This window comes from Plecotus auritus (genome assembly GCF_963455305.1).
Source record: "Plecotus auritus genome assembly, chromosome: 2".
In the NCBI taxonomy this organism is placed as follows: Eukaryota; Metazoa; Chordata; class Mammalia; order Chiroptera; family Vespertilionidae; genus Plecotus; species Plecotus auritus.
Genome location: NC_137771.1, coordinates 61,170,192 through 61,314,370, shown reverse-complemented (window position 1 = coordinate 61,314,370; position 144,179 = coordinate 61,170,192).

Genomic DNA, 144,179 nt, shown 5'->3' with positions numbered 1-144,179 from the left:
AGTTCTCTTAGGTATATAACTAGAAGTGGAATTGCTGGGTCATATGTTAATTGTATGCTTAAGTTTTTGAGGCACTTAGAAACTGTTGTTTAGTAGCAGTTTATTGATTTAAATCTATTCTTCCTTTATTGGCAGTTAAAGATATCAAGTTTTCTTAGGCTCTATTTTATTTGTATATCATACATTATGTAGTGTGTTTTAATATTCATTCAGTTTTAAATCTTTCAAATGTCCCTTCTCATTTTTTCCCATTGGTCCATATGTTCTTTGTGTCTTATTTAGTTTCTTAATATCTGTGGAATTTCCCCATTTCTTTCTGCTATCAATATCGAATATATTTAAAAAGTATATACTTCCACTATAACAAATGATTTCAATAGTTTTATATTTATTTTGACTTGTTTATAGCCTGACATATTGTTTACCTTAGGAAATGTTTATATGTACTTGAAAATATGAGGATTTTATTGTTGGGTGAAGTGTTAGATATCAGTTAGGTTCAATGGTTGGTAATGTTGTTCTATTATATCTTTGATAATTTTCTCTCTAGCTGTTCTATCAGTTAATGAGAGTGAGTATTGAGGTCTCTAAAATATTGCTAATTAAATAGTCTATTTCTCTCTTAAATTGTTTTTGCTTAATGCATTTTTGGATATCTGTGAATCACTTTATTTCACTTTGATTTATCAAAGAATAATCTTGCAGGATATGGAATAATTAGGTGATAGTTGTGTGTGTGTGGTTTTATTCTTTTGCTCATTGAATATGTCATCTCAGTACCTGCTGGTCTCCATTTTTTTAAATAAGATGTTAGCTGCTGTTTATTTCATTGCGGTTCTTCTCTATGTGATCAGTCATTTTCCTCTTGCTGCTTTCAAGATTTTCTCTATTTTTTTTTTCATTCATCAAATATTTACTGAGTGCATCCTTGTTTTAGATTCTGTGCTAAACACAGAGCATTATTTTAGTTATTATTTATTTTCTTTATTTTTTTTTCATCACCATTTATCCTCCCTGCTATACCCCCCAGTCACCACACTGTTGTCAGTGTCCATGAGTTCTTTCTCTTTTTTCTTTTGTTCAATCCTGCCCCACTCCCCGCCCCAACCAGAGCTGTCTGCCTGCTCTCTATTTATGAGTCTGTCTCCGTTTTGCTTGTTAGTTCAGTTTATTTGTTAAATTCCACACATGAGTGAACTCGTATGGTACCTGTCCTTCTCCAAATGGCCTATTTCACCCAGCATAATGTTCTCAGTTTCATCCATGCTGTCCCAAAGAGTAAAATTTTCTTCCTTTTTACCACTGAGCCATACTACATTGTGTAAATGTATCATAGCTGTTTTATCCACCCATCTACTAATGGGCATCTGGGCTGCCTCCTTATCTATTGAAAATAACTCTGCAATTAACATAGAGGTCCATATATTCTGAGTGTTTTCAGTTTCTTTGGATAAATTCCCAGAAGTGCCATGGTGGTATGTTACCTCACACCTGCTGGAATGGCTAACATCAATAAATCAGCAACAAGTGTTGGTGGGGATGTGGACAAAAGGAGACCCTTGTGCACTCTTGGTGGGAATGCAGATTGGGGCAGCCATTGTGGAAGGCAGTATGGAATTACTCAAGCAAATAAAAATGGAACTTCCTTATGAGCCAAGATTTTCTCTGTTTTTGCCTTTGAATAGTTAGATTTCGGGTGTGTAGGTATGTATCTTTTTAGAAGTTATCCAACCTGGAGTTTGGTGAATGTTTGGATATATAATATAATAATTTTCAATAAACATGAAGTTTTGGGACATTGTTTTTTCAAATATTCTTTCTGGCCCTTTTGTTTTTCTTTTCCTTCTATGCCTCTCATTTTTGCACAGGTATTTGATGGTAGTGTACAGGTATTTGAGGCTCTGGTTTTTCCTCCTATTACCTTTTATTTTTAAGATTAAATAATTTCTGTTCTGTTTTCAAGTTTGTTGATGCTTCTGTCACCTCACCAATACTCTCAAACATCCCTAGTAGTTTTTTAATTCATTATTATGTTTTCAACTGAAGACTTACCAATTGGTTCTTATAATTTCTGTATGTCTATTGATAGTCACTATCGATGTGTTATTGTCTGTATGGTTTTCGTTAATTCTTTGAAAATGTTTATAATAGCTGCTTTGGAGGCTTCTAAATTCAACATCCAGGTATCCCTTAGAGACAATTTTTATTGACTGCTATTTTCCCCCTATGCATGTATCATACTTTCCTGACTCTCCATGTTTTTCATTTTTAGCTGCAAACTTTGAAACTATTTTGTAGCAAATCTAGATTCTGATTCCCCCTCTTCCCAGGCATGATTGTTATTTTTGTTTTTTGTTTTGTTTGTTTAGTGATTTGCAAGGACCAATTCTGTGGTATTTCTCTTTCTCAGTGTGAGGCCATTGATGTCTGTTCAGGTTTTTATTTCAAGCCTGACACCTTAGAGACAAATCAACATAGCTCAGTGGTCAGACAGTGATTGACTAAAATTGTGCTTAAACACTTTGAGCTAAATGCATTTTCCTTCCTTTGCCAGTGGATTTGCGTGTGGATTATGGAATTTATTCCAAGTGCAGGCAGTTTACAAGTATGCCCTATCTTTTACTTCTTGCTAGGCCCGCTCATGTCTCTTCTCTGTATTAGGTCTCACAGTCACAGAAAAAAATAAATATTGATGGAACTTTTTCATGTCTACTAAGCACACATACACCCTTGTACATATGTGAATGCCTATCAAGTCCCAATATGATTGATTCATTCTTTGGATATATGTATTACATTCTAGCTTCTAGCCCACAAAGATCTATGAATACATATCAAGACCCAATATAGTTGTTTAATTTTGGGGGTATATTTATTAAATTTATGGCTAGTATAATAGTCTATTGCCCGACACACGAGTATAAAAACTTCTGACTACCTGTGATGTTGGTCTCTGTTGAATCATTGCCACCAAGATTGATATTATTTTGACAGCACTCCTGGGGATGTGTTTTGCTCCAAATCAAGTCATCTCCCTCTGACAGCAGAGGTTTCTCACAGCTTGGCTCCTTCTGGTTCAACTGCTATGCTGATGGAGCTGAGAGCGGGAGAGGGGCAATCTCAGGCTAAAATACCACAGAGTCCCACTGTTTTTTTTATCTGAATATCAGTAGTTTTTCATGAATTAAAGCTTCCCATTTGTTGTATGTCTTTGGTTGATTTTCAGGGTGCAGACATTGTTTTTGACACATTTGTGCAGTTTTATCATTGCATTTTGTACACAGAATTTGCTGAGCTTCTCTCCTAGGAGTTCTACTTGTGTATCATTTTTATCAGAAAAAGCAAAAGTTTTTCCAGAGGCCCATTGTAACTTCTAATTATACACATCAATGAATGAAATTATGTCACCTGGCTCCTTTTTTGTACAAGGGAAAATGAGGGGAAGGGGGGGAAACTAGCTTTGGTAGCCCATAGTGAAAGCTTACAAGTGAGAAATGTATATTTGGAAATGGGTTTGGGGTTAGATAGACAATACTATCTATCACACCACTCCAACTACTACTACCTTAAGTAGGAAGTACAAACAGTCTTTTTAACACGTTATAGCATCATTCCAAAGGCAACTTGGCATTAATTTCATTACGACTTGAGTTCAAAAATTTAGAGAAAAAGAAGTCTAGTAATTCTGTACATTCTATGATTTTAAATTTTATGGTTTTTACACTAGGTTTACCATGCACTGTTGTTGAAACGTTGCACAATTTACATAATTTTCCACATGTCAAACGTGGGTAATGATTATTCTTTCTTCAAGAGTTGTAGTAAGGCTTAAGTGCCTATAAAGAACGTTGCCCAGTGTCTAGCACATAGCTAGTGTTTAGCAAATGTTAGCTTCCTGTGCTAAGAGGGTACTTCTAGGAATTCAATCCAGCGTAATATGGAACTCTTCCTTTGTTCCCACAGAGTATTTTCCAATGATAAAACTAGAAGGAAGAGTGCTTTAATCCCATGTCAGCTGTGTAGGCTAGTCGATGTAGAAAAATGCCTGGTTTTTATGTATGGCACTGAAACTAGGCAAATTACCAATTGACATTGCAGCTAAACTCTCTTTCCTCTGCGATTGAGTCATAGAACCAACAACTAAGGCTTGGAATGTTGTATGAGGGCTGGAGAGATCATAGTAGATTATTTACTATTTGGGCTATGAGATGGGGAGAAAGAAGAGAAATGTACTGATAGAAAAAATTACATAAAATTACTGGCACCTTTAGCTATGATATGTGTATATACATATTATACATATATAGTATGTATTTTTTCACGGTGACCAAATTCTAACTAGATTTCTGATATTACAAAACAGTTCACTTATGGGTAATTGGAAAGGAAATGAAAAAAATAAATGAGATTCCATGAATATTCTGAAAGTAACTTGCAGTCAGAAAACTAAATCACGTAGATGTGTATGTCATAATGCAATTTTATTTTCCGTCAGTCAAAAGTAATTGATAAAATTAGTTAGTGAAAATGTAAGTCTTTAAAATATAATACCATTTGTATTAATGATGAATTAATGATCAATGGAGAAATCTACAAGTAATTATACAAATATTTTTGTAAGATATAGCAAAGGATTTAGAAATGAAAAAAAAAATTGTGGCACCTACAGCCCGAAATTTATCACAAGGAACCAGAACTTTTTTGCAGAATCAGGAGTGGAAATAAAGCTACTTCCAGTATAGCTTCACTTAAACATGAAGCAATGGGAACCATCTTCTGTTATGAATACTGCAATTACCAGTTCTTGCCAAAATTTCCACCCACTGCTTATTATCTCATTATTTCTCCAGAGAAGCAATGGCTAAATATATCATTGTTGATGGTACAGACTGTGTGAATAAATTTTCTCTTTTAAGTGGAGAGGATGTGATGGGGGCAGGTGTACTGTGTGCATACTGGGATGACAATGATGGTATTTTATAACTGGTATCCTCTGAAATTTAGTTCACTGTTTGTGTTATGCATCTCTTTCACATCCCCAGCTTCATTCCTGAAAATTGCTGACCACCTTTCATTGCTTTTTTCCTACCTCATAATAGCTGAACTATAACTGCTGTGTTTCCTGATTACCTGAAACTGAGATCAGGATTGGTACCTAATAAATTCTGAAACTCTGTACCAGCATTGTGTAGCCATATGGCAATTTGAGAAAAGCTAATCAAAACTTGTAAGAGGTAAAAATGTACAGACTTTTCAACAAAATTCATTACAAGGAAAAAGTCCTTAGAAAGACACACATCAATTTTGTCATGTTGCTGCAGTTTCATTGTGTAGGTATGGTAAAGGTGTAATTCTCTCTCAGACACGTTGAGTGGGGAATTGAGAAAAGTTCTGTTCACTCATAGGTGATCTTTTAATATTTAACGGGGGTACAGAACAGCTGTAAAGAAAAAGCAGAGGGATGACAACTGAGGCTGAAGTTGCAGAATGGAATAGGAGGAATGGAAGTGATGAGAAAGACTGAGCAAAAGAATTCCTAGATGTTAAGACAGTATCATACTTCAAGTATAAGGTTTACTGTTGTGTAAATGCCTCGTTCCAGAGCATCTTGTAATGCTACAAACTTTAATGTAATATTAAACCTTTGCATGTAGAGACACTCAGAGATTAGAAAATTAATTTGAAAAGTTTTGCTACCCTGTGAATTCTGTATAGGTGTATACTATTTTATAATTTGAACCTGAGATAAAGGATAACTTCAAGGTTCTTTGCATATATAGACTACATGTGTATCAGGTTAACAAGGCACTACAGGGCAGCAGAATATGGTAGTTAAGTGCCAGATTCTGGAGTCAAACTATTTTTGAATTCCAGCTCTAGCACTGACTACTGGATATGTGATCCATCAGTAAGTCACTTTGCCTCTCTTTGCTTTAGTGGTCTTATTCATTCACAAGTAAAGATAGCATATCACAGGGCTGTCCTAGGATGTGCTTTGTCTCTAGTCCCAAATTTAAATAATAATAATAATAATAATAATAACCCTAGCAAAGGGCTTTAATTTGTTCAATTGGGCAGGAAACAAATGTACTACTGTCAGGAATGTAAGATATTGTGATAGATCCAATTAGAATAAAATGCCTACATCTAGATTCATCAATTGGGCCCTGGTATGGTCTATATATGAATGGCAAGGCTAAATCAAATTCCAAGGATAAGATGGGGAAATATTCCACATAATGACTGGGGTGCTGATCTCATTACTGGACAGAAAAAAATAATGAGTTTCTACTGCAAGGCTTTGGTGTGATTGATCTCAGTGTTATAAGAAAATGTGCATCCCTTCTGCATCAGATTCCTGATATGAGTCTGGGTGATTGGGTGGCTTGAATCACCATCAATGGCATCCCTCATGTTTAGGCTGTCATTCTCTTTATCAGGCACCATTTGTTTCCTCTTATTTTACTTATTTATGGCGAGCCGGCATGGCCATGGCATACTCAGCCCTAGGGCGCCTTATATGCCACGCCAGCTCAGCCAGGTTCAGTGAGCCTGAGTGGGGTCAGTGAAGGATTGAGAAAAGACAGACGAGAGAATGAAAGCTGGGTTCTTGGTGGGACGCTGTCCTCTTTTATGGGGAGCTAGTGAGAGCACCATGGACTACAAGCCGTGTCTTTATATTATAGCCAGGTGCCATGAGGCAAAATAAGGGTGTGCTCAAGATGTTTACAACATTCTCGTGGGTTTCAATCGTACTCAATTACATGCACCTGAACTCTATCAAGCCCACATCACTCAGACACGTGGGACCACGTGTTTGGACCATAGGTTCAAGCTTACAACTATAGCTGTTGGCTATAATTGTGCTGGGAGGGCTCTGCCTTCCAAGCTGGGACTTGCACGTGGCCATGAGAGGACTGTGCCCTCTCATTAGTCCGAGGCTTGAACCTGTCTAAACACTGTAGCCACTCTCCATACTTATTAGAAATAGAATTATAATGTGAATTTGGAAATGAAATAATCATTTTTTTCCAGTAAATTCTTCTTTGCTGTCCCAACACAATAGCATTGTGTTTGGTATAGATCTGTATTCATCACAACAGAATGAACTACAACTTTCAGTGAATTAAATACGTTTAGCTTTTACACTTAACCTATTAATCTAGTTTCCACAATTTTTTTTCACAATGTTTATACCTCCAAGTGTGTTATTGTAAAGCTAGTTGTATTTCTCTATGAACATAGTGTTATAATTGGAAGATAAGTTATTGATTAAGAACTTATGATAAAAATATGTCATAAAAACAAATATCATTGTTCATAAGCTGATATATTAAGATAATTATCTTTTAAATAATCCAATTTTTATGGATTAGGCCTCTTTTATTTATACACATTGACTGTTCAAGAGAATGTAGTACATGTATGTGTGCACACACACACAATCATAGTAAGTTTTATTATCACTTAGACTTAAAACCATCAGTAATATATATATGTAAATTCACCCTTAAATTATAATAATTTTGTTTTATCTTAAATCTAATTAATAAATTTGTTCTTCAAATATTTACTGGTTAACTGTTAAGTGTCAAGCACTTTTTAAGGAACCTAAAATGATCAAATGGGAAATATTATTCACATTTCCCCCTGTATTGAGGTATTCAGAGACAAATATATAGGCAAAAGTAGAATTCAAAGACAGGGCATCAGCCATGATGGCAGATGTATATACATATTTTTGGAGGGGCAGTTAGTATCTTTGAACAAGATTGTCAGTGAAGGTTCCTTTAATTATTTTTACTCTCAATATTTTCATGGTAAATACAAGAATTCCAATATCTACTGACTTAAGATATGTCTCAGAGTTCTGAAACTTTATCATTTGTTCACAGCATTCATGGCTTTTAATACTCAACAAAAAGTCCTAAAAATACTTGTCCTATCATTAACATGGGTGTCTAATAAGAAAGCTCCAGAACATTTTTCTAGAATCCTATCTAATAAAAGGGTAATATGCAAATTAACCATCACCTTGTCACAAAGATGGCAGCGCCCATAGCCACAAGATGGCGGCGTCCAGTCCCCTCAGCCCCACTGGAGTTCCTGGTCCTATCAGCCCCGCTGGGGGCTGGGCAGTGTGGCACATGCTGGAGTCCCCGGTCCTATCAGCCCAGTGGGGGGGGCGGGGAGCAGTGGGTGAGTGGTACTGCTGGATCCACTCCTTTCAGCCCCTCCATGAGGCTGGATGCTGCATCCAGGGGGCACATGCAAGTAGGCAGGGACTTGACTCTGGGTCTTTCGATGCAGGGGACTTGATGCTGTGTCCCCATGGGCACCGGCCCAGACTCTGACAGCAGGAAGGAGGAAGTCCCATCCCCACAGAATCAGCCAGAATCAGCCGTTGGTCAGACAGCTCTCAGCAGCCTGACAGCCAGGACTCTCATTCACCAGCATCTCAGACCGTGACAGCAGGGAGGTGGGACTATGTCTAAAGAGCAACTATTGATACAACGTAGCTCTGCAGCTGAAAGAAGCCGGCATCATCAACAGAAAATGTCTGAAGATGAAGGTGTGTCTGATGTTGAAAGAAGGCGACACCTACGACAGAATATGTCTAAAGAACAGTCATCAACAAGTACTACCAATACTGGTAGGAACTGCCTTCTCAGAGAAAATAGAGTACAAGAGGATGCAATTCTCGAACATAGTTGTGGTAGAATGACTGTTAGATGTCAATTTTGCCTATCACTAAATTTCTCTGATGAAAAACCATCCAATGGGAAATTTACTTGATATTGAGGCAAAGGTAAAGTCCGTCCAAATGATATACATTTTCCAGAATACCCAGCATATTTAAAAAGATTAATGAGAAATGAAGATTCTGACAGTAACAATTTCATGGAAAATATTCGTTCCATAAATAATTCTTTTGCTTTTGCTTTCATGGGTGCAAATATTGCATCACCATCTGGATATGGGCCATATTGTTTTAGAATACACTGACAAGTTTATCACCATACTGGAACTTTACATCCTTCGGATGGTGTTTCTCGGAAGCAGGGGAGGTCAGTTGGGGGGGACCGGGCCTGCAGGGGAGGGCAGTTGGGGGTAATCGGGCTGGCATGGGAGCAGTTAGGCCTTGATCAGGCTGGCAGGGGAGTGTTTAGAGGGTGATCAGACTGGCAGGCAGAAGCGGTTAGGGGCAATCAGGCAGGCAGGCAGGCGAGTGGTTGGGAGCCAGCAGTCCTGGATTGTGAGAGGGATATCTGACTGCCCATTTGGGCCTAAATGGGCAGTCGGACATCCCTCTCAGGGTCCCAGATTGGAGAGGGTGCAGGCTGGGCTGAGGGACACCCCCCCCCCCAGTGCACGAATTTCATGCATCAGACCTCTAGTTGTTGCAAAAGACCAGAGAAAAACCAAATTTCATGCATCAGACCTCTAGTTGTTGCAAAAGACCAAAGAAAAACCAAGCAACACTTAGAGAGATTGGAGTTCCACTTTATTATACACTGGTGGGCTCAGAGAAAAATGTCTTTCAAATTCTGAGCAGCACAACAAGCAGAAGTTTTCTTTTTATTAAAGAGCCAGCCCTATGTCTGCTTTGTGGTTATCTCACTGGAAGCTTGTGGCCTTGAAAACAACACAGTTCTATTCAATTGAAAAATACATCTGGCATGGCATGAGAGCATGGGAGTATCTAGTCTCTGGCCTACAAGGTCAGACAGCTAAGTTTATCTTCCTCATTATTCAAGCAGGCTAGAAAGCAAAGTTATTTTTTCAGAATAAGGGGCTGTCTAAAAAATAGCAGAGTTGACTTTACAGAATAAGGGACTATCTAAGTAGCATAGAATTTCAAACAGTAGTTTTACAAAATAGGGTTAGCCTTCTCAGAATGGCAAATACAAACTAAACATAGAATACTTCTGAGCCTTGTGAGCTAGGGACTGAAGGGATGGGAAGAAATACAAAAGAAGGACTTGGCCATCCCACTTCTGGGAATATATCCTGAGAATCTGGAAATATCATCAGAGAGAATATATGCACCCCTATGTTTATAGCAGTGCTAATTACAATAGCTAAGATCTGCAAACAGCCCAAGTGCCTATCAGTAGATGAGTGGATAAAAAAGCTATGGTATATTTACACAATTGAATACTATGCAGCTGTAAAAAAAAGAAGGATCTCTTACCCTTTGAGACAGCATGGTTGGACATGAAGATTATTATGCTAAAATAAGCCATTCAGAGAAAGACAAGTACCTCATTGTCTCACTCATATGTGGGATCTAATGAACAACAACTGATAAAAAAAAATAAGTCCAGAATCTTGGAAGCATGGAACAAACTGACAGATCTCAGAGGGAAATGTGGAGAGGAGCCAGGAAGAGATTAACTAAAGAATTTTCATGCATATATGCATAGTCCATGGGCACAGACAATAGCAAGGTTAAGGCCAGGGGTGGGGTAGCAAGTAGGTGGAGATGGGCAAAGGGGGCAAAATGGGAGACATCTGTAATACTCTCAACAATATATATATATATATTTTTAAAAAAGAGACATCTGTGATGGAGCAGAGAAAATATGAGCTTCTATGTTCTTTCATGTCTAAAAGGGTTAATTTGTAAATAAATGATTTCTAGAGAGAACTCTTTTTTTTTTCCCCATGGCTCACCCCATGCTGAGCCTGGGTAGTCATGTCTGGGTGTTCGGTAATTAGATCAAAACATAAATGGCCATGGATGGGCCTTGTAGGAGGAAATGAAAATTATAATTTCTATGTTATCTTCCTGTTCTGCTATAGTATATAACTTTGAATTAGGAGATGCAATATTGACATGAGCTAATTTTTTAATTGTACACATTTAAAAAATATAAATTTCAGCATTATTGTGTGTTCAATAATCAAATTTTTTTACAGAGGTGGTTTTACTCATGGAGACATACATTTCAGATAATTGAACAAAATAGAATGTATACAGAAGGCTGTTTGGTTTAAGTAACTACTCAGAGTGTAGGCCAGTTTCTCTGTGTAGTGCTGAAGGAAATTATGTTTCCACTTTAACCATTTGGTATTTAAAAACATACACAACATCGCCAGGATTGGTGTTGAATGAGAATCTTTAAAGTAGTAATGAATGATTCAGTTAAGCTCTACATGGTGTGTAGATTTTAAAAAGCAATATTCAAGTTAGCTAACCGACTATCAGCTCTTTAAAACAATTTTGCAGCCCTAGCCAGTTTGGCTCAGTTGATAGAACATTAGCCTGACGACTGAAGGGTCCCAGATTTGATTCTGGCCAAGGGCACATGCCCAGGTTGCGGGCTCGATCCCCAGTAGGGGGCATGCAGGAGGCAGCCGATCAATGATTCTCTCTCATCACTGATGTTTCTATCTTTCTCTCCCTCTTCCTTCCTCTCTGAACTCAATAAAGAAATATTAAAAAAAAAAAACACAAAAAAATTTTGCAGCTAAAATTTGTTAATTGTATGATTTATGCTGGTAGAGAAACTGACCTCACTATTTATTCAACAAGGTTTTCTGAGTGCTTATTATGTACCAGAAACTATGCTTCTCATGAGTGATAAAAAGTAAGACATCATTCTGTGAGTACAGACTTTACATTTAATACAGTGAAATAGATTTTAAATATTTGCTGTTATCTTTCATGAATTCCTCTAGGTAATTGGTTCTGTAGACATTTTTTGAACCATTTAAAACTCTACTTTTTTATCTGACCTTTCTTGCCTGTCACTAGTTTCTCTGACACTACTGGAAAGTTATTAACAACTATGTCTTTACAAAGTTATAGTAAGCATTCAAAATAAATATCTTTTTTTTTTTCAATAAAAAGGTATTTGTGTGTCAATATCTTGTTTTTCCCATACTCCATTGAGCTTGCATGGACAAAACTTGGAAAAGGCCAGGCAGGCACTTTCAGTCCTACCTTGGGCTAATCTCTCTCTGTGTCTCCGTTGATAGTGGTCCTATCTCCAGCAGCTTAGGCTGAAATTGTTTCATTTTCTCTTTTCCAGAAGAACGGAGGCCTCCCAGCAACTTGCTTGGCACACTCTCCACTCAATGTGTCCACATGGCAGGAATCACTCTAATTTTGTCAAGGAGAGAGGAACTGAGTCATATCATGCACATCACTAGCCTTTTTATTTCCTTCTATACCTAACTTTTGTTTCTTGGCTAGCCAGTAATCCTCCCACTAGTTCCTCTTGTGTCTTTCATATCATCTTACTGTCATACTTCCACCTGCCAAATTAAATCTCTAATTTTAAGATCTTCAGCAACAAATACATTTACAGAGCAGTGCATCTCAAACTTTAGTAAGCATGAGAATGATCTAAAGAGCTTGTTAAAGCACTAAGTCCTAATCTTAGCCCCAGAGACTCTGATTCAGAAATATCAGTGTGGGAGCAGGGGGTGGAATTGGATTTCTAACAGCCACCCAGGGCATGCTCATCCATGGACCATACCTTCAGTAGCACTGAAGAGGAGTGATTATGATGTTATAATACAAACACAGGGTGTCCCTCCCCACCAAAAGGTATACACATTTTAAGAGCTGATAGCTCAGTTTTGAAAATGAAATGTATTTTAATAAACACTACCCTTATAGTTATTCAAAGCGTGTGTGTGTACACATTTTTGGGAGACACTCTGTGGTTAAAGGGGCCTGACAAGAAGGGACCAGCCTTACCTGGTGCTTTTAGAAAGCAGTCAAAGAAGAGCAACTGCTTAAGCTGAGTCATGAACAATGATGATCTACTCTTCAGGCACATGATATAGACGAGTGGGCATGTCTGGGACAAGGCATTCTAGTAGGTTAGGCAGGGTAAGCATGGGTATGAAAGCGTTCATTATGGAAATAAAAAAGAAGTTTGCATGGCTGGAGGATAGAAAATATGGGGATAATGGTGGCCAGGAAACGGGGAGATGAGGACAGAGCAGAAGACAAGGGCCAGATCAGGAATGGTGTTCTATGTTTATAGTTCTCTACATAGTGTAGGCAGTGAAATAATATAAGAATTACCTTCTAGAAAGATTATTTGGCAGTAGTACGCAAGATGAATCGAAGTGATCCCAGATTGGATGTAGATACAAAAGAAAGTGACAGGTGAGTGTTGATGAGGGCTTGAATTAGAGCAGTAAGCAGTAGTGTAGAGAATGATAAACTGGATAGGAGAATCATTAAGGTGATTGAATAGATGCAGACAATTTGGTATAAAATGTCTCCCTGGTCTTAAAGAATATTGACACAATTAATTGAGATGGCAAGATAATGATTGCAGGAGGAAAAAAAAAAACAGGTTTGGTAACAAGTGGGAAGGGCAAGCTGAGTTGATGAGTTCTGTTTTGCTGATGTGGAGATGTGAGGTAAAATAGTCTAAACTGGAGACACAAATGTCATCTTTAGTCATTGGATAACTGTTTTGGAATAATGATGTTAAATGAGATCATCCTAGGAGAACATGGAGAATAGGACTGGTTATTAGGGGAAACAAATCTAAGGTGCATTAATAGTTATAAAGAATAGGCAGAGAAAGATATAATCATGGATACCAAGAACATTTAATTAAAGAGGTAATAGAAGAACTGAGGAAGCATTTTAGGTAATTCAAAGAAAGACAAGCTCAAGGATGTCAAGAACTTAAGAAATACAGAGGGCTCAGACATCAAATACAAAGGTTATTGAAAGGAGTCTATTGGATTTGGCAATGTGGAGATCGTTGATGACTCTGGTGAGATTTCTTTTAGGGAAGTAATGAACATGGAAACCTTATTTGTAGAAAAAACTTTTCTAAGAAAGTAAAAAAAAAAAAAAGTAGAAATGATCTTTCCTTGATAAAACATCATACCTTAAATCAGTGCAATGGACTATAAATTGATGCTAGTAGATAAATAAAATTAGGGACCAGTCAGAGGTCAACAAAAGGACCCCATGAGCTTGATGTAGGAGGCTCATAGGAAGAACTAAATCATGAAGGAGGAAGGAACTACTGGATAAGAACCCCCAATAAGCAATGACTATTTCTCAAACTATTCCAAACATATCCAGATAAAAATATGTGATCAAAGCTTCTGAGACCCATGTCTCAGAAGCCTGATTTTGCAACCAAAACTTGGCAATCAGTAGTTAAAAACCAAATTTATTATCTAAAAAGCCACCCAGAAAGAGTTTGACATTTATTATACATAAGAGAATACACAACCTTGATATGAACCAAAAAGATGGGGCAACAAAAGCCATGGCAATAATTTCAATCAAGTTTCTCCAAACATAAGACTGTGGAGTGATACTGCCAACTCCAATAAATAATCCTTTGAGTTCATTGCATTAAAAAAAAAATCTGTTTCTGATTTTATATACATGTACACGTTTCACTGTGAACAAAGCCATATTCCTAACTGCTTAAAATGGCTTTACTTCGCTATGCTTCACATGTTAGAACATTTAAACTAATTTTTGATAGTTGCCTTTTAAGAATTATCATTTATGAAATATAATCGATAAGAAAATGACTTTTTGGGAGTGCCTTGACATATTGAATGCAGATCTGAGCAACGCATAATGGCAAATCTTTCAAGAGAGATAGATTAAAGACCCAGTGAGAAATGTAGTGAAAGAAATACCATATTCTTATTAAGGAATATTATATCTTCAGTAAGATATAATTATTATATTCTTATCAAAGAAAACAGAGAATATAGAGAAATTTGCTTAACCAGGTTTAATTGTGCCCTACCCTGGTTCAACCATTTATCACCTACATTGTGTACTGCAGTGTTTCTTAAACTATGTTCTGCAAATTTCTAGTAATCTTTCAGGTGTTAATAGATGTTCCTTTAAAAAAAGTAGATGCTACCTAAAATAATTCCTGCGTATTAGTTTGCTAGGGCTACAGTAAAGGAGTATCACAAACAGGACTGAGTGCCTCAGTTTCTTGCTGGTGGTCTCCAGAGGTGACTTTCCATACCTTGCCACATGAGTCACCAAACATGGGCAACTTTTTTTTTACCCAAACCAGCAAGAGAGAATATTCCTTAGCAAGACTGATATTACAGACTTATGTAGAGTAACCATGGAAGTGACATCTCATCACCTTGCCATGATTTATTGGCTAGAAGCAAATCACATGCCCTGCCTGCACTCAAGAGAAGGGGACAAAACAAGGATCTGAATACCAGGAAGTAGGGACCAGTGGGAACACTTAGATTCTTTCTACCACAATCTTCCTTCAGGAACATTATATGAGAATACTCTATTAGACTATAAAGTATATTTCTTATCTCAACATACAAGACTTAAAAAAATGTGTTTCCAACTTATTTTTCTAAGATGATTTCATTATATATCCCTTATTTAACATGTAACTCTGTATACTGTATAGTTCACTCTTTTCTCTATTTGTCCTATATTTTCCATCTGAAACTTTACTAATTTTTCTTTCTAAATTTTTCACAATCTTCAAGGCACGTTTCAAATTCCACAAGAATATGGAATATAAATATCTTCAGTTGGACTTACATATTCCTTTACTTATTCAACAAATAATTATTTGAGAATATGGTAAGATGCTAGACATGGAATTTATAGCAATGAAGAAATCAGATCTGGTCCTGTTCTCTTGGAATTTACCTCCTAAAAGAGGAGGCAGCCATAAAAAAGTAAAGAAACAATTATATAACTGCAGATATAGAAATATAGTATACAGGCAAATAACAGGGTGTTCTTAGAAAGAAAATGGTAAGAGCCTAATTTTGTTGGGGATGGCCAAGAAAGACCCAGAGGGAGTAACCCTGAGCTCTCAAAGTTGAAGGAAAAGTAAGATGATTGATTCCAGGTAGAGAAGAGCCAAAGTCCCTGAGTTGGGACAGAGTTTGGCATTCAGGGGAATGAAGTAGGGCTGATGTCCCTGATATTTAGTGAGCGTGCAGTACATGTAATCAGATCAACAGGACCCGGATGGTTACCGACCTTGAAGGCCACTTAACAGTTCTGTATTTATGCTAAGTGCAATGAGCAACCAATAAAGAACTTTAAGAAGGAAAAAAGCACTATCAGATTTATGGTTTCAAAACACCACTCATGTTGTTTGTGAATGGATTGAATATGAATAACAAAGCAGAGAGGGCAATTCACATAGAACTTTTAGTGTCTAAGAATTAGTAGAAGGCAGCATGGGCTAGACCAAATTCAGTAAACTAAGGCCTGTGGATTCAAACCTACCTGTGATCTGCTTCACAGGACCCATAAACTAGAAATGATTTTTACATTTTTAAAGGCTGTAAAAAAAAAAAAAAAAAAAAAGAAGAATATGTGACAGACTCTATGACCACAAAACCTAAAATATTTACTATAAGAACTTTCACAAAACAGCTTGCTGACTGACCCCTGATCTACACAAATAGTAATAATGGATATGTAAAAATGTCGATTAAGTTGAGATATATCTAGATGAACAGAACTTAGTAATGGATTAGATGTGGGAATGAAGACAATTAGAAGAAAATTTTTAAGTTCTGAGTTGAACAACAGTGTTGATGTTGTTGACATTATATAAAATGTAAAAGACTAAAAGTGTAGTGGTTTGTAGGAAGGGAAAATGAAGAGTTCTGTTTGGATACTGTGATATACACTATGTTCTATCTGTGTGTTCTATACCTTTCCAGCACCACTACTATGTTTGGAAACGTTTTCTGCTTTATAAATTCTGTCTCCCTAAGATAGAAACCAAAAAATGCCATTCCTGGCTTTCTTTGCAACTTGATGTTGCATGAGTTCATAAAGGAGGTCAATTGGCTCTTGAAGAAATTCTGTTAATGGACTCCCTTAGCTTCATTCATCATGGGTGGGAACAGAAGTTTCAAGATCGTCTTCCTGGGTTCAGTCATCAAAGCTGGAGGCCACTTTTGGAAAAATTAAGTTTATGGCAGTCATGCAAAAAGTAGCTTCCATAGTTTAATAACAGCAGCAGATGCTGTGGTTTTCTCAGCAGGGCAGTCTTATTTTGTGGTTCTGATTATTTTTCCCAGAAATTTAGCCCTAAACCTGATTTTGTAGCCTTCCCAACAATTCTGTGGGCTTCTCAGTACCTTTTTAAAAATTCTTCTTTGATTTTTCATCCAGAGTCAGTTTCTGTTGCTTGCAACTAAGAACCATAACTGATAAAGACATTTAATTTGATATGCCTAGGAGACATTCACTTGAAGACATTAAATAAAGAGTTAGCTATACAAGTTTGAAGCTCAAAGGAGAAGTCTTTGCTGGAAAGAAAAAATTGGGAATTGTTGGACTATAAATGTTACTTAAAACTACAGGAACAGATAAGATTGTTTAGTAATAGAGTATAAAGTGGGGACTTAGGACTAGAAATGGAACAAATTCAAAATATAGAAGATGGGTTAAGAAGAAAGCTTAAATTTGTATCTTTCTGAGATCCTATAATATTTCATGCCTACAATACTTAATACAGTCTACCCTCTATCTATTTGTTTAAATAGGTATAAAATAATGAACATAATTTACCTGATTTTAGTTCCTTGAGAGAAATGGCTATGTAGTTTTCTTCATCATGTTTTCTCCTGTAGAAGATAGAATTCTTGATATTGAATAGGCATTCATTATATTTTTTATTTGAAATTAATTTTAATCAACCCTCTATTATTATTATTTTAATCTTAACTTTATTTTAACTTACATGTAAACCATCTCCTCAGGTTTTTAAAAATATATATTTAGAAGCAAACTAATTTGGAAACAATTGCTTTCTTCTATGGGTTGTCTTTGGTCTGTTGGTCAGAAACTTTATAAAAAACTTGAAGCTCAGTGCAGGAATTCCTGCACAGGTGGGATCCGGCTGTCCTGCCCCAAGTGGGGCCAATCTGGCCGGGCTGGCCCAGGGGAGGGGCTGCAGGTGGTTGGCCAGCTGGTCCCGCCCCCAGATCGAACTCCCGGTCCAGGGGACAATTTGCATATTAGCCTTTTATTATATAGGACCATTGTCATTGTAGGCATTTTCTCAACAATAGGGTGTGTAATTATTGAAGTTTTTTTTGTGTGTTTTTTTTTTTCAGAATGCTCTTTAGAAGGGTTAATGGGGAAATTGTTGACTCAACTTTTTTTCATCTTTTATCATATACATCTAATGGACTCTTATTTCTTCCAGAAAGATGCCAGACATCAGACAGTTTTCCAAGGTATGAAATATTCTAAACTGATGATTATTTAGATACTTAAGTTCCCCTTACCTCCATTTTACATCAATTTTAAACAGGGACATTAAGATTAATGTTATTTTTGTTTACTTAAAAATCCTATAAAAACTTTATACCATACTTTTTGCTGGATAGTAAGTTAATATACTTAGATATAATGTTGGAATAGTTGGGTTCTTCTATTTAGTTTACTTAGTATTTGCAATATTTTATGCATATATCACAAAGTTGTTTTAACTATCAACCTGTTTAAAATCAATTACATAAATACTATGAGAAAGGCACTGCACAGTTTTAGGAATACAAAGATAAATAAAGGAAGCTCACAAAGAATTCACAGTTCATGTAAATAGCAATGGAAGGTGTTTGATTTCTGTGACTTATCCTGTTATCACCTCCAATAGTCCTATTTATTAAATATATTTTATAAAGCTCAATTGCATACCCTTCATCTAATATGAATTTATATGTAAACAAAAACTTTTCCTAACTTTCATGAAGGTTCATCTCATTGTTCTAATAGAGAGCCATTTTTAGCTGAGCTTCTGAAGGACATTATACAAAGGCAGTTCACTTTAAATACCCAGTTTGGTACTTTTCCTAGGGCCTGACCTCCCTCACAGTTTTCTGAACATTTAGCTCTTTATGGATTCTCTCCAGTAAAACTGGGGAGTTTGGCTAAGTCATTTTCTGATAAATTGGTAAACCCCTTTATTCCTCTGCTAAAGGCTGACAAAGGCCTTTCATATTTATTGTCTCATGTGATACTGGTAAAAATTAGGCCAGCTAAGTACTATTATCCCAATTAACAGTCCCAAGGTAACATGGCTAGTGACTTGCTTTGCTGGGAGTAGAAATATGATCTTTGATTTTTCGTTCCTTATCTTTTCCCCTCTATATTCCATAAATAAAATAAAGAAAATAAATGTGCTAAGGAGTTAATACTGATTAATGACTTCTGCTGTAATGCACAAACCAGGGATTGAGGGTTAAAATATTACTTTAAAATTTTAGAATGTCTGGACAAAAAATTTGGAGATTTTAATGTATACTTATTATGATTGTTGTTTCAAATGATACACATACAGCAAATTATTATTGGATTGAATGTATAGGAGAATATAAGACTATGCATATAGAGACTTTGTGAAGTACTGGATATTGATCCAAATAACACTTGTAAAGGGGATATCCTCTGCTTCTGGAGGGACATAACTATGCAAACAGTATTCTTTTTGTACATCTAATTATAGTATTATATAAGGTAAAACACATTAGACAAGTGATATTTCTGCTTACAATCCTTAGTTGGCTTCTGTTGCCTTTTTAGATTTCCCTAGTACACTTAAAGATTTTACTCAATGTCTTTGAATCAATATCTGTGACTGACTATGGTGAGGATATGTGCAGTGAGGAATCACTGGTCTGCCAGATAGTATTCAAACCCCTTAACAGCATTGCCTTGACTGATATCCCCTGCCCATTCTATCACTTAAGCTTCATGTTCTGTCTTTCCCTTCAAGGCCTTTTTGTTTTATACACATCTGACTATTTGTTCTTTCCCAAATTTATGGCTCAAATGAACATCAGCCACTTGTGTTTCATCAAGACTCAACTGTTACTATCCTGTGAGAACTTTTCCTAATTTCTCTCTTCCAGAAACCTGCACTTATATATCTCCTCCTGTATCCCTAAAATCATACATAATGCCTAAAAAAGGTAGATTTACCTGTAAATATTTTATGAATGATGGAATGCATTTGACTAGAGTTGATGCTAGTTGATTCTGCTGGAAAGAAAACCAATTCAGGAATTTACTGATTTTGTCCCTGCTTATAATTCTCAATGCTGCAGTGTGAAATGCCAGCTTGATGACAGCACACAGAATTATATGCATATTAAGTAAACTCTTATTTTAAAAATCTTGCATTTCATACCAAGGCCATGAAGTAACCTTTTGATAGGGGTTTTGAAAATGTGCTTGCTAAACATTCTTTATTTTCCGAATAAGTAATCATTTTTTTAATTTCTATATACTATGTAGAAAATAGTGATTCATTGCTTCGAAGTTTCCCTTGTTTACTAGTATGTGTTGAAACTCCCAACATTTTACCCCAAAGAACAGAGCGGACTACATTATTACTATCTATTCAGTAGCTGCTCAGGTAAACCATTTACTATGTCTAAGTCAAAATCTTGTTTTCTAGGTTCAAAACACAATGAACTTTTTTTAAAAATCATATATGAGCATTTATTCCAACACTGCCGGCAGTATGGGAGAGCAGCAGGTCATCCAAAAAAATCTGCTCTGCAGCCCCCATAAACCAGCTGCTTTTATATGGTAAAACAAAGACTACATGGGGAAATAGGGATTACGGGTATGGGGAAGTAGGGATTAAAAGGCATGGGGAAGTAGGGTTACAGGCATGGGGAAGTAGGAAGTTGGGGTGGGACTCCATCCTTTGGGCAACAAGGTTATTAATCTTTCCATGATAATGGGCAGTTCTTTTGTTAAATAATTATTGATTTTTTTATAGAGGGAGAGTTAGAAACATTGATGAGAGAGAAACATCAATCAGCTGCCTCCTGCACACCCCCTACTGGGGATGTGCCCACAACCAAGGTACATGCCCTTGACTGGAATTGAACCTTGGACCCTTGAGTCTGCAGGCCGACTTCTATCCACTGAGCCAATTTGATCTCCACCCTTTAAGCATAGGTCAACTGGAATGATTATTAGTAATAATGCTTCATAATATGTACTTTATGGAGATCAAATTGCTTTACACACATTATCTCATTAATTCCTTACTCCAATTTTGTGAAATAAAAAGGAGTGGGCTCTTTTTATGCTTACATTAAAGTATTATTCCTGCTCTGAGATGTAGCAACTCAAGTCCAAGAAGGTTAAGCAACTTGCCCAAGGTCATGCACTATGCCAACAGCAGTTTAGATCTTTTTATTCTGAGCTCCTCTATTTGCTCCTGTAAACTGCATAGCTTCACAAACGGTCCCTTCAGGCTTCACTGCATAGTATACTGACCCATATGGGGGTTGAATTTTATTAAGTAACACAAGGTTAAGCCCTCTACAAGAGACCCTGAGTCAACAGGGATGCATTGCTTCTCTGTTTTGTCCAAGGTCTGCTGCATATGAATGAACTGCCCGCATAATTTCATAATTCATTGTTCTTTCAGGTTTACAAATGGCATTCCCTATTTACCAGTGAATGGTGAACCCATGAATTTTTATTGATTTCGGAGAGAGGAAGAGAAAAGGGGTGAGAGAGGGAAACATTAATGATGAGGGAAAATCATTGATTGGCTGCCTCCTGCACGCTCCCTTCTGGGATCCAATATGCAACCAAGGCATGTGCCCTGATTGGGAATTGAACCATGGCCTCCTGGTTCATGGGTGGACACTCAATCACTAAGCCACACCAGCTGGGTGAACCCATGAATTTTGCTAAGTCATAGCAATGAGAAAAATAAAATAAAACACAAACAAAAAAATCCTACAGTCAGCAGAATTAATTTTCCCCATAACTGCATTACTATACTACTCTAATGCTCTGTACCTTTAATACTAAGAATATACATCTTAAAGGGAACAAAATCTAAGCAGCCCGAATCTCCTAAATCAATAGCAAATATCATTTGAATATTACATGGAACAGCTGTAATACTAGTGCAACTTTTCAGCCCTGGGGCTGCAGACATTAAGCCTGAAGAATGACAGTTCTAAGCCAAAACAGTATTTTGAAAGGCATTTCATTGTTTCAAAAAATCATTTTGTTTCAAAAAGTATTTCTTACTCTCATGAAATTTAACATAAGTTGATGAAAGAATTAAATTCTCATCTAAAATGGAGAAGCCAGAGACAGGAATATCATTGGGATATTTTTGTTTTCTTCTGTCCCCAAAAATTGTTTAGCTGGGGGCAAGTTAAAAGCAACAACAGTGACAATTACGTGCTTCTAGAATATTTTACGAAGAATAGGGCAAAATTGCTAGAATATGGCTTCAGCCAAAGGTTAGATAAAATATAATATGGGGAAAGCATCTCAACATGGCGTCTGTTTCTCACTATTGTAACTCTATAGGGCAGCCTCCCCAAAATCTCTCATTCTGCTCTAAGCAGTCTTGACTCCTCAGGTAATTAATTCTTTTCACTGAAATATGCTGTTCAAGCCCTGCTATATATTTTTCCTGCATTTAGGACTCCTGGAGAATAGCAGAGAATAAGGCACTGTCCCAATGGTGAAAGTTCTCTTCAAAGATAAATATCTCCTCTGTTTTATGTTTTGTTTAAATTGGAAAAGAACAGTCCAACAAAAAGCCTGCACAGTGTCAATGTTTAAGATCAAGTTGTTATGCTATTTATTAAAAACAAAAAAAAAGGTGGAGGAAGAAAAACCATGCACAGCATAAATCATGAACCTTATTATGTGACTGCCTCCTATTTACCAACAGATTTAAAACAATTTTAAAAGCGAGTATTTATAGAACTTGGAAGCTCAACACAAATTGTAAATAGGTTGCAATGAACTCCTGAAATATGAAATCTTTAATGGAAATATTTGATTCTAAGATTCTACATCATAATTATTTATTTTTAATGCATGGCATTTTTTTTTAATCTAGGGGTTAGAAATAAGAAGAAAATATGAAAATACAAATTCTGACATTTATAGCCTCTTGATATTTATCTGATTCCTCTATACTTTTTTTCTGTAATTACATTGCATAAGTGCCTTAAAAGTTACAATTAGATATTAGTCTTTATCTTTTTTAATTCCATCTTTCTATTACCTAATGATTTTTTTATGTTAACTTTATGTAGTTTTACTTTAATAAATGGAAATGACGTCTGGACTAAGTTAGCTGATTATTAATGGAAATTCGTTGTAAATTACAGTGCTTAAGTGTACCACAAGCTTTGTGGACATGGGTAAGCTACAAAACCTGTGCCTCAGTTTTCTTGTTTGTATGCTGGAGAAAATAACAGTATGTCTCTGTGAAAATTAAAATGAATTTATCTGAAGCAAGTGCTCTGTGTTTGACACATTACAAGCATCATTTGAGTTAGCTTTTGTTTGTAGCATCATCATAGGCATTTTTTATGTTTTCTCTTTTGTAATTTGCCTCTTTCATCTTTTTATTTTACACTTTTATTTTTAAACAATGTATCTAACTCTTTAAATGGATTTTAGTAGTGGAATGAACACTGGTTTCGGAGGCAGGAAAACTATGTTTCTTGTACTAATTCTGAATATATCACTTACTTGTTAAAGTTGCTTGGGATTTTCACTTTGCTACTCCAGGATTTTAATTTCCTTATTTAAAAAAAAAAAAAGATGGTAATAAATTAAATTAATACTCTCAAAGCATTTATAAATCAACCTGTAAATTAAAAATCAAATAAAGGTCCAACATAATCAGTGGAGTCTTTATTTTATCAAGGAAGCACGTTATAAAAAGAACCACAGTACACTATCACTAGGATTTCATTAAAAAAGAACTTTTTCACACCGCACAAAAAGGAAGAAACACATATTTTTAAAATAAAGAGAAGTCCTTTTTATTAAATAAATTTAACGTTATGAAAAACTCATGTGACAGGGTAATAAAATAGAAATATTTCAGTATTAGTTTCAGCCGAGGACTCAAGACCATCAGTGCCACATTACAGGCTGAGTTATGAGACCTCCATGAAGGATTTGCAAGAGAAATTATGGAGTCCAATTTTGAGAATCTAAACAGTCTCAGCTACTTTGCAAGTATGAAAGTTATCAAAAGTAGAGATAAGATGGGTGTTTTTGGATAAGGCTATGCTGTTAACTCGAATTCCACATCCTTGTGGGAGGTTTTTGGGAGTGTGGGGTGTCTGACCCTTATTTAAAGCATTAGGAAAGAATATTCAACTGAACCACTTAGAGTTTGAAATGTGTAACCCAGAGCTTGAGAGACATAATTGAGTGCCAACTAGGAATGCCTAAGGCATCAAAAGAAGGACAGAACATGGCAGAGATTCCTTAACTGGGTAACATGCATGCCCCAGGGAGGAAATGAACTGAAGGCTTTCCCATGAATCAGATACTGGCTATTTCAGATTATCAGCACAAATGTGACAGAGAGCCAACATAGGACCATCTTAAGTCACTATCCAGTCACTCCAACATCCTGGAGTGATGTAAAGGGCTGAGGAAAGAACTAAAGTAAGGAGCAGGAAGTGATACCTTTGACCTCCTTTAGGGAACTACAGGTAAAAATTTGTTAAGGATGGGAATATTTCAGCTAATTTGTGACTATTCCTCAATAGGTAAAAAGGTCAATTTAAATATCTGACTGCCCCAGAGGGCATGATTCCAATCACAGATTATGGCAGATTTAACAAAACAGAAAATATTTTTCCCTTTCTCTCCTCCTTCCCCTAGGATTCAGATAATATCAGTGACTAAAATGGAGGGAGAGGGGAAAAAAGTTAGAGATGAGGAAAAATATGCCAATTACATTCCTCTCTCAGTGCAAGGGCTTAGCATGAATCAGGTCCAAGAAGAGAAGGAGAAAAGGACCTCTCTTTGAATAACGTATAACATTTTTATTATCATAGCTTTAGATACAATGAATTATTGAACAGTGATTGTTTTCACTAACCAAAAATAAGCAGAAACCCATGGGAGTTAACATAAATTTCACCCATAGGCAGGAAAAGAACAGGGCCTAATGAGTAAATCTTAAAAGTATAAGTAGATGAAAATGAAATGACTTAATGCATCTCATAAGTCATGCATTTCAACAGAACTCTTGCACTAGCTGCAATGTCCTCATTGATTGTTTGTTTATTTTTGGATCTTGCTGCCAGGTCTAACAGTGAACATTAGTGAACTGGGGACCCAGTAGACTACATGAGATTTCTGAAAACTCTGCTAGACATAGATACAGGAAAATATGTGGAATATGAATTTGTAAATTTTAATTCATTTTCTGAGACTACACTATCACTGTTCAACTTTAATTAAAGAGAAAAACAGAAGGATTCCAAGATGGCGGTAGAGTAGTTGGAAGCTGCACCTACTTGCTCCCAGCTTCAAACTGGATTTACAGCTAAATTACAGAGCAACCAACTTGAAAAACAAATTGAAATATAGCTGATCTGAACTATGATAACCCAGGAGTGCAGAAAAAGCCATGTAGGGTCTGGGAAGAAGGGCAGAGAGCCCCCTCATACAGGGGCAGCTGAGTGGGAGGGATATCTCCCACTTCAAAACTCTCTACCCCTAGGAGCAGACCCCAGCAGGGATTCCCAACTCAGAGCAACAAGGATGGGAAGAGGAGCCAAGTATCAACGGGTGGTGAAAATCAGTGGGGATTCTGTCCCTTGGGAGACAGACCACACCATCCCAGGGAAGGAACACTCCAATTGTTGCGGCACCAGCCCGGAGAGTTTGCTCTGGGCTCTTGTTGGAGAGGCCCTGCTGCTGTACTTGGGTCCTGTGGTAAGGTCTGCTAGCTACATCCAGCAGTAACTTTGATGGACCCTCTGTTCTCTGGAAATTCTTTGGGCAAAGACCCAGTCAGTGACTTAAACTGTGCGGCCTGGTGGGGAGGAACCCATCTCCAGTGCCTGGTCACGCACCCCTCCCTCTACCTGTTGAACTGCTTGGCCTGCCCTGTCTTGCTGGGTTGGGCAGCACAGGGGAATGCAGGATGGGATTTTTCAGTCCGTACTACTGGATGTGATGGCAGGGGAGCTGAAACTTCAGCCCATCCTGCTGGGTTGGGAGCCTGAGTGAAGCTGGGAATCTCAGCCCTGCCCTGATGAGACCAGCTGCACGGAGAGATCAGAGTGCCACATAGGGCTACCACAGCCCACTCCTGCTGGTTTGGCAGCATAGGGGTGCCAGGGAACTGTCTCCCAGGGAGGCTTCTGTCTGGGAGCCAAACAAGCGAGCCCCAGGCTCTGTGGCTGCATTGCTGAGAGGAGGATCCAAGCTCCTCCGCAAGTTCAGCTCATGCTGCTCAGGGAAGGAGAGAAAGTGCTGGTCCCCCCTCCTATAGGTTGTGGGCACCACCCCCAATAGGAGAGTGTTTGGATCAGCCCCACCAGGTCCCGCTGGGTGCACTTCCATGGGGGGAAGTAGAGTAGCTCAAAGGGTGACATTCAAAGTGTGAGGCCCTGGGAAGCTATCACCTGGGAGGAAGTGCTTAGTCTCCCTGCCCCCCATGCTGGACAGGTTCGGCTGGTGTCATCCTTAACAGTAGACTCCTTTGATCTATCCCCGGAGAGCCTGGGGCAACTGAACTTGTTTCTGCAGAGGAGATGGCTGGTTGTACCCAACCTGAAACCTGCAGCAAGCCCTGCTAAGGGTAAGTAGAGTTGGAGACTCTGGCAAAGACTGAGGGTTTGGCTTTGAAGCAGGGAATAATTTCTCCTCATTGAGTGCAACCTCAGTGGGGAGGCGGTGTAGCTGCCAGGTGGAGGCAGCACAGACCCTTGGTCCTAACACATATCTACTCCCAGCTCTAAACTAGAGGCATGGATACATGAAACAGGCTGAAGGAGGCCAGAGAGAAGAGGGATAGAGGGGTCTGGATGAAAGAAGGTGAGAGATTAGCCAAAGAACATATATGCATAGCCACGGGCACAGACAACAATGTGGTGATGGCCAAAGGCAGGTGTAGTGGGTGGGGGCTGGGTGGATGTGGGTCAAAGTGGGGAAAATGGAGGATATCTGTAATAGTGTCAACAATAAAATAAAAGAGCAAAATAGTAACAATAATGATACAAATACTTTCTATTGAAAAACATAACTCATGTATTTATATCATCATACAAATAAACACATATCATCTAGCTAGAATATTAGGAAACATTTCACAAACCTCATTAGGATGCTCATCTGCAAGGTCTCCTGAAACTCTAGGTGTCATCAGAGATCTAATTTTAATTTTGCATGACAAGAGAGAAGATAATTGGGAGTGAGGAACTTGTGCTCAACCCTGATGGTTTCTAAAGTTAGGTTAGGCTAAGGATTAGCAAGGAAACTAACATCAGCTAAATGACTACTGTGTCCCAGGAGGTATACTAAGTGTTTTACATATGAAACTTCAGGTAGTACAAGGAACTCTGGTAATGGGAATTATTAACCTGATTAGTAAAACAAATGAGGAAATTGACACTAATATATTTAAGTTAACATTCTCAAGGTCATAGACTTACTGGGTGACAGACTAGAATTTTAAATCAAGTTTAACCTACTCTGAATTCCCTCCCTTTTCACTATACCCTGTAAAAACTTCCACATATTTTTTAATACATAAAAGTTTAAATTGGTACATTGGAAAGATTTCTATACTATACAACCTTTTCCATCCAACTGATGCACTGATTTCATGACATTTTTATCTAGTCCTCTGACCTCTAGGTTTAAACCTTCTAGAGATCCTGAGTTCTTAATTTTTACTAGCAGGTACTTAAGCAATACTTGTTTATACCTGTGTTTAGACTAATCTATTAGCTTATATACTTCTTAAGTCAGGAACTGCCTCATTCACTTTGTCTTCCAGGGCCTAACACAGTGCCTAGAAACTAGTAAGTGCTCTATAAATATTTGTTAATTTTATAAATAAATGATAGCAAACAATGCCTTCTTTCTATTAAACAACAAACAAAAACTATGAGACTGAAATTTTTCCTGAAAAAATGTACTTATTGAGAAAGGACCAGGCCCTGGGGCATTCAGTCTAAACCAGCAGCACCAAAGATTGATGGAGAAGACAAACATGTCTGTCATTCTGGGGTTACAATAGGGAAGATAGATGGAAGTTGTTTTGAAAGAATTTACATTGGCTATAGATGAGAAGGACAAGAAAAGGTAAATTGGGGAAAGTGCTGGGATAAGTATAGAGTCAGTAAGGAAGAAACAAATGATGGGTGACAGTCTGGAAAGTTCATATAGGACGAAGTGGCCTCTGGTGGTCAGCTATGCTTTCTAGATAAACGCTGAAATAAAAGTTGATTCCAAGTTTTAACATCATCCAGGAGTGCAGCCAATCTTTTGTTTCTGTGCAGGGCTGCTAACTGATTACTTCCTTTGTCTCTTCCTCCTATACTCTAACCTGCTGGAATTAAACTTAGGACATCTCAACATTTTTTTCTCTCATTTATTCATTTAATACACATGTATTCATTCATTTAACATACATTTATTAAGAACCTGCTAACTTCTAAATATTGCTGATTCCTTCAAAGGAGAGCAAGCTAGAGATGGTTCCTGCCAAGGAGATTTTGTAGTGTAGTGAGGAAGACTTTGAGTTTAGCAGAAACAATAAAGAACCACAAGTCCTCTCAGTGGAGAAATTGTGTGAGTGCTGTGGGGGCACAGAGCAGGGGTCTAGTATGTCTGGATGCTTGTGAGGGGGGAGAGTGGGATGAGATCAGGGTTGTTTTCTTCTTACACTTTGCAGTTAAAGTTTGAATGTGGTATGGAATCAAGCAGCATTATCCTTCTGCTATCCTATATAATAAAAGAGAAACATGTAAATTGACAATGCCTCCACTATGTTCACCAGCCAATCAGGAGTGAGTATGCAAATTAACCCAACAAAGATGGAAGGTTAATTTGCATACACAGGCGCCGGGCAGAGAGTAGAATGGGAGAGCCAGCAGAGAGTGGAGCGGCTTGGGGAACTTGGCTCCCCAAGCCACCAGATGAAGAGCAGAGAGGGAGAGCTGGCGGTTTGGAGGACTTGGCAGAGCGGGAGGCCTTGAGACAGAGACAGAGCAGGAACAGAAAACCCAGAGTGAGGAGAGCACCAGGAATTCTGGGAGTAGTAGTTTTGGTGGCAGCCCCAGGACCAGAAATGGAAGCCCAGAAAGCAGGGAGCACCAGGAATGCTGGGAATCATAGTTCTGGTGACAGATGGATCTCCTAGACCAGGGGTGGGCAAACTTTTTGACTCGAGGGCCACAATGGGTTCTTAAACTGGACCGGAGGGCTGGAACAAAAGCATGGATGGAGTGTTTGTGTGAACTAATATAAATTCAAAGTAAAAAAGCAGAGGGGAGGGCAAGAGAACCCTCCGCTCTTTCAGCTCCGCGGGCCGGATAGAACAGCTGAACGGGCTGGATCTGGCCCGCGGGCCGTAGTTTGCCCATGGCTGTCCTAGACACTAGAGCAAAGTGAGCCTGGAGCAAGTTACTGTTGCGGTGGGGGATGGAGGGAAAGCAAAGGTGAGAGACATAAGTAAAATCAGAGTGTCTAGGAAAAATTAAAGGGAAGATATCCTAAAACTTCCAGAAAATCTCCACCAATGAAGCAAATAAAAAAAAAAGCCTCTAATATTCTGTGAGCAACAAACCAAACTGGGTTGGGGTCTCAGACAATTTGCTCATATGATTGCAAAGACAAACAGAAACTCCCAGATAGGAGAAGGCTCCCCTGAGGGCTCCCAGATTGGAGAGGGTGCAGGTCGGGCTGAGGGACTCAACCCCGTGCACGAATCTTTGTGCACCGGACCCCTAGTTTCTTAAATAAAGAGCATGTAGAACCAGAATGAAAAGTAGATGGTTGTGAAATAGTTATAGTTTAGGTGGTCAGGCCATCAAGGAAAGTGCCACCGAAAAGATATGGCCCAGTTGTCAGAGAATATCCTGCACTCAGGGTAGCTTACCTGCCTTTCCTCACACTACACCTGCTCATGCCTTTGCACCTTTTCTGGCCTGTTACCTTTGTCAGGAATGAGCCCTGACTTTCATGTCTTAACTCAGGCCTCCATCCTGTGAGAAATTAGTCTTTGACTTCTCCAGAGAGAGCTATTGCTTCTTTCTTTTATGAACCTTTTATATTTTGTACCTTCATTTTAGCACCTAATACACTGAACTAAAATTGTTGGTTTATATTCCTTTTGTTATGAGATTTCTGCTTCTTGAAGGTAGTAGTCATTTTCTTTTCCCATTGATTTCCTCAACACCTATCACAGTGCTTGTATTACAGTCATTTGTATATTAAATGTTTGCTGAATTTTTCAATTTAAAACATCCCTGTGCCCTGGCTGATTTAGCTCGGTAGATAGAGCATTGGCCTGCAGACTGAAGGGTCCCTGGTTTGATTCTGGTCAAGGGCTCATTTCTGGGTTGTGGGCTCTGTCCCCAGCAGGGAGCATGCAGAAGGCAGCCAATCAATGCTTTTATCTCATAACTGATGTTTCTATCTCTCTCTCTCTCCCTCTCTCTTCCTCTATGAAATCAATAAAGTAAAAAATTAAAAAAATTAAAAGATCCCTATAAAAGTTGAAATTTTATATTGCTTACCCAAATATTCCACTACATGGAATCATACATGAGTATGTCTGAGTTATGACATTTTTCATATTTTTATCTGGTTATTTGGGACCAGGTACACAGTTTCTTTTTAATCTATTTTTGAAGAATTGTACCTATTACAAAATTAGTAACATGGTTTCTTGACTTAGACTACCAGGATCTAATTCTCAGCTTCATCCGTTGTAGATAGACTTCACAGTTTGAACTTCTCTCTGCCATGATTTCTTCATCTATAATGTGGATATAAACATTGAACCTGATAGGATGGTAAAGATTAAATGGTGGGTGTGGGTAATACATAGAAAATGTTTTTATTGTTTTTTCTTCTTAAATATATTTTTATTGATATTTTACAGAGAGGAAGGAAGAAGGATAGAGGGTAAAAAACATCAATGAGAGAGAGAAGCATCGATCAGCTGCCTCCTGCACAACCCCCATTGGGGATGTGCCCGCAACCAAGGTACATGCCCTTGACCAGAATTGAACCTGGGACCCTTTAGTCCCCAGGCCGACACTCTATCCAGTGAGCCAAACTGGCTAGGGCCATAGAAAATGTTTTTTACAGTCCTCTAAATAGAGTACAATGAGTGTTTAAAAGACTCAATGAATGTGAAAAATCATGATTCCCATTTTATAGTTTAATATTTAAAGCTTAGTATAACAACTTTTATGGGTTGGGTTTTCTGGAAGTAGAGGCTGAAATGGGGTATGGAGGATGGTAGATATTAGATTCTCACCTGTAAAGGGAAGGAGGAGGAAGCAGTTCAGGACAGGTACGGTAAGCTACAGAACAGGCCAAGAAAGACTCTACCACCTGGAGGGGAGCTTAGAAGTGAACACTGTGAGACAGAGTCTGCCTTCAGGCAGAACTGACGGGGCCTTCTAGCCCACCTCACTCAGTACCAGAGGCAGCAATCTTTGGAAGGAGGGCAAGGTGACTTTCTGCAACAGACCCTGAACTTGCTGACTCTCAAGGCTCTCTGCCAACCTCATTCTCTTCAGCCCATTGAAGAGCCAACTGAGAAGCCAGCAATAGTGAAAGCTCAAAAGTGACCATACATGACATGCTATTCTATGAATGAAAGACACATTTAAACAATAAATTTCAGAATTCTTTAAGTTTGTTGACATAAAATTTTAATTCTTTATTCATTTTTTCTTGTATTTCTTGTCTTATCTACAAAGGTATGCCTCTATAAAAATATTGTCTTTTTCCTTTTAAAAAATAATCTATACTAATAAAAGCCTAGGTGGAGTCTCACCCTCGCATCATCACAAGATGGCCACCACAAGAGGGCTGCCACAAGATGGCTGCCACAAGATGGCCGGCAGGGGAGGGCAGTTGGGGGTGAACAGGCCAGCACGGGAGGGCAGTTGGGGATGATCAGGGTTGGAGGGGAGGGCAGTTAGGGGCGACTGGGCCTGCAGGGGAGGAAAGTTGAGGCCCATCAGGCCAGCAGGGGAGGGCAGTTGGGGGTGAGATCAGGCCGGCAGAGGAGGGAAGTTGGGGGTGATCGGGCCAGCAAGGGAGGGAAGTTGGCAGTGATCGGGCTGGTAGGGGAGCACTTAAGGGGTGATCAGGCTGGCAGGCAAAAGTGGTTAGGGGCAATCAGGCAGGCAGGCAGGTGAGCAGTTAGGAGCCAGCAGTCCCGGATTGTGAGAGGGATGTTTGACTGCCGGTTTAGGCCTAAAGCAGCAGTCGGACATCCCCCAAGGGGTCCCAGATTGGAGAGGGTGCAGGCTGGGCTGAGGGACACCCCCTCCCCCAGTGCACAAATTTCATGCACTGGGTCTTTAGTTACTAATAAGAATCCAAACAAGAATGTGTTTCTATATCTGTCACTACGTGTGATGTCATATGAAGTATTTTCAGTGAACAAATACCCAAACAACAGTTAGTATTTTATTTCACTAACTAGTGGCCCAGTGCACAAAATTTGTGCACATTAAAAGGGAATTAATTAGAGGAAATATTGTAATATTGCTATTTTCCCTTTTTCTATAATAGAAGTGTCAGAGATGAAAGAAAATTAGTAAAATGTATATGAAAATCTCCCTCCTGTCAGAGTCTGGGGTTCACCTTGGGACCCAGAGTCAAGTCTCTACCCACCTGTGCCTCAAAATCTCTTGAGACGCAGACCTGGCCGGCACCACCACTGTCAAGCCCTGCTGCATGGGGGGGCGCAGCCTCAGGTCCCCTGTCAAGCCCCACTGGGTAGGAGGCACAGGCTTAGGTCTCCCAGTGCACTCTCAGGTCCCCCAGGGTGGGGTGCATGACCTCAGGTCCTCTGGCTCCCACTCCCGGGCAGGGGGCACGGCCTCAGGTCCCCCAGTCTGGCCTCAGGTCCCTCGGCCTAGCCTCAGGTCCCCCGGCTCTGGCGCTGGGGTGGAGGGCATGGCCTCAGGTCCCCTGGCCCAGGCGCTGGGGTAGGGGGTGTGGCCTCAGGTCCCCCACCTGTCCTCTGGTTCCCTGGCCCCGGCATGAGGGCTTGAGGGCATGACGATCATTTGCATATTAGCTCTTTTTTATATAGGATTTTGCTTTCTTTACCCCCAATTTCCTTTTCATTATTTTCCTTCCCTCCTTATTTATTATTTCTCCCCTCCCTCCTTCCCTCCCTCCCTCCTTCCTTCCCTTTCTCCCTTCCCTCCTTCCCTAACTTTCTTTCTTCCCTCCCTTGCTTCCTTCCTTCCTTTGTCTTCTCTTTCTTCCTTGTCTCTCTTACACCCCTCCTGTAATTCTATTGTAACTAGCTTCCAAATTAAAACAATTTTTTTAGTTTATTTTCTCAAAGGAACAAATACCTGAATGCCTCATTTTGGTTCCTAAGTCATGTTGACTCTCATAAAATTGTATGTGTGTTTCATTTTTATTCACTTACTATTAAAGTTTGTCATGGTCCTGCTTCAAGTGACCTTGGGGCTTCTTGTAATTAAATTTCTTTCAAGGTTCCTTTCAACAGTGGCAGTGATTTTTTTTTGGCCCAAAAACAAAAGAAAAACTATGTACAAAGACATTAACAGACAGGGTTTGAAGACCAAATCTTTTTCTATGCTGCATTGATATTTTGGAGAGTTTAGGGTAAATTATTCAAGGTTACTTTCTACTCTGATCTAAGTTTTTAAAAATGTTGTCAAGCTTTTTAGTAAATTTTTCTATAATCAGTGTCCAAAGAATGTATTTGTAAAGGCTCTATGTGGATGTATGGTTTTGATTGTATTGCACAGATTAAATCTATAAACAATTTTTAGGGTAAAAATATCATAAAAACGATTGCAATACCCCCAGAGGCTATTTAAAAAATATGTATATTTGCAAGCTGAAAGTAAATTGCAAGCACATCCTTACCCTGATTTCAATGCTCTTCTCTTAAAACATAGTATTTAGTGTATTTCTTTAGTAAATCAGAAATATAAGGCTCAATTTGTAAATAATTTTTTAAAACTTAAATTACGGAGATTAAAAAATGAAAAGGAAATGTATAAAACCTCTTTCTCCCAAAAGAGCTGCAAAAAATTGCTCCTTGAAACATTGGACTGCAAGAAACATTTGCATTTGTAAGCTGCATTATTTATAGAGGTAGAACTGCAACCTCTCATCCCTGTCTAGTAGTTTATTTTAAATCTACCAGATTTACAAAACAAAGGTAAGAGAAACATATGTTGAGCAATAAATAAATACTATTAGCGAGCTTCTGTATTCTGTTAGCATTACACTATTTTCATCATTTTTGACACAATGATGTGTTTTGAGGGAGGGAAGAAGCACATTTTGCAGTGACTAGTTAAGCAAGGGATGAAAACCTGGTTACAAAAAAAGAAGGAAAATGGTTTTGATTTCATTATGCTTAAGGTCATCTCCAGGTCATGTTTAACACAGATTCTATTTTCATATATTTTAATAAAATCTGTATATGAAATTTCAGTAACAGTTGTGGGAAGAATTTGATCGAAAGAAGCAAAACTAGTATCACTTTAACCTTCTAGTGATGAGTAAGCAAATAGAAGAAAAAAATAAATGTCTTCTCCAAGTCAGAAGGCAGAAATTGCTACTGATATAAAGAAATATTTGATAGTGATGGCCTTGTTAACAATATGTCCTGGGCTCGGCATTACACCAAGGATAGCATATAAGATACTAATATGTGTATTTTATTTAGGAACATTCAGTATAATTGGGGAGAAGGAGTTAAGTGCCAGGTTGCCTTGTCCTTATATTTGTTTTAAATGCTGCAGCATGAATTGAAGTTGTTCTGATAACTACCCATTTCTTCTTTCTTTTTATCCCTGCCCAGAGCAATGGCATCTACTCCTTTATACCTTGTTGCCTCTCTTAGAATAGACTGCCAGTCTGGGTCTTACCTGTAAGGCTGTCTCCAGTCCTGTTCTCTTTTAAGAAACCTATCTCTTTCTATAATACCTTACAATACCAGAAAGAGTGTAATTGTAACTTCAAGCACAATTTCAGGCTTTAAAAATGGAATCGCTCACATTTCACTTAGCATTAAGAATCAGCTTTTACCCCCCTTGGGTGGTATTCTCTTTATTTCTCTAATTTGCACAGCTATTTTCTCTGGCGTTGTGTGAAATGTAAAATAATTCAAAGAAGTTTCTGAGTGAACAGCAAAATATCTACAGTCCAACCACACAAGTTAGTATGTAATCATTGGCCTGATATATAGATAGGACATTATGGGACTTGTTAAGGTTTGTGTCAGGTCCCTACAGTAATTACTGAAGGCCTAATTCAGACCAGCTTTCCTCCACAAAATTAAATAAAAGAGGGACTGGATACACCATGCATCAGAGGGATTAGTCAACTCTCTTTGCACAGCAGTGACCTCTGTATCCCCTCTATTAACGAGTGGGAAAGATTGAACTACACTGCACGTGCCCTTGTATTTTCCGGCCATTATTTAAAACATGTCACAATGAGTTCAGTAACTCTTCAGTCATTTTTAACCTCACCTGTTCCTCAATCAAGCATTTCAAGCCCCACCTTTTCTTTCTTTTTAATCAAACCCAGAGCTATTTGGAGTTTTTATCCTGCGTGTTTCTGTAGGAGACTTGGAACTGCGTACCACTTGAAGTTCTATAAAATAACTGCGCTGCTTGTCAACTAGGAAGTGAATATATACACTGATACTTGCCATGGAGGTCACACTGTGTCTAGCATTTTGTGATTTAATTGCCCACGGAACATAGCCTTGAATCTGTTAGAAAAAAGACGGATGTAGACTTGATGAGGTAGTCTTTTACCCTCCACATCATATTTCACTTAAGTGGTAGTCAACATGCAGCCCTAATTGGCAGGCAAATCAGAACTCTGTTGACTGTAGCTAAATGCATATTGCCTAATTGTATAATTCGCATAACTTCATGCAGAATTCAAGGTCTGAATGCACTTCCTAAGGATGGAATCATTGAGCATAAATCAGTGACTTTTTTTTTCTTCAATCTTGAAAAGTTCATGCATTCATTGGCTTGTGACTTCACGGGTCAGTTAATTACTAGATTTCAGAGTTAATTAGGTTAATGGATCTATAAGCACCGTAACAGATATGGAACCAGTTGTTTTAATGTTTCATAAATGTGGATTTTGGTTTGTTTTCCAAAGTTACAAATATTTTTTAAATGTTTGCTTGTAGAAATCTGTTATTCTTTTTTCTTCTTGTCTTTATATTAATTTGTTACCCTCATGTGCACTCAGGAACATTAATACGCGGCTAATATACTTACCTTTAAAATTTTTAACTTAGATGAGTATTTAATATATTTTCTAGTTTTAAATCTTGTTTTAAACAGTCTTCACACAATTGTTGGATATTATCTAATGAATCTACCTTATTGCCCTAGCCCAGTGGTCGGCAAACTCATTAGTAAACAGAGCCAAATATCAACAGTACAACGATTGAAATTTCTTTTGAGAGCCAAATTTTTTAAACTTAAACTTCTTCTAATGCCACTTCTTCAAAATAGACTTGCCCAGGCCGTGGTATTTTGTGGAAGAGCCACACTGAAGGGGCCAAAGAGCTGCATGTGGCTCGCGAGCTGCAGTTTGCTGACCACGGCCCTAGCCGGTTTGGCTCAGTGGATAGAGCATGGGTCTGTGGACTGAAGGGTTCTGGGTTTGATTCCGGCCAAGGGCACATGCCTGGGTTGCGGACTCGATCCCCACTAGTAGGGGGCATACAGGAGGCAGCCAATCAATGATTTTCTCTCATCATTGATGTTTCTCTCTATCCTTCTTCCTTCCTTTCTGAAATCAATATATATATATATATATTTTAAATATATTTTATTGATTTTTTACAGAGAGGAAGGGAGAGGGATAGAGAGTTAGAAACATCGATGAGAGAGAAACATCGATCAGCTGCCTCCTGCACACCTCCTATTGGGTACATGCCCTTGACCAGAATCGAACCTGGGACCTTTCAGTCCACAGGCCGATGCTCTATCCACTGAGCCAAACCGGTTAGGGCAATAATAAAAATATATTTTAAAAAAATAAAGTAAAGCATCTACCTTATCACATCTTTATTAGATACTTACCTAATCTCAACCTCCCAGTTGATAGGAACTCAGTCTTTTTCTGGGCAGTCTGTTATATTTATTGTTATCTCTAAAAGTTTTATAGTTCTTCATATTAAGTCAGTATCTGCCTCTCTGCATCTTTCTCTTCACTGGTATAATTCTGTCATTGATAATCTCAGAGACTAAATTTAATCTTTCCAATGACAACCATTTGAATACTTGCAGTCAGATGTCATGTTCTACCTTTGGTTCTTCAACCTAAAAATTCCAGTTTCTTTAGTTGAGCTATAGAAGATGTCCTTTTATGGAGCCCTCAGGATTCTGGCTGTTCTTCCTTGGAAAATTTCCAGTTCTGTTTAGAGGTTCCAACAAGGAACAACCTGCTCAAAGTATAGTATGAATAAGGTAAAGCACACTGAGTCTGTAATTTTATTGTATACCTAAGATAGCTTAATTAATTTAAGCTAGTTCATATTACTTGGTTGAGAAATTTAATGCATAATTGGTCAATTCTAAGGTAAACATAGAAATACACTTTAAGATATTTCTCCTCTAATTTGCTGGCAGTACTGTTAAAAATTTAGAACTAATTTGTTCATGGAAATTTCAAACTCTAATTTCAACTTATTGAGATATTTTGTATCTTGATCCTGTCTTACCACTTACAGCCCTCTATTTCAACTTTATATTATTTATAAATTTGATAAAAATTATTTTGTCTTTAACCACACTTTATGTGCATGCATATATATAATATATATATAAACATCTATAGTATATAGTTTCTATGAATAAATATGCTGTGTGAAATACTATAAGAAAATAAAGACATAAACTACATCTCTCTCATTATTTCCCAAATTACTCACTAATATAGGATTTGTCTACACAAGAATTATTGTAAAACACGCAGAACTACATTTTATAATAAAAGTGATAGTCATGGTGAAAGTTCACAAGAGGAAAGGTAGAGAACAGATTTTCTCATGCTTTTAAATGTTTTATCTAATTTAATATAGAAAAAAAACTTTTAAAAGAATTGGTTATTATTTATGTTTTGCAAGCATGAAAAAATAAGACCCAGAGAGTTAAATAGCTTGCCAGTAATTGCTTAGTTTTTAAGTGGTAAATGTAGAATTAAAGCAGTGTTGTCCAAAGCTCATGCACAATCTATTTTACCAAGGCTTTATGAATGAGTGTGTACCAATCAGTATCATTTTCATATATAGGAAAGAGGAATAAGACTCTAAAGACAAAGATGATGGTAAAGCAGAAATAAACAAAGTGTACAGTCTAGCAATGGTAAAACAGAGATAAACAAAGTGTATAGTCTCACAATAATTATGGTGAGGTGTTTGCATGTAAGGGAAAGCAGTGGGTGATAAGATTAGAGAATTTGTTTTCATCTATAATAAGGATCATCAGTCTACCTGTAGGAGTGCTTCTAAGCAATTCCTTGGAAATTGGGGCCCCGACAAGCTATGTTAGCAGCTATTGGTATTCAATGATTAATATGTTAAACGAGCTCATGAATGGGTAACTAGTCTCATGGCATTCCACTAGAGACTTCCTTTAAGTAGGCACCAAAGAAGCTACTTTATCAACTAGCTGTATTTATTTTTCATAGTCTGTGGGAAGAAAGATTTATTGTGTTTCTTTTGCATGCAATGTTTTATGTTTTCCTCTGGGGGTTACTGGATAAAGAAGGTGAAGGGATTAGCTAAAGAACATATATGCATACTCCATGGACACAGACAATAGTTTAATGAAGACCAAAGGAGGGTGTGGCGGGGTGGATGGAGGTGAGCAAAGGAGGAGGGGACACCTACAATCATGTCAACATTAAAAATCTATATATATAAAAGGCTAAGCGACTATCCTACCATTCGACTGGTAGCTATGATGCACACTGACTACCAGGGGGCAGATGATCAATGCAGGAGCTACTGAGCTGCGGTGACTTGGCAGCGGTGGTTCTCAGGTGATGCACCCTGGAACCAGAGAGGAGGGAGCCTGATTCTGGGGTGCATCACCTGAGAACCACCGTCTTGCAATCCAGGACCCTTTGGGGGATGTCGGAGAGCCAGTTTTGGCCCGATCCCCGCAGGCCAGGCCAAGGGACGCCACCCACCAGAAAGACCCCCGCTCACTCCGCAGACGCCCTTCAAGCTGTGGTGCTGCAGCCCCAGGTGCGGCAACCTGGGAGGGGCCACGGGAGGTTGGCTCCAGGGCGTGTCCAGCCCATCTAACCCAGTCCCACCCCACCATCCACCTTCTAATTAATTTCCCTTCAATGTGCAAGAATCTGTGCACTGGGGCACTAGTTTCTAATAAAAAAAGATTGCTCAACCCTATCAAAGAAGTAAAAGGGTCAAGTAAGATAACTGACAAGTGCCAATTTTTAAAAATTTTTATTAGGAATTAGATGACCTGATGGAGTTAGCAGGAAGAGTTTTGGAGAATTGTTGTTGGTTGATGGGTAGGTAGATGGTGAAGGCTTGAGAACTTAAATGTGGATCACTCTTTTGAGATCCTTGATGGGAAAGGAAGGAAACAATAATTATATAGGAAGGTGCCATCAAAACATATTACTTTATATTTTGCTTTTTTTGTTATTGTTGAGAGAAGTATGAACATGTTTATAGACTGAGAGAAAAAACCCAAATGTTAAGTACAATTCAAGTGATAGAACTAGATGCAAAAGGAAAAACTGTGAGGCCTAGAAATGTGATGGGGGGAGAAAGAATCACAAAAAGGAAAAGGAGGTGGAGCCGATATGAGGGTGTATTATCAGGTTGGCTATACTGTGGGTGAACAATTTCTGATTCTGTGTAAGAATGTGAGAAGCTGGATGAAATGCATCTGAGGTCCAACTGTGAATCTTTCTCAATTGGTTCCCAGAGCCCTGTGGTCAATGTTTTGCCTCATACAGCGTTAATTCCTTGAAATGCTGGTTTGTGCCTGTGGGGCGCCAAATGAAGTTTTAAGACATCCTGCAAGGTGGAGTCCACAGAAAAATTCAACAGTGGGCGGTGGGAGTGCATGTGGTGGACTCAAGGAGAGGTGCATATGAGTGAAAATGGTGTGAACCCCCACAGAGCTGATCTTTACAGCCCTTGCTGAAAGGAGAAATAGATGATGTAAGTAGTATCTGAAGTCTTGCATTGCACACCTATGATAAAGAAAGGAAGAAAGTGTAGTTGCATGTTAAAGTCATTAGTAACAGTTGACATACAGCCCCAAATCTTTCTATCTTATCTCTAAGATTAATGTGAGAAATAACAATAGATTTCTTGCTGAAAGCCAAATATGTACTCTTCAGTATGCACTGGACTACCTACTAATATCTAACCCTTACTCCTCTGATGCCCCTGATTTTTATTAGTGACCTCTTTATAGTCTCAGTGTATGGAAACCATTTGGTTAATAACCACATCACATTGTTTTTCCAGAGAAATATAAGTTTCTCATAATAGTTGCTCATAATTTCAAGGACCTTCCATTTTTCTCTTGTTTTAAAATTTTGGATATCTGCCTTTCCATGTTGTTTTTAATAATACTCTCATTCCCTATAATTATTCAGAGTCTCTGCAATAGTTCTGAGATAATTTTTGCTAATGCTTAGTCTCCTGGAAATTTTATATATTGATTGATTGATCTGAAAAGTAAAGTAATTTAAAATCATTATGTACTTTCCACCTTTCTATCAGTCCTGGGGTCCAATGGTTTCTTAGGCAGATTTGTAGACTGTGTATTACAAAATAAAAGAGCAGCTGAATTAATCATTACATTTTCTTTTTACCAGTAATTTGGATTCTAAATTAGTTTTTACCTTTTTAGTTCTTATAAAAATATATTAACTTTCTTGAACTAAAAAATGTGCTTTCAAGCTAAACTTGCACCCTTGAATGCGATTTTAAGGAATTTATGTTGGTCAGATATGTTAGTGCAAATTTATTAGTAAAACATAAAGAATAATGTTAAAACAATTCAATATAGTTTTAATTTCATCATAAAAATTATCTCATTCTGATAAATCTTCCTGTGATTGCTCCAAGAACTATACTTCAAATGACTATCTTACAATAGTGACTCTACTATAACAAGCCAGCCATGAGTATATGCAGGATCTTCTTTTTTTCCTGAGACAATAAATAAGCATTGATTTTCTTTCAAGATCAGTTATATTTAAAGAGATGGACTCACCTAAGCCCACTGTAGAAAAAGCTGAGCAATGGAATTTAAATGAAAGGAGGAAAAAGTAGGCTACAGTAAAGTCTACCTGGCATTGGCTGACCATGTCCATTATGGGTGTTGAAGCATGTCCATCTGTTCATCCTTTGAGAAGAGACTATGTCCACTTTAGGATGAGTCAATTGCTGAGAAGCAAGTTTTAAAAAGTGCCTCTTGGTTTTACAGAGGACTGCAAATTAGAATAAGTTTGTAAATGATGTCTTAAGTTTAAATTCAGAGCAGACTCAGAAGTCAGCATGTTTTATAATATAAGCATTTAGGTACAAGCAGTTTAGATGTATTGCTCATCCCATTGTCTGCTGCAAAGACTGAGAGAATTGATGAAGCTATTTTATTAGCAATGCTACATATTGAGTGCTCATACGAAGCCTCCTTTTATCACACTTTAAAAATCATTCTCTAATTTAACAATGATATTAAAGAGCCCTTTTATTCAGTCCAATTACATGGAAGCACACTCATTTTTTTAAGGGGTTAATCTTTCAGGATGAAACAGATTACCAGCTTTTGAACCAGTTTAAGTAGAATCTCCAGAAACAAAGCCAGGACAAGTAATTATTGGCAGTTCACAGGAGGCATCCCATGCCCGCTGCTCTGCGGGATTTCGTTAAAGCCAGCTTGCTTGTCTTAATGGGAAACACCTGTGGTCTGGAATGTACGAAGACAAATAAACTAACTGTGCTTGGAGACACTCAAACTAAATTATGGAAATAAAAATCTCCTCGTCTCAGCATCACCAATGTCCCTCTTTCCCCCAAAACAGATATTAAAAAGAGGCTATTTTGAAAGTGTTTATTTCCCTGAGGCATTCCAGAAGTCTAAACATTGTCAACAAACATCTCTACCAGAAGAGAAGTCCCCCAGACGCCATGGCCATTATTTCAGTGGCCCATTAAACAATTTAAAAAGAGCAAAGCTTGTAGAAATCTATACAAATGATTCATTTCAAACTTGGAAAATTATTGGTATATCAAAGAGGTATTGAGGGTATTTTCTCTTTTACTTATCCCAGGTCAGATGTTTTAAAAAATGTGACTTTTTCTAAAAGGGTTATTTACTTATTTTTCATATTTTTTTGTTGATATCAGAGAGGAATGGAGAGGGAGAGAGAGATAGAAACATCAATGATGAGAGAGAATCACTGATTGGCTGCCTCCTGCATGCCCCACACTGGGGATTGAGCCTACAACCTGGGCACGTGCCCTGACTGGAAATGGAACCCTTGCCTCCTGATTCATAGGTCGATGCTCAACCACTGAGCCACGTGGCTGGGCTACTTGTTTATTTTTGAAATGGCTAGAGAAGTGTTTGAGTTGGGAGTGTGATCTGATGGAAAGGTGATGATGTCTACAAGATACTTTACAATAAATATGATAAAATGGTAAGTTTCTGCCTTAATGGATGCTCATAGGGAAAATCCAAAGATAAAAAGGAGATCTTTGAAAAACTACATGCAGAACCACAAGGAAAGAAGAGGTTTCCTTGTTAGGGTAGAAATGATGTTATCATTACCCAGGAGATAAAATTTCTTTTTTGCTTTCATCTTTTTCTGGAAGAATAGCCCTCAAATTGGACACTGTGCAATACATATTATTTTCAGAACAGAACATATTCCTGATCCTGTAAATATTTCAGAGTGCTAGAAAAGAATTATGGACACCATAAATTGCTTATCTCTCTGGAGATGTTAGAGAAAATGGAAAGAGAATAGAATATTATATGTGAAGAAAGGCTTATGAAGTCAAATGCCCATGGAGAAAGGTTGGAGAGCATGGCTGATATGCAATATAAATTGAGCCATTCAGGTGTTTGAAAAATCCTCTTATCCAAGTTGTTTTCTCTTGAATCATACTACCATACTATTATGGCAATATGGCTAAAGATTGTCCTATAGCATGGGTTAACATGGTTTAATAAGTTGTTTCAAATGACACAACTTAGACCTATGTCCCAGACCTATGCTCCAGAAAACACATTTTAGTATTACTGATAGAATGATGCAGCAAGATAATTTTGGGTAAAAACAATGTACATTTAAAATTTTAATGGGTGATACAACATAGCATCAAGCGAGATAATAATATTCCCATCTTCAGTGACCAATACTAGATAGTATCCATATCTTACATATTTTCCTATTGAATGCATAACATGGCATTTCTTTTTTTCTTTTTCATTTACAGTGAAGGTAGACACCATTTTCCATCTAAAATTAACAGTGTGTAAAAATTAAGAAAATAATATACTGACTGCTAGGAACCAATCTTCACTTAACTTTTGTGATGACTAATTTGCAAAATCAAGAAAATATGAGCAATGTTTCAAAGAATTTAACAATATTTTGCAGCATCTATGTTGAATTTAATAATAATGGTGTGTGATTTGAATTATTGTATTTTTCACTGAATAAGCAGCTGCTAACAAAAAGCAAAAACACTCAATGTTATAATGATTATAAGAGCTGTGCAAAATAGCAACATTTAGTAATTTGGCATACATTTTACACAGTACTAAAAAAAAGTTCAATGTTTACCTTAAAATATTGAAAAACATTTATACATTCTCAACATAAAAAGTGAGCATTAAAATATAAACTAAAACAATAGGTATTAAATGATGCATTCTTCTTTAAAACAATTTTACAGATGATTAATAGAAACTGAAGTATCTATAATAATAAAAGCATAATATGCTAATTAGACTAGACAGCCAAAAGACCTTCCAGGCGAAGCTGCGGCAGTGGATGCCGAGGCAGAGGTAGTTAGGGGCGATCAGGCAGGTGAGTGGTTAGGGGCAATCAGGCAGGCAGGCAGAGTGGTTAGGGGTGATGAGGCAGGCAGGCAGAGTGGTTAGAGGCAATCAGGCAGGCAGGTAAGTGGTTAGGAGCCACTTTTTTTATGTTGAGAATGTATAAATGTTTTTCAGTATTTTAAGGTAAACATTGAACTTTTTTTTTTTTTAGTACTGTGTAAAATGCATTCCAAATTACTAAACTGGCAGTCGGACATTCCCTGAGAGGTCCTGGATTGCGAGAGGGTGCAGCCTGGGCTGAGGGACCCCCCTTCTATGCATGAATTTCATGCACTGGGCCTCTAGTTATTAAATAAACTAACACCTCATAAACAGACACAATGTAAACATAAAAAAATTGAAAAACGTTATTATTTAAACTTATGTTTAAAGACTCTTTCAAAACATAACATGCATCCATGGTATTATCATTGAGTCCAAAGTATACATTTGTGTAAGTTTTTCACACTGTCAATAAATTGTTTCTAAGTCTGTACTTGCCTGAGGAATGTAAAACGATATTTATAAGCTCCCTGCAAATAGTTCGTTCTGACTTCTCCATCTTCAAATAATCCCATCTCTTACTTGATGACATTGAGACATCTTTTGGAAAAGACCTCCTGCTTTTTTAGGGGTGGGGTGGGGGGGCAGAGATGGATAGTTAGCTGTAGGTTTGGTTTTAAATAAACCATTTCTAGTCCCAATCTTATTTAGTGTCATGATGTATATGTGAAAATTCTGATCCAGAGTTACCTGTATCATTTTCAAGGTTGTCATGCTCGTATTTCACTTATTTAGAACATGTTTGAAACATGGTCAAAACTATACTGGACATGTAAGCTTTGCTTTGCTTATTGGTTTTTTTCTTCTTCTTCTTGATAATTTTGAGTTATAGAATAGCTCTTCTAAAAAAAAAAATGTGATGCTGTGTATGAATATCCGAGAATGCCTCAAGACATAAATCTTCAGGTTTCAAAAATTAAAAAAGGAATGTTTTATAGCTCAGCTATTATCAACAAACATCATCCTCAGTACTTTTGATGAGCTAGATTCTCTAGTGGTGGATGGAAGTGACACTGAACAGGGGTCATAATTGTTATGGCAGATAATGTTTTGCTCAGTTCTGGTGACATTAAAAGGAGATCAGGCTTCTCTATAAGGACATTGGAATCTGCTGACATTGTGATGAGCCAACCAAACCCGAGGAAGAGAAAAAAATATGTTTAATGCTTCCTAGTTGCAATGAAATGTAATCCCTCTAGGTTAGACTTTAAATATTAAATAAAAGAAAAACAGAGTGAGTTTAGATGTAAATAATCGGGTACTTAAAAATCAGTTTCATGAGTACATAATGGTGTCAGTGATTGACATTAAAAATATTGGGAGAGCTGCAAAGAAGTAAAACTAATCCAACAACTATTTAGTTATTGGAAATATCATGCCAATTGCAGAATACAAAATCCCTTTGTATTCTTTATTGCCAGATTACATTACCTTGGTGTTTGTTGTCATTGCTGATACCAAGATACACCAGACTGGTAACTTCCTGGACAGCCAGTCTATGAGAGGTGTTAAAAATCTATTCTTTGGAAATAGCCAGAAATATGGTTCTAGTTAACTTGGGTTCACACCAGCAACTGCTAGCATAGCTGTCAAAAAAGAAAATGATCCAGCACCAGAGCATGTAAGAAATCTCTTATTTGAATCTGAACGTGTGACAGGAAAAAAAAAAAAAGTTATTTATAACCTCGCATTGCTTTCTAAGACTGGTGAGTTGTACTAACTATAGGGTCTTTTGTTTGTTGAGCATTCACACACAAGATTGCCATCTTCATCCTAATGGTCTCTGGCATGCTTAAAAACAGTAGTGGGCAGGGGGTGTAGAGTGTTGGAGAGTGAAGCAAGACAGAACTAAATTACAGTGACTGGAGAACTGGGGAAGGATTTGGGAAGTAGGAGGTATGAATGAAAAATCAGAGGTTGAGAAAAAGAGGTAATCACAGGGAAGGTTGAAATTTAGGGTCGAGAGAGGAAAACTGATGTCAGCAAGACCCAGAGAAGCCTTGTCTAATTGAGAAACTGCAAGAAACATGCTGTGATGTGTTCAGCTTATATTCTTTCTTTCATTCCAACAAATAAATCTTTAGAAAAGTAAACATTGCTCACGGGTGAGTAGAGGTTATTTTGGGGAGAGCTCATAGAAAAGGACAACTGACATATGTTATTTCCAAATATCAAGAAATGTATATATAATTTGCATTAACCTGTAATAAGTGTATGTTTCACTAAATAAATGTTGATCAATACTTAAAAGAATCAGTTGGGTTGGATAAGAAATAATAGATATGCCCGGAGCAACTGGTTCTTATGGTAACAGGGCAACAGGTAGAATATTGATAAACTAGAATACTCTCAAAAGAGGGCTACCCTAACAATAGAGGGTCATGATAGATGAGGAAATATTGAAGTGAAACACTTCCAGGTCTGAAATTAAGAAATGGGGATCTATATTCAGGGAAGGACAGGGTCCACGTGGGCTTTGCAACACTCTGTCTTGCTGTAGAAGGCAGAACTGGGACAAATAGAGGTTAGTGGTAGGAAAGTGAGACTGGTTTTAGTAAAAGAAAAAAAAATCTAACAAGTGGACATAACCCCAATAGAAAGAGTATGGTCATTTTCTGAAACCACTGAAGTGCATACTGGTTATTCATTTCCCAATGGTTGTAGTAGATTTCTCTGGACCACATAGCCTCATAGTACAGTTAGAATTCTGACTACACCTTTACTTGTCCTTTCATCAAGTAGGGAACTTGATCAATCCTTGGGGCTGTGGTTCAATTTGGAGAAAATATATCATGTATCATTGAATTCTATAAATGAAACAAAAACTTAGATTCTCACATTTTCAAGCAGTTATTATCTTAGCATCATTTTGATAATCATAATTATCCAAAATTTAACTCACTGCTTACATGATTTGAACCATAATTCACAATCAAATATAAATAAAATATTATTTGAATAACCATTGACTAGCATAACTCAGAGGAAAGAACAAAAATTTTTATTTTGAAATAGAACTTCAGAATTTTGAAAATCAAGTTTAATCTCAGAAATCTATGTGAGGGGGTAGAAAGGATGAGAGAAAGTAAGAGATACAGAGGAGGGAAGAATGAGGAGAGGCAAAGAGAGAAAGGAAGAGAACAGGGCAGGATCAAGTGTGTAAATGTGTGTGTTTAATTTCCCATTCCGTTGCCTTTCAACAGGAGGACTAGAAGAACAGTGAGAAAAAAAGATTTATTTTTTAAACATGTCCAATTATGGAGAAAAGGCCACGGCATGCCAAAATGTTGAAAAAAAGCAGCTCCTGAACCCTGGCTAGAAGGATTATGAAACTCCAAAAATACAGCAGACTGTGAGAACTACCACCTACATTTGCAATGTTTTACAAGTTAAAAATGTCACAGTGCATCAAAATAGTTTTTTTTCACCCCAGTGGACCGGTGGTTGGTGGTTTAACTTGAGAACCAGATTGCTGCGGTAGTTTGAATAGCGTGAATATTCATTCACAGCGTGGCAATAGAATGAAAAATGGCTTTCATCAGACTTTCCTTGTGTCCAGGAAACATAGACAGTCTTCTGTTTCCCTCAAAGTCTTTTTAGGGACAAAAAAAGGAAATATCTCAGATTTCAGAAATGCTTGTAATCAGTCCTCTCAAATCCAAAATGATTGTGTCATTTTTTTGTCATGATTACACAGAGGGCGTGTGTGTGTGTGTGTGTGTGTGTGTGTGTGTTAAACTAACTAGAAAAGATAAAATATAAAACGCCACACAATTTCTCAGGAATAGGCTAATTCCTAAAGATGTGCTGTGAAACCTGAACGGGCTCACTTGAAAGGGTTTAGTTTTCCTGTGTTCAGCACAGTAGCTCACTGTTGAAAAGCTCCCAGCTTTGATCACTTATCCACAAACAAAGGGGCTCTCTTCCAAGCTCCTTGCGCTCTCTGTTCTGAGTGCCCACGTTCTCTCTGGTGGATCTTCTGCTTCACAGTCCTGGGGCATTAGCAAACACCAAAAGTGTCCCAAACATATGGCGAACCACAAGGTTTCCATGTGGGGTCTGGCTTTGAGTGCATCTGATGATTACACATTTCAAATTGAAACCCAGCTGGTGATTCCCTGAGCCTAGCAGGCCTCCATTTGGCTCCAAATGACCTGGGAGTGGATTTTCCTGTCTGAGGATTACCAGTTTCTGTAATGGCCCAGCTTCTGTTCCTGTGACCTTTTGGTCACCTCCACATCCTGGGGATCAAACTGCAGTGATAGTTCTTTCCCTCCATCAGGAGCGGCAGCCGCCCAGCCCAGCCAGGTGGGCCCGCAGGACCAGGTGAACAAGACCCCCTGGTAGAAGCAGAAACATCGTTTTAAATAGGCTCACATGTTCAATTCACCACTGAAGGTTTTTTAGTTCCTCCTTGAACTTTTTCTTTTCTAACTTGTGGTCTTCCTTTTAACCCTGACGTTGCTTCACATAATAACAAAATTATTGATAATGGGGAGTTGAAGGACTCGTTTTTTATTTTGCATGTTATCAGAGTGAAAGCTGAGAAACTCTTTGAAGTCTTTAAAACATCTGGGGTTGCATAAATGTTTCCACATAGTGTAACTTGGTAACAAGTTATCTTTCTTTATCCCTCTTTTTTCCTCTCACTTTGTCTTTGAAGATACAGTTCTTTCTTCCAGGAACATTCTTCTACTCCTTCTTTTGCCAAATTCCTTCAAAAAGCCTGTCAAAACAGATGCTCTAGAGTTTATTGTGTCCCTTTTATGTATTCTCATAGAGCCTTGTACTTCTACTATATAGACCCTGTTACAAAATTAAGTAATTAAGTGTGTAATAATAAAGTGAGGGTTATTGGCTTAATATTTGTCTTCTCTAATAGACAGCACTCTAAGTAGGCTGGGATGGTGTCAAGTTTGTTTATTGTGTATTCTTGGTGAGCAGAGTAGCTGGCTTATGTTGCAAGCACTCAATCAATATTTGTTGAATTAAAAAAATGATTGAGTATATGAAGGCAGACTGGAAGGAAGGAAGGATTGAAGGAAGGAAGGAAGGAAAGAAGGAAGGAAGGAAGGAAGGAAGGAAGGAAGGAAGGAAGGAAGGAAGGTAGGAAGGAAGGAAGGAAAGAAGGAAAACTTTAATAAGCTTTTCCTCAACATTCTAGGTTATGACAAGACTTTTTTTTAAGTGGCTTTTTGAGTCCAGTCAGTAAACCTCAGATACTTAACAAAACTGGGTTGGGCAACCCACATTTAGGATAGAGACATGAGGTCTTGTTCTTCTCCGAGTTCCCTCTTTAACCCCCACGTCATACTCAGTGTCCCAGCTTAGTCTTCACTTTGACTTTGGTAGCTCTGAGTAAGTAGAAATGAGGGGAAATGAAAGGTGCACACAGAGGCAATTAGGAGACCCTCAGGGCTAGAAGAGAGTGAGAAGTGAGCAGAGGTGACTTCCAAGGTTGAATAGCCAGGCTTGGCTTAAAAGATGTTGGAACTGGTTGATGTTGTTAGGGAGGAAATGTTTCCTTCTACTTTTCTAGGGTCTTTGGTCTAATAATCAAATTAATATAAGACAGACTACAGGAGAAAAGCAAATTCTATATAATAAATGCCTAATATGAAAATCGACTGAACAGTGGAACCACCTGTGGAACAACCGGTCACTATGATGCTCGGTGATCATCAGGGGGAAGACGCTTAATGCAGGAGCTTCCCCCAGCCCTCAGGCCCCAGGTTAGGCAAGACGGGTGCCAGCAGGGGCCCCCTGATTGCCCCGCCAGTCATCCCACAGGTGGGCCCTGATTGCCAGACAGGCCTAGGGACCCTACCCATGAACAAATTTTATGCACCAAGCCTCTAGTTTAATTATATGCAAGGGTGGGGTGCACCCATAAGATTAGGAAGCTTAGGACATTTTGGACAGTTGAAGCTTGCATGCTCTCCTGGGCTAAGAAATGGCATAGGGGCTTCTATGGGGCAGGGTGATTCATCTAAGGGCAGAGGTTTAGTAATTAGATGCTTGTTCTACCATAAGATAGGTCATTCATATAAATAGATAAAATGGTGAAAGCTATTTCTGATAATATCTCTTTTTATCAGGGTCAGGCCCCCTATCTAAATTCTTTCAGGTAGTTATAGGTGAGGTAGAAGTTTTCTTCAGTGTGCTGGGTCTTGATTTCCTTCAGCTCAAAATAATCCATGTGCCAATGTGGCACATTTTGGGGGAGGGTAGTTCTGAACCACTTCAAAGTTGAATCTTTTCATTTTCAACAAATGTTTCCTCTATTCAGGACTGCTCCTTTCTTCAAGGCTCTCTATTAAAATTTCTAGCTCCAGTGTTTGCCTAGGTACCTTTCTAATAAAACAATGCATCCTCTGGGTTATTGTTCCTTCCTTCAAAATATCTCTGCTATGTGCCTGAATAGCAAAGGGCCTACTCTCTCTAGAAGGAAAATGAAAAGAATTTAGGCTTTATAACCTGAGCATCTGGATTTGAGTCTCCATATGTGTTTGTGTATTTGTGTGTGTGTGTGTTTGTGTGTGTGTGTGTGTGTGAAACAGAGAGAGAGAGAGAGAGAAAGAGAAGGTATTAAAATACCTCATCAATCTCTATACAAATCTTTTGCTTTTCCTCCTCTTTCTGTTAACTCAGTGAATAAATAATTCCTAGAATATTACTGTATGGTTATGTTTTATTCTATCTACAATCTTCTACAGGCAAAGTTTTAAAGCCAAATTATTATTATTTTTTTAAATATATATTTTATTGATTTTTTACAGAGAGGAAGGAAGAGGGATAGTCAGAAACATCGATGAGAGAGAAACATCGATCAGCTGCCTCTTGCACACCTCCTACTGGGGATGTGCCCGCAACCAAGTTACATGCCCTTGACCGGAATCGAACCTGGGACCTTTCAGTCTGCAGGCTGACGCTCTATCCACTGAGCCAAACCGGTTTTGGCTAAAGCCAAATTATTTTTAACAATAAAACAATAGTTACTCTTTACTAAGTACTTGCTGTCACTAGGTAAATTAATTAGCATTAATTAAATCTAAATAATGATTTCTTAAATATATAAATTTGGAAACACACTCAAATGTCATGTGGCTCCATTGCAAATCCAGATCTGAGTTTAAACACCATGTTCTTAACTTTATATTCAAAATGAAATTTCACTATTTTTAAATATATTCATTAATTTGCTAAGAATTTCAGATAAGAGGCTTTTTTTGGAAATATTAAAAGACTAGAGACCTGGTACACAAAATTCGTGCATGGGAGCGGGGGGGCGGGGGTCCCTCAGCCTGGTCTGCACCCTCTTCAATCCAGGACTCCTCAGGGGATATCTGACTGCTGGTGCGGGATCAGGCCTAAACCGGCAGTCGGATATACCTCTCGCAATCCGGGACCACTGGCTTCTAACCTCTCACTTGCCTGCCTGCCTGATTGCCCTTAACTGCCTCTGCCTGCCTGCCTGATGCCCCTAACCACTCTCCCCCGCTGGTCTGATCACCCCTAACTGTTTCTCCCACCAGCCTGATCACCCCTAACCGCTCTGCCTGTCTGCCTGATTGCCCCTAACTGCCTCTACCTCAGCCTCTGCCACCGTGGCTTTGTCTGGAAGGATATCCAGAAGACATCTGGTCTATCTGGTCTAATTAGTATTTTAACCCTTTATTAGTATAGATATTTGAGTCTTGTGGACAAGCTTCCAAAAAGTTTTAAACTTTAGCTAGCCCCTTGTCTATAAACTGTACATATGAACAAAATTTGCATATAATTTCATGGATTTTATGAACTGCCTTAAGCCAATCCATGGATCTTTGACTTAATAACCCTTGCATAAGCTATTATGAGCCTCATGACATAAAATTCCTTTGCAGTACACAGCTAGCTTGGGGCTCCCTGATTAGACAAAAGGCAGCTCAATGTGACTCATGTAGAGCTAACCAGGATTTTTCATCAGCGGCACTGTTGACATATTAAGGCTGTGTAATTATTTGTTGTTCCATCTGTCCTGTGCATTGTAGGTTACTAGGATCCATGTCACCTCCACCCACTAGCTGCCAGGAATCACTGTGCCTCTTTTGTCACACTGCAGGTTTCTCCAAAATTGCCTAATGTCCCCTGGAGGCAATAACCACTCCCTTCCCACCCCAGTTAGAAACCGACTCTGAACTAGACTCATCTGGGTGTTAAGGTATCTGCCACCATGGATGTCTGAAGTTTCTGATTTGGTGAATGTTTGTGTTTATGGAGCCTTTAAGGCTTGTCTTGTTAGAAGTATGAGTTCTTGGCAGCTGCCAAGGTGATTAGTTCTGTTTCTCTCTCCAATGGCAGACTAGATAAGGACAAGTTGGGGGTTGGGTGTACCTGTGCTTACCTGTGCTTACCAGTACTTCTAGCTCACATTTCACCACTTACTGATTCATTTTAGTTAACAAACTTCTCTTTGGGAATGTAACCCCTCCCCCAAGTGAACATAAAACCATATTCACACCTTAAAAAAATCATATATATATATGGAGAGAGAGAGAGAGAGAGAGAGAGAGAGAGAGAGAGAGAGAGAGAGAGAGAGAGAGAGAGAGAGTCCTTGAAAACACTGGGTTTTTATTCAGGCCATGAAGAAGTTAGGAGTACTGTATTATAGAACCTAAGATCATTGGATGTCTGAGAGGATGGGGTCCAGAGGTCGCTGTGGTAGACATCACTTACTTTGCAGTTGTGGGTACTGTCCTTCCTGAAGAAATGACTGACAGGAGAAGAGTACTGATTAGTTCCACCATCTCCTTCTGCCTTCTCCTGCATCCCTCAGTTTTCTGTTTCTTCTAAGTACAGAAAGGGGTGTGAGGAAGGGGTAAACAGAAGTGTGTAGTAGAAGTAGCTGAACATGTTATATGAATTAATCTCATTTAATATTCACTTCAACCCCTTAAGTGAATTTTTATTGTTCGTATTACTAACTCTCCGGGATGTTAAACAACTTGTCAAATTTCAAACATTCATTGTTAGAATAAGGATCTGAATTGATGTCTGATTCTATAGTTCCTGCTTTTTACATGTCTCCTTTCTCTCTTTTCCCACTCTTCTTCCTTCCTCTATCTCTACCTCTCCTCTTCCACCTCTTCATTCTTATCCTCCCTCCTTTTATTCCATCATTGACTATATTCTTGAAGGTAATGTTTGGTAAATGAACACATCAATTTATATGTAAAATATAAAATGTGACAAATCCCCATGAAGCACTACTCAACATTCAAGGCATTGCCACTTCTGTGATCTTCCTTATTCCAACCTGTCCTCTAGAGAAATACCATTATTTTTAATTTAGTGTTTATCATTGTCTGGCCTTTAAAAATATATTTATAACTGATACGTATATAATCAAAAACAGCTAGAAATCTTGGGCAGATGCCATTTAAACACATGGGTATGGTAAATGGAATCACCCACTCACTATTAGTAAAATTTGTTCAGCCCTAAATAAAGTTCTCATTCCCAAGCAAGTACCACAACATGACATATAACATAATACCATTTTTTGGAAAAAGTTCACAAACAAGAAAACTCAATATTCTGTTTCTAGGAATCATCGGGTTTAACATTCAGCAAAGGGTCATTTACTGTTACTGCTCTGAAATGTACTATCCTTCTAATATGCCATATTTTTCTAATATTTATTTATTCATTTTTCCCACCAATGGATAATTGTCTTTTTCAGTTTTTTTCCCTACAATGAATAATGCTGCTATGAACATTTGTGTACATTTTTCTTGGTTCAAGCCATACACCTAATGTACAAGCCATACACCTAGGAGTAGTATCACTGGATCATAGAGTTTAAGAACCCATAGCTCTACAGGTGCTGCCAAAATGCTTTCCAGGAGGATTTTTTCATTATACTCCCACCAAGAATGCCTATGACTCTATATTGATGTGCATCCTCTCTTACAGTCAGTATTTCAGACATGATGCCAACCCAGGAATGTAGGGTAGCATCTCATTATGTTCTTAGTTTGGATTTCTCTGATTTCTAATGAATTTGAGCATCTTTCCACACATTTGCTATTTGAGTTTCATTTTCTGTGAAATGACTGCCCATATTTTCAACTGTTTCTAGTTTTATTTTTCTCATTGATTTGTAGGAGTTATAATAAATACTTCAGATTGTTATACTTTGCACTGTTTATGTTTTATAGATATGTAATCCCAGTCTGTGGCTTTTTCTCAGTAATGGCTATGACTCTGGCTTTTTGCATCTTACCTTCTCCAGAAGAGCAATACTTTCATTCAAATGTATCTTATCTTATCTTTTTCTCTGTCAATCTGTACCATGCATCCATGCCAATGGACCTATTTTGTTTGTAAGTTTATTTTGTTAATTAGATTCCACATATACGTGAGATCATGTGATATTTGTCTTTCTCTAACTGGCTTATTTTGCTTAGCATAATAATCTCCATGTCCATCCATGCTGTTGCAAAGGGCAACAATTTCCTTCATTTTTACAGCTGCATAGTATTTCACAGCTAAGATCTGGAAACAGCCCAAGTGCCCATCCATAGATGACTGGGTAAAAAAGCTACATTACATTGATACCTGGAAAAATTCTTAAGCATGCAGTTTTGTGGACCTCTCCTCAGAGAATTATGGTTCAGTACTTGTGTGGAGTAGTTCCAGATCTACATTTTTATAAAAATAAGCACTCAAGAGGTTTTGTATAAATGGTCTTCTGATGACTCTTTTAAATAAAAAGACCTAACAAGATTCAAAATACAAATTGGAGACATTTGAGTCAGTGAGTTAAATTAGGATGTTATTAGCAGTGTCTCAGTGAGAGAGAATCAGACTGTGCTAGAGAAAAGCACTTATAAGATATTAAGGACAAAAAAATATAATAAACTTAGTGACATGTAAAATATAGAAATTGAAGGAAAATTGAGCTTTGAGAAAACTTCATTCTGTGAAACTACTTTCTCAAACAAATGAGAGACTGATCCTCATTTTACACCTATCCATTTATAATCTAAACTAGAGGTCTGGTGCATGAAAATTCATGCACTCGGGGCCTCCCCTGCACCTGGCCTGTGCCCTCTCACAGTGTGGGACCCCTCATGGGATGTCTGACTGATGGCTTAGGCCTGCTCCCCAGGGGAATGGGCCTAAGCCATCTGTCAGACATCCCTGGCAGCCCGGGAGCCCTCGGGGGATATCTGACTAATGGCTTAGGCCCGCTCCTCCATGGAGAGGCTCCCGCCACCGCCGCTGCACTGGCCAGGCATGAGCTGGCTTCTGGCTGAGCAGCGCTCCCCCTGTGGAAGCGTACTGAACACCAAGGGGCAACTCCTGCATTGAGCATCTGCCCCCTGGTGGTCAGTGTGCATCATAGCAACCGGTCATTCCACGTTGTTCTGCTGTTAGGGTCAATTTGCATATTACTCTTTTATTATATAGGATTGTTTACCTCATTTGGTCCAGTGTGAAAAACAAATTGATTAGAATTTCAATAATCATCTATATTAACTAAGAATGGACTAGGGCCCAATTGGAGTATCTCAGTAGTTGAGCGTCCACCCATGAACCATGAGGTTGTCAGTTGGATTCTCGGTCAAGGCACATACCCAGGTTGTGGGCTCAATCCCTAGAAGGAGAGGTGCAAGAGACGTCTTATCGATGTTTCTCTCTATCCCTCTCCCTTCCTCGCTCTCTAAAATAAAAAATATATATATCAAAAAGAAAAGAATGAACTGGAATAAGCTTTATATTATTAGAAGTAGTAATAATTTCTTCCCTTACAGAGGAACCATAATAATAATTTTGAATAATATTGTTTTCTTCCATATATCCTATCTAATAAAGAGGGAATATGCTAATTAACCATCACTCCATCACAAAGATGGCTGCACCCACAGCTGAGGCCAAGTTTCTATAAGGAGCTTTAACAAGCAATCAGCAGGGACCTGAGGCTACACTATCCCCCGCCCCTGTGGGGCTTGACAGGGGATCTCAGGCCACCTTCCACACCTGGCAGGGGGACCTCAAGGTGTGCTTCCCGTCCTGATGCTAGGCTAGGGGACCTCAGGCTGCTCCCCCGGCCCCAGCTCCTGGCCAGGGGACCTCAGGCCACGCCCCCCACCAGGTGGGGCTTGACAGGGGACTTCAGGCCGCACCCCTCAACCCCAGCACCAGGCCGGAGGACCTCAGGCTGGACCCCCTGCCCCAGCACCGAGCCAGGGGACCTGAGGCTGCGCCCCCCCTGCCTGGCGGAGCTTGACAGGGGACCTCAAGGTGCACCCCCAGTGCTGGGTCAGGGGAACTCAGGCCATGCCCCCTGCCCAGGGGGGACCTGAGGCTGCACCCCCCTGCCGATGGGGCTTGACAGGGGACCTGAGGCTGTTCCCCCCTCCCAGTGCCAGGCCGGGGGACCTGAGACTACACTCTACCCCCCCCACCCCCCGCGGGGCTTGACAGGGGACCTCAGGCCATGCCCCCACCCAGCGGGGCTTGACAGGGGATCTCAGGCCATGTCCCACACCTGGTGGGGCTTGACAGGGGACCTCAAGGCATGCCCCCCCCACCCCGGTCTGGGCTGAGGGACCTCCAGCCATGCCCCCCATCCTGGCACCGGGCCAGGGGACCTGAGGCTACGTTCCCTGCCCGGTGGGGCTTGACAAGGGTGGGACTAGCCAGGTCTGGATCTATCCCAATGAGGGGGGCGCTGCCGGGTCTGGGTCTCACTTGATTTTGAGGCGCATGTGGGTGGGCGGGGACTTGACTCTGTGTCCCGTGGTGTGCCCCAGACTCTGACAGGAGGAAGGTTTTCATATACATTTTACTAATTTTCTTTCATCTCTGACACTTCTATTATAGAGAAAGGGCAAATAGCAATATTAAATTATTTCCTCTAATTAATCCCCTTTTATTGTGCATGAATTTTGTGCACCGGGCCCACTAGTGTGTATATATATTAGGAAATATATATATTTCAAAGAGTTAGGGAGAGGAGGAGAGAGAGAGAAACATTAATGATGAGAGAGAATCATTGATCGGCTGCCTCCTGCACACCCCCTACTGGGGATTGAGCTGGCAACCCAGACATGTGCCCTGACTAGGAAAGGAATCATGATCTCCTGGTTCATAGGTCAATGTTCAACCACTGAGCCACTCGGGCCTGGCAACTTTGTTTTCTTCTAATGCATACAAGCATATTGAGGACAACTTCTAGAATTGGAAGTCCCATGATTAATCCTTCTCTTCTCTTCATTTGTTTTTAATGTAAGGCTCCTCCTCACTTATATTTCTTCTTTACCTCCTACTCTGTCCTTTTTAAGGAAGGCTTATAATTACTACACTGATGCTTCCATACAGAAATGCTTTCACTGGCATTTCATTTCTGTGGGTCATTCCCCTTTGAAATGCAAATATAACTGCAAATGGTTATATACTAAAGATTCATTACAAATTCAAATCTACATTGGATGAATTTATAAATCCTTTCCTATACATGATCTAGATAAAAATATCTTCCTACACATCATATGGTAAGGACTCACTGGACAAAAATGGTAAAAGAGTGTCTAGAGTTGTTCTTTGTCAAAGAAGGGGTAAAAGTTTTGCTAGTCTTCTGTATAGGGTTCTACTGCCATTATCAACAGAGACCATGATGGATATTAAAAATATACCAACTTTCCCAGTTAGGGAAAAGTAAATTGAAACAATAGCATGCCATTTTATAAAAATAAAGCAAAAACATATCAGATAAGCAAAAGTAAGTATTATTGATACCATTTCCATTCTGTTAAGAAGAGCATAGAAATGTTTGTTCAAGTAGTGCTGGTGAGGAAAAAAATAAAATAAAAATAAATAGTGCTGGTGGGGATATAGACTGCTACCATTATTTTGAAAAGTAATTTTTCAGTATCTATTAAGATTAAAATATGCACATATCTGTGAAATAGCATTTTTACATTTAGGAATTGTTAATACAATCACCAATATGGAATATATATATGTGTATTAGAGGCCCAGTGCATGAAATTCGTGCACGGGGGGGTGTCCCTCAGCCCAGTCTGTACCCTCTCCAATCTGGGACATCCCTCTCACAATCTAGGACTGCTGGCTCCCAACTGCTTGCCTGTCTGCCTTCCTGATTGCCCCTAACTGCTTCTGCCTGCCAGCCTGATCACCCCCTAACCACTCCCCTGCCAGCCTGATTGATGCCTAACTGCTCCCCTGCCAGCCTGTTTGCCCCTAACTGCCCTCCCCTGCAGGCCTGGTTGCCCCTGACTGCCCTCCCCTGCAGGCCTGGTCCCCCCCAACTGCTTTCCCCTGAAGGCCTGGGTCCCCCCAACTTCCCTTCCCTGCAGGCTCGGTCGCCCCCAACTTCCCTCCTCTGCCGGCCTGGTCACCTCTAACTGCCCTCCCCTGCAGGCTTGATCACCCCCAACTGCCCCCCCTTGCAGGCCTGGTCCCTCCCAACTGCCCTCCCCTGCCGGCCATCTTGTGGCAGCCATCTTTGACCACATGGGAGAAGCCATCTTGTGTGTTGGAGTGATGGTCAATTTGCATATTATTCTTTTATTAGATAGGATTAGATAAGATAGAGGCCTGATGCTTAGGTGGGGGCCGGCTGGTTTGCTCTGAAGGGTGTCCCAGATCAGGGTAGGGGTTCCCTTGGGGTGTGGAGTGACCTGGGTGAGGGGTCTGTGGTGGTTTTCAGGCTGGCCACGACCCCCAGTGACCCAAGCAGAGGCCCTGGTATCTGGGATTTATTTATCTTCTATAATTGAAACTTTGTAGCCTTAAGCAGAGGCCAAGGCAGGCCAGGGCTGTGGAAACTTGGCTTCCTCCATCTCCGGGGGCAACTCAAGCCTCCTGCTCTCTCCAGCTCCGTGGCTGCCACCATTTTTGTTGAGATTTATTTATCTTATATAATTGAAACTTTGTAGCCTTGAGTGGAGGCCTGGGCCGGCCAGAGCAGGCAGAAAGCTTGGCTTCCTCCATTGCCGGGGAAACCCAAGCCTCCTGCTCTCTCCGTAGCCACAGCCATCTTGGTTGAGTTAATCTGCATACTCACTCCTTATTGGCTGGTGGGCATGGCCTGTGGGTGTAGCAGAGGTACAGTCAATTTGCATATTACTCTTTTATTAGATAGGATATACATTTTTGTTTCTAGTGGCTCCCAGACTGGAAGCATCTTGAGTGTCTATTGATGGAGAATGCTTAAAAAGTTAGAACATATGTCCACATAGTCAGCTATTAAAAGAATGAGTTGGAGCTATATGTATTGACTGAAGGGAATTTCCATGATATTAAGTAAGAAGAGAAAGATGCAGAGTCCGGGATGTAGACTGTTGTGATCTTTGTGACAGCAAGGTTTGGAAAGACAACTATCAAGCTCTTATAACTGTTGGTACTTAAAAATGGAGAGATGGAGTATGTATTATTAGTATTTTTATGTTACTGTGTATTCCTAACTTCAATATGAAAAAAATGTAATATAGATTATGAATTTTGATAAGGAAGGTAGAACCTACAAATGTTAGTGTTCAGTATGAACAGCTTGTTACAGATGACCCATGTATGCAAAATTATGACTCCACTTCACATATCAAAAGTAAGCAATTTTATTTTGGCATGAACATTTGATGGTGCCAAGCACTATAAATATATTTTTATCAATTTTTGCAATATTTATTTTTTCTTAAAGTTAGAGCTTTTCTTATGAAAAGAGGGGATTATTGCCAAGAGATCTGAAATTTTGAACAGAAATTCCAGGAAGCCAGAAGTCTCTGGGTAATGTATGAGTCACAAGGAAAGAATCTATTACTATCTAGACAAAGCTTTTCTCTTAAAACATAGCAGGGCAATAGGTCATGGGCAGTTGATTACTGTTTGTATGACACAAGTAAATATTAACAGGACTACTCGCTTCAGAATAACTGATGACTAGTTAAAAAGAAAATAATTATAATCTTATTCACAGTTTTAAGAGGTTGATTATACCCTCCCCTTTTATTCTTCTTTCAGCCACTCCTTTCTCAGATCTTTAGAAAAAATTTTCTGGGCAATCAAGAAAGTGAGTGACTTCCTAATGAGTTTGTACACCCAGGAAAGGAAAAGATACTATGAACTGAGAAATTCTTACTGTCATCATTTAATTTTATAATTAACATCTAGATTAGAATCCTTTCTCACAAAATCCTGTTGATATGAATTTAATTACATTAATTTTACTTGACCATCATGTTACAAGTTCTCACTTATTTATTATATATTTCATTCAGCACATCATTATGGATCACTATATGTAGAGATGTATTGGGAATAAAGAGCTAAAGAAAGACAACCCCTACCCTGATGGAAATGGCCTTGTATCAACGTGGTTATCCAACTGGCATATATATCACTTCACACCTGCATTCAGACTCAAGGGCATGATTTAAGAATTTCTGCCCCCTATTAATTCACTTTATTTTCTTTGGCTGATATTTTAGATTTTATACCATATTGGACATAATATGTAATCTGGATTTTTCCCATATATTTGATAATGCCTCACTTAATCATTTTATTTTCCTATTTACTTTTAAAAAAATTTCTGTTTGATAATGAAGAAAATGATTAGGTTAAATGCCATGGATTTATTAATTAACTAGAGGCCCGGAGCACGAAATTCATTCACGGGGGCGGGGGGGAGGGGTGTCCCTCAGCCCAACCTGCCAACCTGCACCCTCTCCAATCTGGGACCCCTTGAGGGATGTTCGACTGCCCGTTTAAATGGGCAGTCAGACATCCCTCTCACAATCCGGAACTGCTGGCTCCCAACTGCTCACCTGCCTGCCTTCCTGATTGCCCCTAACCACTTCTGCCTGCCAGCCTGATCACTCCCTAACCACTTCCCTGCCAGCCTGATTGATGCCTAACTGCTCCCCTGCCAGCTTGATTGCCCCTAACTGCCGTCCCCTGCAGGCCTGGTCACCCCTAACTGCCCTCCCCTGCAGGCCTGGTCCCCCCCCAACTGCCCTCTCCTGCTGGCCTGGTTGCTCACAACTGCCCTCTCCTGCAGGCCATCTTGTGGTGGCCATCTTGTGTCCACATGGGGGCAGCCATCTTTGACCACATGGGGGCAGCCATCTTGTGTGTTGGAGTGACAGTCAATTTGCATATTACTCTTTTATTAGATAGGATTTATTTATTCAGTCAAAAATAATGAATGCTTACAAAGGCAGTAGAATGATAGTTCTAAGCAAAAGTTAGAGCTCACTAGTGGCAGAAAAGAAAACCAACAGATAAACACTATGATAGTGGTAGGGCCAAATTCAGTTCCACAGGGCCCTGTGCTCAGAGCACCCCATGATTAGTTTAATGCTATGCTCTCACTGTCTGAAGAATCTTAATGATTTTATTTACCCATTTGTACTCCATATGTGAAGTGCATTGGAACGATGGAGTATGCATGTGAGTTTATGAGTAATGCACAATATTTTGTTGGTTGTCATTCTTTGTTTCCTCATTGGCATATAATGATAGTGACACCCCATGAGCACAGAATTCCAGTGGGTTCATTATGCCTAAGAGTTTAACAAGCTCAAAAAGAGCACAAGACAACTGTTATGTCATGACTAAGTGAGTGTATCTAGAGTCCTGCATGGTCATATTTTCTGTTCAAACCAGAACTTGCTTCAAACACAGAAGGCAGTGATGTTATAAGAGCATAACTAGTCAAGGAAACCAAATCATATCCTCTTTCTCATATTACTTCCCTGAATTAGCCAACTGGGTACTTATATATGTTGATTCAGAAGTAAAGAGAAAGATAGGGCAACCATAGTTTCTTTTTCTGTCAGTTCTTCCTTACTTATCAGTAAGATGGAGGTAGAGCATATAAGTAGAATTTGTGTGTATAACAAGTGTATTTAAAAAATGAGATAGTTTTGTGTAGTTTTTTCATTGTTTTGTTAGGAACAAAATACCTAAGCTTGTACAAGCTATGAAATATAAAATATATAATTTCAGTTAATTTTTTATATGACTTAAATGCTTCCATATTTTTCCCTTAAAGCTGACATAGTACAACATAAAGGATAATGGTAAAATTCATTTAATTATAATTTAAATATTTATATTTTTAAAAGTAGAATACCATTAAGTAGCAAATAAACATGATGACAAATCTAGAGAGATAGAGATAGAGATAGAGAGAAAGAGAGAGAGAGAGAGAGAGAGAGAGAGAGAGAGAGAGAGAGAGAGAGAGTCTATGGAGTAAAGGGAAAAATACTTTTAGTGGCAATTTTTATGTTTTTTTGAACAAGAGCTTCTACATTTTTATATTTTATTGGGTCCCACAAATAATATAACTAGATTTGGATAGGAGAATTACACATTTCAAATTTTCCTGATGACACTTAGCCAGAGGAGCAGAGCTGGTATTCAAGTCTAGATCTAGCTGATTTCAATGCTTTTAATCACTATAGTATATTGCACAAAAGCTTAGCCATGCTCTTACAATGGATAAGAATAAGGAGAGAGAGAAGGAAGTGGATCATAGATTATGAATGACAATGTCTATTTTTTCCTCTTCAGAACCCTGGTACAAGGCTAACACTAGAAAAATGGAATTATGAAATCTGACCTTTGCTTTCACCAATTTCCATGTGACTGTTGTAATTGGCCCTGTGACACAAAGTAGATTTTTGGATATAAAACCACTTGTTGTTTCAGAAACCACATCTTACAGGCCATATCATTCTGTTTTCAAGTAAGTCAGGATCTGAAAGATGATTATGGTTTATACTCTGGATTGATTATCTGTTAATAATCCTGTTATATTAATATATATATTTATATATATATATTATTTCATAAATGTTATATGTGTAGAAAAAGGAATATATACATAAATATTAACAAAGAAAACTTTAGCATACTTTGATAATTTTATTTTCTTCACTTCCCATTGAAGGAGAGCATTATTGACTTGCACTTACCCTACTCCTTTATCTGCAGCATTAAGAAAAAAGAGGCAGTGTCACTCTCATAGGGTGGCTTACACAAAAGTAGACATAGAGAAAGCAATGACTTGAACACAAAATTTGGAATCTGGAGTTTATATAAAAAGTCAGATAAGAAAAGAATGTTATTCCAAACATGACTTGAAGGAAAGTTAAAGTAAGGGCCTAAAGTTTACTAAAGTGGAATTAAATCAGAATAGAGGGTTTAAGTCTCATGTTTTTTCTCTTTTTTGTTTGCTTGTTTGTTGTTGTTTTTAGTTGTTTTTTTTTAACAACTAATGTTTTTCTTTAATCTTCCCAAATGGCATCACATTGTGTGAGAAATGGCTTACCTGTCAGAATTCAAATGACAGACTCTGAGACAGAAGTATGGCAAAAATGAGACATTTAATAATACGGTCTCCAGAGTGGGTGTCCTTTGTCACAGGCACACCTAAAACAATCCAGGGGATCAGAGAACAATAGGGCTGAGTCCACTAGTCATATTACTTGGGGAACATTATATTAAAAAACAAACACATGTCAAATAAGCATTTGAAGAAAATAGGGTTATTTTGCTATAGAAATATATTGGGGTGCATGTTAGCTGCCTTAGATGTTTAAAGGAATCATATATGAAAAATAGACAAAATTTATTTTTAAAAATATTTTATTGATTTCAGAGAGAGGAAGGGAAATGATAGAGATTGAAACATCAATGATAAGAGAGAATCATTGATCGTCTGCCTCCTGCATGCCCCACATTGGGGATCCAGTTAGCAACCCAGGCATGTGCCCTGACCATGAATGGAACTATGACCTCCTAGTTCATAGGTTAATGCTCAACCACTGAACCACACAGGCAAAGCTATTTTTATTTTTAATTTTTTTTTTATTTTTGGTGATTCAAGTAAACTTCTGAAAAGAAGTTGGGGAGAGGCCACCTCTGGACCAATAAAAGGAACACATTAATTGGAACTCTTAAAAAGCAGACTGGACATTTTTCCAGGGAGTAAATTTACCAAAAGTAAGAAGATACTAGAAATTCAAGTTAACATTGTAAAAAAAAAATAGTTCTTTGCTGAATGACAGGTTGAATTGGTAACCTTTCAGCTTCCTTCCAAGTTGCAACATATTTCAAGAATCAAATTAAGAACAGGAATTAGGCATTATGTGAGTGATGACTATACAGCTAATAAGCCAATATCTTTACCATAATTTAAGTTTTATTACCTAAATATATCATTGGAATATACATTTTTGCCTGCTGTGTCATCTATAGATTATTATTTATTGTCTACCATGTATTTTAACTATAAGAGACTTACTTGGGAAACGTTTTACTGAACTAAATTCAAAACAAAAATCTTTCCATTTATAGAATAATTGAAATATATGGAGAGATGTTATGGTGATGTTTAAACTCTGTTTCTTTTCCAGGTATTTGCATTTATTACATCTTTTTCTGTGTAGTTCTGAAATTATTTACATAATGAGATATACCTCAGATTATTATTTAAATATACCTCAGATTATTATTTAAAAAGTGTAAAATATAATTCAGTGTTGTTGTTTTTTGGGGGGAAAACAATAATAATAAAATGAGACGATTTTCCCCAGTTTTTTCTTTGTATAGTTAGCTAGTGTGCTGTGATATTAGACTCTGGGATGAATGCTAAAACTGACTGGATTTGATCAAAGCCCTTTTTGTCATTTTCATCTCTTAAAAATCCCACCGAACAGATATGGTCAAAGATTAGGCAGCTGAGTTTATGTTTGGTTCCAACATCTTCTGTATAGAAAGGTTTATGCTTTAAAAGTCAAATAGATAGAGTAGAAAGCAAGAACATGATTCATCTCAATGTAAATGTAATTTTGACTTATAGTTTCCACTAGGAGAAACTATAAATCAAAAATATATTCAGTAAAATTGGACCAAATTCTAAGGTAAACCTTAATTTTAAGTGGGGATGCTACATTCATTCTCTCTAAAGCTCATGTGCCGGCTCTAAGCAGATATTTGAAGGTTGGCATTGATCCAGAAACTAAAAAGCAAAGCAAAAGAAACAAAACATGAATAAACAACAAAAAAAAAGTTCATGAAAAGGAGTCTACACTACACCATACTTGCTGCTTCATAATTGCAAACTACAGTAATACATGTGCCCATGTGTGATTGCTAAGTTTTATTTTTCTCAAATGACGAGTTATAAGAAATATCTGTGCTAGGCAGTTACCTCTTTCCAACAGAGGGAGGATATGGAGGCAGCTAGTGGAACGAAAGTGTTTGGCCTGAGGCCTAGTACTATTGGTAAACCACAATTTCTTGCACTGCCACTATAATTTAAATTAAGTAGAAGCCAGGCTTATAAACTCACGTTATGACCCAAACTTTATGGCCCTTTTATATCTCCTGGGTTCTGATCACAATGAAACTTTCTCCATCTGAAGCAATTTAATACAAACATTCCTTTGGCAGACTATAAAATGTGATTTTTCAGTCAACCTTTTATAGGTATGTTGGGTGCGTAATGTATGCCCAGTTGGAAAAAGAAAAAAAGAAGAAACAATGACAACGTAAGCATTGAAACATATGTGGTGCGCTCCTATAAAACAGATTTGCACATGAAAAAACACTAAGAGATATTCCTGGCGCATTTTTTGTTGTTGTTGTTTTTCTCTGCAGAAGACAGATGAACAAACTTTTGGCTGAACATCTTAGTCTGTTAAAGAGAAACACTTAAAAGCTCAAAATTTAGAAATTTTCTAGCACTCAGAGTCATTTTATATTATTGTTTCTCTCCCAGCCCCAACAAAACTGTTTCTCTTTGCAAGTGGAAAATTCCTCTTTTGCCTGTGAGTCTAATTCTAAGCAATAACCCATGAACATATAAGTCGAATAAAGAACAAGAAAATAGCAGTTTTCACCTCATAATTTTATTATAATAGGTAAGCTAAAAATAATGCCAGATGTTTTAAGAGGCTGTGTCATTAAAAATATACTGGGAAAAACAGAGTACTGAAAATAAGTTGTTAAAATATGGTGAAGAGACAGGTGCAGGATTTGAGCAGGGAGAAGTTGACTAGAAAGAAATGTATGAGTTCCATTTTTGCTGTATAAACACCCAGAAATATGCATTCATAATTAAATGATCAGAAATATAAAGCATTAAGTATAATGGCTAGTTGGTTTTAGAGTGTTGATATGAAAGTGCCACAGTCATTTATAGACTTTCAAATGACACATATCAAATGATTTGTAATGGCTACAGAGAGAATGATGTTGCCAGTCAATTCAACTTTCTCTCAACAATTCTTTTTCTATTCTTCTCATAGATCAGATTGTAAGGAGATAAGTTATATTTGCATGTGTGTTAGAGACAGTTACTCTGGCCCGGCTGGTGTGGCTTAGTGGTTGAGTGTTGACCTATGAACCAGGAGGTCAGGGTTCCATTCCAGTCAGGGAACATGCCGGGGTTACAGGCTAGATCCCCTGTGTGGGGCCTGCAAGAGGCAGCCAATCAAAGATTCTCTCTCATCATTGATGATTCTATCTCTCTCCCCCTCTCCCTTTCTCTCTGAAATAAATAAAGATATTTTTTTAAAAAACATATTTTTAAAAAAATAACAAAAGTTACTCTGAAACTAAAATTGGGAGGCAAAGGCAAGAATTATTGGTATTGGAGCACCCATTTGAATCTCAGTACTTGGGATGCTTTTAAAGTGAGGAGTCAGTTACTACAGAAAAGAAAAATATCAAACCACAGTTTAAAAATGAGACATTTCATATTGAAACAAAGGAAGCCAACTAGGTTGGTGAAAGACTTCGGCTAGTAAAAGACTTTGGCTAGTAACAGATGAAAAATGTGTCCATTGCCCATGGCAAGAGAGGCTGACTGATGATGTGTAGATAAATTGGATTCCATTCTCAATTTTGTCTGCTAAATATGTTTATAACCTTTTTGTTCCATTTGTCTCTCACTATAGCTGCACTGTCACTAATGGCCTTTCTACATTTTGAGTGGTATAGCCTGTGTTTACAATTACACTCAGTGATACTGAATCCAAACCATGGAGATTCATCCAGAACCCCTTGCAGAATGACCGTTAGTAGAATGCTCCATTGTGGAACCATTCAGGACTGGGTTGTGGTACCTAAGCATTGCTAATGTGACTTGTCCTGGTATTTGTCAATATTAGCCATACTGAAATAAAAATCATATTTTTCATTTCTCTTAAGTAAAAAAAAAGAGGGGTGGGGAAATGCAGCTACAATGAAAAACTCATGACTAAGAGTTAATAAGCATTTCCCATATTTAACATCTGTAATATTTTCATTTAAAAAGCCAAGTTGTTATACTTTAACCTTGTTGTTCTGTGATTTACTTGAGCTTCTTTCCTTATTTTACCAAATCTTTCTACTTAAGTATCTTATTCCACATCCTGTCAATGAAAATTTACAGGCTGGTAGCTACATGTTGAAAATGAATTCTGACTTTCCAACTGTATTGCATATGGATTCTGATTTCCTTTTTAGCAAGAAACACTTCAGTTTGCACAGTTCCTTTTACTGAGAAATTATCCAAATGCTACTAAGTCTAAGGTAATTAGTCCTCGCTTTTTTTCCAGAAAAACAACTCATGAAAAATTAGAATTTTTCTCATAATAGTGCTCCTAAAAGTACATTTCTACACTACTCCCAACTGATGCTTAATGTTCTGTTTCATGATGGAAAAATATGAATTGTTGCAATTTGATAAAATAATGAGGTTAAAGAATATCCACAGCACTCAGAATTGACTTACAAAAAGTCTACTCTTTCCATCTTCAAGTTACACACAAAAAAAGAAATATCTTAGCAATGAAATGCAATTTGGAAACAAAATGGAAAAGAAAAATAAAATTGAAAAATAACAGTCAATAGACTTATTTTCTCCCAGTATGTGTATATCCCAAAAGTACTACTTGGGGAACTGAGTAATTTCAAAAGTATTTTCCAGAGGGAGAAACAGATTCCTTTGCCTTCCAGGTTGATACAAGTACTTTTAGTTTTATAAGTTACTGAAAAGTCCCAGGCACTCAAATTAACAAATGGATATGGGCTTCACATGTGGACTTTACCTCTTGAAATGTAATCCAATTTGCACCAAATTAATGCCTTGAATAAGATTATTGTATTCAAATTGCAGATGTTAATAAAATAACATTGACAGTAATAAGAAGAGGACAAAAATTGTCTGAAAAAAATGGCCACCGTAAGGAGATAGCTATAGGTCTGACAAAGTCTTTAAGACTATGGGACATGCATCACAGGGTTCGACATATGCCATATTTTTGCCTATATGGATGGTCATTTGGCCAGTACCTAATCCAACATTTTATTTTATTTTTTAATATATTTTTTATTGATTTCAGAAAGGAATGGAGAGGGAGAAAGAGGTGGAAACATCAATGATGAGAGAGAATCATTGATTGGCTGCCTCCTGTGCACCTCACACTGAGGATTTAGCCCACACTCTGGGTATGTGCCCTGACCAGGAACTGAACCATGACTAGCTGGTTCATAGGCCTATGCTCAACCACTGATCCATGCCAGCCAGGTCCTAACCAACATTTTAAAGTGACCCATATGATGGTAATTTACAAGGTTTAAAGTCCTGTTTTAATTATATTGGTGGGGCTATTTCTTTTTACATGATCCATTTTATTTTAAATGGTATCTAAGAGGATAGAGAAAAGAAAGAAAAAAAATAGGGAATTTAGGGAATAATTCCTAGAAAAAGTTGACTTCTGTAGGAGAGAAAGTAAGGTATAGGATAATTGCTTCCTAAATATGTTTCTTTTGTCATATTTGTAGCATTTTTTGTAAGGTACGTGTTTTTCTATAATCTGTTCATAATGGTTACAATATTATTTAATGCTTTTTCTAGCAACAAATAAATATGAATTAATTCTAGGAAAGTTAGAATAGAGAAAAGTATAGAGATGAAAATCAATGCTTATAAACAATATTTTGTTGTTTATAGTAAAACTAAATTTAGATTCAGTTCACTTTATGTGAGGCATTGTGCTAAACACCTAAAAAGCTGTATCTGTTTTTCTTAGATATGCTTTTAGCATGATACTGTTTTAATTTCCAAGAGATAAAATATTTAACATTTTGTAATAAAACTTTACAGGTATTTTTCAGTGCATGTCAATTATTACAAATATATAAGCACACTCAAATTTTATTTTATCATAGGTGTCATCATACTTTTTATGATGCTTTATAACTTTTCAAAACAAATATTTTTTAAACATTTCATCATGTTATTAAATACTTTTACAGCATAACTTTGTGTTTAGCCTTCTCTTGAATGCCATAATTTTTAAACTAATTCCTATTATTTGACATGTTACATTAGTTTAAATTTTTCCCTATGATAAATAAGATTAAATTATATAATTATATCTAGATTCATAAATATTTACTAGTATACCTATTTCAATATTAAACTTTCCATTTTTTATGACCAGGAACACTTTAAATTGCATGGGATATTACTTGTTCTTTTAAATATTGAAAAACAAATTCCCATAGTATATTTGACTCCAACTCTTTTCTTCAGAAAGTTATCCTTTGATTAACTTGTAAATTTTCACATTATTTGGACTATTTGACCGTATTTTTTGTAAAATTTGAAACAACTTTGAAAATTACTTATTTTTCCAGCAAACTATTTCATTTAAAACATGTTAGCTCCTATTAGGGCAGGGGTGGGCAAACTTTTTGACTCGAGGGCCACAGTGGGTTCTTAAACTGGACCAGAGGGCCGGAACAAAAGCATGAATGGAGTGTTTGTGCGAACTAATATAAATTCAAAGTAAACATCATTACATAAAAGGGTACGGTCTTTTTTTTTTTATTTCAATAGTTTTATTCATTTCAAACATTTTAACAAGAAGAATGTAAACACTAATTATTATAATTTGAAACTTCAAAAAAATGGAGGAATCATAGCACAATAACATACCTTATATTGAAGATGGCGAAGGCAAAATAAAATTGCCTAACAAAGGAAAGGTACAAAAGCCTTTCAAATTAAACTTAAATATAACAAAATAATTTAAAACTAAAACAAATAGAAAAGAACAAAATGTGTAAACAGTAAATTAAACATTTTCTTTAGTGCAACTTCCAAATTATGCCCGGGACATAGATGTAGATGGCAATGTAGACTGGGTTGAAAGGTTTTTGGTCTTTAAAACATCAACTTCAGTGGGAACAGTGTTGTTGGTCTCCTTTTTAGCTAATGCTCTGATACTGTGCTCTCCAGGGGCGTGTCTCCCTACATCACCACCATAACGTGTCTACGCATTCCCAGGGTGATGTCGGGGGACGCGACCGCGGGCATTACAAGGAGCCTCTGGAAGATTGAGAGGTTGTTCCTTCTACTGAATGGGCGGATATAAATTCGCCCACTCAGAAGAAGGATTTGCGGCCGTGTTTCCTGAAGTTGCCATGTTAATACTGCTGCTGGTGAAGGAGCGGAGGGGAGAGCAAGAGAACCCTCCATTCTTTCGGCTCCGCGGGCCGGATAGAACAGCCAAACGGGCCGGATCCGGCCCATGGGCCGTAGTTTGCCCACGGCTGTATTAGGGAGTAAAATACTGTATTTTTAAAAAATCTCCATTTCTGGCCTCTTTCATATCTCCAATTTGGTGACTTTTAGCAACATCCTTCTTCATTAGGTTCGGCAAAGTGGTATTTTGGTTTCTAGTAGCTCTGGACGAATGCAAATGATAGTCACTGACTGTTAACAAATAGTGGGGACTCTTAACTCTTCATAGTAATGGAGGACAACCATTAGTAGTTGTGTGACCAATGCTAGTTATCATAGGGCTGATTCTGATCAGAATTATCGCCTAGGTCTTCCATTGAGGGGCACAGAATATGGCTGTGCCTCGAGGTCTCAGCTCATTTAATCCATCTGTGTGGGGGATGGAATCAAATTTTGGTATATACTTAATATCCTTAGAAGAATAAACATAAGTTTGTTGTTCTTTTACTATATATTTTACGAGAATTTCAATGATAGTTTCTAATCAGTAAATTCCATGAGATCTTTGCTAAATGTGAATTTAGCTTATTAATTAATTAACTTACTCATCAAACATTTTTTATTGTCTTATAATGTGTTTCCCCGAAAATAAGACAGTGTCTTATATTAATTTTGCCCCCAAAGACACGCTAGGTATTATTTTCAGGGGATGTATTATTTTTCCATGAAGAAGAATACGGTACACATTTATTGTTAAATGAAAACAAAGGAAATTTATTACCTGTATATGGTACGGTAGTACGGTAGTTGTCAACACAAACCAGACAAACTGTGAATCCTACAGTATCAAGAATTTACTCATTTATTCAATGACAATCATGTCATCATCTTCTGGAACATCATCATAACAATCCAATTCCTGAATTTCCTGGTGAATTTCTTGTAACTCCATTTCTTTCAGAATCAGTGGACCAAATCTCTCATGTTTAGCAATAGCACTGTCTTTAAATGAGTACTTCTTGTCAAGGTAGCCTGCTCGCAGTGCATTTGCAATGCAACTGTCAGTGATTTTCTCCCATGAATTCTTCACCCAAGTCACAACTTCTTGCAGTTTAGGTTTCACAAAGTTTCCACGCTGATTTCTCTCCATTCTATTTTCAATGTAGTCATTAATTTCCATGCGCAAATTGTCTTTGAATGGCTTGTTTATTGCAATATCAAGAGTCTGGAGATAGGCCGTCATTCCTGCGGGAATCATTATCTGATCTATTTTTCTTTCATGAAGAAATGTCTTCATGTCTTTAGCGCGGTGAGTGTGGCTGCATCCCAGACTAGCAGACCTCTTTGGCTCCCTCGCATAACAAGCGGCAGCATTAAATCGACCCACTTCCTTATAACTGCTTGTGTGGCCCAGGCTTTTTCAGTTTCAGGAATAAAAACGCCCAAAACACGTTCAATCTTTTCCTTCTTGCCTTTAGAAATGATTAAAGGTGGGATTTCAGTGGCATCAGACAAATTGCCAAAATACAGGAAACACGTGCACTTTTGTAAGCAGTGGAGGGAATGTACGCTAAGGAGGCACCCCGCTGTTCAATTGTTGTTTGAGATGATTGGCCCATAAACACTGCAGTTTCATCCATAGCAATCATGTTGGAAAGATTGTATTTAGAGAAGTCAGCATCATCAATAAAGGACTTGAATGCAAGTGCTCGCTTAATAACTTGAGTATCTTCCAACCTAAACCATGTTGTAGATCTTCTTAAAGACAGTTCACTTAGCTGAAGGAAATTATCCAGCCAGTGTTGTGATGCTTTGAAGTCTTCGGGGGCTATGTCAAACTGTGGTGCCATTGCAAGGGCAAATTCTTGAATCTGAGCCCTATTCACAACCAAAGCCTTTGCTCTCCTGTCAACAACCCATTCACAGATCAGGTCTTCCAGCTCGGAAAATAATGGTTGCCGACCTGATCCACACTTGCGCTTTTTAGCATTTCCCTTGTCCACTTGTTCAATGAGGTTACCATACTCTGCTCGCCATTTTCGAACCAATCGGATACTCAACATCTTCTCTTTGCAGAAAGCAGTAAGATTTTGGCCCCAAGAGTCTTCCACGATTCCTTTCTTGTACTCCACCGAGTAGCTTTTTCTTTTTGCGCTCATTTCTAGGGGTAAAAAAAAAGGAATTGGGGTATCAAGGTGGGGGGAGGGGGATCACTCAAAATGACACAGGGGGGATCAGAGGGGAGAATCAAAATGGCACAGGAGAATCAGAGGGGGGATTACAATTTTAGTAACCCCTTTTGATCCTCCTGTGTCATTTTGATTGCCCCCTCTGATCCTCCTGTGTCATTTTAACTGATCCCCCTCCTCCCACCCCTGTGCCACTGAACACCTTCACCAGACATCCCCCCTACCCCTTTATCAGACATTTACCCCCTGGGGCCTGCCTGGGGACTGTCACTGGGCTTGTTGGGGCCTGGATCTGGGCTGGAGCAGGGTCTGTCACTGACTGAGAACCTTCAGTCATCATGAAGGTGGCAGCGAGCATCAGGTAGTGTCACCAGAAACAGACCAGCACTCACCACCTTCGCCGCATCCTGTCCGCTCTAATCCTCCTGTTCTTCTACACGCATCTGTGAAAGTCTCCTCCTATCTCTCGCCCCGTGCTCACCGCTCACTCCGACCCCCGCTCTGCTTCCACACAGCAGTGACGTCAGGACTCCGCGTAACGTCACTGGTTGCTAGTCGCCAGTCGGGGCGGCCCTAGTTTACGGTAAATTAATTTTCATTCTGAGACAGAGCCTGGGGGCCTTATTTTCAGGGGATGCCTTATATTTCACTCAGAAGGAAACCTGTAAGTAGGTCTTATTTTCGGAGGATGTTTTATTTTTGGGGAAACACGGTAGTACCAAGTATTGAGGTATTTGTTAGGAACATTAAAGAGAATGTAATCTTTGTTTTCAAGCTTATCCTATCTAATAAAAGAGTAATATGCAAATTGACTATCACTCCAACATTCAAGATGGCTGCTCCCATGTGGACACAAGATGGCCACCACAAGATGGCCAGCAGGGGAGGGCAGTTGAGAGGGACCAGGCCTGCAAGGGAGGGCAATTGTGGGCCATCAGGCCAAAAGGGGAGGGCAGTTGGGAGGCACTAGGCCTGCAAGGGAGGGCAGTTGGGGGTGACCAGGCCTGTAGGGGAGGGAAGTTGGGCGTGACCGGGTCTGCAGGGAAGGGCAGTTGAGGGGGACCCAGGCCTGCAAGAGAGGGCAGTTGGGGGCAATCAAGCCTGAAGGGGAGGACAGTTAGGGGTGACCAGGCTGGCAGGGGAGGGAAGTTGGGAGTGACCAGGCCTGCAGGGAAGGTCAGTTGGGGGGGACCAGGTCTGTAGGGGAGGGCAGTTAGGGGTGACCAGGCCTGCAGGGAAGGGCAGTTGCGGGGGGGATCAGGTCTGCAGGGGAGGGCAGTTTGGGAGGACCCAGGCCTGCAGGGGAGGGCAGGTAGAGGTGACCAGGCCTGCAGGGGAGGGCAGTTAGGAATGACTAGGCCTGCAGGAAGGGCAGTTGGGGGGGGGCAAGTTTGCAGGGGAGAGCAGTTAGGGGTGACTGGGACTGCAGGGGATGGCAGTTGGAGGGGGGGACCAGGCCTGTAGGGGAGGGCAGTTGGGGGGACCAGGCCTGCAGGGGAGGGCAGTTGGGGGGGACCAGGTCTGCAAGGGAGGGCAGTTAGGGGTGACCAGGCTGGCAGGGGAGGGCTGTTAGGGGCAATTAGGCTTGCAGGGGAGTGGTATGGGGGTGATCAGGCTGGCAGGCAGAAGAGGTTAGGGGCAATCTGGATGGCAGGCAGGCGAGCTGTTGGGAGCCAGCAGTCTTGGATTGTGAGAGGGATGTCCGACTGCCTGTAAACAGACATCCCTCGAGGGGTCCCAGATTGGAGAGGGTGCAAGCTGGGCTGAGGGACACAACCCCCCGTGCATGAATTTTGTGCACCAGGCCTCTAATAGACCAATGAGAAGGATAGGCACAGATGTTTACAAGGCAATGTGAAAATAATCACAATTGGAATACATACAAAATGCTACGGAAGCACATAAAAATGTCCTCTTCTTAGAGAAGTAACCGAGGAGTTGATAGAAGTAGTGAAACAAATTAGAAAGGAGCCATTTACCTGAAATGTGGTACTTAAGGAAGGGGGAACATTACAGAGCCTTCAAAGATCTGGCTGTGAATGCAGACTGGACTAGGAGATCTAACAGAATTTATATTTGGAATGAAATACAGGATGCCAGATTCCAACATTTGGACTTTATCATGTGGGTAAAGGCAAGGCAAAAGAAACTTAATCATTAAGAGTAGCTTCAGATTCCCATCCAGATAAGTCTAGGTCAGGAACTCTGTCTGCCTTGTTCATTATCATATTCCTTTTAGAAAAAGAGTGTCTTACACATATTAGGTATGTAATACATAAATGTTGACTGATTGAATGAAATTCAACTTCAATAATGGACCATTATCTAAAGATGAAATATCCCACTGTGAATAAGAATAGTTTGCCCTATCTGATGATATGTTTCAGTGCTCAAATAGATACACTGAGAGGAGCCAACATCCTTTGCTTTTTAGAATAAAAATCATAAATTTAATTATATTCACAATCCACATATCATAATAACATAAACTCCTATCATAATAAATTATTATTTTCACAAGTGAATCAATTAAAGGCTTAGAAGAACTCATCACATCACACATTATAGCTTTATAAAGAGCTTTTAAAGTATTGACTAATGTTTCAATCTTTCCAAGAATTTGTAGGTTTCATACAATTCTGCCACTGCACAGATAAATAGGAACATAGTAATGAAGATTTGGGGAGTCAAAGTTGGGTTGTTAATACTGTTTTTTTGGCTCTGGAATTCCAAATAATTGGAAAGCAATGTGATCATCTTCATCTTGCATATGTTTCCCTGCTTATCTGAGAAAGATTACATAAAAGATAAAAATAAATTTATATCAGATTTATTTAGTTAATCAAACTTTTTGCAAATGTATATGGATCAATCTGCTTCTTTGATAGTACAATAAGATAATAGGGAACTTCAGAATAGGGTTTATGATAGGAATGAAAAAAATGTCAGATTTTAACTGAATAGGGGGAGCTTATACTTTTGGGTTATATATACAGTATGTTTATAGCCAAATTCTCTGAAAAATAATGTTCAATATATGTTAAACATAATCTCATTTATTTAAATATTACATTCACTGATATCATTCCTTGATCCATCTTTTACAAGTGAAACTATTTCTGGTGTCTTAGCATAGTTTTACATGTTTTTTATGAGGCAGTCAGTAAAGGCGGAGAAACACGGGTGGCATGAAAGAAATGGAATGGCCTACAATGGGGACCAGTTTGTTTATTTTAATTAGGTGGTAGGGAGAGTTTTTTTTTTAATCTTAAATTTAACAAGGATTTAGGAGGTTATTTTGAAATTTATCTTTACCTCATTCCCCATATCATTAGTCTTCACTCTCCTTCACAAAACCACACAGATTTATAGCCCATAAATTATATTTTCTCTGAGATTTATGATAAAATGCTTTTTTAATCCTAAAGAGAAAAGTAAGGTGATACTTTTTTAAATAAAATAAAAAATTGTCTTTAAGCTAACTTGTAGGTTAGTCATTCAGGAGACTATAAAAAATACGTCACTGTGGTTTATATGAGCAAACTAATCTCTTTCCTGCATGGATATGCAACTGCTAAAGCTGTAGCTCAGTGTATTAAATAGTGTTTGGAAAAGACCCCCTGGTTATTTGCAAACCATGTTTAGATTTAAACTTAATATTTTGAGCCCAAGAGAAAGGGATCACCATAAACTCATCTCATCTGTCAAATAGACAAAACGCAAGAGGATTCTGGTTTAATGATAGTGAGGACTTCGGAACCAGCTGCCAAAGGTGATAAGAACTAAAGCAGATTCAGAGAAATTTTAATACAGCTTAATTTAAAACTTAAAGTCATTAATGAAGTGTTAATATCATTGATAGACTATAAAAATAGAGAGAGGAGGTTCTGTATGATTTGTGAGGCTTGTGGTAGGTCATTTCTAATAGAAGTTTGCTTGCACTACATTTTTGTATGTAGTACTTCTAATTTTTAAATACTAGAAAACATGATATTTTGCCAGTGTTTTGACTTTTTAATATCCCAATTAAGATAACTAATTAAATAGGAGCATAATATCTTAAGCACATCTTTAGTATCAACTTGAATCATTTCCATATGAGAAAGTATATGGTAAGTAAAAGTAATATTAAACCTTGGGTAAGAAATTCTTACCAAAATCTAATGAATGCTGATTAAATCAGATGCAAGTGCAAGGTATGATAGTTTTTCATATAAATATATGCTGCTTTTACATGAACCTACAGATAGATGCATTAACATGTTGTATTCATTCTGAATTACTTAAATCACAGAATCTTAGAGTTAGGAATTGCCACCAGGGATCAGCTAATCTGGTATATATTCTGGATGTCTTGAGGGACATATAGTTCCTAGTTCTTTTCTTATATTTCTCCTGGGAGGAAAACTCAAGAAATAATTCCATTCATTGCTTTATAATTCTTTAGCTACAAATAACCATTATTTCCAAATCATATTTATCCTAAATCTGTTAACCAGTTTTACAAGTGAATATATGTACTTTTGAAAATGAGTTTCTGGATGGGAGTATTTTAAAGACATAATATCACTCAAATGAAGAAAATGAAAGCAAAAAAAAAAAAATTCCCTTAAATCTGGTTAAGTAGATCTCTTAATTTGTACATGTTAACTTAGATACACTAGTAAAAATTTTATGTATGGCCAAAGGGAATAGAAAAATAATGTAGCCTAATAGCTAGTATTTATAAAAACTATATTGTAGTCACTGTTCAATGCTCCTTACATAAAGTAATTCATTTCACATTTAGAAACCTCTAGGACAGTGGTCGGCAAACTCATTAGTCAACAGAGCCAAATATCAGCAGTACAACGACTGAAATTTCTTTTGAGAGCCAAATATTTTAAACTTAAACTTCTTCTAATGCCAATTCTTCAAAATAGACTCGCCCAGGCTGTGGTATGTTGTGGAAGAGCTACACTCAAGGGGCCAAAGAGCTGCATGTGGCTCGCGAGCCTCAGTTTGCCGACCACTGCTCTAGGAGAAAGATACCATTATTATACATTATACTGGTGAAGATACTGTGGCACAGAGAAGCTAATTGCTCTAATCATCACAACTAATAAGCGGTAGAGCCATTTCTAATCCAGCCCTTTTGAGTCCATAATCTACCACCTACAGCACATCAACCTCAAGGGGTTTGGACAGGAATCAATTAGGTTATCCTTATTAAGTCTAAAAAAAAAGAGCCTTGTGTATAATAAATACTCTATAAATATTAATATAAGATTATGATAATGATGTAATGATTAGATTTTGTGATCCCTTATAAATTCCATATTTTGGATAGTGTGACATAAACCTAGAGATCTCAGTGGTACATATTTGGTCACATTTGGCAAAAACTTTGTTTTAATTTTTTTCTTTTATCATTGAGTAAAACTCTCTTCCATTTGTTAATAAGACAACAACATTTATAGAACATCTGTATTATGTGTAAAGGATGCTTACAGAAAATGCTTTGCCTTAGAGAAGCTTATATTTGACTTCATAAGTCAGAATATTCTATTAGCATTAAAGATTAAGTACTTTAAAATCAACGTAAAAATGTGAATTTAGTGCCAGCTTCACATATGTAATAATAATTCACATTTGTATTGCTTGCCTGGCAGCACAAATATAGAACTCACATTTGCATGATGTTATAGTCTCCAAAATACTCTCACATTCATAATCTCATTCGATCCCCAACCGTGTTTAGCTACTTAAATATCTTATTGAGCTGCAGACATATTTTCAATGGCTTCTAGACATCTCTACTTGTAAATTCCATATTCTATTTATTCTGAACCTTTCCAAAATCTGGCAGCTTCCTTTTTAGTTAAACTCAGCACTTTTTCCTTAACTGCAAAATGATGTGTAGATAGTACTTTTTATTTGCTTATAAAGTTTACACATTTCTTCTATTTTGGGGAAGACAGATAATATATTTAATTTACATCTGTATACTAACACCTAGTGAGTGCCTAGTTCATACTCGATAAATATTTGTATGGTAAAATACATCCCAATTTTACAGGAGAAGAAACTGAGTCTGGAAGAAATAGCCTAGTGTGTTGAAACAAAGTGACTTGAAAGTATAGGCAGAGAAAGTAAGGAAAAAGCAGAATATCAGTTTTATTACAAAAATGTATCTGAAACACGTACAAGTCAACATGTAATATATTCTCTTGACAAGAAAAAAAATTCAGAGATGCTGAATTATGTTGGGCTGAAGAATGAGAGCAAAAGAGTAGTTAGCCTGTTGTTAACTGGTGGCCAGCTGACAAAAGACTGCTCACATTCCAGAATGTATGTAGGAGCTTTGAATCAGTACCCAGGCATCTACTAGACAACTAGATGGGCCATATTCATGAAGTTTTAGGATTATTGCCTGTAACCAATCAAAAGTAGCAAATATTCCTTAATTACAGACTGTGCTCTTATCTTAGAACCACCCTGCTTTAACTTATCCTGCCCCCCTTGAATGTAACCAGCATATTTTCTTTCAAAGCAACTCACATCTTTCTTCCCAAGACATCCTATCTAATAAAGAGGTAATATGAAAATTGACCATCACTCCAACACACAAGATGGCTGCCCCCATGTGGACACAAGATGGGCACCACAAGATGGCCAGCGCGGGGGGGGGGGCAGTTGTGGGTAATCAGGCCAGCAGGGGAGGGCAGTTGGGAGGGACCAGGCCTGCAAGGGAGGGCAGTTGGGGGCGATCAGGCCTGCAGGGAGGGCAGTTAGGGGTGACTGGGCCGGCAGGGGAGGGCAGTTAGGGGTGACCAGGCTGGCAAGGGAGGGAAGTTAGGTGTGACTGGGCCAGTAGGGGAGGGCTGTTGGGGGTGACCAGGTCGGCAGGGGAGGGTAGTTAGGGGCAACCAGGCTGGCAGGGGAGGGCAGTTAGGGGGGACCAGGCTGGCAGGGGAGGGCAGTTAGGGGCAATCAGGCTGGCAGGGAAGCAGTTAGGCGTCAATCAGGATGGCAGGGGAGTGGTTAGGGGGTGATCAGGCTGGCAGGCAGAAGCAGTTAGGGGCAATCAAGCAAGCAAGCGAGCAGTTGGGAGCCAGCAGTCCTGGATTGTGAGAGGGATGTCTGACTGCCTGTTTAGGCCCGATCCCACCTTGAGGGACACCACCCCCATGCACACATTTCATGCACTGGGCCTCTAGTCTATATTATAAAAAGCCAGTGGTCATAACATCGGAACACCAGAACGACCAAACGACCAGTCACCAGGAGGTGCATGGAGCACCTCTCGGTCCCTCCCCCTGGCCTGCTCGCTGCTCGCTGTGGTGGGGCAGGACTCACAGCTGGTGTGGTGAGGCGGGGCTTGTGGCTTGTGTGGCATGGAGGGGCTCGCGGCTCATGACGTGGTGGCTCATGATGGCGCACTACTCGTGCACGGCGGGTCTGGAGTCCCGCCGGTGCGGCGGGTTTGGGTCTTGCACAACTTCGCATCTGGGCCTCTAGCAATATATAAAAATGAATCCAGGATGTGGCCATATTACCTTTTCCACCTAATGCTGCTGCTGATGGTTTAGACTTCATGCCCTAGGACCTGATTCTTTATGTCCTAATGAACCCTTTCTTTTAAAAATTCTTTCAGCTATGGAAGTTGTGTTTTGCTTGACATCATATTGCTGCCACATCTCTTTATCTCTGTTTTGCCAGGATGCCAATCAGATAGCAATGTGAGCCCCCCTCAGCCACTTTGTAGTAATCACTTACCAAAATGATGTGTTCAAGGCTTTGGTCCAGCGATTTTCAAGCTTTTTCATCTCATGGCACACATAAACTAATTACTAAAATTCTGTGGTACACCAAAAAATATATATATTTTTGCCAATCTGTCAAAAAAACAGCAACATATAATCTTGATTCATTCACACAGGATGGCTATTGTGTTGGGTTTTGTCATTTTTTATTTGACAATTTAGGGGAAAAGAGCTCAGTGTCCCTGACTAAATTGTCAGGTGTTGCATGTTTTAAAAATTCTGTAGCACAGTGGTTGAAAATCACTGCTTTAGAGAAATGAAAAGTATGTGTGTTTTTAAAAATATTTTGAGATTTCTGTTTTAAATAGAATTAATCAAGTAACTTGTCTTCAAATATTTATACACAGATCTACTTAAAACGCTATGTTGGATTATAGATTACAAGTACTGCAGAAGACACCCCTCAGAAAGTTTTGATGAAAACAATAAGATTGACTTTGGCATTGACCCACCAAACTTTATAGAGAAATGTCAATTCCTGTTTTGCTAAAGACAGAGCAGGGGAATTATTCTTGGAAGTCTTTGCTGAGTTTCACTCCCAAATGGAAATGAGAACTACAGTTAAGAGTTTCTATAATAGGGTTTCATTCCTCACTTGAGTTTTGTTTTTTTTTAGTTTCACCTCAAGAAGGGGATCTATTCATTCTTCCCCTAATGAGACAGATTTCATCCTGCCATGCAATGTATACAAAAGAGAAGCCCTGCTATAAAAATTTTCTTAGCTATATTCAGACTTTAATGGAGGAAGGTAATTTCCAGGTAATAACGTTTTTCTTAACCAAAAGCAAATCTGAAGTCTTGTTTTATTGTTCCAAGTGTCTGGTTGTTTTGGAAGACCCCATAGACTCCCCAGAAAATTCACAGAATATCTCTAAATAACTTTTGGCTTCAGGCCCATAATCTTCAACTTGGCTTTATTGAACTGTTATATCAGATGATGCACACTGACCTATGGGATGCAAAAATATTAGCTTGAACTCATATCTCTGGGTGTTCTCATGGAGATGGTTGTCTCCTATTTTCCCAGATCTCTTCTGGCTCTGACTTCCTCCCTCTGGTGAAATACTGCAGTTATACATCAACAAGTCAAAGAGAATGTCCTGTCATTTTCTCTCTTTTTTTTTTGGGGGGGGGGCTGAACAATAGATAAGATCACTTAATTTATTCCCAAATTAATATTCACACACAAAAATGTGTGTATGTTGCACACAAAGGGTTGAGGCGATAGAATTTACAGGATAGCATTGTGTAGCATAAGAGTAAATACTGAGCATTAGATATTCTCTTTCACTAAGCTCTTCAGTATTGCCTCTGGACATCGCTGCCCCTCTGTTTCTCAAAACCTGTCTGTGATGATTAATTTCATGTGTCAACTTGGCTAGGCCATGGTGTACAGTTGTTTGGTCAAGCCTTAGTCCAAATGTAGCTGTGAAGATCTTTATAAATGTGATTAATATTTAGAATCAGTTGACTTTAAGTTAAAGGAGATTACCCTTCAGAATGAGGGTGGGATTTGGTCATTAAGAGCAAACACAGAGGATTCCTGGAGAGGAAGGAATTCTGCTGCAATACTGTAATGTAGAAATCTTGCCTGAGTTCCCAGCCTGCTGGCCTGCCCTACAGACTTTAAAGTCAAGACTGCAACTTTCACTCTTGGCTGAATTTCCAAGCCTACATATTTTGGACTTGACAGTGCTATAATCATGTGAGCTAATTCCTTAAAATAAATCACTATGTATATATACATTTTCTATTTGTTCTGGTTTTCTTTTAAGCTCTAACCAATATATCTTCCTTTTACCACTCTTATCCATAACTCAGTTTTTGCTACTTTTCAATGTAGTATAAGATGGTTTTCTTTCTTACTCTGTTCTTTGCCTACTGTCTTTTAATTTTTAATTACAGTTGACATTCATTGTGAATTGATCACCCCTTGCCATCTGGTGATAATCAATTTATTCTCTGTATCTAATTGTTTGTGTATCTATAAGTTTGCATATCAGAAAACTTTTTGTTTTGTACTTGACGATGAACTATTAGACCCATGCAGTTTAGTGACATAGAATAACTGTCAGAGACTTTGATATTTCATCTGTTTTTTCTTTGTGCCTCACCAGTCTCTGTGTGCTCTTTATAGGAAGCTCTATGGAGCTTGTTCATCTATTGTGCCACCTACCGCAAAAGTTAAATCTATCAAGAGAAGTTAAATATCTTTACCTTTATTGCATATCTAAATAGCCTCCTCTAAATAGTCCTTATAAAGCAACTAAGCTCAGTATCTTCTCTTGTTCTAGTCCTGATTCCTGATTTTTCACTTCTCAGAAACAGAATTGTCAAAACTTAGAAAAGTTTATTAATGTATAGTGAAAAGAGTAGAGGTGAGTCTATATTCATCTGGATATTGGCCAGTAGTTTTCTTTTAGTGTCTTTGGTTTTGGTATCAGAATATTGCTGGTCTTATAAAAGTCATTTGGAAGTTTTTCCTTCTCTTCAGGTTTTTGGAAGAGTTTGAGGAGAATTGGTAATAATATTTCTTTAAATGGTTGGTAGTATTTACTAGTACAAGGGCAGTCATTGGTTCCTGAGCTTTTCTCTTTTAGGAGATTCAATTACTGATTTAACCTCATTACAAGTTATAAAACTGCTTCAAATTTTTTTTCTTTATGATTCAGTTTGGATAGGTTGTAGGTTTCCAGGATTTGTCCATTTCTTCTAGGTAATTGAACTTGTTGGGGTATAATTGTTCATAACAGTCTCTCATTGTCATATTTATTACTGTGGCATCAATTGCAGTGTTTCTTCTTTCATTTCTAATTCTGTGTCTTTTTTCTTTTTTGGTTAATTAGTTAAGTTGTCAATTTTCCATATTTTTTTAAAAAACAAAGTTCATTTTCATTGTTTTTTTCTCTTTTTATCTATTCTTGATTTTGTTTATTTCTGCTCTAGCTTTATTGTTGTTATTATTATTATTTTTGCTAATTTTAGTCTTTCTTTGTTCTTTTTCCACTTAGATTCTAGAGGTGTAAAATAAGGAAGCTAATTTGAGATTTTTCATCTTTATTAATATAAGTATTTACTTCTATAAATTTCCCTCTTAGAACTACTTTTGCTGCATTGCACGAGCTTTAGTATATTGTGTTTTACTTTCATTTGTCAAAGTATTTTTCAATTTTGCTTTTGATTTGTTCATTGACTTTTGGTTGTTCAAAGGTTGTTAAATTTCCACATATTTGTGCATTTTCTAGATTTTCATGTGAGGGTGTGAGGGTTAATTTGCATCTTAACTCATTATTATATAGGATATATTTAGGTACTCTGAGGTAAAATATATACATAGTTGTATATATGATATATATGTATAACTAAATAACTAACTAACTAAATAAATAAATCCTATCTAATAGGCAGCCTGTTCCCACCTATGCACCAGGCCTCTATCCTATCTAATACTATCTAATAAAAGAATAATATGCAAATTGACCATCACTCCAACACACAAGATGGCTGCCCTCATGTGGTCAAAGATGATTGCCCCCATGTGGACACAAAATGGCCACCACAAGATGGCCAGCAGGGGAGGGCAGTTGTGGGGGACCAGGACTGCAAGGGAGGGCAGTTGGGGGCGATCAAGCCTGCAAAGGAGGGCAGTTATGGGTGACCAGGCTGGCAGAGGAGGGAAGTTGGGGGCAACCGGGCCTTCAGGAAAGGGCAGTTGGGGGGGACCAGGCCTGCAGGGGATGGAAGTTAGGGGTGACCAGGCCTGCAGGGGAGGGCAGTTAGGGGCAAAAAGGCTGGCAGGGGAGCAATTAGGCATCAATCAGGCTGGCAGGGGAGTGGTTAGGGGTGATCAGGCTGGCAGGCAGAAGCGGTTAGGGGCAATCAGGAAGTCAGACAGGCGAGCAGTTGGGAGCCAGCAGTCCTGGATTGTGAGAGGGATGTCCGACTGCCCATTTAAGCCTGATCCTAACGGGATTGGGCCTAAACGGGCAGTCGGACATCCCTCGAGGGGTCCCAGATTGGAGAGGGTACAGGCTGGGCTGAGGGACACACATCCCCGTGCATGAATTTCGTGCACCGGGCCTCTAGTATATATATAAAAAGCCAGCATCTGTAGCAGTCATAACACCGTAATGACCAGTCTCTATGATGCCCACTCTGGCCAGCGAACCGGCCTAATCAGGGGGTGGGGCTGGCCGGCCAACCTCGTGGCCCCTCCCCACTGCTGGCCTGCCCCTGATCAGACTCTCCCACCCTGATCAAGAGCGGGCCGCTGGCCAAATGCCCCTTCTCTTCCCCCTGGCCAGCCCCGCCCTCATCAGCCCACCCACCACTGTAGGCCCCCAGCCCCTCCCTCTGGCCGGCCTACCCCTGATCACAGCCCCCACTCCAATAGGGGGTGGGGCTGGGCAGCCAACCTCCTGCTGCCCCTCCCCCTGGCCTCCCCACCCCTGATCACACCCCCCACACCAATAGGGGGTATGGCTGGCCAGCCAGCCTCCTGCAGCCTCTCCCCCGGCTGCCCCACCCCTGATCGCATTCCCCACCCCAGTAGGGTGTGGGGCCAGCCAGCCCACCACCTACAGCCCCTTCCCATTGCCGGCCCTTCCCCCAATTGGCCCCCCAACCCAAATCGGGGGTAGGGCCCACCAGCCAATCATCCGCAGTCCCTTCCCCCAGCTGGCCCATCCCTGATCGGGCCCCAAATGGGGTGGGCTGGCCAGCCAACCTACCACCATCTCCTCCTCTCTACAGGCCAGCTGGACCCCACCCATGCACGAATTCGTGCACTGGCCCTCTAGTGTGTGTGTGTGTGTGTGTGTGTGTGTATATATATATATACACACACACACACACATATATATATATATATATATATATATATATATATATCCCTAATATGCAAATAGACTGAAATTTGCATATTAGGGTTTCATATATATACATATGTATATATATATATATAGAACCCTAATATGCAAATAGACTGAAACAAGTGAACAAGCAAACAACCAGTCGCTATGACATGCACTGACTACCAGGGGGCACGCACGGAACGTGGCGGCAGCGGTAGCAGGCGGCAGAGTGTGGAATATGGCTGGAGTCGACTGTGGCTGGATGGTGGAGCAGGTGAGCGGGGGCACCAGACCAAGGTGGGGTGCCAGTTGCTGTCATCATTTGTGCACTTATGGTTACTGACAATTCTTTGCTCCCATGTGCCATGGTCCCGCCTGGTGCTTGCACCTGCTGGCGGCACTGACCCCACTTGTACCCGCTGCTAGCACTGGAGCTGCTGTTCACACCTGCTGCCTGCACCCGGTGCCAGCCCCAATCGCTCAGCGCCATCAGCAGATGAAAGTGGTGGCTGCTGGCCCCAACTGCCTCTCAGGGCTTCTCTACCTCCACCTGCTCCTGAGGGGCGATTGGGGAAGCAGCCACTGCTTGTACCCACTGACGGTGCTGGCCCCACTTGCACTCAATGTTGGTGCCGGCCCCAATCACTCTGTGCCATCATCGGGTGCGAGTGGGGCCGGCACCATCAGAGTGGCTGCCAGCGCACATGGGACCAGGGCCATGGTGGGAGGGGCCAGGCAGGGGCACAGAAAATGGGTCGAGACCCGCCCTGTGCCCACAGCTGCCTCAGAGCCTGCAGTTTCTTTCACGGTGCACAAATTTGTGCACTGGGCCCCTAGTATATATATGTATCTGTTGTATCATTGTAGACAGCACATAGTTAGATCTTGTTTTATTTCTGCAATTATGATTTTTTAATCCACATAGCCATTGTATGCCATTTCATGAATGAATTTAATCCATTATATTTAAAGTAATTATAGACTGGGAAGAATTTACTATTTCCATTTTATTAATTATTTTCTCTTTCTTTTAGTTCTTTTGTTTTTCTTCACTTTTGCTGTCTTCTTTTGTGCTTCATTAATTTTTTTATTTAATTGCTTTGATTCCTTTTTCTTTTTCTTTTGTGTAACTTCTAGATACATATTTTGTGAATACCCATGGAGATTACATAAAATATTATAGTTATAACAGTCTATGATAAGCTGATAGCAGTTTTACTTCAAGCACATACGAATAACTCTACCTTTTATTTCCTGACACACTTGTATTTGATGTTACAACTTACATCTATGTATATTGTGTATTCATTAACATATTTTTATAGTTATAGCTATTTTTCATACTCTGTCTTTTAAACTTTATAGTTAAAATACAAGTGATTTATACATCATCCTATGGTAATACAATATTCTATATATGTATTTACCAGTGAGTTTTATACTTTTGTATTTATCATGTTACTGTTTGGTATCCATTTATTTCAACTCAAAAAAATTCCCTTTACAATTTTTTAAAGCAGGTTTAGTAGTAAAAATACCCCTCAGTTTTCTTTGGAAAAGTCTTGATCTCTCCCACATTTTTTGAAGGACAGTTTTGCTGGGTATAACAATCTTGTTTGGCAGTTCGTTTTCTAATTAATTAATTAGTTAATTTTTTTTAGCTCTTTTCCTATATCATCCCACTCCCTTCTGGCTTGCAAGGTTTCTGAAAAAGCCTTTGATAGTCTTATGAGGATCCCCTTTCGTGTAACAAATTGCTTTTCCCTTGCTGCTTTCAAAATTCTGTCTTTGTCTTTGGACAGTGCAGTCATAATATACTAAGTGGGCATTTTTGTGTTCCTCTTATTTGTCATCCTTTGGTCTTGTCTACATTTTCCTTCTGCTGATTTGGGGAATTTTCAACCACTATTTTTTAAATAAACTTTGTGGTTCTTTCACATTTCCTTATTTTTCTTGCACTCTGTAATCTGTTATTGTTCATTTTGATGTGCTTTCATAAGTCACTTCAACTTTTTAAATTATTTTTCAGTCTTTTTAACTTTTTGCTCTTCTGGAAAATTTTAAGTGAACTGTTTTTATGTTTACTGATTTTATTTTCTGATTTATCCACTCTATTGTTGAACTCCTCTATTGATTTTCTTTTAGTTCAATTATTGTATTCTTTACCTCCAAGATTTTTGTTTGATTCTTGAAAATTTTTTTTCTGTCTTTGTTGAAATTCTTACTTTGTTTTTGCATTGGTCTCCTGAGATCATTGAATATTTTTTCATGATTGTTATTTTAAATTCATCTTTCAAGTAATTCATATATTAACTTCATTAGGGCCACTTTCTGGAGTTTTATTTTGTTGTTTTTGTTGTTGTTGTTTATTTGGGTTATATTTCTCTGTTTCTTTGATTTCCTTTCCTTTTTGTTTTGGTATTTAAAAATTATATAAAAAAAGGAATTTCTGCCACTTCTCTATTAAAGAGAGGGTGTCAGAGAAACAGTCATTCAGTCAACATATGAGTTTGACATGTATGTTGTCAGAATATGGTAGGATGTGGTTATGAATAAATAGATTAGACAATCTCCCAAACATTGTATAGTGAGAAAAGGATGACTCATAAATAGATGATTACTATATGCTGTGATAAATTCTTTATTGAAGTGTTAGCTGGGTGCTATTTGAAAACAGAGGATGAACACCCTCTGTTAAAAATATGTGGTTAAAAAAGGATTCAAGGTAACATGTAAACTGTGCATTGAAGAAAATAGGACATGTGGGATAAAGTAGGGAATGGAATATTTTAAATTGTGGAAGAATCTTGTGTGAATGTTTAGAGGTATGAGAAGTCTAGAGAATGGAAAAAAAAATTCTGGAGAGTCGTCCTGGCTGGTTTGGCTCATTGGATAGAGCATCAGTCTGTGGACCGAAAGGTCCCAGGTTCGATTCCGGTCAAGGGCATGTACCTTGGTTTTGGGCACATCCCTAGTAGGAGGTGTGCAGGAGGCAGCTGGTCGATGTTTCTAACTCTCTATCCCTCTCCTTTCCTCTCTGTAAAAAATCAATAAAATATATTTAAAAAAATCTGGAGAGTCGATAAAGTAGAAAGTGGGTAGTTATGAGATAAGAAAGCAGAGACTTTAGAGGGCCTTTTATGCCATATTAAGGAATTTGAATTTTTCTTAAGGACTCTAGGAACTTATCAAATTGACCTGATCAGATTTAACTTTTATAAAGATCATCCTACTTACTGAATTGTGCACAGATTGGAGGGTGAAAAGATTGCAGTAAAAAAGATTGTTTTATAGGTGTTTTTAGTAACTCAAGTACAAAATGATGGGACCTGATTTAATAAATTGTAATGGGACTGGGCAGGAGATGGATTTTGGAGATAGTGCATGCAAATTATATATATGCAGAAAATTAGGAAGAAGGAGGAGTCAAAGGCCATAGGATAATTGAAATAACTATATTGCCCAAACTAAGCTTTAAATTTGTTATCTTTCACATGAAAAATGAAATCTCTTCATTTTTCTTCATCCATAACTGCCACACTCTAACAATGCTTAACAACTTGTGTCCTTATTGTCTAAATAGTTTGATTTGCGATTTATATATATGCATATGTGAGTTTATATAAATATATATGCTATTGTGGTTTATTTGGGGGAGGAAGTTACAAATTAGAATTTGTCTCCAATCTAATGTGCAATTATAATAGCATATAATTTTGAGAAATACAAAGCAAATACAAAATTTAAATACTTGTAAACCAAAAAATATACCCAAGAAGAATTTTCAAACATTATTTTGATGATTCTTTGTAGAGCAGACTTAATGGAATGAGTAAGAAAATGAAGTATAGAGAGTGGGATAATAGACCTACCTTTGCTAAAGCTGAGCTGTCTAATGCTAAGCAGGTGACATTAATTTTGAGAACACAGTAATGAAGTTAGGCTAGATGGTTTTTAAAACTAACTTCTGCTTTAAAAGTTCCTCTAAGGGTTTCCTAAATAAATAGATTTACTGGTGCCACCACCACCCTAAATACTGGAAGAGGGGCAAATATTTCTGGCATTAACGTTTACAAACATCAACATTACATGTCATATCAAAAATAGTATATATAATTATATATAAAATGAACATAATTTGGATAAAGAACAAGGGTTTTCATAGTTGAACCCGAGCTACAGAACAACCTTTTAGTACACATTGATCTGTCTGTCCATTCTTTAGCATTAATTTAGAACTATTTTACAAGGTAATTGAAGCACTCAATTTTAAGTATAAAAATTCTTGCCTTCTTTACTTTAAACAATAACAGACATAAGCACACAGAGCCTATATAAATTAGAAACATATGTCAAGTGACAACAAAATGCAGATAAAAAATGTACTCATTAAACAGTATAAATGGTAATACTATATATGACCCCTTGAATAATTTTATGAGGAGAAAATCAATAATATGTAATCACATAAAGGGTAGTATACGTAGGTAATTTTATTACTTTGCAAATTCTGAAATCTAGATGCCTCATCCATGTAAATAGGCATATGATTAAATTTGATGCAAACACATGTGCTGTGACTATAACAGAGATTTGTTCTCATAATTCATCTTAAATAGGAAAACAATAATTAGACATTCACAGAAATACTTTTCTTAAAAGTCAAGCTTATATAACTGATTGGATGGCAGTGAAATTTTAATTAAGAATGTGGGAATTTGAGTCCTTGTTCAATTACATTTCAGTTAAGATAATCTTAGAGAAATCACTTCATCTTTTGGGGCCTTATTTCTCCTTGTAAAGGTGGATAACAATATCTATCTTTAAAGTTTGTTATAAAGTTTTAATTATATAATTTACAAAAGAATGCTGTATTACACAAGACTCTTAATTATAATGAACAGAAAACCTACTCAAATTGGCTTAAATAGAAATAAAATTTATAATTTCAAATAACTGGAAATTGGGACTCTGTGTTTAAAGTCATTCTATGTTTAAAGTCACTGATTTTTTTTTTTTTTTCTGTTTTGTCTTTATTCTCTATCCTTCTAGGGAGATACCTCCCAATCACCAGTGAGCACTTTTTCAGCTAACTATCTTAATTAAAATAAAATGCTATGTTCCCCAATAATTTGAGCAGATTCTTGGAACTAACTTGAGAAGAGGATTGGTCAACATGATTAGGTAGTCTGAGTTTGTTCCTTGCAAATTATCTTCAGGACAGCAGGTAGTTTTGCAAATTAGACCAAGGTGACCAACAAAGTTAGGCCCTTCCTGAGAGGTAAGAGAACAAACTCTATCCTCCTGTATTTCATAGAGATAGCTCCCAGGTCCTTAAGGCGATGGTTTTAGGTGATAGAAGATTTACCTCTCAAAGGGGCAGAGAAAGCATTTACTAGTATAATTACAGACTTTCTAATGGAACTTCTCTAAGAGAAGGTTTAGGAACCTATTGTCAGGTTTTGGTTGGAACAAATAATACGTTCCTTTGGCAATGTTGAGCTGTCTCAGATATTTTAAAAAGGGTTAAGTTCATTCTAGGAACACAGCCTTGAGCTGATAGAAACTATGCTAGTGTTCGTGCTTATCTCAGTGGGGGGTAGACAAAATCGTTTGTTCTGAGAGTTGCATACCAAGTTCTTAAATACCAAGGTTGAGGCCCAGAAGAGAGGAGAACTTAGAGGAGCCTGATTTGTATTGGCTTGGGGATTCATAACTTAAAAAGCTAAAGATGCCAACCTTCAATAAAGTTATAACAGCTTAGTAATTTGCTACCTAAACAGTGTAAAATTGGTTTGGCATGCTTTCTCTTCTCATTTTTCTTGACTTTTCTCTGAATACAATTTCTTTACTTACTCTTCTGACTTTCAAAGAACCCTACTTTACTGACTTTTAAAAAAAGCATTTTTCATACTTACCTCTTTTCCTCACCAATGTAATCATATGTTTTCTCTCTCTTTTTTTAAGGTTGGAGTTGATGTATGATCAAATATTTTTATAATAAATTGTTATTGAGGCTGATTCTTCTTAAGGTGTGGAGTGAGAAGTTGATGAGAATAATATTTTAAAAAATTTAAAAAATTAAATAAAAAACAGTGTCTAATGGAGATTGATTTTGGACAAGTTGCTTAATATCGCTGAATTCTGTTTGACCATTTAATAATAAGGTATTTTCAAAATGTGTCTCAGATTATAGATTAAGATTAAAACTTTCTACTTGTGTTTACATCTCATGTTTTCCTTAATCTAGTGGAAAAAACAAGTAAATATTTACATATGGAAAATCTAAAAACCAAAGAAGTTCATAATCAATTGACCAGATAGTTTGTGATATTTCTGTATAATATAGGGAGGTTGAATCAGATTGAAGAAATTATCTACAACCTGTTATTCAGCATATGTAAAGGATGGTGTCTAATGAATAGTAACATGCTAGGATTTCACAACCAACCAATGGGGAATTTCCATGTGAAACATAGAGAAAGAGTAGTCTGGAATAAAAGAAGAGAACTATTCTGGATTATTCTCTGTCACTCATAATTTCATAAACCAGACTTTGAAAAATAGAGAAAATGTAAACATTATCTCAGTAAGATTTTAGAGAGTATGGTATTTATGCAACAAGCATAATCTATAATCCAGAAAGATGTGAGTCAAAGTAAAAAAAACACATGTATGTGTATAAAAAAATAAGTAGAAGCAGTAAAGAAGCAACTGGATATTTCAGACAACTGAATCAATGAATTAGATTTCTAGAAAACAATAATATATAGAGAGGAGAAATATTAATCAGTATAATAACTAGAAATATAATCAATATAACAAAAAGAAATATGAATTAAAGTAATAACAAAAATAACTAGTCTGCATCCTTTAAAAGAATTATGAGAAAAGAGTAAAAAGACCTATACCTAAGCATAGTCTAGTGAAATTTTTAAATTTAAAAAATCCAGTATTTTGAAAACAGACAATCTACAAAGGTGAAAATTATGGTGACATCATGTTATTTTCACACACAAAAATGTTCAAAGGCAATACACAAAAATGTCTCTGGTTTAGGAGAAAATCATACTGTCAAAAAATTCATCACTGGGCCAAAAGGCAATAGAATGACATTTTAAAAGAAACATAGAAAGACTCATGAAATTTATACCTACCCCAGTTTATTTTTAATAAAAATTTGGTGAAAATATTTAGTTGTTTGAACTCAAATATAAGGAAAAACTACTTAAAAGAAATGGCCATGATAAATATAGCTAGCAAAACTTGAACTTAATGCCTAAATATAGTCAGAATGATTATAAAATGAAGTGAAAGTTTAAAAAAATATTTATAGAAAGAGATAAAGAAACCATGATGATGATGATGTCTCTACATAAAATTCAAGTCATTCAAAGGAAATTTGGAAGATGTGGGATGGGTAGGAAATGGGATTTAAAAATTTTAAAGCTATAATCTTTCATCTTTAGTAGACTATGGTGGAAATATGTATATACAGTTATGTATAAGGTATGTATATCTTTATTTTCATTTTTACAGTTGGTAGCATTATATAGGTCCATGGGTGTCTGGTACATGTACTTGAAAATGAGGTGCTGATGCTGCCTGGTATTTGAAGGCTCTGATGGCCCTTACCACTGTCACAGATTTTGGTCACGATTTCCTTACTTTCTTATTTTAATTCTTTATTATTGAAAGTATTACATATATCTCCTTTTCCCCAGTTTCATCTTGTCGGCAGATTTGCTCAGCAACTTTAGAGACTATTTGTACCTAGTATGTTGTGTCATCAGAATCAAGTTGGAGATTCAGACTGTGAGAATGCTATTTATTTTATCCACCTGTAGCTAACTCACTAATTTCTGAAGTACCTTTTAAGGACACTATGTTGATTAGAATGTTTTTCTTTATTAGACTAGGGAAACAAGGTCCACTGAGAATTTCCTATAGACATGTTCAGGGGTGACCTACCTCAATGTTTCCCTTTCAAAGGAAAGAATGGAAGGTGGAGAGACAAAAACATGCTACCTGATCAGTACTCTATATGTTTCTTTCCTCCGTCTCCTCTTCACCTCAGACACTCTTCTTTACCTGTATGCTGTATTGTGGGAGATTTTCCATCTGTGACCTTTGACTTTTCCCCTTTTCTTGGGAAATAAGCCCATGTAAATTTAATAGTTGTTGAAGAATAAGGTTATTGGGGAAATGAAGTTTATATTCAATATTTTTAAATTATTATTTCTATAACATTAAATTGTTCTAAATAAAAATAAAGCAATTCCTCCAAATTCATTTTAACATCACCATAAATAAAAAAAATATATAGAGTTATTTATTAATAAGTTCAAAGAAGAAGCCATATTATCTTCATACTAGAGGCCTGGTGCATGAATTCATGCACAGATGAGGTCCGGCTGCCGGTCCCAATGGGGGCCAATCCGGGCCGGGCTGGCATGGGGGAGGGGACTCAGGAGTTTGGCCAGCCAGCCACACCCCCAATTGGGTTGGGGGTGCCGATCGGGGGTGGGGCTGGCTGGGGGGAGGGGCCGTGGGCAGTTGGGAGGGGCCAATTGGGGCCCCAATCAGGCTGGTTGGCTGCTGCAGTGTGCGTCATAACGACTGGCCTTTCTGGTCATTCTATCATTCTGGTCGCTTGGCTTTTACATATATAGATATGATGAAAGAGCATATGGTAACATTCAGTACATAATATATAATTTAAGTCAATAGCCATTCTCTACTAGTAAGATGACAGAAATACTCTCAGTAAATCAAAATCAGAAAAACATACCTGACATAGGAACAACTCTAAAGTCATAAACATGCTCACCAATGCAGTAATATAAGGAAATGTAAAAGGAGTTAAAAATATTAGAACAGAGGTGGTGATATATTTTTATAATCATCTAATTCATTTGAAAAAACACATAGGAATTAATTGAAAATGGTTGCCAGATAATTCAAAAAGTTATGTAGTTAAAAAGGAAATATGTAAAATCAATAGTTATCCCATATAGAGACAGCTATTGCTAGCTATAATTTATGATTGTAAAATAGATCACTTTCCATAGAAACAGCAATTATCATAAACCATGATTTGTTTGATCAGAAATATAAAACGATATAATGAAACCTTAAAATTTGACTGCAATCTTGAACAAATGAGGAGATCTTTATATACTACTAGAGGCCCAGTGCATGAATTTGTACACCTGTAGGGTCCCTCAGCCTGGCCTGCGGGATCGGGCAGAAACCCGCTCTCTGATGTCCCCCGAGGGGTCCTGGGTGCTGGATTGCGAGAGGGCACAGGCCAGGCCAAGGGACCCCACTGGTGCATGATTGGGGCCAGGGAGGAATGCAGGAGGTTGGCCAACTGGGTAGGGACCAGGGGAGGGCTCCAGGGCATGTCTGGTCCATCTTGCTCAGTCCTAATCAGCCAGACCTACCGGTCGGAGCATCTGCCCCCTGGTGGTCAGTGCACATGATAGTGACTGCTCGACCAGTCAACTGTTTGCCCTCTGGTGGACAGTGCACAACATAGCAAGCAGTTGAGCAACCTTAGCATATCATTAGCATGTTACGCTTTGATTGGTTAAACAGGCGACAAGATGACCAGGCACTTAGCATATTAGGCTTTTATTATATAGGATATTTCAATGAAATACTAGTAGAGGTTAAATACCCCCTGAGATAGAAATAGAAAATGGAGGATGAGGAACTAACTTTTGCTAGGGTAAATAAGAAAGAAAAGACTTCTTAAAGGAAATAATGCTTGCATTGAAACTTGAAAATTAAGAGTTACACTATGAATAAAGGGTACAAAAAGGAGTATCAGAAAGAAGAAACAGCTTATATAATGCAACATTACCTTAAAGAGCTCTTAATGTTTAGGGATTAATAATTAATAATATTTTGAGGGGAAATGTGGACACTAAGCATTTTGTTTTCATTTGTTGGGTGGCTGAAAAGTGCATGCAAATTATGTGTCATATAAAATAAATACAGTTTAAAATATAATAGAAAAAAATAAAATCAATATCGTTCTTTTTTTCAAGCCTTTGGTTAATTTCTAGATATTACTTATTACACAGCAAGTATATAACATATTGTGAAATTGCCTAAAGAAATTCAATTTAACGCATGCACTGTATAATATCTTTTTTAGATAAAACTAACTTGTAATTAGAACATACATCCTTTTCATTTATAAAGCATTTGTAATTCATTTTACAATAAGTACTGTTCAAGTTAAATTATATTTTGAATAAATTTTTGCATTTATTTCCTGTTTTCTAGTAGTTTGAAAAATATTTTACATGATAATATTCTGTATTATTTCTCAGTAACAAAAAGTTTAATTGGATGCTGAAGTTAAAGTTAGCCAGCATTACACCTGAGAATTAAAACATCATTAGCCTGTTAAAGAAGTATCAAGTGTAAACCTCTCAAAAGTTAATTTAAAATTTTTTGCTTTGTATCTGAAGAAAAATTCATTTGAAAAGATTTTCCTCCACAGTAAGTAACATAATAAAGGACAGTTAAAATGAAAGTGTTAGGTATATAGCAAATCCCTTAATATATAAAAAAATTGAACTTTAGTTATTGATCTTTAATGTTTCTATAGAATTCCATAGAGATTGCTTTATAAATGACTAAAAATAAGGGCAAAGAAAATCTCTACAGTATTTATATATCTGACCATAGAAAGGAAGAGGCTTATTAATTCATTACATGTCCTCGAACTTGTTAAGAAAAATATCAAAATATTTTTAGATTTTTATTTAATTGATAAATAAGATGTTTGTGTGTCTCCCTGATGAGTCCAACAAAGCAAATGTCATATGAAAAAGTGTAAACACAGGTATAGATTTATAATCAAATATGATGAGTTCAGATATTTACAGAGACTTAATGTATTCCTTTGTAAAACAAAATTCTAATAATTTTACTAGAACTTTTGATTTGCTTCCATCCACTTGCTAAAAGTCATGCATTTCATTATTACCCTCCTCCCCTTTTGTCTACTTTTTAGGCATTTTGGTTTTCTTCTATGTGGAATTCAGGTATATTTTTATACTTTTATGTTCTATTAGAGCATTTGGTGAATTCTAGCAACTCTTTTCCCTTTCATTATCTTTTCACTTATTCCCCAAAATTGAGCGATACATACATTTTAAATGGCTTGTCCTCTTTCCCACAATTATTGTTTAATATATTATGGTTGGTTGGCTATTAACAAATAATTAGCCATTTCTACTCTTGACCCTAAGTGTCTCAGTGGATATAGTAAAGAGCTATTCTTCCCCTACCTATAATATCCAATTCAGGGAAACACGAAATACTGGTAAGTTCTAACCTCTCCCTCTGAAGACAAAATTTTCATTGAGTTTTTTGGCAATTACATCTAGACACAGAATATGTTTTTTTTCTGTATCTATGTGCAGTGTAATTCATGTGTTTGCAAAAATATTATTGATTCCTTTTCATCCTTGAGATGAAAATTGTCCTCCCTCTGAAGCTTTTTATCTAATTTTTAAAAATTCAGTTATCTTAAGGGATATTGCAGAATTTAAAAACAATCTCAAATAAGAGCTTTTGTTCAACTAAACTATCAGTTTCTAGAGTTATGTTTATACATTTTTTAAACATAGCATATAAAGTAGTTCCTAACATATATTAGGAGTTTAATATTTGTTAAATGAGTAAATAAAAGAAACAAGTATTTGAACAGTGGTCATGAAATCAAACTGATAAAGTATAACAATTATTGAAAAGTTAAACTTTGACCTGAACAAACTTCTGCTCATTCTATGTATTCTCCTCTAGATGATTTTTTCTTTTCTCCTCTTTATTCTCTTTTGCTGCTCATAGCTGCTATCTATGAGTGTCCATTTTATATTCATGGAGATTTATGGATTTACAAAGTCACAGAAGCACATCTATCATTACTGTCTAATTCTAGTGCCTCACAATTTAGATAAGAAAAGTATTCATTAGAGCTCTACTAAACCTCACAATTCAGAGAACAAGCATGATTAATCTAATCATCATAAAACTTGGATTTGAGATCCAGTTCTGAAAATTACTAGCCATGAGATTTTTTAGGAAATCCATTGATCTCTCTGAACATTGGTTTCTAAATCTCTAAAATGGGAATAATAATGCCTATTCCATCTCAGTGATAACCAAAGAATGCACATGCAAATCAATGAATCAACATTTTTAAGCCTTTTAAACATAGGCATATGTTCCACAACAACTGGGTCATATTAATTTTCAAATCCTGAACATATTTTTTCCACATACTGGCATACCTGGTTTCATTGCACTTGGCTTCATTGTGCTTCACTGGCAGTGTGTAATTATTTTGGAAACTGAAGGCAAGATCCTCCACAAGCACCAATAATATGACTTGCTTTATTGTACTACTTGCTTTATTATGGATGTCTGAAACCAAACTCACCGTATGTCTGAGGTATGCCTATATCTCTTACTTATTTCAATTTCTTCCCATCTCTATTATGATTACATTGATTCTTCATTTCAGGCCTTCATCAAATCTTATTTGCATTACTAAAATAACCAATTCATACTTCTCTATTTACAGTTTTCCCTTCTAGTATGAATATTATCTTGCCTCTTACCTTTTCTTAAATCCTTTAATAACGTTTTGGGCAACATAGTTTGGCTTACCCAACTTCTATTTCTATCTACCTCCAGCCTCCATTCTACCATGCTTGATTCCACCATTAGGACTGTAAGAGCTAACGACACATGGCAGAAAAGTACTGGGTGGGTGATGGGAAAGCTTTCGCTTTTGTCATGAAGGGAAGATGACATGACATAAAAAGGAAAAGGGATAAATAGCACTGCTACCATTTTTTCTCTTCCTGCTTCTTCTTTTGAACAGATATGTGGAACCTCCACAGATTTTTTATGGTCAAGAGGAAATCCAAGAGAAGGCAGGGCCTGGCCTCTGATGGAGGAAAATTGTGGAACCAATCCCAGCAGTCATACTCCTCTGTACTTTTTATTGGGTAAAAATAATGGGCTTCTATTTGTTGACGTTGGACATTTGACTGTTTCTTCCCATTTGAACGCAAACATATTTGTTTGATGAGCAAAATCTTGTATGATGTTTCCTGTAGTGTATCTTTTCTAGCTTCTAATGCTACATCATCCAGGCTAAGATCCTTGACTTCTCCAGGTCCTTGAACATACTAGTAACTGTGCTTTTGAAATGTGTTCTTTGGGCAAATGTTCTTTCCTTTGGTAGATTGTCCTTTTTTTTTTTTTTTCCCTCAGGTGCCACTTCTTTTCTTTTAATATTTTGGTAGATATTTTATTCTTTAGGAACTAGATGCATGAAAAAGCCTCATGTGAAGGTAATCTCTTTCAATTACATCCTGTGAGATACACCTGAAGTGAAATGAGAAAAGCAAAATTGGGTGGAAAGAGAAACTGTTTGTCAAAAACAGTTGAAACGGAGTTCTCAGCCAACCCGATCAGGAGTTATGAATCTGGGATGGCTCCTCAAAGTTGCCCAAATGGAGGCCAGACTTTAAATCCCATAGAACCTCGGGTGAAACAGTTCTGAGCATCTGAGGGCAATTCCCAGTGATGCAGGCAACTGTGAATGCTTTTCAGCAGCCACATATTCCAGCAACTAGAAATTGACTGTGTTAAACTTGAGGGGTTTGGGTGGAGCAGCAAAGTACCCACTACTCTGCTTCTCTGTGCTACCACTGGTGGTGGTGAGCGGTCAATGTAAAAATTTATTTATTGATTTTCCTTCAGTAGATTGTGGGATCCTTGAAGGAAGAGATCATTTCTAATTCTTTATTATACTCTCGGTTCCCAACACAAGACAGGTGCAAACAGGTTGAATGAAAATATCATCCATAAAAGTACATAGAAACAGACTCATAGATACAGAGAACAGACTGACAGCCGTCAGAAAAGACATAGGTTAGGGAACTGGGTGAAAAGGGTGAAGCAATTAAGCAAAAACAACAAACTCATAGACACAGATAACAGTATAGTGATTACATTACTAGAGGGAAAGGGGGTAGGGAGAGGTAGAAGAAGGTAAGGGATAAATGATGATGGAAGGAGACTTGACTTGGAGTGGTGAACATACAGTATAATATACAGATGATGTATTATGGAATTGTACACCTGAAACCTATACAATTTTATTAACTAATGTTACCCCAATAAATTCAATTTAAATAAATACATAAGATTATTATTTTTGGAAGACATTTTAATATTTTAAATATGAATGAAGAGGAAAAAATAATAATGATAAATAAAGATTAAACATTTCTGAATAGTATCTTCTAAAATCATTTCATGTTCCAAAGTGAAACTCAGCAGCACATATTTGAGAAAGTAGATATTTAGAACTTGAATTAAGAAAAAATATTGAAGACTAGCAATCTGCTTTACAAATGTCATAGTATTAGTGAAAATTCCACATAAGTATTTCAGTAGTGGAGTGACAGTTCACCAAAAGAATTAGAGCACCATGCAATTACCCTTAAGTGATGCAAACTAAGATTCCATATTAGTAATGATAGTGGCATATAATGACAGTGTCATCTATCCACTTAGGGTACGGCATGCCATCAGAGAGGATGCGATGAATCCTAAATGAGTGGGTAATGCTCCACATTACAAACTTAACAGATTATGACATCAGGCTGATACCCAATCCATCTGTTAGCTATGCAGGACAGAGGACATATTGTTATGATGATTAGACCAGGTGGTTCTTCATTTGATATCACAGCTGTGCTAAACTTCCACTCAGAAACCCAAAACCATGTGAAACATTTCTTGTTTGGGGTCACACTGAAAAGAAAGAACAGCAGCTGGGATATATTCTTAACAAGTTCTGTGTGGATATTCTTTAGTTGAAATTAAAAATAAAAACCTTTGTGATATGTTATGAGGAAAGTATATTTAAAGTCTAGGTTCTGTTGTTTGCTTCCAGATTTTATATAGTATAATTTTTGAAATTCTGATAATTTCATTCAGTTATGTGAAGTCAAAGGCAGTAATGGCATATGTAGAGTCTGTTATTCAACAGAATATTGAAATGATTCATATGAAGAAAGCATTTCAGTTCCTGAGATATATTATGGTCTTAATAAATGTTAGCTATGAATTCCATTATTCTGACTATTGTGAATTTCTAATTCTGAGACTCCTGTCCACACCCTATCCTATCCTTAATTATTTAATCTAGCCATTCTGAAAATAGCTGTTTGTCATACATATTCATATGTATGCCTACATAGACACGTATGAAATCAAGAAACCTCTCCAGTCAAAGTCTGCCATCTGATGAATAGATAGAATGAGACTGCTTTTGCTTGATTAGTTGGATCACAGATTAATGACAGTTGTAGTTCTTCCAAAAGTTGCCTTTGTGGGAAGCCCCATGGATCTCAGACAGGAGTTTGGGCTGGATTTCAGGAACCCTTTATCTTCTTGGAAGGCAGCCTTAGCCAATGCTAGCCTGAATTATCTGAAATGATGCTACTTGTTAATGGAATAAGCTGTCTGCTTGAAGCAAATATAGAAACATGAAAACCAGAAGTCAGTGGTAAACTTCATGGTAAAATTTACTCAGGCCCAGTCAGGGATATTTGGATTAGAAGTGCCAAATCAATAAAAAATTTAATGTTTGAACTTATTTATGTAGACATGTTAATCATGAAGGCATAAAATGGCCTCTTCTACTTTAGGTCTATATCCTGAAAGATATGTTCCCTGCAAATTCAAGCATATCATATTTAATAAAGAACATCTTTATTAAATTATTTTAAAGATGATCCAGAAAAAAAACACATGCCTCATAAAGCAGGATGGCCTGCCCTGTAATTTATAAGATTTCCTTTGTATTATTTACAAATAATCCAGAATATCAAAAGCATGTAGTAAGTTGTGATTTTGTTGAGACATTTAGAACTGGTTGCCGAGACCAGTCAAGCAACTTCATCTCCACATAGCTTCTTGTATATTACTCTTCCATATGTGGAATAATTCTTATAAGATGATGAAAATAAGAACTGTCATTGTATGTGTGTGTGTGTGTGTGTGTGTGAGAGAGAGAGAGAGAGGGAGAGAGAGAGATTGTTCCAATTAAAAGCAAATTTAAAATGCTAGTGATATAAGAAGTGAAGTAATCCACAAAAGTGGTGCTTCTTAGTGTTAAGAAAAATTATCCAAAACTTTAAAATAAGGCATAAGCATGATTGCATATATTTCAGCGCCATACCACACCGTTGTCTATCAGGGCTTCCCAATGAGTACTTATTTTATTTCCAAGGAAAGTGTGCCTCTGTTTGATGTTCTATTAATTAGGAACTATATTTTTTCTATATTTTATACTAACTTGTGGACTGTCCTGCAGAAATGCAAATGATTTTGCCATGTATAGAAATAGATACTAATTTTACTGTTGTACTACTATGTAGGATATTAACCAGGTTTATTTTTAATTGAACAATCTTATTTCATTATGACTTTTCTCATTAGCTGTATTCTGTTTCTCATATATTCTGAATCAGCATTACCATCTTGCTGTTCCTTCATTCATGAGTTGAATAAATCTTTGCCCTGTATTCATTCATTATTGAACACCTTCCCCTGCTGCATAGTCTTCTATTTTGCTGTTAAACATAATAGTATTAAAGTCAGGATAGTACATTATCAATGCTTAACTTTAGAATAGTGAATTACTAGCATTTTATTAAGCAACCCTTAAATCCGTTAATGAAGATTTCAAATATGTGAACTATGCAAATGATTAAAACTTGTTTCTCCTCCAAAATTTTGACAGTCTTCTTGAAATAAACCTTATTTCTGTTATCCATTGGAATAGATACAAATATGATGTATTTATAATGTACACAATAATGTATTTTATAGGGAGAATTGATTTAGAGTAATCAGATAATTACCAACAGAGCACATTTGTAGCCTTCATGCTCTAGAACAGGAGAAGTAGGAGCATATTGCTCACTGGCAAGCAGCTGAAGCAATTTAATTACAAAATTTGTAGAGTAACATTTTAAGATTTGATTTGAATGTTAAATCCTATTGGAGTCTATATAGCATGAAATTTGCCATGTCTACAAGTGATGTTTTTTAAATAAAATGTCATCTGTACTTTTGTAATCCTCATACCTAGTGTTTGAAATCCTGTTTCAGTGTATTACTCCTTAAAAAAAATAAAAAGAGAAAATAAAAACTTTTTGTTAGCTTACAAAATAATAACCAGCTTTAGTAATGCTAAAGGGGGCATTTATGGTTGGGACATGTGGCGGGTGGCGGAGGGGGCAACCGACTGACATTTCTCTCTCATATCAATGTTTCTCACTTTCTCTGTCTCCTGTCTCTGTCTCTTGTCTCTGTCTTGTTCTTCCCCATTCCACTCTTTCTAAAATCATAAACATATCTTTGGGTGAGGATTAAAAACAACAACAACATACAAAATGTCACTAGTTATTGTCAGTAAAGCTGAGGCCCGTATCATTGCCTGAAAAGCTTCATGAAGGAAATAAGACAAGAACTTGACCTTGAAAGATGGTGAATATTTGAATTAACACAATGTAGAAAGAGCACATTTTTAAGGTGGAAAAAAGGAGCAAAGGTATATTAGCAGGGGTATGTATGATGTCTTGGAGAGAAAGTGAGCAACACAAATGGTTAAAATTAAATATTTAGGGAGGGCAGAAATGTCCATTATACTTCACCCTCTTTGTGAATTCTAATTGTGGTAACTACCTGAACTCTTGTGTTAAAAATGGGTGAAGGCCTTGGGGAGGGGGGGTAAGGTGGAGGGGGACAATGGGGAAAAGAGAGGGACATCTGTAATACTTTCAACAATAAAGATTAAAATAAATAATAGGTGTAAGATTGAGTTTAGACTCAGAATGAAAGACAGTAGTGATCTCCTAGGGGTATCTACCATTAGCTCAGGAATTGGGTTTCAGTGAGAGGGAGGTGGTGATAGAGAGAACTAGAGGACTAAGTTTACCTGGTTCAGTTATTCTTGTGTTAGGCAAACTAATAGGCTCTATATTTTGTTTGTGTGTAATAATTTTTAAATCCATTGTTGACAGTATTATGCTATCTTTGAGGCATACATTGGAAATCTTTGTGTGTTTTTTTCTATTCTTTTAATGAGGGTTTCATATAAGTGTATGTTAGTGAATTTGTATTTTTCTATTAAACTTCCATTTAATTTTGATTTTTAAAAATTGTACATAATATAGCTTTAATTTTATGATCAAACCCACTTCTGTTTTCTGTTTCATTAAGTTCTACCTAATATATTTATTAATTCCTTATTTCTACTTGTTTGGGTTAATTTGGCTATTCCTGTTATAACTTTTGTAACTGAAAGCTTATTTTAATATTTTAGTCTTGCCTGTTTCTTCAACAATGCATTTATAATTACACAATTGCCTCTGAGAAATGTTCTGGTTGCAATGATGGGTTTTGATACGAGTCTTCTCATTTTTATTCATTTTTAAATAGAGTATAATTTCCATTTATATTTCCCTTTGATCTAAGAGTTATTTAGGTAGTTGTTTTTGGTTTCCAATTGTCTTCAGCTATTATTTTACATGCTTTCTCTGTTTGTCAACATCTATTATATTCATATTGTTCAAAGAAAGTGGCCTCTGTGATTTCTAGGTTTTAGAATTTACTGAAGAAAGATTTCCGCCCCCCTTCATTTGTGTTCAGAAAAAAAAAATCTATATGAACACTTAGCTATATGACATAAGCCAAGTTATATTTTTAAAATTCTTGGTATTCTTAATATCTTTCAGCCCAAGTTTTTTTTTTTAATTTATTTTGCTTTTATTTTATTTTTAATTAATTTTTAAAAATCGTTTAAAGTATTACACATAGCAGTACATATGTCTCCTTTTTCCCCCATTGACCTCCCCAGGCCTCCCCACCCCCTGGCACATGCCCTCACCACCCTAGTGTCTGTGTCCATTGGTTATGCGTATATGCATGCATACAAGTCCTTTGGTTGATCTCTTACTCCCCACCTCGCCCCACCCTAACCCTCCTCTGCTTTCCTGCTGAAGTTTGACAGTCTGTTTAATGCTTCTTTGTCTCTGTATCTATTTTTGTTCCTCAGGTTATGATGTTCTTTATATTCCACAATTGAGTGAGATCATGTGATATTTATCTTTCTCTGACTAGCTTATTTCGCTTAGCATAATGCTCTCCAGTTCCATCCATGCTGTTGCAAGTGGTAAGAATTCCTTCTCAGATTTTTGTTAGTCTTCCACTATGATTGTAGATTTGTCAATTCCTTCTAAAATGAATATTTTTATTATAATTCTTCTTTCCCTTCTTGTATAGGTTTACACATTTTTACACTTTACCTTATGACCTTGTATTTTATGAAAGTAGGGGGAGTATAAGTCCTTAGCCATGTGACATGCTTTTGACTATTAGAGGATGAGTACAAAGATGGTAAAATTACTTGAATGATTTTGATTAGGATTTTTTTTCTCTGACTGAGACTATCATGCCCCAGTTGACTTTCAGAACCATTATCTAGAAACATAAAATATAGTTGTTGAAAGATCCTAATATTTTGGAGTTTTATTTTTGCAGCATTATTGCAACTGAAAATTAGTTGCAGGGTTGAGTTGCTAATATGAAAACTAAAAATACATGGCATTGGCTTTGGGCAAGTGTGACAGTGATGAAATTGCTATGGGAGGGTGGAGAACTGGTGAGCTTTGTTTTACAGTTGTGAAACATGTGGCAAAACTATCATGTGTGACAATCTGGAAGGCAGAAAATTAACCTAATAAACTTGTAGTGTTGGACAAAGAGTTTTCATGGCATATTGATTGTAGTATAAGCTGGTTGTGATGAACTGAATTTTAAAGGGTGTTTTAAAAAGAATGATGGGGTAGACTAAGGCATATAAAGTTGATTTAAATCAAATATATTTTCAAAAAATTCTAAAATAAAAGATTAACAGAGCTCTATTACAATTCTGTATTAAAAGAGACTTTTATATTTAAAGGTTGAAAGAGACATACCCACTGCCCCAAACTTGGACCAGGTAGAAAGAAGACTAGGAAAACTCTATTGACAGAAAGGACATATTCTTCCTTGTCCTTTCTAGATATGGCCAAGGACAGATGATGATCAGGAATATCCCAAAAAGGCCAGAATGGAGATCTATATCCAGTGGGGAGAACTGGACTTCTAAAAGAACATTCCCTACTCCAGAAGGGGAGCATCTGGCAATATTTTCTCAGCAATATTTCTAAATATTTATGAACCAGTTACTTTTGTGTACCTGTCCTCCATTTTCTTCTCCTTTTTAATATATAGCCTGTCGATTTCATTGTTGTATGTTGAATATATACAAGGCAGGTTATTCATCTATTTTAGTTCGTAGGTCTCTGGATCAAAAGGAGCCACATTTGGACCTCACTTAGATCATTGGGCCTTGTATTTTGAGCCAGTTATCATACCTGATAGACTTTTGGGGCATTTCAAAGTAAAGGCAGTGTATTTTGTGAGTAAGAGCTAAGTGAATAATTGTGGAAAATGCCTTTCTGATCATAGATCCATAGTTTTATGGTATTTTTATCTATAGACACAGAAAATTCCAGTTATCAGTGAAGTAAAGTGAAGACCCTTGGCCTATCTCAAGTAATGTGTATTCAATTCTTCTTAAGCCTAAATCATATTTCCGTGCACTAAAATGTATTGTAGAAACATTAACCAAAGATAATTATTAAATGGTAAACAGTAAAGTGAAAGGACAGGAGGGAATTAACTAACATATTCCTGTATAGACAATACATTGGATAGAAATTTAATGGAATTAGAAGTACATATTCTTTTCTAATGGCAATTTTATGAAAATAAGATTCATGAAAAAGATGATCTCATTATCAACACAAAAAAAGCACTTTATTACCCTGTTTGTGGAGACTCATGACTAGACAAACTAGAAAGTAAAAGGATTTTTAAAAATCTAAAAATCTTGAAAATTGGGAGCAGTTACCTCATCACTATATATATATATATATACACACATACATATACATATATCTATATATATAAAGAAATGGAGGTAGAAAGCACCCTTTGGAATTAATAATTATCTTTAGGCCTAAAGGAAGTATATATATATATATATACTTCCTTTAGGCCTAAAGATAATTATTAATTCCAAAGGGTGCTTTCTACCTCCATTTCTTTCTTTGTCATAGTTTTCTTTCCATATAAGAACTTACTTGTGTTCTGACATTTATTTAAAAGTGAATTCTCAAAGACCTGTAGAATAATCACAATGAGAAAAGTGCCGAATGATTTTACGAGGCAATAATCCAGTTCTCTTATTGTAAAACTCTAACCAGCCTTCAGACTTATAGCTTATCCACACGGGAACTAGATTATTGCCTCGTAAAACAGCTCGGTGCTCCTATTATGGCTTAAATATAATTGTGTTTAAAGACCTTGTTGATTCCATTTAACAAAATTAGTTTTTATCTTTTTCATCATAACAATGACTTCTAATAACCTTGATGATATTTTGATGTTTGATAAATTATATTTTGAAGAATAGATTTTTTAAGTAATTTTTTTTGCTGGAAAAAAATTCTAATCTTTCTTAGTTTATTGTTATAATTAACCATCTTTATTTCTTTCATGCAATAATTAATTTAACTTGATAAGTTAATTAATTTTTAAATTTAACATATTTTTATTGACTTCAAAGATGAAGAGAGTGGGAGAGAGAGATAGAAACATCAATGATGAGAGAGAATCATTGATTGGCTGCCTACTGCATGCCCCACCTTGGTGGATTGAGCCGGCAACCTGAACATGTGCCCGGATCAGGAATAAATCACACTGTGACCTCCGGGTTCATAGGTCAATGCCCAACCAATGAGCCATACCAGCCAGGCAGAAGTTAATTATTTTATTTCAACTAATACAATAAAAAACAAAAAAATACAATTTTTATGTTCTGCACATTCATCAGCAATGATAAGTTGGGATTTAGTGATATGTATTTAATATAATACATTATAATGATGGACAATTTGAGATCTGAATCCAGGTTTTAGCACTTTCAAGATGTAGAACCACAGTCAAGTTTTAATCTCCTAAGTCTTAGTTTCCTCATTTATTTAAAAAATAAAATATTATAACAAAATAGAGTTATCTCACAGGAAATTTAATGAGTATTAGACGGCATAGTTCTATTAGTAGTTTTCCTTATCTGTATTAGTTTCAATTTATTTTATATGTAAAATGTATTTATTATAAGACTCATACATGCATATACAAGAAAGAGTGTAGATAAATCAGAGAAGAAATCTGGTCAAATATATTTTTGCAGCAATCAAGGATTATGGGCTGTAGAACAGGAGTGGAAAAAATAAATCATTTTTGTAGGATAAATTTCAATATTTTTTAACAAGTTATGTGATAATATGTGATTGAGTTAAAAATCACAGCAGAGTACAGAGATGATTACTGGATGTCCTCCAATATCCCTTAGTCAATTTGTTGTTAACATAATTGTTGAGGACCAGAAAATTTAGTTTCTGTCAAATATTACCATTAATTCTAGTGCAGCATTACTATTTGTGAAATATTTTATTGCAATGTAACAATTGCTTTACATTTTATGAATGGCTGTTTGTGTCATTCTTCTCCCCTAGGAACTATGGAACATTTTGTTGGCACTAATTCAGTGATTGGGCATAACTTTTTTTTTTACTTGACAATGAAAACTGTATCTCATGTGATTCAATTTTTTTTGTACTCAAGTGTATTTTTTCTTTCAGTCAAATTTAAATGTAATAATTAATATAAGTTCTAATTTTCAAGAAGAGCCTATGTATTGGTTAGCAACCAATCTTTAATTTCTTTTAAAGTGCAAATTGTAGATTCTACTAATGTAATAAGTTATTCACCTAACACTCAGTGTTAAGTAACCATTCAATTTCTGTAAGTACAAAAAAGGTTGTCACTTTACCTTATATATATCAAAGACATGTTGGAGTGTCTATAGTGTTGCTTGGTTGAATATATTTAGTAAAATTCACGAGTAATTTTTTAGAAATTCCTAGCATATGGTAGGTTTTGGTTAAGATTACAAAGTATAAAAAGTCTTGTTTTTTTTTTCATTTTCATAATGTTGATTTTCAATTATATTTAGCAACTGAGTCACTAAAAACCTATTTAGCTTAATTTCCACCCCCCCCCCGCCCCCAAGGTTTTAAAGGAAGAATATTTCTGGGAGATACTTATAAATGAGCAATATCATCCTCTACTTCCTAACTTGTGGAAAATTGGTAGAGGAGAAAGATTAGAGTTCATGAATATTATCAGTGAAGGAAAGAAAAATAAAGATAGGAAATAGATTATCTTACACCAAAGTAAACACATAGTAACTTCTCTAACCAATTTTGTACCATGTTTAGAAAATTATTTTGATTATAAACAAAAGAGAAACCAGAGTGAAATCTGCTTACTTCATTATGTTACACATTCCTCTTAGGGCTTAGCACTACTAAGACTATGAAGTTTTATGCTTTAACATTTTCTTGGTCCCCTGAAAAATGACATCAGTGAAATTCATAGGACTCGTTGCCATCTTCTTCATAGGGGTATTGTGAAAATGTCCATTAACATTTATAGAGTGCCTTGAGATCCTAAAAAGAAAGACATTACCTAAGAACAAAATAAATAATTTTAAAAGCAACATTTAATGATTTAAGTGTAATTGAATCAAACGCATATGCATTAAACTTATGTAAATACAAGTATGAAATTAAGCAGTGAAGTACTTAGCCAAATCTGCCAAGTTTTATTAAATGCTAACGTTTTAAACATGGTTTCATAGATTTTATAAACCTACTATGTAGATAAGTTTGCCAGTCCTTGATACTGCAAATAAATATATCATGGAGTATTCAAAAGAACAATTCGTTTTTCTAATAATGATCCCAGAAATTATCAAAAGGAACTTACAATGCTAAAGAGATATTTTAAATAAAAATATATTATTGCTTTGTTTTTACTAAATGTTGATTGCAAAGATAAGTGTCATTTTCTATCCATTCAACTGTTATTTGATTACAGATAAAGGTAGACTTTATTACACCTGTTAGACACACAACAAATATTTATTGAATAAATTTTGGAGTATGAATACTGAAATCAGAAAGTACAGGTTGGCTCAAATATCAATGGGGACAATGTCTAGCCTTGGAATCTCAAACATGACATTTAATGAGCCTCAGAAGACTGAGAACACATATGAAAATATAATGATTACAAAGTCTTGGCAGAATTTATCGTTAATCAGCCTATGCAGAGACTCAAATGATATTAGAGCCTTTTAAATGAATTTTTTTTTCTTACCTAAATTGACAAGGCTAAAGCAAAACTATAAATAGAAGATAAGTTGTATTATATTCTTTCTTTCTCTTCTTAGTACTGCTCAAAATAGAGTATATTTGAGAAATGTAGCTTTGAAAGTCAGATTCCTGCTCTGAACTCACAAAAGTCAGTTTGATTCTAAATAATGTACATAATTTTGGCTACTTAGAAGGTGCAGGGTTGTTATTCCTAAAGGTCACTAAATTTTCAAGTTTACTACTTTGTCTTTGAAAGCATTCACATAGAAGAGATAGTACCCATAAGTAATAATTATCATAGCTTAAGATGAAGGTGAAAAGTAAGAAAAATAAAATTAAATACTAGCCAAGTATGGATTTGTGTATTTTATAGATATTATTAAATCATAGAAACCATCTAGTGAAGGTATACAAAAGTGGAAATTAAGAGTTTGACAATTGTCATAACTTGTTTAAGGTTACTTAAAATTACAAGTAGGAGACAGACCTATAATTCAAACCCAAGTCCGTGTGGCTGAAAATCTAATGCTATTCTCCTTATATTCTACTTCCTAGTATTATAATCCATCTTCATAGTAGTTACCACAGCTGAAAAGACTGCACTAAACATTATTACTTTGGTGGTAGCTAAAGCAATTATAGATATTATGTGTTGGTTTCCATTGGCTTTCCAGCACAAAGAACTCACTTCCATATGTTAACTGATTAACCTGTTGGAAAGTAGGAGTGATTTAATTTCAGTTTGACAAGGGTAGATAAATGTGGCCCAACCATATGTAAAGCTTTTCCTGATTTAGTGGGAGACCCAACCTTTATATTAAATTTTCTTATTTCTTTGGAATATTTTATAAAAAATAGAAGGGTGAGAAAGAACACCTAATAAATCCACAAATATTTACATCAATAACATATAACAACAATAAAAACAAAATAGTTCTTAGGACAAAAAAAAAAGCAAAAATGTATGTTATTTTAAGTAGACCCTGGGAATACATGTGTGCTTACCTCACTTCACTTTTAAAATGAAATAGTTGAAAAGAAGTCTTCAGTGTTACCCAACCAAGCCAATCTTTAATTAGATGGAGGTTTTAGGGTGAGGAGTGAAGAAATACATACACAGGGTGGGATAAAAGTAGGTTTACAGTTGTGAGTACACAAAACACAGAGTTTATTCTTGCATTTTTATTTATTAACTACTAGAGGCCCAGTGCACGAAGTTCATGCACTGGGCAGGGGGGGTTTGTCCCTCAGCCCAGCCTGCACCCTCTGCAATCTGGGACCCCTCAAGGGATGTCTGACTGCCTGTTTAGGCCCAATGCCGGTAAGCTCAGGCCTAAACGGGCAGTCAGACATCCCTCTCACAATCCAGGACTGCTGGCTCCCAACTGCTTGCCTGCCTGCCTTCCTGATTGCCCCTAACTGCTTCTGCCTGCCAGCCTGATTACCCCCTAACTACTCCCCTGCCAGCCTGATTGATGCCTAACTGCTCCCCTGCTAGCTTGATTGCCCCTAACTGCCCTCCCATGCTGGCCTGGTCCCCCCTAACTGCCCTCCCTTGAAGGCTTGATCGCCCCCTAACTGCCCTCCCTTGCAGGCCTGGTCCTTCCCAACTGCCCTCCCCTGCAGGCCTGTTCTCCCCCAACTGCTCTCCCCTGCAGGCTTGATCGCCCCCAACTGCTCTCCCCTGCAGGCCTGGTTCCTCCCAAATGCCCTCCCCCACTGGCCATCTTGTGGCAGCCATCTTGTGTCCACATGGGGGCAACCATCTTTGACCACATGGAGGCAGCCATCTTGTGTGTTGGAGTGATGATCAATTTGCATATTACTCTTTTATTACCATGTTTTCCCGAAAATAGGACATACTCCGAAAATAAGACCCACTTACAGGTTTCCTTCTGAGTGAAATACAAGGCATCCCCCGAAAATAAGGCCCCAGGCTCTGTCTCAGAATGAAAATTAATTTACCGTAAACTGGTCGCTAGGGCCGCCCCGACTGGCGTCTAGCAACCAGTGACGTTACGCAGAGTCCTGACGTCACTGCTGTGTGGAGGCGGAGCGGAGGTCGGAGTGAGCAGTGAGCGCGGGGCGGGAGAGAGGAGGAGACTTTCGCAGATGCGTGTAGAAGAACAGGAGGATTAGAGCGGACAGGATGCGGCGAAGGTGGTGAGTGCTGGTCTGTCTCTGGTGACACTACCTGATGCTCGCGGCCGCCTTCATGATGACTGAAGGTTCTGTCAGTGGCAGACCCTGCTCCAGCCCAGATCCAGGCCCCAGCAAGCCCAGTGACAGTCCCCAGGCAGGCCCCAGGGGGTAAATGTCTGATAAAGGGGTAGGGGGGATGTCTGGTGAAGGTGTTCAGTGGCACAGGGGTGGGGGGAGGGGGATCACTTAAAATGACACAGGAGGATCAGAGGGGGCAATCAAAATGACACAGGAGGATCAAAAGGGGTTACTAAAATGGTAATCCCCCTCTGATTCTCCTGTGCCATTTTGATTCTCCCCTCTGATCCCCACTGTGTCATTTTGAGTGATCCCCCTCCCCCCACCTTGATACCCGAATTCCTTTTTTTTTACCCCTAGAAATGAGCGCAAAAAGAAAAAGCTACTCTGTGGAGTACAAGAAAGGAATCGTGGAAGACTCTTGGGGCCAAAATCTTACTGCTTTCTGCAAAGAGAAGATGTTGAGTATCCGATTGGTCTGAAAATGGCGAGCAGAGTATGGTAACCTCATTGAACAAGTGGACAAGGGAAATGCTAAAAAGCGCAAGTGTGGATCAGGTCGGCAACCATTATTTTCCGAGCTGGAAGACCTGATCTGTGAATGGGTTGTTGACAGGAGAGCAAAGGCTTTGGTTGTGAATAGGGCTCAGATTCAAGAATTTGCTCTTGCAATGGTACCACAATTTGACATAGCCCTCGAAGACTTCAAAGCATCACAACACTGGCTGGATAATTTCCTTCAGCTAAGTGAACTGTCTTTAAGAAGATCTATAACATTGTTTAGGTTGGAAGATACTCAAGTTATTAAGCGAGCACTTGCATTCAAGTCCTTTATTGATGATGCTGACTTCTCTAAATACAATCTTTCCAACATGATTGCTATGGATGAAACTGCAGTGTTTATGGGCCAATCATCTCAAACAACAGTTGAACAGCGGGGTGCCTCCTTAGTGTACATTCCCTCCACTGCTTACGAAAGTGCACGTGTTTCCTGTATTTTGGCAATTCGTCTGGATGCCACTAAAATCCCACCTTTAATCATTTCTAAGGGCAAGAAGGAAAAGATTGAACGTGTTTTGGGCATTTTTATTCTTGAAACTGAAAAAGCCTGGGCCACACAAGCAGTTATAAGGAAGTGGGTCGATTTAATGCTGCCGCTTGTTATGCGAGGGAGCCAAAGAGGTCTGCTAGTCTGGGATGCAGCCAGCACTCACCGTGCTAAAGAAATGAAGACATTTCTTCACGAAGGAAAAATAGATCAGATAATGATTCCTGCAGGAATGATGGCCTATCTCCAGACTCTTGATATTGCAATAAACAAGCCATTCAAAGACAATTTGCACATGGAAATTAATGACTACATTGAAAATAGAATGGAGAGAAATCAGCGTGGAAACTTTGTGAAACCTAAACTGCAAGAAGTTGTGACTTGGGTGAAGAATTCATGGGAGAAAATCACTGACAGTTGCATTGCAAATGCACTGCAAGCAGGCTACCTTGACAAGAAGTACTCATTTAAAGACAGTGCTATTGCTAAACATGAGAGATTTGGTCCACTGATTCTGAAAGAAATGGAGTTACAAGAAATTCACCAGGAAATTCAGGAATTGGATTGTTATGATGATGTTCCAGAAGATGATGACATGATTGTCATTGAATAAATGAGTAAATTCTTGATACTGTAGGATTCACAGTTTGTCTGGTTTGTGTTGACAACTACCGTACTACCGTACCATATACAGGTAATAAATTTCCTTTATTTTCATTTAACAATAAATGTGTACCGTATTCTTCTTCATGGAAAAATAATACATCCCCTGAAAATAAGACCTAGCGTGTCTTTGGGGGCAAAAATTAATATAAGACACTGTCTTATTTTCGGGGAAACACGGTAGATAGGATTGTATTATTTCCCATACACAACTATAAACTTACTTTTGCCCCATCCTATAAAATTGGATTTGCTAAATTCTCTGTTCACTTGTGAATCACTTCCACATGAAATTGTCTCATTTACTCACTTGATTTTTTCCCAGGTGGTTGGGGGAAAAGGTCAAGGAAGAAAATACCTGATTAAACCAGTAGCTTCCCTTTCATTGTGCACATCTGTTTTTTACTTTGATAAATATTTCATACATGCTATTATATTTAACTAGAGGCCCGGTGCATGAAATTCATGCACTAGGGGAGGTCCCCCAGCCCGACCTGTGCCCTTTCACAGTCCGGTACCCCCATGATGGATTGCCCCCACAGAGGGACGCCCCGCCCACCCACTGTAGCCCGCTGGTCGGTGGCCTGGGCTTCCCTCTTTGGGGCAATCGTGGAGCCCCCCGATTGATCAATTGCCTAGCCGGCTGGTGGCTGGATCCTCCCTCTGCAGGGTGGTCATAGGGCGATGGCTGGGCCACTGACCAATCACATCACACCCACCTTGGCTGTCCTGGCACTAGTGGGTGTCATAGCGTGGTCATCTGGATGGTTGTCCAGATGGTTGTCCCACTGTTCGGCCAGTCAGTCGATTTGCATATTACGCTTTTATTATTATAGATGTTTCAACAGTTCAGTGAAACATATTGTATCCTCACTCTACTGAAGAGCAAGTGGATTCTGAAATTAATAGGTCTAAGGTTAATCAGCTAAAGAGTGACAGATCCTGGATTTCAGTCCTATTAGGTTTGATTCCCAAGCTGTGCTCTTGACTTCTGTAGTTACTCTAATTTAAATAAACATTTCTAACCTAGGACTGTTATAGTCAAGCTAAACAGGAATTTAGTAATACAGACCAGAAAAACACTGTTATTATGTCCCCTGGCAGGTACCTCATAGAATCTGAGAAGAGGTAGATAGCAGGATAGAATTCAAGAATTTATATATGCTGATTTTTTGTGTTATAATAGTACTGACATCATTTTTATCACTATTGTAAATGGGAAAACTAAGGCCCAGAAAATTATCATCATCCATGTACTATAATCTGGGACTTCAACAAAAATATTTCTCTTATTTTCTTTGATAACAATACTGAATATTTATGACTTGATATTTATCCGATCCCACCCACTTCTGATAAGAAAAGGGTGTTAGCTGCCATTTTGCTTTCCCTCTGTCTTTGCAAGCAAGCAAAGAATCAATTTTCAACTGCTAAGTTGATAAGACAAATGAAAGAAGTTTATATGAAAATGTCAATAGTTGTTTAAAGTGGGAATCTAATTCATGAAAGTATAACAATGCATGCTTTATAGCTTATTCTTCATTATTTTCTATCAATTTTCTTCACTCTGCTCTTTTTATTTCTTCCCAGCTATGGGATCCAATTAAATTAAAATATTGATCAAATAGATGAGCATATATCTATATACAAGTTATAGACTTGTATGTTAGAAAAGAGTAGACATTAGTGGAATATTATTTTTTAGTTGTCCTTGGTAGTTTTCAAGTAAGTGGGGATTTCAGCTATGTAAAATATCAAATAGAGATATCACAAAAGATACAAAGAACCATTAAATGTGAAAATCCAAAGATAATCAGAAAATCTATATGCTAAATTTTTTTCCAGGCAAGAGCAAAGGTTTAAAGAGAAAAAAAAACACAATTATTGAGAGGAAAAAATCTAGATGACAGTGAAATCTTTGGTGCAGGACTTTGAAACAGTCATTTATAAAATAACAAACAAACTTCAATAGGAATCATCTAGTTAAACTACCGTGCAGGCGTCCTCAAACTACGGCCCACAGGCCACATGCGGCCTGCCGAGGACATTTATCTGGCCCGCCATGTGCCGCTGCCTGTCCTGCTTAGCAGCCGATTGGTCCCGGTCCCGCAGTGCACATAGGAATTTGTTCAAAGTTTTTTTTTTTAAACTATAGTCCGGCCCTCCAACTGTCTGAGGGACAGTGAACTGGCCCCCTGTTTAAAAAGTTTGAGGACCCCTGATCTAGAGCATCACTTACTGTTACTCAGATGCTACGTGGACCAGGGTAGGAAGTAGTAAAAATGAACTTGGTTAAGGAGACATTTTACTCATTCAGATATTGGAGATTAGCAAGAATCACTCTTTAATCCACTCATTATGTAATATTGGAATGAGCTTTTTGTGTTGGACAATGTTCTAGGTGCTTATAGTAGTGAACAAGACAAATGTAAATCTTGGCCCTTAGGGAAGAAGTCCTATACTTAGTCTGAAGTACAGAAAGGGGTGAAATTTATATCAAAGCATATTGGTTTGATCATTTCTTGTTTTTTTCATAGGGGCCCACTTAATAAAATTTGTCCTTAAATCTTAAATATATTCTTCTAAAATCAGTTGTTCTCATCTTCTCTCAACCAATCGAAGTTTCGCTTTTGGTGTTGTTGTCTTTTGTTTTTGTGGTGTGTGTGTTTTTTTTGTTGTTGTTGTTTTTGTTTTTTGTTTTATTGTTTTGTTTGTTTTTGTTTTTTAGATTTCTCAAGCAACTCCAAATCTGTTCTAGGTCTATGTATACTATCCAATATAATCAGACCACATCTATATCACCTAACCTGAACACTATAGATTACAACTAATGACCATTCTAGAAGGAAAATAAAACCACTGAGTAGTAAACTTTCAATGAATCATTATTATAAATCTTATAATTTTCTCACATTTGAAGACATTGTTTCTTTGAAAAATAATAATAGTATTTTCTGCAGTTTCTTGGTTTTGTAGTTTAATGTACCTGGTCTTTTTTGAAATTCATTGTTTTGGGAACTTGCGTTGAATGTAGCTTCTTGAAAAGGCCAAGGAGAAATTCTGAACTCCATTTGCGAATATTCCTGTATCCATCAATGACCTCTTCATTGAGGAAAAAGAGAGGAAGGAAGAAAGAAAATGAGGTTTTTCTCTGATGACAAGTCAATTTAAGAGAACCCTCTGATCAGTGATTGTGCTTGGCTAAAGCAAAGGTTTCTGGTTTCTTTTAAGGGAAAGAATGCCAGCACATCAGTGATGGCTTGTAGTCTTTGGAAGTGGGGATACATGTTCTCAATAAGGCATAGGAAAGTTAAGCTTGATTTTGCATAAGGACTTCATTTACAAAGTATAAAAATATCCTCAGTCAAGTTAATGGCCAGGAGAGAGGAAGTGGAGCTCAAAAGTTATATTTGAAAAATTTCATTAGGAAAGACATAATAATGAACATTGTCTTACTAGACAAAACTTTACAATTAATAGCTAAACATTTTCTTAAAATACACATGACATTGTTTATTTATTTATTGAACCAATGGGAGGACTGATGTTGAAATTATACTAAATTATAAAATTTATAAACCTGTTGCCTCTCTGGAGTTTAGAAGCCACAACATGAAGGATATTTGAAGATGAATTTTTGTAAGATATCAAATACTAAGAAAAGGAATGTAATTTTTTATTGTTTCACTCAGAAAATCAAATTGCCTGTTAAATCAATATAGTGATGCTTGTGCAAGCATATTAAGTAGGAACTGTCATATCTCTATCAGGGACACACTGTAGAATGGAATATTTTTACTTTGAGAAATATAACTACACTAATAATTTTCTACGTCCTTTCTCTAGCATACAATGAGCTCACACTTTCCTTTGTTCACAGTGTTTTACAATCATCTAAATGAATAACAGTAATTTGCTTTAATATAATACTTCTCATCAAAGTATTTTAAAATGCTTTTGCAAAGAATTAAACTCACAGAGTCCAGTAATGCATATGCTCTGTTATTATTCACATTGCAAAGTGAAGATATAAAGGGCTTAAGTGGCTCTTCCCAGATCTATGGAAAAATCAGTCAAAGATTCATGCATTAATTGTAGGAATCCTGGCTCCTAGTTCATTGATCCAAAGCTGGACCTCATATTTATTAAGTAGACATGTTTGTCTTTAAAGGCTAACTAGAAGCATGCATTTCTTACAGTTCTATCCCAGCTTAGTAATGAATAATAAAAAAGAATTGCCAGGGTAGTGCAAGATTGAAGTAGTAGATTTGTAACAAGTATGACTATATTTTTTCAAATAAAATATACTTAGAAAAGGAAGAACTTTTGTGTCCATATTACCTTTTCTCAGTTTAGTTGTTTGTTTATAAAAGAATATGCCTATCAATGAACAAAAGGGTGGTCATTATTGTTCCTATTAAAATGTAAATTTCTAGTTAAAAATAGATGAATAATTAATTTTCTTCTGCAATAAAAGGAATAAATCAGAATTTTTTTAATCAATGTTTCATTTAAGAATAAAATTAAAGGTCTCCCTCTGAGCAGTCCCCTTAAAGGGAGTTACTAAGGACCTCATATGTGGATCTCTTTCTATGATATATATTGGAATATTATAATCAACTCATACTTTAGCTGCATATTAATATTTATTTATAGGATTAATACATATCTTTGTATAATGTATTTTATTAAATCTTAAAAACTTACTTTTTAAAAATAAAAAAAAAACTTTTAAAACATATAATAAGCCTTGAATTTTCTGAGTAATCACAAGTAATATCTTCTGCTGTGCTAAACATCTGTTCAGAACATACCCTTGTTGGTTTAAATGTTGAAAGCTGTGAGACTGTGATCCATCAAATGTGCTCCTTGGTTTTTAACCCAAAAGAGTTGAAAACTTAATGCCCAAATAAAAACTTGCACAAGAATTTATATATCAGCTTTACCCATAATTTCCTAGACTGGGAAGGACATCAGTGGGTGAGTGGATACATAAACTGTGGCACATCCAGACAATGGAATATTATTCAGCATTAACAATTATTTATTAAGCTGTGAAAAGACATGGAGGGATCTTAAATGCATATTATTAAATGAAAGAAGTCAGACTGAAAGGCTACATATTGTATGATACCAACTATATAACACTGTGGAAATGAAAGTATAGAGACAATAAAATAAAATAAATAAAATAAAATAAAAAATCAGTAGTTGCCAAGAATAAGAGCAGAGAAAGATGAAGAGATAGGACACAGGATTTTTAGAGCAGTGAAAACACTCTGTACAATATGATAATGATGGTTATATGTCATTATACAATATGTACAACAACATGAGTAAACTGTGGACTTTAGATGAGTATGATGTGTAGGTTCACAGTTGGCACCAAATGTACCATTCTGGTGACCAATGTTAATAATGGAGGAGGCTTTGCATGAATGAGGGCAGGAGAACATGAGAAATCTTTGTACCTTCCTCTCAATTTTGTTGTAAACTTAAAACTGCTCTAAAAATAAAGTCTTTAAAAAACACACAAAACATCAAAGGTTCAAGTGGTCCATTTTAATGCTTGGTATTTTGATATTTTTGTTTTTGGCATCCTAGACTGACTGAGGTCAGTCTCAGCGTACCTTTTTAGGATATTTTTTTTCTTTTATGATGATCTATATTCAGGATATTCATTTTTCTAAAATGGGCCAGAGAAGAGTAGTTTTCCTTTTAAGCAAATTGCACTCAATGCTCAATTATTTGGTAAATCACATACTTACTTCTACATAACAGGGAATTTGACCAAATTGGATGGTATATAATTTTTTTGAGGCTATTAGACTATGCTAGAATTTTCTTCTATAACATTTCCTATTTTAATTTAAATGTTTCTTGTTTTTCTATTTTGTGAGCTATATCAGGGGGACATAAAGATAAATTCCACGTAGTTCCTTCTCTCCAAAAATCCAATGCTTGGAAAAAAAGAGAACCTGAGATACAAGGTCAAAAGTTGCATTCCATGAGTGTCATAGTCAATATGTAGTGTGAAGGGTAAAATCATAAAGCAAATGCCATCTAGAAGGTGTCTGTGTATGCAGTACATATTGGAAAATATAAGCAAATGCATGAGACAATTAAATAAGCAAAGATATGCAAGTAAAATTAAGACCTGTTTAAAATTATGTAATTTATTTTAAAATATTTATTTTGTGCCTTTAATGTGTCACATACGTGTCTAGAATACTAGAGTGAATGATGGGCACACCCCTTTGGATGAATGTGGTTTGCAGGAGGTGGGGAAATGGATATTATACATTCCAGTGGTGATCAGTGAGGAGGCGGCAGTGTGCAGGGTATTGAGTTTGTGTATGACAAGACTATCTAAGCTAGTGAGGAGAAATATGGAAGGCTTCACTGAGAATGCCCCATTTAGACTGAGATAAGAAAAATGAATAAAAGTTTACAGACCTTGAGGAAGGAGCATTGTGCTTTGTTGGCAGTTACGGAAGGCCAAAGCACAAAGGTTAACCTGGAAGAAAAGAGGAGGTGATGAGCCGGGAGTGGGTGGAAAGAAGCAATGCCTTACCAGCCTTGCTATGTATGTACTCTGGCCTTTCTGCAAAGGACAGTGGGAAACAAGCAAAAAGTTTTAAGCAGAACAAAATCATATTTTAGTTGTTTAAAAGATTACTCTGACTGCTCTTTGAGAACAGATTAGAAGTGACAAAGAATAGATGTGGGAGGACATTTAAGAGACTTGTCAGTAGACCAAGAAGAAGATGATGATTCCTAGTAACATGATTTCTGGGTTAGTCATTCATGTCTTGTGTTTTCAGTATCAGTTTCTAAAATTAAGCAAAATATACTTGCTTAATAGCAAATGAAGTTTCATGAAGAGATCTAAATAGGAGCCATGTATTAGGCAAATGTGTAGTCAGTATGTATTGATTGTGGGTCAGTCAAGCATCCTGCCTGTCTGTGAGTTTTTATAATGGTCCAGGCAGTGCCTAAGAATTAAATCCCAAGGAGTAAGAGAATTATTTTATGCCCCAGAGAAGAAGATGATATTAACATATCACCATGACCTGTGATCATTTTCAGTTAGATGAATCTTTCAAAGCTTTTTTTTTAAAATTAAATAATGTATTCCTGTTGTATTTCTAATGTCGGGAATAAAGCTTTTACTTTAAACCTAGAATGTGCATGTTGGATGAACTTAAAAAATGTTTTATTTTATACCCCAAAGCAGACATAAATACATGTAGTATGCTTCCATTTTTTAAATTTAATATAACAATATAATTTCTTCTAGAAGATGATTTAACAGTGTAATAAAATATATCTCAAAGAAAAAATGCTATTCTTTTTTATGGAAATTCTTGCATTTAAACAAATTTGAGGTTGTTGCAAATATCTGTTTACCAAACAACATTGCAATTGATTAGAGAACAGTTTAACTGTGGCAACAATATGAATCAGCTTAACATTTTTCCTCCCCTTCATTCATCTTGGAATGAGATAATGAGGCACGACTATGCTAGTAGAGATATCAGTTTTAGCGGAATAATTCATCTGTGAATAGCCCCAGATTGCAAAAATTACAGCATCATTTAAGCATTATTTATGGTTGGTATGAGGTTACAACTTTGGCACTATTTCTCAGTGCATGGAGAAAAACTATTCATGGCAGCGTATTTACTCATTTTATAGAAATGGATCAAGATGATTCATCTTTATAAAGTTAATTGAACCTGTTGAATAATATCACTAAATTAGTTTCTTTGTCAATGAATATTATTTTTTAAATTAGGTGAACATTATCTATTAAATTAAATCTCTAAAGCTACCTAATCTGTCTTCCATCTGCTAATGGAGTGTTTCTATGCAGCCGTGGCACCTATATTCTATTTTAAAATATAAACACAGATAATTACTAAATAACAAATAAAAATTGTAATGAAATCTTTTCAGTCCCAAATGTCACCCTCTCTACAGGACCTTTTTATGCAAATAATCTGGTATACTTAGTGGTAATTACATAAAACATAGCAATGACAGTGGAGGTTAAAAACAAAGTGCTCAGTTAAATATGAAAGATACAGAATTAGATACTCCAAATGTTATTTATGTAAATTAAAAACAAATGCACAGATTCTGGTAAGGTTGAATTAAATTGCAACATATCCAGAAAATTTTCTAAAATGACTTCTTTCATTCAACTTCTCCCAAGAGTTCTATTCATCATGGGAAGGTAGCTGCCTTTGGTCACTCTTTCTCCATTGATTAAAACTAAAACAAAAAACAGAAGTCAAACATGCTCACAGAACAACTATGATAGTGTATCAACCACTGAAGAAATTACACAGAGAGAAACCATAAACAAACAACAAAGAAATATTCTACTGCAGCTCAAGATTTAGAATAACAGCATTTTGGGAATCTTTTTAAAAAAAATAAAATAAAGACTGAAAAAAGAAAAAGAAACAAATAAAATTAATTTAAGAAGAAAAATATGTATTCCTACCTATTGATTCTTAGACTTCCATATTCAGAACTTTATTCTGAAGGTTAAAGTAGTCAACAAGTATTATAGGCAGGTGAATGATAGTATAAGATTGGTGTTTCAGTTGGTTCTAAGTTTCATAAATGGCTGTGATTTGTTTTGTAATCATACCAATATTATCTACTATAGATAAATTTGAAAATACAATCTAGAAAAAAAATAGGAGAGAAAAGCAAAATATAAAAGGAGTAAAAAATAAACCTGCCATACAACAATAGTTTTCTTAGAGGTCCTACTAGGATGGATTTCTGAGTGCTGACATCGTCCCTGCTCATAATTTCTGGGCAACTGCTCGGACCCTTACTTCAAAGAGGCTGAAAGGGAAGCACTGAAGGCCAAGTCCACTCTCCTATATATTTGTTTTTGAGGATGTTCTTTGGAACACTTCTCTGTTAGTTTGGAAATGCTTCAAAGTGAGAGCAACACAAAGAGTCATCACTCCTGCCAGTTTTTGTGTGTGTGTGTGTTTTAAATCCTTACCTGAGGGTATTTTTTACATTAATTTCTTGAGAGAGTAAAAGGGAGGGAGGAGGCCAGGAGAGTGACAGAGAAACATAGATGTGAAAGAGACACATTGATGGGTTGTCTCTGGCATGTGCCCCTACTGGGGCTGGTCAACGTACAACTGAGGTATGTGCCCTTGACCAGGAATAGAACTGGTGACCCTCTAGTGTGTAGGCATATACTCTAACCACTAAGAAAACTGACCAGGGCTCCTGCCAGTTTTTAATCTGATCTTTTCTGATGGTCAGCTGAGCTTAAGTAGTCAAAGCCCAATAGCTAGCTTAGGAGAATTTGAAGACTTGTCCTCTGGATCCTAGTTGTTTTAGGCAAGGCTCTCCAGAGAAACAGAACCAATAGAGTGTGTGTATGTGTGTGTGTGTGTGTGTGTGTGTGTTTATAAAATAAGATATTGGCTCATGTAATTATGGAGGCTGACAAGTCCCAAGGAGCCAATGATGTAGTTCCATTCCTATTCTAAAGGCCTGAGAACCAGAGGAACTGATGGCACGGTTCCAGTTAGAAGGTTGACAGGCTGGAGACCCAGGAAAAGCTTAGAAGACCTGATGTTTCAGTTTGAGTCTGAAAACAGAGAAAAGTTGATATCTCAGTTCTAAGATACTCAGGTGGAATACTCTCTTACTTCATCAGCCTTTTTGTTCTTTCTAGGCCTTCAAATGATTGGATGAGGCCTACGTACATTAGAGAACAGTTTGCTTAATTCAGTTTATTGATTTAAATATTAATCATAGTCAAAACCATCCAGAATAATGTTTGGCTAGATAGCTGGACACACCATGGCACAGTCAAATTCACACATAAAATTAACTATCACAGATTTTCTTGCATGAGTACAGATTTGATTTTGAGATTTCCCCTTATTTCTCACACAGTCAATTATGTATTCTCCTTTGATTTTTCCCATTGGCATATAAATGTATGTTAATGTTATGATCTTTTAAAAATTCTGCCTAGGGCCCACATCTCCCTCATGCTTTTGTACTATTTCTCTATTCCTATAAAAGTTTAGAAAGAATTGTCCTTAATAACTTCATTTATTCTCTCCCATTTTTGCCCCTTCACCCAAAATAATCTGTCTTTTTTTTGGCGGTGCACTCTATCCACTTGCAGTCAGTTCTTTCTTATTCTTTAGCCTTTCATAACTTCTCAGTAGCATTTGGTGTGATTGACCTCTTCCTCTTCTTGAAAGCCCTTTCTTCTCTCGGCTTCCTTGGCATCTGACCCTCCTTGTTTTCTCCTTCTCCACGGCTAGTTTGTTGGCTCTTCTTATTTTCCTACTTTTATTCTTTCTTGAGGTTTTGAGTAATCTAATTCAGACTACTATTTTTAAATGCCATTTGAACACTGATTATTAGTACCACTATTTATCATGCTCCTATGTTGGAAAATTTTAAAAACTTTTCTGTGCTTAAGTATATTGATATGTATATTCAAATGATAATAGTAACTAACTGACACAGTTTTTATAAGGGTTGAATGGGTTAAAATGTGCAAATATTTCAAACTATGTCTGGTAAAAAGTAAGCACAAAATAACAGTCAATAAGCTATGTGACCTTGGGCAAATTACTTCAACATTCTGAGCTTCAGTTGCCTAATCTGTGTAAAGCTTATTAAAATAATAGCAATACTCCCAGCCAGCATGGCTAAGTGGTTGAGCATTGACCAATGAACCAGGAGGTCATGGTTCGATTCCTGGTCAGGGCACATGCCCAGGTTGTGGGTTCAATTCCCAGTGTGGGGCATGCAGGAGGCAGCCAATCAATGATTCTCTCTTATCATTGATGTTTCTATCTCTCTCTCCCCCTCCCTTCCTCTCTGAAATCAATAAAAAAATATACTTTTAAAAGTAATAGCAAAACCTATTTTATGGAGTAATAAGAATTCAATTGCTTAATATGCGTAAAGCAATCTAACACTATGGGTCAGATATAATTATTTTATCATTATATGTGGTGAATTACATTCGATTATATTTTTCAGTAATGGAGGTGTTTGTGATTATCTTGTTTTCCCATTAGATATTAGACTCATATCAATTAAAGCAATATCAATAAATTTTATTACCCAGAGCCCTAACAGTTATGTATATAGTTGTTATAAACAATCTTAGTAATTCTTTCTAATGAATAATCTGCCAGTAAGATCTTATATATCTATCTTTTACTTTAGTAAAAAATAAATTCTATATGACCTCTTATTACAAAAATATCTTATAAAAAGTAGCTTACAATCAAAAGACAACTAATGCCTCTATGTGAGTAGAGTGATTAAGTTTATGAATTAGGATTCTCTGTAAATTTGTATATGAATACATTCATGATTTAAACTGGTCATAGGTTATAAAATTAGAACAAAAAGTTGATGAGTGTATTTTTCAGTAAGGAAAAATATAAGATTATGAAATCATTGTGTACTAAATGCTTCCAAACCCTTATTCTGACTACTTTAATGAATGTGAATCCTAAGTAGCAATTACTGTGGGCATGCAAACTAAATTCTTTCTCATGTCATTTCTAATTTTCCTTTGCTGCCGTAGAGATTAATTCTAGCTTGTTTAAAAGCCATGGCCTATGTTCAACTGTAATTAATGTCCAAAGAGATATTTTAAAAATTGCAATTAGAGGAGTATTTCTATCCCTGCCTCTTAATTATGATAATGTTTAGTTTTAAATAAGAGACAGTAATGTCTCCCAGTAAAAATAAGTTTTGTTTCAATGTACTCTCAATCAGTATTTATGTAAATAATAAAAGTTAGGATGTGTTAAAATGTTTTAAAATATTATCTTCTACAGCATGAATCCAATTTCAGTTTTAACTATGTTATACATTCAATATGTTTTATAACAACATTTTAGTAGCTTTTGTGATTGATAATAGTAAATATACAAATAACATAAATTAACCTCTTTTTTTAAAGTATATACAGAAATATGTATGGTTTTTATAATTCACACTGTAAGTAGGCTTCTGTGATAAATGTTATGGCTAGAACCTGAAGGGAAGGTGGAGTTAAGAAGACAGTAAAAAATTGAAATAAAATATATCAATATTTTCTATATATTTATGTATATTTTATTCATATATAAATAGCAAAAAATATTTCTTTATGACCTACTGTGTGGAAGACACTCAAATTCAGGACCTGCTTGTTCTAACATTGTTTTAAAGTAATCAACAAATATTTTAAGCATACCAAAGTGTTCATTCACTGTTCCAGGCACTGAGATTATTCAAGATAAAATCCCTGCCCTCAGGGTACTTATATATTAGGAGTATGATGGGTAGACAATAAACTCATACACAGAGAAAGCTTAATCAAATAAGTGATTCATATGCAATAAACAATATAAAGAAGGTAAAATTGCTTTATTTACTTTAGAGGAATTGTAAGTACTAGTATGTAGGAGAGTTCTTTACACTAGGCAGTCAGGAGGCTTTGTAAAACTCTGTGAAAAGCATATCACAAAAAAGCATAGATAGAAATGTTTGGAGACTGGAAAGAATAGGGTGTATTCCAGAGACCAAAAAGGCAATGTGCCCAGAGCAAGGAATGAAGGAAAAGAATAGGGGAAGATGACACTGAGTGAAGACCAGATCATGTAGGGTCATGAATGGATTAATGTATTTTGAGGGACCTTCTTAATGTATAAGATGGGAACGAGTGAAAGAGAGGAGTCAAGTTAAACTCTTATGGTTTTGTTTACTTTCCATGGGGGAATTCAGCTGATGTCTCTGCTGTTGGTGAAGATGGGGAAAGCTGTAAATAGGAAAGGTAGATATCTGGGCAGGATGTAACAAACTCTTCTGTTTAGGCTTCCTTCAGTTTGATATATTTAGATATACCACAGTAAAAATATTGAAAGGAAACTGAATACATGAGTTGAGAGGTGAAGGAAGAAGGCCAAACTGGAGAGATATATTTAAGGTGCCAACACAAATTAAATATATAACATCATCAGAGTATATGAGATAACCTAGGGATAAAGTTTGGCTAGCCAAGAGAAGGAAGCTAAAAATGAAGAATTTGGGCATCCAAAATTTGGAGGTCTAGAATAAAAGGAAGAAGCAGCAACACCCCTCCCCCAAAAAACAAAAACAAAATAACTCTGTTAATAAGAGGCTGGGGTATTAAAAGATAAATCAGGAGACTGGGGGATTATATAAATCTAGAAAAGAAATATTTTGAGAAGGACTGGATGGTAAATCATGCCAAGAAGGGTGAGAGGTTGAGTTAGATTGGCTTGGTATGACACAATCTGTGCTGGACTCAATTAGAATCTTGGGAAGCAAAAGCCTTATTGGAAATGGTTAAAAACAGTGTTGACCATTTTAGGAGATGGAAATGGTGAGTAGAGACAAAATCTGAGAAGTTTGGCTTTGAAGGTGAGCACAGAAATGGCATAAATGGGACATAAATTCATTCATTAATTTCACTTAAAAAGTAAAACGTGAAAGTTATTTGGCTGCAACAGCTGTCAGAATATTTATCCTCAGGATTAGTTTAGGTAACCTAGATGGACAGGTAAATACCATTTTCTATATGTATTTTTTCCTTAGGCTACTTGAACTATAACCTTGGTAAAGACAATTACCTTTCTTCAGTCTAACACATTTGAATAGCTGCATTTTCTTGCTAGAACTTGTAGTCAAGCACAAAATTTGTACTACATACCAGTAACTACACTATGTTTTGGAGATTCTAATGTAAAAAAGTAGTCTTGGTTAACGAGCTCATGGCCCAATTACTCCTCATTAAATTCTTAGTTTGTGGCATTTTTACTCTTGTGAAATTAGTGTCATATCAATCGTGTCACCACCTTTTGGGGGAAATGTATCATTTGTTCTAGATAGATAAAATAAATTTATTTCCATAATTACTTTAAAATTAAAAATCTATCAAAATAACTTTCATAGTCAAATTTTCTGGAGAAAAGTGTGAAGAACAAAAGCATCTGTAGTGTGTGTAAGTTGGCAAGTGTCCTTGTCTGGCACTTTCCAAATTGTTTTAGCAACGTTTGGCAAGAATCTATCACAAATTATGGATGATTATAATTTTGCAGTATGTGAAAGCAGATGGAGAAGAGGAATTGACAGAGAGAATGTTTCTTCCTAGGAAACTGGTTGGTAATAATAATTATCTTTAGAGAAAGCAAAAAAAGTCAGTATTACCCACTGACATATATATGTCAGTGGGTAATACTGACTTTTTTTGCCATATATATATATATATCAAAAAAGCCTCAACTTAATTCAAAATTGGAAACTGACAAAATGAAAAATATCTACTAAATTTACTTTAGAATTATGCACACTGTATAAACTAAAAACTATTCTGAATATGATAAAACATAATTATTTCATTAAAATGCCTGTTTGCTAAAGAAAATAATTCAATTGGCACTTAAGTAAAGAAAAAACACACAATTGATAGTGGCTTATTTTTCTTAGAGGTAAAATTTTTGTGTTCCTATAAAATAAGATCATTTAAAAATTTTTTTTTGTTAAGTCATGGTTACTTGACAAAAGGGCCACATCTTAGAGAAGTAAACTAAAAATAAGCAAGTTGTTGTTATTTAAAAGTAATTCATAGTATTACTTTATGGTTTATAACTAGTGACCAGGTGCACAAAATTCCTGTACAGAGGGTGGGGTTCCCTCAGCCTAGCCTGCACCCTCTCCAATCAGGGACCCCTTGGGGGATGTCCGACTTCTGGTTTAGGCCCGAACCCACAGGGATAGGGCCTAAACGGCAGTCAGACATCCCTCTCGCAATCTGGGACCACTGGCTCCTAACCGCTCACATGCCTGCCTGCATGATTGCCCCTAACTTCCCTCCCCTGCTGGCCTGATCTCGCCCCCAACAGCCCTCCCCTGCCTGCCTGATCTTTCCCCCAACTGCCCTCCCCTGCCGGCCTGATCTCACCACTTATTTTATTTTATTTTTTTTGGTTCTCTGTTAAAAGATCTGTACTTAAAAATTATTTATTATTTATAAGTATCCCACTTACTAAAAAATAATTATGCCAGTTCATTTAAATGTGAGTCAGCTGTTGATGCCTAAGATGGTAGCTATTACAGTTTCAGGATTGCATTTTTTAATTCTTATTGAATTAGGTCCTTATCAGGATAAGTGGCTCTTGTATACTGCTAGATAAAAACTTTATATGTAACCCTTATATAGACTTTTAGCTCTGAATGATCATCTTCTCAAATTCCTTTTTTGTAGAGAAAATGAGACACATAGACAGACATTACATTATACTTTAAGGCATGCAGAGTTAAAATAAGGAACTGGAGTTTTAAAATTCAGAGTCAAGTCTTTTCCATTGTGACACTTGTCTTCTCTCTTTGGGTTAAGTTGAAAATCCCCTGTGGATGCATCTTTCTTCTGTAGCAGTTCACAGATATTCAACATTTATTATTAAGGGGACCCAGGAAGAAAAGTGAGTAAAATTGTCAAGCTCCTTTTATTTCACCACACTTTGCTAGTCAAAAAAAAAAACAAAAAAAAAACAGCATACTTGATCACAAAATGCTCCAGTAAAGGCAGACATCGCTGATTTTTTATTATATGGTATGGAATGAGATCTTCAAGAATGATGAAGGCCTTGAGAGAGGGTGGGAGCAGTCGGAGGGGATCAATGGGGGAAAAAAGAGGACATCTATTGTACTTTCAACAATAAAGATAAATTTTACTAAAAGATGAACACTTCTGCTGACAACCCACAAAGTCTAGACATTGATTTGTAAATTATTATCTAAATTCTTACTAAAATTGACACAGAAATAAAGCATTTTGGAGCCTTACCAAACTTAGATAAAAATTCTGGCTGTTTTAAGTTAAAATACTGTAAATGAGTAGTTCAGTATGCTGCTTACTCTTTGTGAAGCCCGTATATGCTTCACAGTTCAGGAACCCTTATACTGTTTAGTATAATTCCATAACATGTTTTATTGTTTTATAAGGTGGATTTAGGGGAGTAATTGAAAGTGGATTTAGAGTACAATATACTATCTTTAAAGTTCTACTTTATGCTATAAATAACTGCTTAACGAAAATTCTCCCAACAAATCAGTAAAAAAACAAACATAAACAAAATTCTTACGGATTTTACCATAACTTTAAGTTTGTCATCTTTTTCTTTTAACAAGTCTCTTTTTTAATAAGAGCTTTTAGACTCATAAATTTAGTTAGAAATTTCATGTGTTCTCCCCAAATCCCTTTTTAAAAATCCCATATACTAGTCCATGTGCATGTGTGATACACTGCTAAATGAAACACTCAATTATGGGGCTGTGTTTGCTGTGTGCCAATTTAGTCAATGTTTTTGCATTGGTGAGGCCATCCTTATTTAACACCTCATAAAAGAAAAGCCAGCCTCTTCCAAAAGAACTAATTTATTATACGCCAAGGATCTGTGCTTAAAAATGGTCTCCTACTGTATTTAAAGTAGGTCTAATGCTTATAGTGTACCTAAATACTATGGACTCCATATACTTTGTAAGTAAAGATGCAAATCACAAAACAATAAATTCCTGGTTTGTATAACAAACACCATGAAGAAAACTTTAACAAATCACAGCTGTCAGTGGGATGGATGATGAAACTTTTTGTCATGCAAAGAAATACAAATCATTGTGCTATTGCCAACATTTGTTTCTCTCTCTCTCTCTCTCTCTCTCTCTCTCTCTCTCTCTCTCTCTCTCTCTGTCTCTCCTCTTTCGCTCTCTTCTGCCTCTCTCTATCCTTTGGTTTCAGACACATCATCAACTTCAATGATAAAAGCCTTCCACAAAAACAATTCTTAAGTCTCAGGAACAAACACCTCTTTGACATCCTGAGAGAATATTCCACAAACATCATCAATCTCATTCAGATCATGATTTACAACCTTTTCCTTTAGCCTACTTGAGCCATTTGTGAGCATGTCCCACCATCATCACACTGGGATTTCCCTCCCCTTTGCTCTCTAAACACATAGCAACATCACTGTGTACTACAGCCAGTTTGGAAGCAGGTGCTTGACAAAGGAATCAAGTACAAGCTACAGATATTAAGCTGTAAAAACATTTTTCAAAGCAGCTGCTTATTAATGCCTGGACTCTCCAGAAAAAATGAAAAGGAAATAGCAATTTCTATGTAGGTTCAGCAATTTCATTCTATTTCATATGTTAATTGTCAGTGGCATTTATAAAGCCAAGTACTGATAACTTTAGGGCATAAAATTTGGGTTTTTCAAAAGAAAAATAAATCAAAGTTCGTGGAATAATTTGTACAGATGTGTATTTCTGTTCAAAATACTAGTATATCAAGAATGGTCAACAATTCTGATAAATGCCATTTTTCTGGATTTCTTTTTTTTTTTTTTTTGAAACTGAGGAAAAGAGTCTGTATCACAGCTGAATTCATTCAGTATGTGCCTAAACCCAATCTGACTATACTCACTAAAACAGATGCACATACATTATTAATTGTTCACTAACTTGCAATCATCATCAAGGGCAGAAAAACTATACCCCCATCAGGAAAACACACAAACATTATGATTACTTGAAAACATGGGCAGATCTTTAAGATGTCTAGATTGAGTGAAATAATAGCTACTGGCATGTCTAGCCATGTTTATGAAGGAAGCTTTGCAAAACAAAATGTTTACTATAGCCAAGTGATGAAAATCAGAGGAATTCGTGGAGCTGGGTGGATACTTGATAGAAGAGTCAGAATTTATATTCTCCCTCTCCAACCTCACCAAATATATATACACCTCTGTGTATATATACAGAGTGGGAGGAAGAGAATACAATAATGACATAAAGTTGATCTTAACCATAAGTCTTAGATTTTTTTTTTTTTATCACTGGATTACTTTATAGAAAGTGATGGTTTGCAATCCCAATTACTCAGGTGGTCTTGTGAAAAGCAATTAGATCATAGGAGAACATCTATAGTAGGAAAATCAAATTCATGTTCATTATATAGACAAAAGGGAGTAGGTTTTCATTTTCCTCTTGCCTTGGATTTCATATGCTCTGTGGTATAGGCTGGATGTTTTCAGTTTTAAGGATCAGGTTGCTGAATCAGAACCAACTATAGGTTTGGATGCTGCACTCTCTCCTACACTGCTGGTAGGATTTTAAATTGAAGAATTTTGGAAGGCAATATTGAAATAGCATTACTCTGCCTTAAAAATATCTATGTACTTTGACAGAAGAATTTCACCTTTCTGAATTTATCCCAAGGACATAATCTGAAATTCATATATTTTTATAGAGAGCATCACTGTATTATAATTAAAATTTGGAGACAAATATTCAATGATAAGAATAGTTAACTAAATGATAGTTTATACATATGCTAGCATAATATGAAGTCTTTCAGTTACATATATGTAATATATTCAAATATATGTCATCCATACTAATAAAAGGGTAATATGCTAATTAGACCGGATAGAACCAGACATCTTCCGGACGTCCTTCTGGACAAAACCACAGTGGCAGGGGCTGAGGCAGAGGCAGTTAGGGGTGATCAGGCAGGCAGGCAGAGGCGGTTAGGGGTGATCAGGCACTCAGGTAGGTGAGTGGTTAGGAGCCAGTGGTTCCAGATTGCAAGAGGGATGTCCAAATTGGAGAGGGTGCAGGCCAGGCTAAGAGACACCCTCCTGTGCAAGAATTTCGTGCACTGGGCCTCTAGTATAATACTAGTATAATGGGGCATGCACATTACAACCTAAGTAATAAAAATCTACTCAAAACTTTTCACACAATTTTATATTTACTAGAAGAATATACACTTAGAAAAATTATAGAATGAAAACACTAAAATCTTGATACTAATGTCACTCAGGGTGGGATTATTGATAATCCTAAATTATTTACTTATTTGTTTATTTATTTATTTTATTCTTATGATGTTTTATTTGTAAAGACTCCATTAGAACTGATGGTTATAGAGGGAAAAACAATAGCATAGTCACCAAACTATTTCATTTTCCTGGGCTTAGAATAAAACAATATCTCTCAGCCCCCTGGCATCAAGTGGGGTTTTGTTCTGGTTCCCCTCCACAACAGGTAGACAGAAGTGATCTATCACTGGTAGGCAAGTCTCTCATGTGGAGCTATACCTTTTCCACGTGTGTGCTCTGTTATCTAATGGGCTGGAAGTGAAAGGTTCCAAGAGAGTAGAGCAGCCTAGACCCCTCAGCTCTTACTTGGATAAGAGCAAAACAAGTGAAGTGTGGCACCCTCATCAGCATCATTATATTTATGGAGATTTTCAGGTTTATTTGTTGCTTCAGCATTGCTTAGTAATTATTAGCCATTTTACTGTGCTTCCAGTCACTTGCTGGTTTTGATGAAAGTCACAGATATGTGAGCAATGCAAAACAGGAGTATGTAAGATGTTGCTGCTTTTATTTGCCCAGATTATTTTATTTAGGTTTGTTTAAAGCTGTGAAAAAAGTTATGGTTTGGAGATTCTTAGCCTGGTTGTTTATCTTCTTTCATTGGGAATGGCAGGCTTCCAGATTTATATTAATGGCAAAAATACATATAAAATATGACAAACATAAATATTTTTTTGTGCAAGATGCTTTCTTCAATTCAGGAAAAAATTTCACACTTGCCTGCATTTATATAGATGGTTCCTTCAGCCTGTAATTGCTCCTCTACATAACAAACACCTACTCATTTTTTACAGCCAAATTCAGATGCCATGCCTCAAGAAAGCCTCATTCAATCCAGTCACGAGTATGTGTGGACATCATTCTACATAAGCTCTAGGTTCAGAAATATTTAACTGTATTTTCAGCAAAGTGATAGGGAATTTTTGGACTGGAACCTAGATTCTTTGTCCGCCGGAGTCTAAGAAAGAATCCACGGACAGAGGGTAGTATAGCAAAGATAGAGATTTATTGAAGAACAAGTACTGACTCCCACATGGGAAGGTAGAAAGAGTCCCACAGACTTACTGTTTCCATGGTTTATAAAGGCTGCAGTTCCTGTGTTCTGATATCCCCTCTGATTGGTCAATATTCCCTTTTGAATCGGTTACTATAGTGATTCCTGAGGCCCTCCTCCCTCATAGTCCTTCCATTCCTTCTGGGCTTTCTTCCTCCTTCTTTATTTTGTAAATATAAACCTTTTTTGGCTACTTCCAGTTCCCTTGTCTAATGGAAATATACCTGTTGCTGCTTCCTTGTGTTATGGAAATGAAGCTGCACCTGGCTTCCTTGTGTTATGGAAATGTACCTTCTCCCAGTCTGCAGCCCTTTGTTTTTCCTTGGACCTCAATTCTAAAAATTCCCTAAGCCTGCCTATATTCCCCTAAAGTTCCTGTTTTAAAAAGGACTAGCATTGTTGTAGAAGACCGAAGAAATCCAAGCAATGCTTAGAGAAATGGGGTTACACAGCTTTATTACACCAGCAGTCGCAGAGAAGTTGCCTCCAAAGTCTGAGCAAACCAATATGGTGGAAGCCCTTCTTTTATCTGGTTTTGGTTTCTTTGTGCCCCAAATATGAATGGGGACTTCCAGACCTTTTGTGGGCTTTGCAAAATGCCCCATGGGTTGGGATGGGGGTCTTGAGATCATATCTAAGGGCCTGGCCTGGTGCCATTGCTGATATGCCAGTTGTGTATTGTTCATGGTTTATGGCCTCTGTAAAATGGGAGCATTTAGGTAACAGGTCTTGCAAGACCAGATTATAGAGGAAATGGGCAGTGACTTAATTACAGCTTATCAAGAATGTACATTAGATTACTGGCATAGATTCAGATTGCTAGCCCCCCAAACATCAGGGTTACATTAGAATTAGCCTTTTAGCCTTCTCAGCATAATATACATAATCATTAAATTTTATATTGTGACTAAATTATTGTTTATTTTTAATGTGTGTTCCTTTTTTATTAATTTTATTAAAGTGACAGAAACATGAGTATTTTTCATTACCTGAATTACAGGACTCCACCTAGAGAAAAGACAGACATTCATCCATGAGCAATACATACTTGCATTGTGTTCTTTTAAAATATATATTGAAATAATTTTTACCCAATTCTATAATTCTCAAACAGATTTTTGCACTCAGGGGAAGTAACAAAATTTTGTGATGAAGCCACACTGGAAGACTATCACTGCTTCTCTGGCATGTGGCTGCTCAGAGTGGTATTCAGTAATGCTCAGGCAAGAAAGGAGAAGAGTGTGGGAGAGATGAGCGGCGCTGCCGTCCATTTCTCCATTTTCTGTGTGTTTCTTAGGGCTGAGAAGAATATGACTTTAGGATGGATTTCACTTGAGAACAACAGAAAAAGTATAATGTTTTATCCAGAATATCTTGTTAAAGAAAGAGGCCTTTATTTAAAAAAAAATCTTTATTGTTAAAAGTAATATATATGTCCCCTTTTCCCCCCATTGACCCCTTTTAGTCTTCCCCCAGCCCCCTGCCCCAGGCCTTCACCACCCTATTATCTGCGTTCATGTATTATGCGTATATGCATACAAATTCTTTCTTTTAATGGCTTTTACCTCTCTTTTTGTGTGTATGAAAAAAATCGAAGGCATTAAGTATGATATGTATTTACATTAAACCCTTACTCCAGGGGTTATCTTAAATGAGTGTGAAACCCACTTTTACTTGCATTTTTCTATTACTTTTATTGTTATAATCATGCATTTCATGATCAAAAATCAATCAGATTACTAAATATTTAAATATAAATCAAACTTTTTAAAGTCTTATTACAAATTAAGTGTTTTAACATAAATTTTTGAAAATCTCCCAAACATTTTCTATCAGCACTTGATTTTTGTTCCTCAATATAGCTGTAAAATAATTATCATTATATGATATGAGCAGGTTTTCAGTATACTAGTTTTTGTATGTCTATGCATTATAAGATTTTCTACATATTTAAGTAGAAATAGGTTATGGCACCATGCCAAAACCCCTTTCTGCATTGTAATAAATATAAAAATTCTATTGCTAGACCATCATTACAATGATATACTTCAACTTCTTCTCTGTAATGAACAATGTATTTTTAGTTAAGGTACATTGGTTGTAAATAACAGAAGCCACACTGACTTAGGAAAATAAAGGAGGAATAGTTTTTAGGTATGTGCACTTTACAATTCAAGGGAAAGTTGTACAATGTTTCCAGTTAGGTCTGACCCTGGGACAGATCTCAGGCTCTCCATAGGAAATGGTTTTCATGTTTTCTTCTTTACTCAGCTGTTGACATAAATTCTACTCCCAACTCTACACCTCCACGTCCTTCCATTTAATTTTCAAGAAGGAGAAAATCTGGTTGACTTCATTTGTGTCAGGTGTCTGCCTAACTCTAATGAGCAATATCCAAACAGGGCAGGTTGGGAGAGATCCCCCCTTATGGATTTGGGCAAATGGTTGTAAGAAAAGTGCTGTGCGGACATCTCAACAATTGTCTCTGAGAATGTGATGAATAGTTTTGAGCACAGAACTTTCTCTGGATTTAGAATTACTTCCTTTAAGTAAATATCCACATATATATTTTCTCAGTAAAAGAAAATAAATTTCTGAAAGACTTATATTTTTCTTTCCCTTTGTATTGCTTGCTATAAACAACCTTCATTGCTGATCTCATCTAAGCCAGTGCCTTCAACTACTACTTACAAGTAAGTAATTTTCCAGTACCTGGAGGTCCAGGCCTGCTCCTGAACTCCAGGTCATGTATTGGACCTGCTTACTTATAATCTCCTAGAAAGTGTCATTGGTACTTCCAATTATTAGAACTGAAATTAAACTTCAGCCCAAACTTACATTTCCCCCTTTGTTACCCAAATTAAAATAATAGTAATAAAAATATTTTAATGGCTCTCTGAAAAATTCACATAAATTCATTTTTCATACCCAGAGTGTCTTCACAGTTGGTCTCCAGCCTGTTTTTCTCATTTCATTGTATACTAGAGGCCTGGTGCATGAAAATTCATGCACTGGAGGGGAGGTCCCTCAACCCAGCCTGCCCCCTCTCATATTCTGGGAGCCCTCAGGGGCGGGAGGTGACCTGGCGATCAGGGGGAAGGCGGCGCCTCCATCACACCTCTGCTGCTACCACTGCCAGCAGCACAAGCCACGGCCGCCCCTGGTTACCTGAGCCTTGGGCAACCCTGGGCGGCTGGGCAGTCACCACCCACGGCTTGCCTGCGCCTTGGGCCGGCCCTGGGCAGCTGAGGTGCTAAGGGGACTGGGGGACTCTGAAAGCAGGCGCGCGGAGTGGCTAGACCCACCTGGGGGTGGGCCTGACCGTGCTGTGTGCCTGCCACCCCAGCAGGGCTGAGGGAACTGGGTGCCACCATCTTGTGGCTGTGGTTGCTGCCATCTTTGAGGGCGTGGCAGTCAATTAGCATATTCCCTCCTTATTGGCTGTGGGCACCGCTATCTTTGTGAGGGCATAATGATCAATTAGCATATTTCCTCTTTATTAGATAGGATTATCTTCTCTCTTACCACCACCCTCATAACATGTGTGTCTTCCTGTATTTCTTCAATGAAAGGTCAAACTTTCATTTTCCTTTTGTTTTCTCTGCAGTTCTTTACCTCTCTTACTCAACAACCTCAACTCAGCTCAAGTGTTAAGTTCTCATTTTTTCTCCTATCTTATTAATAAATAACCCTCTCTCTGTTCCTGTAGTGCTTTGTATATAACTTATCATGATGGCTGTTGAGTGGTTTACATAGATTTATTTATGTCATTTTTGGTTCACATAGATGTATTGCCATACAACTGATCTTTACCTAGATAGGACTGTATTTGTCCTATAGGACTATGTTTGAATACATACTTACTACCCAGAAAGTGCTTAATATGGAGAAGTCATTCATTGTGTGTTGTCTGAAACAGTTGGATGCATATTGCTAAATTTCTTCCAGAAAGTCCTTTGATGTCTCCTAGTTATGCTGTTCCCTACTGCCCCCTTCTGAAAAGTGTCATAACTCCACAAAAAAATAAATTCTGTCTAGAAAACAGTTTGAACTAGAGACTGGGCAATATATGTAATCCAACAATGTTTAATGAAATATCATCTTGACTCTGAGAATTTAAAGAAGAGAGAAAAGTAGAAATAGGTTATGACACAATGCCGAAACCCCTTTCTGCTAGGGTGTAATGCAAATGAAAAAGGAAACTTTCATTTTTCATTAATTTCAATTATTTGATATGTCAATATAGTATTTTTTCTACTTGGAGAATTTAAGAGAGTCTCTACCTTGACCCTTTCGCCATCCTCCCTCTGATGTTACTTTACTTCTAGAAAAGAGATTGGCCAACTGTCTTGGATCTCCACAATTTGGGGGACAAGTCAGTGTGGATCCTAACATAAGCCTCACCATTTTCCTTAAGCTTGAATATGAGTTTAAGTCTTGGTAGCCAACAATAAAAATATGCTGTGGTTAAACTAAACAAAAAGAAATAAGAAACATAATGAAAGAATACTAGGCATTGCATTCGGAAAAATGATAGGAGACAAGAGTTTCACATTTTAGTGCCACTAAAATGTGAGAGAGCTGTGGAGGCTAACAAACAGAAAAGGTAGCTACTGAGTCCCTAATGTATATAAAGTAAGATACAGGTATTTTAGGGGAAGAAGACACAAAGTATACCCACAGTGATTTTCCAGTCCAGCAGAAATCACAGGTGGTACATTAGTGAGGACAAGCAGTCTCCCTTTTCACCTCAATCTAGTCTGAATTTAGGAGAAAAAAAAAAAAAACTGTCAGTGATAAGCTATAATCTTTGCACAATAAATGTGAAGTGAAACAACTGAATTGCTTTTAGTAAATAATTGAAGACCCTGTAAGATTTATACTTTCGATATTGCTCTGATTATTGAATAATTGTATATACAAGAGAAAGAGAGTTTTGTGGTAGCTCAGGGTGATGAGAAGAGTGAGTCATTAATTCCACTTTCAAGTGGGAGAAGAAATCAAAGGAGGCTTCCCGGCTGTGCATCTTGTCTCTATTTCATAGATTGCATCAGGAAGAAGAAGCCTAAGGCCAGGACTGAAAAATAGGAGTGTGGCCTGTGAAAGCTGGGAATGCTAAGGCATTGGACTTAACCATGTGGGACATGGGTTGTTGTCAAAGCTTAAAAGAAAAGGATTTGTGCGGGAGTGGGGGGGGGGGGGCAGGGACGGCTCAGGAGAGGTCAATGGGGGAAAAAGGAGACTTATGTAATACTTTTAACAATAAAGAATTAAAAAAAAGAAAAAGACTTAGATGATCATATTTGCAATTTGAAAAGGTCACTCTGGCATCAATGAAGCAAACAGGGACAAAGAGTAGGATAATGGGAGGAAGCTGAGATGAGGTTAACTATCAGTTAGGGTTTCTTGGAAAAACAACTGAAAATTAATTTCAAATTTGTAAGTAAAAAATACTAGAATCTGCAAGCATAATATAAAATATATAAGTAAATAATGTCAATTATCATTCTAAAATATTTATGAGTCAGCCTGTAAATATTTTCAAGTATATCTTTTTTAAATGCCATGTCCTTTATTAAAACATTTTTTTTAATTTCAAGCAACCATCTATATGTCACATTCTTGACTAATGTTATGCTTCATTAATGCTAGCTCAGAGTGTATTCATAGCATAATAACACTTAATTTCTCTTTAGAAATTAAACCAATTATTCTTGTGTATTGGCATAATAATTCTAGATATTATTAATATCATAACAAGCCTAGGGCTAGTCAGTTTTCCAATTTAACAGACTATCTAGGGTCAAATTCTGATAAATACAATATTTTAAGGCAGTGGTCAGCAAACTCATTAGTCAACAGAGCCAAATATCAAGAGTACAACGATTGAAATTTCTTTTGAGAGCCCAATTTTTTAAACTTAAACTTCTTCTAATGCCACTTCTTCAAAATGGACTCGCCCAGGCCGTGGTATTTTGTGGAAGAGCCACATTCAAGGGGCCAAAGAGCCACATATGGCTCGCGAGCCGCAGTTTGCCGACCCCGGTTTTAAGGTACTAAAGAAGTATAAACATTTCATTTTCTTCAGCAAATATATGTCCCCATAGTTAATGTGACACACTATTACTACAATATATAGTGTATTTCAGGAGCTGCTGTTGTGATTCAGATGTTGCCTGTTTCATGAAAAAAAATGCAAACTGTAGACATTTGATGTAACACAAACCTGATATCTTTACACTGTTTCTCTAACATCTATCAAGTGCACATTTCTACAATTCATTCCAAAATTACAGAATAGAGTCTTACTCAAAATAGACCACTAAATTATCCCACTTTTTTGGTGTCATGAAGCCAGTACAACAGTTTAATCTTTAGTAATTTTAGAAAATCAAAACCCACTTGGTTTTCCTTCCTCTTTAAACCAGTGCTAGCCATGTATTTTATTTTTAAAATTCATTATTTTTAATCATCATCTGAAGAAATGTTTTCTTTTCTTTTTAGAGAGAAAGGGATGGTGGAAGGCAAGGAGAAATAGAGAGAGATAAACATCAATGTGAGAGAAAAACATCAACTAGTTGCCTCTTGCATGCACCCCCACTGGAGATTGAATCCACGATCTAAGTATGTGCTCTGATCAGGAATCTAACTTGAAACCATTTGGTGTACCAGATGATGCTCCAACCAACTGAGCCACCTAGCCAGGCTGGGCATGTATTTTATTTGAAAACGAAATACAGCTTTAATTGTTCTTCTACATCACATCTCCCTATCCATTAATATTGAGATGATACATTGGTCTATCATTCTCCCTTTTTTATTACACATACTAAAAATAAGTTTTTTTTCTCATTACTGAAAGTGTGGATATCTAGCGATTGTCAACGATAAAGTTTCCTGAGAAAGAGTGTGCTTAGAGGTAAACTATGAGGCAACTCACAGTCTTCCAGGAGTCAAATGGGAAAGATAATAAATGTTTCATTGTGATCAACACATTTAATAAAACATCAAATATCTTTTTCATTATCTTTTCTGGGTCTAGAACTTTTAAGTTTGTCTAGAAATCTTTATATAAGAAGATACAAAATCATAATTTCTAATTCTATGGAGGTTATAAAATGAATGAACAGGAAACAACACACACACACACACACACACACGCACACGCACACGCACACACATGCGCATTCTGAAAATTATAGTGAATTCTTAAGTAAATGGACCTATTATATATACAATAAGAATTTGAAGAAGCCAGAGATTATAAGAAATGTAAAATAATTTATTCAAAGAATGACATGTGAATACCTGGGTAAATAATATTGAAGAAAACTCATCTCAAACTTTTATTATGAAAAAAGATACTGGATGAGAATATTAGGTAATTTGGAAGGCCTGGAATATGTAGAAGTTAATTTCTGCTCAATATTTGACTTTTTTCATCATATACTGTTGGAAAATTTGGAGGGGGTAAGGGCATAATTAGACCTAGAAACTAGCTAAATAAAATATTCCTAAAATGCTGATAATAAATTAACGTCAATATAGAAGGCTTCTAGTGATTTACCATGGGTATTATTTGACTTGTCTAGGTCACCATGTTTCATTAATGAAGTTGATGAATATTCAGAGAGTATTCTCACCAAGTAGTCTGTAAATGACACACATATCAAAGGGATATCATGACCAGGATCCAAAAACAAATTGTATCAGACATTATTTATTTTTTTACAAGCCCCAACTTTTTGTTGTTACATTTAACTAAAATACATTTTGGATTAGGCATTATGTAAATGTCAAATTGTTATAAAAGGTTCTAAACATTCACTCTCAATTTCTGTATTCATCTTGTGGTCAAGTAAAACATGGTCCATGGACCAGCGTTGTTTTAAAGAATTCTATTTCTATTTCTATTTTCTGTGTGTACTAAAGCACCTAATGGGTCTTAGTAAGCTATTAGTTATTGATAATTATATGTAGTACCACATTATTTTATGTTTTTTCAGCCTATATCATTTTCCAATTATATTTTTATTTTTTCAATTACAGGTGACAAACAATATTATATTAGTTTCAGGTGTATAATATAGTGATTAGACATTTATATACCATATGAAGTGATTCCCTCTGATAAGTCTAATATTCACCTAGGAGCACACATAATTACTATTATTATTGATTACTTTATATCTACATGACTAGTTTGTGATTGCCAATTTGTACATCTTAATCCCTTCATCTTTTTCAGCCTGTATTTTATACAGTGAAATTTAAGTAAGAGTGAATCAAATGCCCAGCAAAGGTCCCCTAAAGCCAATAATTCAAGTGAAGAATGAAGGAAAGAACATAGTAGCTTTTGTAAAAATATGTAATGGATGAGTATATGAAATTAATATACATTTTTGTGAGTCAATAGGAATTCGTAATCAAATAGAAGTTAGAAGGTTTCACTGGACAATTTCCCTGTGTACTGTGTTTGTTTATATGTATTTTTAAAATTTAATTTAATTATTATCTTTTAAATTTAATTATTATTTTTTAAATTTAAATTGTTCATTGTTTAAAGCTTATATATGTCTCCTTTTCCCTCCATTGAACTCTCCCTGGCTGCTCCCATCAAAATAAAAAGCTTCTGCACAGCAAAAGAAGCCATCAACAAAACAACAAGAGAGCCCACTGCTTGGGAGAACATATTTACCAATGTGACATCTGACAAAGGTTTAATCTCCATAATTTATAGGAAATTTATACAATTCAACAAAAGGAAAATAAAAAATCCAATTAAAAAAATGGGCAAAGGACCTAAATAGACACTTTTCAAAAGCAGACATACAGAAAGCCAAGAGACATATGAAAGAAAACATGCTCAAAGTCACTAATCATCCGAGAGATGCAAATCAAAATGACAACGAGGTACCATCTCACACCTGTAAGAATGGCTATCATCAACAAATCAACACATGACATGCTCTGGAGAGGATGGCGAGAAAAAGGAACCCTCCTTCACTGCTGGTGGGAATGCAGACTGGTGCAGCCACTGTGGAGAACAGTATGGCGTTTCCTCAAAAAATTAAAAATGGAATTTTCATTTGACCCAGTAATCCCACTTCTAGGAATATATCCCAAGAAGACAGAAACACCAATCAGAAAGGATATATGCACCCCTATGTTCATAGCAGCACAATTTACCATAGCTAAGATTTGGAAACAGCCTAAGCGCCCATCAGCAAATGAGTGGATTAAAAAATGGTGGTACATCTACACAATGGAATGCTATGCTGCTGTAAAAAGGAAGGAACTCTTACCATTCGCAACAGCATGGATGGACCTGGAGAGCATTATGCTAAGTGAAATAAGCCAGTCAGAGAAAGATGAATATCACATGATCTCACTCATATGTGGAATATAATGAATAACATAAACTGATGGACAAAAATAGATCCCAGAGACATAGAAGCATTGAAAAGACTATCCATCCTCATAGGGAAGGCAGGGGAGGGTGAGAGGGAGGGTAAGAGATCAACCAAAGGACTTGTATGCATGAATATAAGCATAACCAATGTTTGCATGTATTTTAAAGAGAAAGAAACAAAGGCCCATAGAAGGGGTAGAAATTTGGGCTATTACAAGACTGAATAGAATTCAAGGATTTTACAGCATACAATGCATAGATAGATCTGGGAGGAAAATGCAACTAGAGACTAGAAACCAGATTAAAGGTAGAAAATCAGAGGGAGCCAATAAAGAATTTGAAATAAAAGAATAGCATGATTAGTTTTTAATGATTTTAGAACAATTACTCTTGCAGCATTGGACAGGCAGCTTGCAAGCAGTGAAACCAGCTGCAGCTTGAGAGAGACGACAGAGAAAATAACAATGGGGAAGGACATGAGGAGACAAATCTAACATCAAGAAAAAGGCAAAAATTGCAGGTCTTGAGAACTAATTAGCTATCCAGTGAGAGTTATGCTTATTTTTTTTTCTCTCCCACAAAAAGAAAAAAATGTTAATGGTCAACTCACAGTAAAGGAAATGCATATGGCTATTAATTAAATTTATTTGTTATACTTAAACTTACTTTAAATAATAAGATTTTCAGGTTAAAACAAAATACCGGTTTTGTCAGCTTTGAGAGTTCAGCAAGTACTGGATTTTGGTCAGATCTTACTTGTAAATGAAGACATAA